The sequence below is a fragment of the Lacerta agilis genome, chromosome 10 (assembly GCF_009819535.1).
Source record: "Lacerta agilis isolate rLacAgi1 chromosome 10, rLacAgi1.pri, whole genome shotgun sequence".
Classification (NCBI taxonomy): domain Eukaryota; kingdom Metazoa; phylum Chordata; class Lepidosauria; order Squamata; family Lacertidae; genus Lacerta; species Lacerta agilis.
This window is the reverse complement of record NC_046321.1, coordinates 54867191-55011369: the sequence shown is the minus strand read 5'-3', so window position 1 is coordinate 55011369 and position 144179 is coordinate 54867191. Positions and strand designations below refer to the sequence as shown.

Genomic DNA, 144179 nt, shown 5'->3' with positions numbered 1-144179 from the left:
CCATCATTCAGCCCGGACACTGAGATCCAGCGCCGAGGGCCTTCTGCCGGTTCCCTCACTGCGAGAAGCAAAGCTACAGGGAACCAGGCAGAGGGCCTTTTCGGTAGTGGCGCCCGCCCTGTGGAACGCCCTCCCATCACAGGTCAAGGAGATAAACACTACCTGATATTCAGAAAATACCTGAAGGCAGCCCTTTTTAGGGAAGTTTTTAATGTGTGATATTTTTGTATCTGATTTTTGTTGGAAGCTGCCCAGAGTGGCTGGGGAAATCCAGCCAGATGGGCGGGGTACAAATAATAAATATTATTATTATTATTATTATTATATTATTATTATTATTCCTCGAGGGCTCTCACTGCAAGTGGCAGAGCCATAGTTACAGCACAACTGGGATGATGGTTGGATCACATTCTCTGTAAGTCAAACGGCAAATCCTAGGAAACTATTTTCCCTGTCCTCATGATGACTCAAGGGAATAGAATAGAACATGAAGCCAAGCTGGCATGCAGGCCCCAGGGAAAGTTTGCGCAGCTCAGATTCTCAGTTTCCTGTGCAGTTCCGAGAGAGATCTTGTTGACACAGCCCTCACCCTTTCTCTCCTCTTGACACAGCTTCTCCCCCTTTTGGAAAGTATCGTAGTGACTGCTGGGAAACGATCCCTATCCATGCTTTTCCTGACAGAAAATGAAGTGTTTTCCCTTCCCCACCTCATGCAATTCCGTTGGCAGAGAAAAAATGGAAGGATAACGGTTTCTGGGTCGCACTCTTGTGTTTTACTTCTCAGAGTTGTGTGTGGTGTAGTGTCGGATGCTGTTTGGTTGCCACTTTGAAGTGAGATTCAACCGCCTGCCTGGTCATCTTAGCCTTTGCCTCAGGTAGCAAAATGTTTTGGGAGCCCTCCAACAGCGTACGTGTTTTTCAGTCAGAACTTGGTGAAACTCAGTTCCGGCACCTCTCAGATGGTCGCCATTGCTATTTTAAGAGAAGGAGGTAGATGTTCATGGTGAGTTCCAACACCCCTTTTTTCTAGAAAAAGAGCATAGAGTATATTGAACCCTGAGCTTTGTGTTTTTTACTGGAATGACGACAGCATTCTAGGTTGTAGGGGTGACCACCCACTTCCCACAGCTTTGTTCACCTGCGTAACCAGTTTGAAATGTCCCTTATTGCTTCTGTGAGCTCAATCTGTTTTCTCTGGGGTGGTTTTTTTTTTTTTAAATCAGGTACAGAATGAATATTACGGTGTGATGTTTGTCATTGGCACGGCATGTGCTGTAGCAGCTTTGATTAGCCTGAATGGGCAGGATCTGATTCTTTTTCCTTCGGAATCTGGATCAACCCAAGCAGCACAGAATGTCTCAACGTCAAAACTGATTAACCTGTTGCCCTCCGCCTGGACTCCAGTTCCCACCAGCAGCTCCCCAGCCAGTGGCCAATGATAAGCAAAGTTAAGCACTGTTTTGGGGGGATGGGGTGGATGGATGTGGGGTACTCCCTGGTCCTGAATGGGGTAAGTGTGCCCCTGAAGGACCAAGTGCGCAGCCTGGGAGTCATTTTGGACTCATAGCTGTCCATGGAGTCACAGGTCAATTCTGTGTCCAGGGCAGCTGTCTACCATTATTTTATTTACCAATTAATATTAATTTTTTTAATTAATTATAATTATATTATATATAATTAAGATTAATATGAGAAATGCAAGCCCAGGTAAGTCTCCTTCAGATTTAGCTACTTGAAGTTCCATTAGTAAATCGCTCAATTCTCTGAGTTTCTGGTAAGCTTTAGCAGGTATCTTAGGAAAGCTATCAAGTCTTTTAAATAATGTGCTCTCTATAGCTTCTGTTGAACCGTAACAATCTTCAAGTCATTCCAGATCATTTTAAGGACCGATGTCCGGATAATTAATATTTATTCTAATTTGTTTGGCGTGTTCGGCAGACTCATTGCCAAGCCACTTGACTAAGAGATTCATCTCTTCACTGTATAATAAATTTAAATTTTAATATAAATTAAATAATAATATGACATTATTTACCACCTGCCCGCGGACTGTTTCGCCAGAGTGGTGCATGCTCTGGTTATCTCCTGCTGGACTACTGCAATGCGGTTCTACGTGGGGCTACCTTTGAAGGTGACTCAGAAACTACAACTAATCCAGAATGAGGCAGCTAGACTGGTGACTAGGAGTGGCCACTGGGTCCATATAACACCAGTCCTAAGAATCTTCACTGGCTCCCAGTATGTTTCTGAGCACAATTCAAAGTGCTGGTGCTGTCCTTTAAAGCCCCAAATGGCCTCAGCCCGGTATACCTAAAGGAGCGTCTACTCTCCACCCCTATCTTTCAGCCCGGACACTGAGATCTAGCTCCATGGGGTAGGCAGCTCTCTTCAGTTGTATACCTTCTGCATATATCTGCCACAACAAGAAGAGAATTTCTAGCTTTTTTTCACAGGGTGATCGTATCAAATGAGTCCATCCAAAATCTCAGGTATATCAAGAATCATCTCCTGCTATTCCCAGATGCTCCATATCCCAACATAACTTAGTTAACAAACTCATGGCACTCTGGGACAAAGACTGTTTTTGTCACTTGAAAACCCAAACCACCTTTATTGTAAATTCACGAGGCAGACATCAAAAATAAAATGCACAGGTCACTGAACAATTCCTTCTCTGCATAAGGAACATGTTCTGGGAAGTGGTACTTGGTATCAACAGGAACATCTAAATAAACTATTTCTTCTTATAAATCTCATCAGATAAAAAAAAATGTACGTTCCATATTTACAAAGGAAAATGCTGATGCATCCTTAGAAGCGTTGCTTGATGGTTTAATCGGTCTCTGTTCATATTCAATATAAGAGTGCACTCTTGAAGCCATTTACATTAGTCTATAGAACCGCTGCAGAACAACTTGGTACCTTTCTCTTAACCATCATTAAACTCTCATCTCGGTCGTTTCCATTCCTGTTTCTTTGTTTTTCATCGCAGTGCTTCTGGGATTTCCACCTAAGAAAAAATAGGAGGAAAGTTTTGTTTTATTGATTTAGAAATATTAACTGGAAGGAACTAGGTCTAACTAGGATGGTCTAACTAGGAAAGAGTGAATATCTAATATATTGAATGGTTATGGGGTAGTAAAAATATTATCCATGACATTAATCAATTAAACAATAATCCATGGTTATTGTTTTTAATGTTTGACATTTTATTATGTCTTTATGTGTGTTGGAAGCCACTCAGAGTGGCTGGGGCAATCCAGCCAGATGGGTGGGGTATAAATAAAAAGTATTATTATTATTAGTAGTAGTAGTAGTAGTAGTAGTAGTATTACTGGAACACATAAGGAGAAAATGGTAGCCTACAAAGCTACTTTATCTGGTACCTACTAGACCTACCAGATATTAACCACGATTGGGTTTTGAAAAATCATTCCAGACAGATGTGTAAGGAATTCTCAAAATATTTTGTAAATTTCATATGCATGTTGGATTTCTTTGCCACATGCATTCTTATGAGGCAAAAGCCTACTGCATATCTTTCTACTGAAGGCAACTTTCCAGGAGCACATTCATTATTTCAGCTAGGCTGTCAATGGCCTACCTGAGTGCATGTACGCTATGCTCTGAAGCTTAGGGCATGGGTGGGGACTGGGGAGCCTGCGACCTTCCAGATGTTCTTGGACTCCAACCCCCATCAACCTAGACCAGTGTTTCCCAAACATGGGTCTCCAGGTGCTTTGGACTACAACTCCCATAACCCCTAGCCAGAAAGAGCAGTGGTCAGGGATGATGGGAAGTGTAGTCCAAAATATCTGGAGATCGAAGTTTGTTCTAGATCATTTGCCACGCTGGCTGGAGCTGATGGGAGTTGGAGTCCAACGACTATGGTTCTATGATTCTGACACCTGGAGGACAATAGTTTCCCCATCCTTGCCCTACCAATAAGTGATGACCAACTTTATGGAACCTGAGCATCTATGGGAAGGGTTTGCTCTTGGTCCCAGGCCAGTGGGTGGAGCCTCTGGGTGCCACTTATACAGCAGGTGGCAATTGATGACGTAACAGGCATATTCCCATGTCCACTTACAGGATTCTCCCACAAACTCACTAGTTAGTCTAAAAGCCTATTGTGGAAACAAAAGCACAAGAGAGGCGTGAGCTGAGTAAACTCTTCCTACCATACAGCTTGAGATATTACGCAAACATCTGGGACTGAGGGCCACTAGCATTTTTGAAACTGCAACAGCAGCTCAAGCTACCAATGCACAGCTCTCAGGCTCTGAGTTGGGTGGCCTTGTTCCCTATTTTACAAGAAGTGCTTCTCTATTTGAAGCGCTGCCCAGTTCAAAGATTTTTCTTTTTTAAAAAACCTAAGAAGGGAAGAACGGGCATTGAAATTGCCCACAAACAGCTTGTGGGAAGCAGAAGCAGATTGGGTGGGCACGCAGATCAGCTGGTCACAGTCTTATAGAAACTATTTCTAAATTTACCTCTCTGTGTTAAATGGAATGTAAGTCGAGTCACTGTTAGCTCATAATTCCCCTTTGGGGGATTACACATAATGACTGGAGAATGTACAAAATTCAGCAGAGATATGTAGATTCACCAAAGCATGTTAGGGATTATGTCTCTTGACCCGGAACGGTGCACAATTCCCTCTTCGTGGAAGGATTCTGAACACATTCTGCACAATTGGCCGGCTGTTATGCACATTAGCTGCTCAAGTTATATTCCTCTTAATATATACAAATAATGTGTGTGTGTGTGTAGATACAGTGCTACCCAGGGTTACATACTTAATCCGTTCCAGGTTACAGTATGTAACCGACAAAAGGACGTAACCTGAACACTTCGTTCTGCGCATTGCGCAGACCAAAAAAACCGGAAATGTGAAAAACGCTCTGCGCATGCGCAAATCGTGCACGTGTCATTGATGCTCTTCTGGGTTAGCGGAGTTCGTAACCCGAAAAGTACGCAACCCGAAGCGTACGTAACCCGAGGTACGACTGTAACTAGATAGAGTAGATAGATAGATGAGGATAGATGATAGATAACAGATCGATATAGATGATAGCAGCACATGATTTTTACAAAAAGCCCTATCTTCTCCTCATTCTCCCCTTTTGTAATGCATAAGTGGCCACCCTGTCAAGAAGACCCCCACCCCAAACCCAACTATAATATTTCATCTTCTCTCTACTGGTCAGAAAACAGCCTGCTTTCTTTTCTTCAATGCTGAGCCTAGACACCTGGATTCGCTTCCACTCTGTTTTGTATTTCCCTGGCATCTCCAGATAGTAGGTAGGTAGAGAACCTTGTCTGAAATGCTGGAGTAGCCACTGTCAGTCAAAGTCGATAATACAGATTTCGCGTGCATGCACACGAAAGCTCATACCAAGAACAAACTCAGTTGGTCTCTAAGGTTGCTACTGGAAAGAATTTTCTATTTTGTTTCGACTATGGCAGACCCACACGGCTACCCACCTGTAACTGAATCAGATTTAGATGGCCTGACTTGCAACTTCCTGTGTTGTTCTTATGAGAAAGACTGGTCTCTGCATGAATGTTTGCCATGTCTGCTTTTCAGGGGTCTGTTTATACAGCTACCACTATACTATACTACACGTTTTCAACCAGATTAACTGTCGTGAAGTTCCTTCTACCCCTCAGACTCACTTAGGAATTGAAACTGGTTAAAACAATGAAGCAGGGCTCCCCCCCCCCCCCGCCGGCACCTCTTTTTCTTTTCTTTTTCTAGAAAAATAGCCCTGCAAAGAAACAAACTTTAAAAGTGCTGGAGAATTGTTATTTATTTGCAGCAGCACTGTAGTTACTTGTGATGACCAACAGGCCAGTTCCAAGTTTCCAGGGACCCTTAGGCAAAAGGATATTACTGAAAGGGGTGTTTTTTCAGAGCTTGGTCAGGCAATACTTTAAAAAAAAAAAAAAAAAAAACATCCATGGCTCACATCTTGATTTTCATGTGCATGTTGTTTGAATAGATAATTGGGAATGGTTTTAAACTGAGACCTAAAAGAAAAAAGATACAAATTGAGACAATTAATGTGTTGTATTTCTTTTAATGCTGTTAGAAATTTTTCTTGAATATTATGCAGTGATCATCTTACTTTGTAGTTTAACTTAAGGTGTGGGGGAATAAAGAAAACCTCATGCTACTTTCTAAACAAAATATATGGCTGGATCTACACTAATCTGAAAAAACCGCTATTAAACCGCTATAAAATAGAGCTCTCAAACGCAATTTCTCATTGGTGAAGATTGTTGCTCTACAGCTCCCTCTAAACCGGTCACATTTTTATAATGCATTTTTAACATTATAACTCACCAGCGTAGATTAGTCCTATCTTGTACCTGTGAGATGTGTTCCTAAATCTGCATCAGCTTTGGAATGAAGACACTTACCCCGCCTCAGCTGTTCATGCTACTTGCACGAATTGCATCCATTAGGTCACTATGAACGGATCTCACTGGAGTAGAAGGTCGGGTGGAGGGACGGAGCCTTCCTCTGACTTCTTGTCTGGGACTGATTTTAATGAATTTTTTATTTCTTTCAAGATCTCATTCTCATTTTTTTTTGCTCTCTTGCCTTTCTTCTTTTTCTGCTTATTTTTGCGGGGCCTTCTTGGCCTTTCCTGTTGTTTGATAACCTCTGCAATATTTCTGGTTGGTGCCTTCTTTTCGGGAGCTATTTGAGGTGGGGGGGGTGGGGGGAGGGGGTGGTGGGGGAGGAGGAGGAGATGGAGGCTGGTTTTTAACAGAAGGAACCTTCTTAGGACCCTTGGAGAGGAACAGGGCGAATTTCTTGGAGAAGAGGGTGGATTTGAATAGATGAGACTTTCCTAGCAACCTTCGGAGAGGACCAAGGTGAACTTCGAGGAGATGAATAGGCGAAGAACCAGGAGTTACTTTTTTGCAAGCTTTGGTCTTTGGATTGATGGCTCCATCCCCGCTGGCCTCTAGCTGTCTTTGCTCCTGCATCCGTTTCTGCCTTTGCTTATCCATGTTTCTTGTCAGGATGCTCGTCATGCTTATCCTTGGTCCTGCAAGCTCAAAGTGATACCCCAGTTTCACAATAGTAGTATTGTCCTTCAGGAGTTTGACAATGTCCATTTCAACCTGGCTGCCCATGATATGCCTTTGGTTGTGGAACCGCATTCCGTCAAAACCTTGTTGTTCTGCAAAGCCCTCATGATAGCAAGTATTCCTTTGCCCGTGATGAAATTGGAATCCAGATTCAGATTTGAGATGTGCTGGTTCACTTTTAACAATGCCGGCAATAGCCATTGCGGCATTGTCGTCCGCATGGGTGTTGGCCAAGCTAAAGGTCTTGACCACAGTGTTGTTCTTGAGGGCCTGCGCAAAATGTGTCAGCATCTGTGGTGTGATGTTTCAATGTTGTTTAGGTTGACTTCCGTGGTGTCGGGATCATTGTTCCTGACTTTTTCCAGGGCATCTTCAATCACCGTTGGATTTCCACATGGGTGCATGGCACCCACCCTGCAGCCCAGATCTTCAGTATTCTTTTCACTATGGCCATTTGTAACCATTTCATTTGCATTCTTGCCACTTTTTTTAGTTTAATGCTGAGCGAACTTCTTCTTTTTTCGGTGTCTGCAACATTTTTACATGCTTCAGCAGGTTTCTTTTCCTCACCGTCGTCTGCACCACTTTCGTCTCCAGCGTCGTCATTGTCTTCTTCTTCCTCCTCTTCCTCCTTGTCCTCCTCTTCTTCATCTTCTTCAGTGAATGCCTCTTCAGAAACTTCGCTGTTACTTTCCGTGAAATATTCTTCATTGATTTCTTCTGATCCATCTTCATCATCTTCTTGTTTAGATTCCTAAAAAGGAACAGAGGTTCAGTGACTGTCAAAATAAAAACATACTTTATATCCTAAGGGTTCTCAGTGTTTTTTAGGGAGACACCCTGGGCTTTTCCAGATGCTCAGTTTGTCAAGTAACATAATGCGCCATTATTTTCATTCATTTCATGAGGCCCAGGCATCATTCCTCAAAAGAGCGTGTTTTTTTCCATCAAAAAACATCTCATGTAAAATATCTCACTACTTTGTGGACTGTCTCAATTTGTAAAGTTATGGTTATAGACACCCATTTGAGAATGTCCACAGCATCACAGTGGGCAAGAAATGCATGATCTGATATTATTGTCCCCCTGTGATCAAGGAGGGGAACAGTAATGTTGGGGAAAGGGGCATACATGAAAAACTGGCATACACCAGGAAGGCCAAACTTGTTTTGCTGGTCAAAAGAAAACCCAGGGCACTTTCCTGAGTAGAAATAACATACAAGTTCTCGTCTTGGGATGGAGGGACAGATACACAGACAACACCGGCCTAATGTGGATAAAGACTCTTCACCAAAAGACAACTATTGGCTTGCGGGGGTTTGTTTAAATTCTGGTCACCCTACAGTATGACGGACCACAAACTAAGAACAAATATTCACCCCACCCTGCAAAAAAAAAAAAAAAAATGACAGCATGACCATCTCAGGGTCACACTGGCTAAGCAAACATTTGTTGAAGAGTGCTTAAACTGGGCAGCTACATGGGTCTGCAATCTTTGTTGATACCATAGCATGCAAGTAGAGGTTTTTAACCTCTTCAGCATCACACTATTTGCCCCACAAAGCTGCTATTTGCAGTAAACAGCACCGCTGGGGAAAACAGTAGCGCAGGGGATGATTGTTTGGTTAGGAAACATCACAAGGAGGAAAAATGACAAACACACCCATTTTATTTTGTTTTTGCTGTTCTGAATCACCACAAAGAAGTGGCCAGTGCTATGCTACTTAGCCTCATTTCTTATTTTCTAAACTCTGTGGCCCATACTACAGTTGCCAGCAATAGCTGCGTTGCAGTCAGTGACTGGGACTGAATAACAAGTAAAAGTCCTAGCAACGCTAGAAAGAATTGTGGGACTCTTGATCCATTTGGACTGCAAAGAGAGGACTCCATTGCTGCTTTTTGACCTGTCAGTGGTGCATTTTGGAGGAAGAGGTGTCCTAAGTCACCCTTCTCTCTTGATGCTGGTTATGCCTGTCGGAAACATGACAACAGGAAGAAACAGAGAGAGGAAGGACTGGATGGGATATGGCAGTTTCAAACAGACCCGCTTCATTCCCCCTAGTATCCATTCCACTACTTCTTTTGGTGCATGGCTGAGTGGGGGAGAAACCAGAGCTCTGCTCAGCCCTTCTGGAATCTTCCGCACGTGGGGCCACTGCCTATTGTGCAAGTGGATTGTGCAGTAAATGTTTGCAGCTAAAATTACAATAATATAATTGTGCTTGAAACAGAGGGCGGTTTCAGAGAGAAGTGCCAATCAGCCTCAAGTGTAGGCTGAAATTAAGCATAGCATTAACTGTGCTTGTACCTTCCCAGATAAAAACTTAAATGATCGTTGCTATTTGGGTACAATATATTGCGCTACAGAGCTCTGAATCCTTGTTGCATCCCCATCTTTACTTTAGGTTACAGTGTTATTCATCGCTATTTGTTACCTTGGAGAAGCTGCATGGCAAAACTATAGTAACCCCTTGACTGCATACCAGCACCCTGGTCTGCAGAGCTTGGATACATTCCTCTAGCTGGGTTCCGATAAGCGCCAATCAAGGAGTGAGATAATTCCATGGCAGCCAACGGAATGATGCTGCTTTGCCCTGGTAGAGAATGTGGCTGTATCAGTTCAGTGGTAAATATAGCCCTATAATCTGTATACTGCTAGGAATTTTATTCCCCTCCTTGGTTTGTTTTTCACCGCGCTGCTCTACAAAAACAAGGGATTATGTTTCAAAAGAAGCAGAGGCACGTCTGAGAAAAATGACTACCTCAAAGGAACTGCGTGGCTCAGCAGTTGCCAAAACACTCTCGTATATAATTTTGTGAAATACCTTTCATTTAGTCCGGTCTTCACTTCTTTGTAAGTTACTTTGCCTGCCAGGAAGGAAAGAACTCCCAGGCGGGTTGCTGAGAGAAGAAACGGAAGTTCCCAGCTGAGAGGTGGGAAGGTCCACTCCTTTTTGTGTGAAATAAGGGACGCGGCGCTGTGGTCTAAACCACAGAGCCTAGGGCTTGCTGATCGGAAGGTCGGCAGTTCGAATCCCCACGATGGGGTGAGCGCCCGTTGATCGGTCCCAGCTCCTGCCCACCTAGCAGTTCAAAAGCACGTCAAAGTGCAAGTAGATAAATAGGTACCACTCCGGCGGGGAAGGTAAACGGTGTTTCCATGCGCTGCTCTAGTTCACCAGAAGCAGCTTAGTCATGCTGGCCACATGACCCGGAAGCTGTCTGCGGACAAACGCCGGCTCCCTCGGCCTATAGAGCGAGATGAGCACTACAACCCCAGAGTCATCCGCGACTGGACTTAACGGTCAGGGGTACCTTTACCTTTTAAGGGTTAAGATATATCCTTCATAGAGGGCTCTGTATTTTATTTCTCCCTCCCTCCCTCCTATTTTCTTTCCTTCCTTCCTTCCTTCCTTCTTTTCTTTTCTTCTCTATTTTTATTTAGATTACTTTGAAGAAGAGTTTGGATTTGATATCCCGCTTTATCACTACTCGAAGGAGTTTCAAAGCGGCAAACATTCTCCTTTCCCTTCCTCCCCCACAACAAACACTCTGTGAAGTGAGTGGGGCTGAGAGACTTCAAAGAAGTGTGACTGGCCCAAGGTCACCCAGCAGCTGCATGTGGAGGAGCGGAGACACAAATCCGGTTCCCCAGATTACGAGTCTACCGCTCTTAACCACTACACCACACTGGCTCTCTCTTTGGTTTTTATTGTATTCTATGTTGAAAACTTTCAACAGAAACTCAGATAAAGAAATAATAAGTTTACTTTGCCTACCCAGGTAAGACTTTCCCCCTTGTGACTATTCATAACAGCCAGAATGATTTGGTAGATGGAATATGGGCCCAATACACATCCTTTTCAATAAATTAAAAGCAAATATAGATCAAACTGTTACTTTTTGTTTGCTCTGTGATGTTTTGATTGTGATGCATTTATGTGTGTTTCATGAATTCTTTGTAAATGTTGTGACAATGATTTGTTCTTTTATAAATAAGCCTTCACTATATGAGGAGAGTGGATTTAAAAATCTCCTCAGCCCTGAACAGACTGGCAATTAAACTAATTCTTAGCTTTAATTGTGTAAAATTAGACTGATAGCTCAAACTTGAATATTTTTTTCAACCAATGCAGGATATTGTTAATTTGGAAAATATATTTTCATTTTGTGCCTAAGATAATTCTTTAAAGACCATTATTGCCTGCTAATGTATGGGGACTGGGATCCAGCAAATACATAATGCATCGAATCATAAACTACAGTTAAAGGATTAAGGCTGTGATTCTACATTTATTTTCTAGGAGCAAGCACCACTGAACTCAGTAGGGCTTAGATTTTAGTATACATGTATAGGATTGCCTTGCAAAAATGAACCATTGGATTAAGTAGTCCTTTTCCCAATGCTGAGCCTAGGGCTTGCCGATCAGAAGGTTGGCAGTTCAAATCCCCGTGATGGGGGGAGCTCCCATTGTTCGCTCCCTGCTCCTGCCCACTTAGCAGTTCGAAAGCATGTCAAAAGTGCAAGTAGATAAATAGGTACCGCTCTGGCGGGAAGGTAAACAGCGTTTCCTTGCACTGCTCTGGTTCGCCAGAAGCAGCTTAGTCATGCTGGCCACATGACCTGGAAGCTTTCTGCGGACAAACGCCGGCTCCCTCGGCCTATAGAGCGAGATGAGCGCCACAACCGCAGAGTCGTCGGCTACTGGACCTAACGGTCAGGGGTACCTTTACCTTTAACTTATACAACAAAGGCTGCTGCGCATCCTTCAGAAATCTCTATGGGCACAATCCTGTCAACGTTAGGCACTTTCAAGTTTTTCATGTCTCAGTGGAAGTGTTTTGCATTTGCTTATTTCCTCCCCGCCCCTACTGCAATCAAAGGGACATAAAAGTTACTCAAGCCTGTCTCAATCATTCCCATTAGTTTCCGCCCAGCCACAGGCTCCACCCTTCGCTCTCCACAGCAAAATGCCCTTGAAAGCCCCTTGAGATTTTGAAGCTGTTTGTGATGGGCTTTCTATTGAACAGAACAAAGGGAAGAGGCCCAAAGTAGGAATGGAACTAGTTGCGGAATTCAAGACCATGGCCAATGACTATAAAGAATTTTGTACTGTACATGAAATATGCTATTGAAACCTGCAGTTTGAGCTATACCAGGGGTTGGCAAACTTACCAGGCCTCGGGCCGGTTCCTCCAGCGCCGATCGTGTGGCAGGCTGGAGGGCGGGGGAGCGCATGCCCATACGAGTGCGCACACGCTATTTCTGGCACACTTCCGGGTCAGTGGAGCACCGGAAATAGCTTGTGCACATGCGTAGGGGCCTCCTCAGACTCGGAAGTGCATCAGAAATGATGCTTGCACATGCGCACCAGAAGTGGGCAGCCGCACCGGTAAGAGCAGGTGGTGGCAGTGGTCGCCGCGGGCCGGATAACTGAGTCCCTCAGGCCTTATCCGGCCCACGGACCTTTGTTTGGGGACCCCTGAGCTATACATTTAAGCCCAATCAAATAGTCAAATCCTCCTGGGATTCTGCCATCCCTTCCTCATAGATAGACTGGTCACATTTTAAAATGATCGCTCATTGTAAGTTAGGTCCTGTTGAATGCAAATACTTAAAAAAAAATATGTTACTGGTTTTAACAGGCTTCCTCAACCTTGGCCCTCCAGATGCTTTGAGACTACAATTCCCAATATCCCTGACCACTGGTCCTGCTAGCTAGGGATCATGGGAGTTGTAGGCCAAAAACATCTGGGGGCCGAGTTTGAGAAAGCCAGGGTTATAGCATAATGTTTTCGGATTGACTGAATTTTTTTAAAAAAATTATCTTTCCTCCAACTGAAGGAAATGCAGCTGAGAACAATGATGTACAAAAAAACACACACCTTGCAAACAACAAAGTAGCATATCAGGGAGGTTGTTTCTAGTTTAGCCCTCACTTGGTTCTGCTGGTTTTCTACAAGTATGTATTTTGAAAAGCTGGAAACCATTTTAAAAATGTGTTTATGGTATCAAGATACCATCTCAGAAGCCCGCTGCCATTGTTAATATGTACGTCAATCAACTCTCCTTCAACAAAAGTGAATTTTCACTGACACTCTACAGAGATGAGGAACCGCCGACCTTCCATGTGTTGTTGGAACACAACTCCCATCATCCTTGACTATGCTGGCCAGACTTCAGGAGGCCCTCAGCACAGTTCGGCCACTATCAATGCCTTCACCACCACCACCCCTCATGTTGCCACTGGACATCCCAATTCCTTTTGCGGTGGCAGTTTCACCCTCCTCCTCTGCTCTATCCTGTCACCTTCCCTTCTTGTTGTTCACTTGTGACAGTGGTGGTGGCACTGGCAGATTTTCTGCCACCTCCTCAGCACCTGGGTTGTTATTATAATTATTTAATAAATTTGTATACCACCCTATATGCCAAAAAAGGCCCTTCTCAGGGCCTGCAATTCAGGCTAGAAGAATGCCTACCCTGCTGCTTTTAAAAATACAGGTGATATTCAAAAAATTAGAATATCGTGGGAAAATTCATTTATGTCAGGAATTCAACTTAAAAGGTGAAACTAACATGAGATAGACATATAAAGCAAGAGATGTCAAGCCTTTATTTGTCATAATTGTGATGATTGTGGCGTACAGCTGATGAAAACCCCCAATTCACAATCTCAGAAAATCAGAATTTCCACGATATTCTAATTTTTTTGAGTATCACCTGTAAATAAAATGCTAAGTTATAAAGTTCTTCTAACCACTGCGGCAAACTGGTAGTGGTGCATTCACACCCAGAATGTCTGGTTCTGAGAAGAAGGGAACTCTTATCCCTTGCTCTGGCACACCATGGAGGTGGGGAGTTATGGTAGATGGCTTTCCAGCCACTCATATTGGTTCCCAAGTGTTGCCCGCAGCACCACCACCTGGGCCTAGCAGTGAGGCAGGTTGGATCATTGAGGGGCTCTTGGCCAGTGCCCAACCTGGCCAACTCCTGCTACCTGCGCTGATGCTGGCTGGAGAAGATAGGAGTTCTGCATTTCTCTAATAAATACTTCCCCCATTCATCAATTAGTTAAGCAAGCATTGTGGGAGAAATACAGTTTGAGCAAGAACAGAAAATGAGAAGAAGTATTTCTGGGACACAGTTCAAAGCATTTTTGAGCCTACCTGTTCACACGCCCCCATCCTCTCTTTTTCCAGTAGTTTCCTGGTCTCCCTTTCCCAATAGGCCATTAGTGCCTCCCGGCTGAAAGTCCCCGTTGGAGTTTTCTCCGTGAGACTTTTTTGCCTGTGTCCCACCGGAAGGTTTCGGTCAGGCTCAATGTCCTCGAGCTCTCTCTCCAACTCCTTCAGCTCCTCATCGGTCAGAGAAGCCAGGAGCTCATCTTCATCTAGCTCCTCGTATTTACTAAGCTCTCGCCTGTAGCCGAAGGTAGACATGGTCCCTTCTGTCGTTAGGCTGGTGCAAATCTGAAACGGCAATGCAGCATTCACGGAAAGCTTGAATCGAGGCGTCTGTATCTGATTTGGCCAGCAACTGTTTCCCCCGAGTGGCTGCGGCACCCTTTAAAAAGTGTTCCTAGGGGATTGCGACAATGTGCGGAAGGATGAAAGCATGCTCTGTTTTAAGCATCAGACGTCAGAGAGAGCAAGAGAGTCGAACAGAAGGAATGTCCCAACACCAGTGTCTGGTCGTCTCTTAAACACAGGGATTATTGACATACTGACCATGACCATATTTAGCGTAGCATGATACAAGGAAAATGTATATTCATCGGCATACTTTGTGGCCAGGAGGATGGTAAGAAAGAAAACAGGCACGCTTACAAAGACCTCGTGTTGACTCCACAACAGAGAGTGGATGAATAAAGAAGATTTAACTTCTGTAGGCTTAGTGTCTTTCCAAAGGGGGACAAAATATTTTCGCAGCTGTTCAGAAATGCCCCCCCTTATTTTCATGGTTTTCAGGAGGGAGGTTGGCAGGAGAAGGAGCTGTAACTTTGTCGGGATTTGTTATCTCCAGGAATGTAACAAAGCCAGGAGGATACACATTCCCAAGATTGTGGACTGTGCCGCTCAGCTTATGTCCTTCATGTTTTAAATAATTAGATAAGGAGGACAATAATGAAACCCTTTCAATTAAAACAAAACAAAACCTTGAACCTAGCTATAATATTAGCTTTATTATCCCAAAGATTTTTCAAGGTATGAGGGCAAAACCAAAAACCTCTTACTCTCAGATTTTGATATTGCCCCCCTAATATCCAAGAGAGCAAAAAGTGCCATAATTACATAGGCCATTTTGTGGGGATGTTTGAGGATCTCAGTCTTTGCGAATTCCTATTCAAAATAATCCGATCCATTCCTCTTGAACTAATATCTACCTTTCCAGTAGCACCTTAGAGACCAACTAAGTTTGTTCTTGGTATGAGCTTTCGTGTGCATGCACACTTCTTCAGATACACTGAGACGGAAGTCACCAAACCCTTAAATACAGTGAGGGAGTGGGGAGGGGTATTACTCAGAAGGGTGGTGGGAATGGGTGATCAGCTGATAGGTGTGGAAAACCTGTTGACGACTCTTAACGGCTGCAATTAGTCCTGCAGGGAAGGCAAGGGGTGAGATGGCTAAAGATAGCTTTGTCATGTATAATGAGATAAGAATCCAATGTCTTTGTTCAGACCAGGTTTCTCCATGGTTTTAAGTTTGGTGATTAGCTACCCACCTGTAATATCTACCTGTCCACATTGTCTTGATGTTCTGAGGCAGTCCTTGGCCATTTACGCATGCCAAAGCATCATTAAATACATATTTTGAGAGGAATCACACATTTAAATGAGTATTTAAATAGGTGTTTTGAGAGGACCAACAAATAAATCACAGGTTGGCAGAGGTAGGTGTGTGTGTGTGTTGGGTGAATGTGTCTCCACCAGCTAAGCCATTCTCCTGCAGGCCCCCATTAATGAATTGGGGCTTCACTCTGCAGCTGCAGAACTTCCTGTTCCACCTATTAAATATGTGGTCAGGTGGAAGTGCTGCCAGAACAGAAGACCATGTTTCATGGTGGGCATGGGCCAAGTCAACCCGGGATCCATTTGATCCATAACCAGCCCTACCGCAGCATCAAGGCCAATCCAGACCAAATTGCTGTGTCATCTCCATGCATAGCAAAGATTAGCAGTAGCACCACTGCTTTGTAAAGCCCTGCCGATTGGAAGCTGGGGTTTGGTTGCTCCCTAATGCAGAAATGGAACTGGATTGTGAATTGATGCATGTGAAAGTAAATAGATTTGTCATGTCTACCGTTTTGCAAATTTCAGCTACTTTTGTGTTAGCAACTGTTAAGTATTGACACCATGTTCTATTATCAAAATAATTCACCGTGTGTTTGTGTGTGTGTGTGTGTGTGTGTGAGAGAGAGAGAGAGAGAGAGAGAGAGAGAGAGAGAGAGAGCAACCAGAAGTTGCTGGACTACAGTTCCTATCAGTCCTGCCAGCAGGGGCTGCTGGGTGTTGAGATCCAACATCTGAAGACAACTACAAAGGTTTAGGAAATGACACTCATTGACACTATGCCTTTCATAGATGGTGTTTTTGAAATGGCAGGTTTTAGGCTGGAAAAGCTAGTTAGTATGAATGCTCAATACAGTTCCTCAAGTAAAAACATTTCTCTTTGGTATGTTACCTGAGAAAAACTATGCACTAGAAATGAAGAAAATTATTTTGTACACAGTATCTTTTCAAATGAATTCTGTTGAGCATCTCGAGAGGTACTACAATCCTACAGGTGAGCTGCCAGGGTAGCACACATATATTCTTAACATATTAAAATATATTGCATTCTGCCTTGAAGCTTCTGGATTGGGCAGACCTAATATAAACATAAGGAGTCACGGTCTGCCTCTGGGTGTTGAAAGGAGCAGGACATTGTGCATTTCCTTACACCGGGAACTCTGTATAAGTCCCAGAACACAGCCCTAGCTTCGCACAAACACAAAATACCACTCTTGTAGGTGATATCACACTTGCCATTTAATTTCAACTGATTATATCAATGCAGCAGGAAAGATTTCTGGAGCAGCTGCTCGTGTTTTCCACCTTCAGAATGCCTGGATTTAGTTGTCCAGAGCGCTACTGTCAGGGATTGGACTCAAGAGCGTGAGAAAGAGGAGGAGGAATGGTGGAGATCACACACACCCCCGACGCTCCAGGAGAAGAGGAACACAGTGTTGATTTACAGCAGGGGTTTGAGGAGTTTGAGGGAAGTCAAAGCTCAGAGATAGGCGAACAGAAGAGTTGGGAAGTGTTAGAAGAAAGGGGGGGGGAACTGTGGCAGAGCAGCCAGCTGACACGTTGTCACTGGAGAGTATTTCTGATCTCCTTTTGCCCAGAACTTGGCGTTCGTTAAGAGTGCAGAAACAACGGAATCAGACATTTGACCACGAGTAGCCACCGTAGGACACGGGTGGCGCTGTGGTCTAAACCACAGAGCCTAGGACTTGCCGATCAGAAGGTCGGCGGTTCGAATCCCCACAACGGGGTGAGCTCCTGTTGCTCGGTCCCTGCTCCTGCCTACCTAGCAGTTCGAAAGCATGTCAAAGTGCAAGTAGATAAAAAGGGACCGCTCCAGCGGGAAGGTAAACAGCGTTTTCGTGCGCTGCTCTGGTTCGCCAGAAGCGGCTTTGTTGTGCTGGCCACACGACCCGGAAGCTGTAGCCCGGCTCCCTCGGCCAATAAAGCGAGATGAGCGCCGCAACCCCAGAGTCGTCCGCGACTGGACCTAACTGTCAGGGGTCCCTTTACCTTTAGCCACCGTAAGGGCAGATGCTGCTGCTAGGAAGGAAAGAGGGGGAGCCCAGTTTGGAGCAACGCCATGATTAGGTTAGACAGTGATCTTTTCTCTATGTTATGAATGAATAAACTCTTTAAAAAGGACTTATCTTGTTTCTCGGCTTCTTACTGCCAACGGGAAGGTATAGAACTCCTGAAGCCCTGACAGCTACGCACACTTGTCTACGTTGTTTTCTTTTACCATTGAACTCAGACCCCGGACCCTAAGGAGTAAATAGGCTGTTTCTTATTCTCTGCAACACCGTGGTCAGGGAACTGCAGATAAATTCAACTCAGCCAGAAGCTGCCTTTGCAGCTGCTAACAAGGGATGCCAAGCGATGAGTATGTTTCAAAAACTCTGCTCTCCTAGCTTTCCAGTCTGAGGTGCAAAGACATACCCTCCAAGTGTCCCGATTTTCCAAGGACGGTCCCAGAATTAAAAAGCCACCCCAGTATCTGATTTGATCTCGGAATGTCCCTATTTTCCACGCTTGTGCCGCTAATGCTGAGCTTGGGGTGGAGGATGAGTCGGCGCTCATCCTGAGCAGCGGAAGCAGCAGTGAAGGGTACGAGGGGGCACCCTGTTGCCTCTCCATGGCAGCTGCTGCTGGCCTCTTCCCTTGGGCATCTCATAGCAGCTGCTGGAGAGCAGGCAAGGAGGAAGAGAGGCTGCTGCCACCAAGGCCCAGCCCAGTGTGAATCGCTGGGTCTGAGGGACAGGCAGAGGGCAGGGCTACCCTTAGAGGGAAGGAAGGGGGAGCAGAGTGGAGCGCAAGGAGTCTTGATTTTTTTAAAATTAAAAATAACATGATTTGTGCGTCTGTGTCTAATTTTGCTCCTTTCTAAAATCCATTGTATGTTCTTTTTTGTAAATCTACCAATGAATAAAATTAATTGGGATTAAAGGGTTTCTCTCAGGACGGTGGAGGGTGTGTGTGCGCTGTGTTTCATTGGTAGGGACACGTGTGGCGCTGTGGTCTAAACCACTGAGCCTCTTGGGCTTGCCAATCGGAAGGTCGGCGGTTCGAATCCCTGCAACGGGGTGAGCTCCCGTTGTTCTGTCCCAGCTCCTGCCAACCTAGCGGTTCGAAAGCACGCCAGCGCAAGTAGACAAATATGGCGGGAAGGCAAACGGCGTTTCCGTGCGCTCTGGTTTCCGTCACGGTGTCCTGTTGCTCCAGAAGCGGTTTAGTCATGCTGGTCACGTGACACGGAAAGCTGTCTGTGGACAAACGCCGGCTCCCTCGGCCTGAAAGCGAGATGAGTGCTGCAACCCCATAGTTGCCTTTGACTGGACTTAACTGTCCTGTCTCATCATTGGTGAAGGGTAGTTGCACTTGGGCTTCTTCTGATAGGAAATGCTCTGTGGAGGAGAGGGGCAAAAACCGGGAGGGTCAAGGAAGTTCAGTTGCAGGATGGCAATTTTAAATATAGTTGAAAAGGTATTGTTATAATAATATTAATTAAAAAAATTATAGGGAAGTAAAACACTAGGTTCTTGGTGTGAAAGTAGAACTTAGGTTTTAAATTTGTTAAGATGTTTTAAGATTAAATTTGATTAGTTAAAGTTTGTGGGAGTATTGTATTAATGTAGATCAGAAATGTGGATTTAGATATAATTTTTAGGAATAATTATTTTTTATTTGGTAAGTTTGAAAACTGCTAAGATTGATTAGAAATGAAATCCAGATGGGGGGGGGGTTGGGGGAAGTCACCCAAAGATGTTATGGAAAGTTATGATTTATAAGAATTATGTGTGTTTGTTTAGTGTTTTGTACTTGTGTGTGTTTATTTTTTTGTAGAAAATTGAATAAATATTATTATTATTATTATTATTATTATTATTATTATTATTAAGGAAGTTCTGTTGCGGGGGACTGAGGAATGTCCCTATTTTCATCTGAGGAATGTTGGAAAGTATTGAAAGGGACACAGCTTTCTGCCTCTCCCAGCACACCCTTCATTTTTTCCTGCAACTCCCAAAAACCGTATCTCTACACCCCACAATCCCTGAAGCCTAACAGTTGTGTGCTGCCACCTGAGCCCCCAGACAAGCCCTGCACTGACAAATAGTGCCACAAGGGAAGGTGTGAAAGGTTCCTCCTGCCTCTCACATTCAACTTGTGTCAGCTTGATTTGTGCAGCTATGTAAACACCTTGTGTGTTATCACGCAGGTACTACGGAGATCCTTTTTGGGGGAAACTAAGCCTCCCAAATGCCGCTGCATGTAAATCTGTGTTACAAAGCTGTTTCTTTAATGGGGGGTCAGGGAGGCTGAAAAGGGTGAGAGAGGTCAAGCCTTTCAGACATCTAAGCGTGGCTGACGGACAGACAGATGAGACCACTTGAAAACTGGGCATACTGTATTGTCCTTGAGAACGATGAGTCATCCCCTACATTTAACAGTGTTATCAGTGCCCCAAGGCCAGGCAAAACATATCACTGAAGGCATGTGAAGGAATAACTTTTCAGCTGAGTGTTTTTGCCAAACGGTTCTGTTGTTCAGGTTATATGCCCTGATGGTATTGTAAACATGAAGTCAAGGTGGAATGAGCATTCCCCACATCAAATGGGGTGCGCATGTTGCGAGGTCGCAGGGAGACCCATTGGATCACGGTGGCAGCTCCTGGTAGTTGGTCTGGCTTGCCTTCCCCAGGTTGGGATACCTGTGGACTCCACCTACTCTAGCAGCCTGGGGAGGTGTTGCCAGGGGGATTGGCCAGGTAGAAGGAGGGATTATGCAGTACACACAATAGAGATTGAGTCATACCTGGGAAGCTTGGATTCAGAGCTTCCCCACCCTCTACTCCCTCAATTGACGCTTACTTTGCAGGTTTAACCACCTTTTTCCACAGCCACACAGGGACGTTGGTGCTGCTATGACAAGGTCGCTAAAGGGCCGGAAAGGAATTTCCCTGCATTGGCAGGTTTCGCATTTCCCGTAGCAATTCGTCACAACTTTGGCAGTTGCAGGCCTTGGGCGGAATCCTTTAGTCATTTACAGGATTGGGGGGGGGGGGCGTGGGATGGTGACCCCCGCCCCCATTGTGGTGGCAATAACAGGGTTCCCGTTAAAGGGGTCTCAGGGGGAGGCATTGACCAAACGCCCAGGGTTGTCACTGCCCTCCCCTCCAGCGGCAGTGAACATAGGGGGGCAGGCTATCTGCTTGAACATATGTTCTCCAGACTAGCCCACTCCCCACTCATGCTGGATAACCCTGAAGTTACCCAGAACCCCAGCTGGGGGGCTGGAAAGGATAAACGCCCAATGCCTGAGCCAAGGTCTTCCTACATCTGAAATATTAATAAAGTTGTGGCCAATTTAATCCCATACAACGTTGTCATGAGTCGTTATTTCCCTCAGGGGCTGCCCCGGGGTTCAGGTGGACTTCGCCTGGCCGCGCAAATCATGTTCTTTTTCATTCTATCAGTGACTGATAGAGCAAGACAGAAACAGTTTGGCAGTGGAACGGTCTCCCTCGGTAGGTTTTAGGCTTTCCTTCCTTGGAGGCTTTTAGGCAGAGACTGGGTGGCCATATGTCATGGATGCTATAGTTGAGATTCCTGCATTGCGTGGGGTTGGACTAGATGACCCTCCAAACTCTACAATTCTGTGATTCTACAGTAAGACATGAGCGAAATATTTCATGTGCACACTTTGCCTCTTCAAAGTCTCCAGCACCGGTTGCAAAGTTCAAGCTAGGGCAAGCCCACCATTTGACATGGGCTAACTCAAGCAGGGACCCAGGTGGCGCTGTGGGTTAAACCACAGAGCCTAGGGCTTGCTGATCAGAAGGTCGGCGGTTCGAATCCCTGCCACGGGGTGAGCTCCTGTTGCTTGGTCCCAGCTCCTGCCCACCTAGCAGTTCGAAAGCACGTCAAAGTGCAAGTAGATAAATAGGTACCGCTCCGGCGGGAAGGTAAACGGCGTATCCGTGCGCTGCTCTGGTTCGCCAGAAGCGGCTTTGTCATGCTGGCCACATGACCCGGAAGCTGTCTGCGGACAAACGCTGGCTCCCTCGGCCTATAGAGCGAGATGGGCGCCGCAACCCCAGAGTCGGACACGACTGGACCTGATGGTCAGGGGTCCCTTTACCTTTACCTTTAACTCAAGCAGCAGATGACAGAATACCACAATAAGGCAGCAAATTAGTTTATTCAATGTTATGTATATTTTCATGTACAGTGGTACCTTGGTACTCAAACGGCTCGGCTCCCGAACAAATCGGTTCCCGGACGCCGCAAACCCGGAAGCTAGTGTTGCAGGTTTGCGAATGTTTTTCAGAAGCCGAACGTGCAACGCAACTTCCGCGGCTTCCGATTGAGTGCAGGAAGCTCCTGCAGCGAATCGGAGGCCGTGCCTTGGTTTCTGAACGGTTTCGGGAGTCGAACGGACTCTCGGAGCAGATTAAGTTTGAGAAGCAAGGTACCGCTGTATATATTTACCCTCGCTGAAGAGGGTCACAATTTGGATTTTTCTGCCTCAGGTATCAAAATGCCTTAATCAAACACTCTTGCTATATTGTCTTTCTCCCTAAACACAGTTCGCTTTGCTCACTCACTTTTTATAGGGCATCTACATGATGTCGTTTTGAAATTATTGCCCTCCTTTATTTTTTGTTCCTTTCAACTTACCTCAGATTGCATAAAATCCAACGTTTTGAAAATAAAAGAACAATAACAATTATCTCTACATACAGCTGTAGATCACCTTAAAATACACTTTACTGTATTCTTTTTTTTTAAAAAAAGGTGTGGCTTTGTTGAGTGCATATCTTTACCAGCATAACTTTTTATTACTGCTTTTTTGGCCAGGCACTATTTTGTCACCAGGCTTAATTTTTAATCCACCTTGTAATTAGAACGAATTAAAATGTTAATTATTAAAAGACAGCATTTAAATAGGCACACAATATAAAAACTTTATGCAAGGAAGTGTATAGTACTATCTGCAGATTGATTTAACATTTTTAAACTATTGCCTTTCTGGCCACTGACATTTTATCCATCTACCGTATTTTCTGGCGTATAAGACGACTGGGCGTATAAGACTACCCCCAACTTTTCCAGTTAAATTATAGAGTTTGAGATATACTCGACCGCAGATTCTCCACCCGGTGTATAAGACGACCCCCAACTTTTGAGAAGATTTTCCTGGATTAAAAAGTAGTCTTATACGGCAGAATATACAGTATTTATTTTTGCCCCCCCCCCAATCTGCAGATTTCCCCTAGAACACTTTCTGATATTTTACAGGGTTTTACGTATAATGCTCTAAAATGCACATAATGGGAGCAATCTATTAAAGCAGAGATGGGTCTTGTGTTGTTGAATTCCCATACCCATCAGCCCCAACTAGCGTGGCCAATGGACAGCAGTGATGGGGGCAGGAGTCCCAACAATATCTGATGGGCTACATCCTCCATCTCTGTATCATGACTGTGAAATCACAGTTCATTTTAAAGGCTCTTGCCTGATAATGCACAGCAGAAGAAACCTAGCCGGATGGTACCCTGTATTTCTGCTGAATACTTCTGCATGCTACCAAAATTCCCACTCTAAGAACATGCTAGGGTGTCATTTAAAGAAGAAATACCCAAATAATTCTCACTTGAGTTGAATGTGTATTGTTCACATTCACACAGCCCCCTCCTCATAGCTGTCAATTTTTCCCTTTTCTTGCGAGGAATCCTATTTGGAATAAGGGAATTTCCCTTAAAAAAGGGGAAAAGTTGACAGCTGTGCCCCTCCTACTGACCTATTTTCTTGGCAAACACTAATTACTCGTTTCTATAATGGAACTTTTGGGTGTGGAAGTAGGATGCTGTAATTATATGACTTTTCATGCCAAGGCACTAAGAGTCCGCGGGGAGTCCCTTCCTTTGCAATTTTGGCAACTGAAGGAGATGGCTAAAAACAGCATGGCAGATCCTTAGTTTGAAAGGAGGCTTTGCGTAAAATAAAAACAATCAGACCTTTTAAGTGTCCCTACTTTCCAGGGACAGTTCCGGATTTACAGAAGTTGCCCCGGTTTCTGATTTGATCCTGGAATGTCTCTGTTTTCTTTAGGACGTCCGTATTTTCATCGGAGAAATGTCGGGAGGGTATGGAGTTATGCGACACCCTGAGCCAAGGATACAAGTAACTATACAACCTTTAGAAAACATCTGAAGGCAGCCCTATATAACTTTATTATGTTTTTATGTATGTTGAAACCCGTCCAGAGTGGCTAGGACAATCCAGTCAGATGGGCAGTGTAGAAATAAATAAAATAATAATAATAATAATAATAATAATAATAATAATAATAATAATAAATAGAATAGGATGTCCCTATTTTCATTTGAGAAATGTTGGAGGGTATGCTTTCACTTATTCCAGCCAGGGATTTTGTGGTATTGTATGCCTATCCTTTATCTCTTCTAACTTCTCGTTTGACACTCTCAATTTCCCTTAAGTTCACCCCCACCCCGCAACACACAAATAATTCAATGTTTGCCTCCAACAACCTTGGGGCCTAGTACCATAGCCATACCATGTCTCTCTTCCTCCAAAATAGGCACAAGTCAGCAAGAGATTATGACCACATGCCTCATATGCGTATCATTCAGCTAGGTTACTACTGGCGCTGTCAACAAGGATAATTTAAGCACATACAAATTGGAGGGGACTAAAATAAAACACATCAGGCATGCTTTGTATGCCCCAACACGGATACTCCAGATATATCCAACATCTAGATTGAAATGGGCTGTTTTATTAATTCCCAGTTGTTGGTTTTTGTACCAGGGCCAGTTCTGTTAATTTTTATGGGGTGATCAGCTTTCATATTATAATGGATAACTTGCTGTTTTTCTTGCATTGTATCTTGCATTTTGTATATCCTTTTTTCTTATATGCTGCCTTGGATCTTTTTTTTTTTGATAAAGGACTCAAATGACATTTAACAGCAAATTATTTGCTTCTCGCCCGTCAATAGCGAACCATTGTGCATTCGCATAAAAATAGTGAACTGTTATTAGTCAAATAGCTTGATCGCTATTTAGTTTTCTACCTTAAATGCCGTGCTGCTCCCTTTTTCCTTTGGATGCTATAATTGCCTTGTTTAAGAACTGTACGTTTTATAGTGAGGTGTTCACAGGCGGTTAAGAAGTGGCAAAGCTAGGTCCAAAGGGATTCTATGTGAAGATCATAAGAAGGGAGATTTCCAGTATCCTGCTAGACCCAAGAATCATGGGTACAGATCATGTCTTAATGCTGGTGTTTTCTTTTGTGTTTTATTTCTGGTTTGGGTACCAAGTGTTAGATGTATTAGATGCTTAGAGCTAGAGTGGAGTCCGAAGATCAGGTTCAATTTTTATTTTTATAAAAAGAAAGAAAATATAACAGCATTGTAGGATGTATATGTGAAAATATATAGAATTCAATTGCAATATGTATTGAGAGAGGCAATTATTTGCATCACGGGAAGAGCACAAATTTATATGGCGTCGTAGATATACTGGGGGGGGGGGGATGTTGGTGCCAAGGAACCACGAGTGAAACTAAGTTTGTGGAGTTTGTGCAAGAGTTCACACAGTGCTATAAGGGATTAACACATGACAGCAGCTCTCATGTTTATGAAGAACATATTTGAATTTAGTTTCACTTGCCTCACACAACATGCAAGAAAGCAGAAGGTCACTCCTGGATCCAAAGCCATAGTTCACTGTTCTGGCACCATTATGGTTACTCCAAATTTAACTTCCAAGTAAATGTGTTGATGTCTGGATTCTGCAAATCACGGCAAATGTAGGTCCCTTCCATAAAGATCATACTCTTTGTAGAGGATATAGGCTTTAAGAACTGGCGGGACAGGAAGCCCGTTCATGGACCGCGGCTTCTGTGTCCCCTCCAATCCCATACATTTACGTATCTTCAGGCGGCACAAATGCTTTAGCGGGCGAGGATTCTCTGGAAGACAAAAATGAAACAAAAGAGGGAAATGCAATGGAAAATATGTCCCATTAACTTAGTGACTATCTATGTCTATTTAACAATATGTACAGCATATTTTTCCTCTGCCCTCCCTGTCCCTTTCCCCTTGTGTGTTGTTTTTCTTTAAGACGATGAGCAACGCAGGCAGGGACTGTCTTGTTTTAACTGATTGTAATGTAAGCCACTCTGGGAGCCTTTTTTTTTGCTGAAGAGTGGGGTACAAATTCTCTAAATAAATAAAATCATTAAATACTGCTGTTTTGCCACTAATGCCCATTTCATAGAATACATTATGTGCTGCTGTGACATAATGGCTTGCGGCATATGGCTTAGCGACTCTGTTTAATACCTGGCCCATTCATGCATGATGCTATAAAAACTAATGATTATGCAGGTCAGGTGAAGCACAGAGCTGGAAAGGGGGGGTGGGTCACCTAGTTCAACCCTCTGCAATGCAGGTATATATCAACACGCAGTCTCCCATCCGATCTGAAACCATACCAGACCCTGCTTAGCTTTGCAAACATGCCAGCAGTTTTATTGATGCACCACTAGGAAGAAAGAAGGCTTTTCTCTGGCTCACTGCCTTTACCAATAGAGTTTCTAAAGGGCAATATTCAAATTAAACCACATTCACATATGGATTAGCACTAGTGCACTGGGATTCCCACCCCACTCATCCCCCTCATGTGCCCTGCATTGTCCCAAATCTGCTCAAGGTTTTCGGGAAATCGCAGGTGGCGATCATTCTGTTGTGCAAGGAGAAATCCCTGCACTGATGGAATGCATACCTTAGCACTATGCTGAATGCAACCCATAATATTCTTTTCTTTTCCACATCAGGGGTTACAAACCAAGCTCTCTCCCTTGCTACATCAACTCTGACAATCCCACACATCCCAAGACTCATCCCTACATCTGGGTTCTTATCTTTTTTCTTTTGCTGGGCAGAGTATTACTAGATTTCCCTCTGCCATTCTCCTGATTCTTAACACATTTATATGGAAGTAAATCCTCTTTATTCTAAGTGAAAATGCTTAAAATCAGGGGTTATACAACCCCTCGGAAATTAATGGGGCTACCGGCAGAACGTATTCAAGTGCACACTTTTGGATCTACGAAAAATGTGGTCCAGCTATTATTTACAGAATTCAACAACGTGCATATTTCCAAGCCAGGACTGCACATTTACCTAATATCTGCTGGATCTCTGCCCATTCTTTCTGGGTCTCCAGGACAAACTTAAGTTTTGTGCAAAGGGGAACATAATCCATGTAATCTATCAAAATACGAACGATGGGTCCTACTAAATGTTTCATCCAAGGAACCGTGATAAAGTCACAGAACTGAAACGAAATATATCCAGTGTTATTTTTTTAAATCTCCCAAGGTATATGTCCTTGCAATAAAACTGTGCAGAATTCACAAATATATCATGATAAAATACAATGCAATAATCCAAGAACTACAGCACTTTGCTTTAAGAGACTGAAGAGAATTCTAGATTCAGGTAGGTAGCCGTGTTGGTCTGAAGCAGTCGAAATAAATTAAAAAATTAAAAAATTATCCAGTAGCACCTTAGAAACCAACTAAGTTTGTTCTGGGTGTGAGCTTCCGTGTGCATGCACACTTCTTCAGATACACAGAGAATTCTTAAAAGATAAAAATTTTATCTTTAACTTCTACTATTCTGCATGTCTTTGAGAGATATTGGGATGCTACATTCTGAAATGAAAACAGATGATGCATTATTTGACATCTGTTTGTGTTTGCCCTGTGAGCAACCCAATCCACAAAGCTGTTAAACTAATATTGCATTTCATACTGATTAACAAGATTAACAAGATTTTCTTTAGCTGCACGGCACTGTTGTAGTAATGCTGATTTCTTATGACCAGAAAATATGGCAGAGGTAAACAGATCTATCGCTTGTTCATATATCTTTCCCTTAATCTAGGAACTAATATAAGGTCAGCCAAACACAGGACAGACCTCTTTGCTCCTAGCACCCAAGAGGCAACTAGGATACCAAGTACTGGAACTACCAGTGGTCTCTTCCGGCTTCCACTGGTACCACCTTAATATTATTTTTCATTTCAGCTATTTTGTGTCTGGGATGGCTTTGTTGCCCACATGGCATTGCACATAATATTGGTGATGTTCCAGCAAAAGTTCTTCCTAGCACCATGCACCAACTGAATGTATATCATTTGTTCATGGAGTATTCCTTTTACCAATGGGTGATAAGATCAGGTTCCTATGAAGTCAGTGGCACTAAATCAGCTGGCTTGAATCTATGTACTCTGGCCTAAGTGATTTTAGAAAGCTAGACCAACGGGCCAGTGTTATGTATGCATCCCTAAGCATCCTTATCAGCTGAGGAAAGAACACAAAACACGTGCCAACATTTTCTTCTTACAACAGCCCTTAGCTAGCAGCATCAGCCTCACTCTATATTTGGACTTTGTTATCATGGCTAAAAATAGAGGAAGGGGTGACTATTCATAAAAATCTATCCCCTTTGCTCCATTTTCCGTTGGAAGCAGGCACTCTATTAATAGTGAAATGCTTACAATCTTAATTGTAACAGTAGCCAATATAAAATCCTATCCTTAAAATGTTGATTGAGAGTAGTACAGAGCAGAATGGAAAATCCTGGAATGTGCTTACTGGATTATCTTTAATGACACAAGATGTCCATCCTGGTAACACCTCTTCCTCCGGAGTTGACCATACGAAAGAATTTCCAAAGATGTCCCCATGCATGCAGTCAAAGCACAGATCCACAAGGTATCCATGATTCAGCAGCAGCCTTAGCATGACCTCGTCATTCAAGGCGTACTGAATAGCGCTGGGGAAATGGGTGTCATTCACAAGGTTAAAGTAGCAGTTGACGTTTGCTCCGTAAGAAAGAAGCAACCTGACGATTTCATGGTTGCCAGCTCTCACGGCCACGAGGAGGCAGTTGAGAGGGTCTTTATTTGGGTCTGCGCCAGATTGCAATAATACTTCGGTGGACAGAATGTCATTGTTGGAAACGGCAAAGTAAAGCCCCGTTTTCCTTTCGTCGTCGTAACTTTTAGAAATGTGTTCTGCCAGGGTGGCATTGACATCAAAACCACTTTCGATGAGGAGTTCCAGGCACTGTGGATTTTGGCCATCTGCTGCCGAGTGGATGGGACTCTGCCCGCTTTTCTGGATTGCAGTTTGGGATGTCACGGGAATTAGGAATTTCAGGGCCCTAAGGGGAGAAAATGAATTTAAAGGGGAATCTGAAAAACCCAACAGGCTGCCACGCTTTTTCTGTCATCAGGAAAGCAACCCTTGTTTCAGTGCTGGAACGAGGTGTTGTGTACACTATTATTTTGCTACTTTTTCAGTTGTGGGCTTTATAATTTGTTCTAAGAACTAAAGTCCACTATCTGCGTTAATCACACATACATCTTAACACTTGATTCTTTATGGAAGGACCTGTAGCTCACTGAGGTCGTAAAGTTCAGTTCTAGCATTTCCACTTGAAAAGGTCTCAAGGTAGGAAAATGCAATTTACCTGAGGTTTGGACTTCTGCTGCTACCAGGAGCAAACAGAACAAGACCGGACAGACCCAATGGTCTACCACACACACAAAAATTGTTGGTTTTCACTTAATCTATGAAATGGGCGTCTAGCCTACATAATCTTCACTGTGGCAGAGGTTCACTGTTGTCGTGCTGAAAAAAAATGCTCTGGTCTGAAAAGGGAACTTCACTGCATTTGGAAACTCTGTGTAGATAGCAATACCAATGCATGACTGATGTGGTAGTGCTAGTCATCTGTGACCGGAGATAGTTGTGCCCACACCTTTCCAAGAGCACTGTGAATTTCTACATGCGTTACTGGTACAAGGTCAGACCCTCCATGTGTCCCTATTTTCCAGGGACAGTCCTGGCCTGGATTTACAAAAGCCGTCCCGGTTTCTGATTTGATCCCAGAATGCCCAGCTTTTCCTTAGGATGTCCCTGTTTTCATTGGAGAAATGTTGGAGGGTATGCAAGGTTGGGCAGTTTGTGACCAAGGCTCCTCTAGCAAATTTGGGTTTTTAAGTGTGTGTGGGGGGGGGTGGGGGTGGAAGGTAAATTTGTAAGGAGAGCACAATAATTCTCAAAAGCGTTGAGGCACACCGAGTTCACGTCTTGTTATGTACCGTATCTACTTGTAACTGGTGGCCTTGAGAAAGTTAGCACGGCGTCTCTCAGTCTAAGACTATTTTGCAAAGCGGTGGGAATAAAGTACAATTGGAGTGCAGTGTAACGAACCTGAGATTGGCCGGTAAATACATCTTATTAAAGAAAAGCAAGTGATTTTCAGTGAGTTCTATGCAGAGCTATTTTTTCTTCTTCTTTTTATAAAAGATGTGCTGGAACCCACCATGACTGTCTCCCTTGTTCTCTTAGAATGGCAATGGAATTTAATATACTGTATGAAGAACTTAAGAAAATTTTAGGAGTATCTTTCCTTAAAAGCCAGAGGCCTTCCTTTTAAGTATTATCGAGAATGACATTCCAGAGAGTTCAAAAGATATTTTTCTATATGGAATGGCAGCTGCGCGAATGATGATAGCATCAAATTGGAAAGGGGAGAGCGCTCCAAAAGTAAAAGACTGGCAATATAAATTTCAAGAGTATGTTGAGATGGCCCAGCTAACTAGCAGTTTGAGAGGAAACAATAGACAGGTATTTGTGAAAAAATGGGAGAGATACAGAAAGTACCTGCAAGGCATCAAAAACGGTATAAAGTCTGTGGTGGCTTTTGAATGATCCTGGAGGAAAATATTGTCTGTCAGAAAATGAAGCTGTGTTTGGGTTTGTAGAAGGTTTTGGAATTAAATAAAGGACAAATGAAAATGTTAAGTACTTTCACAAGTAGAAAATGAACGCTTATCAGGAAAGACAGGAAGTCTACATGTTGTGTGTTTATTTAAGTATTAAACTAAGGTTTAGTTTATGTTTATAATTTAGGTTTAAGTTAAGAAGTAAAGATGAATTGAAATGTTTGTATGTGTGGGTGTGGGTGTGTATAAAATAATTGATCAGTTGTCTTATATAAGTTCTCATACGTTGTTATGTACTACTGGTATTATTGGCGTTATTTTCAGTTTGTGTTTTGTGGTATATTGTTGTTTATCTTCTGATTTTGTATTATTATTTCTATGTTTAGCTTGACGAGTGTATGTTTATGTGTTGTAAATAAATTCAATAATAATAATAATAAAATAGAATGGCAATGGTGCCCACCTGACAGATGGCAGAACTGAGCTCCGCTGAGCTCCAGCTGAAGAAAGTCTTGTTTCTATGCATGCTGACTTACAATAGTTTTCTTAAAATAGAAGCCCCGTGTTCACGTGGGCTTATTTCCCAGGTAAATGTGTATAGGGATGCAGCCTCAGACTTCATTTGGGCACCTTCTTCGGCTTATACTATATTGCTATGGTGCTATGGTGTCATGTACATTGCTAGTGGCGCCTATGTAGGCCTACCGGAGTACAACTAAAATCCAAAACTAAAACATTTCTATTCTTTTTCACACAAATATATGTGAGCCAGGAGACCTAAAGGAAGAATACTCACAAATAATGCCCCTCGTACGCTGCTCTGTGTATAGGGAGCTGCCCTGCCTTATTAGGCAAATTACCGTCTCCCCCATATTCCAGCAGCAAAGTTATGCAGTCTGGATTTCCACCTCCAGCTGCTTCAAACAATATTGATGAGCCATCATCAGCCGTAGAATAAACATCGCCACCTAGCGGAGGAAGACAAACCAACCATTTAATTCAAAACAATATTAAGTAAATACTCGCATTAAAAAGGGCAGCAATCTCTTCTCCTGTTTATTATTTTCTGAATTCCAAAACGGCCTAAGAGTAGAACGGAAAATTTGAAGAGCTTAAAGAGATATGTTCCAATTTAAGTGACAATCACTTGCATTTTAAGGGTGAGCACATTTATTTTTTTTTGGCAGGATTTGACCACCACCTCTATGCTGACCCATACATCTCGGAGACTGATTTATTTGTAACTGTTACCGGTATACTTGGAAGGGAATGACTGCAACTTTTTATATAAGCTAAAAAACTTAAATGCCTTTGCGGTGTGCCAGGGAAATAAAAATGTTGTTGTGATTCTCTGTTGCAGGGCACAAAAACAAGTAATTGAAACAAAAATAAATGTCCATTATCAAGGTGCTCTGTGATAGAATTGTCACATCATACTTGGCCAATTGCTCGTTTGTGTCTTCTAGTTTACTTCTAGTTTACTATTTCACTACATGTGTCTAGATGATTTACAATCGCAGCAATTATTAGGACTGAAATTGAATTTAAAGTCAACAGCACCGGGAGTCGAAAAGGAAAACATGCAAGACAGATCAGGTTAAAACCAGACAGTTGCAAAAAGAATAGTACCGGTATGTAATATCTGTCATGCTACTAGGTTTCGGAGAATATTAAATGGTTCATCAACGATGTTTGGGTTATATTTTCATTTTGGCCTAAGAGCTGCATTTAAATTACATTTTTAAATTACATTTTTATTTATATACCACCTTTCCTACAGAGAGTTCATGGTGGCATGCAAGGTTCTCTCCCTCCCCCTTTTATCCTCACAACAATGCTGAGAAGGAAGTAAGCTGAGACAGTCATATGGTCAAGGTCACCCAGTGAGCTTCACGGTTCAGAGAAGATTTGAATCCTGGTCTCCCAGGTCCTAGTCCATCATTCTAACCACTACAGCATACTGGTTCATTATAGGCATGATGAGCTTTTTATAGGCTTGAGGGTTGGCGGGACCAGTCCTAAAACTTTACCAGAAGCAATGTAATCAGCTTTAATTTGAGGTGTAATTTAGGGTGCTGAGCTAAAGGTTGAGAGCAGAGGACGACATATATTTTATAACTTGCTTGCTATTAAAATACCCCAAGGACTCTTTTCCGATGAGAAAAGCTACAAATTGAAATTAATCGAGGAACAGTTGGTTGGGGACAGTTCTTCAATACAAAATACTTGAGAGTCCACTGCCCCTGAGTATAATGAGGATTCGGGTATAGAGAGCAAGACCAAAGAAATGAGGTTGTGTGCATATATGACCTTGTACTTACTTATCTAGCGCAATATTTAAATACCTGTGCAATGCCACATCTTAATCTCAATGTCACAAATTGTCAAAGCACTGTTACTTTTCTCTCTCCACCACCTTGACATTTTAGGAACAGTTAACATGGTACAAAGAGGAGATATCTACGGTTGGGTTTCCCCCCAATTCTTTTTGTACACTGCTCTTACTTGAAGAAAGTCAAAGCATTATAGACAGATAGATTATACCATTATAAACTCAGACACAACCCTGTGAGGGAAATTCAGTGACATGCCCAAAGACAATGATGTTCAAGGCTGAGCCAATAACTGAACCCAGGTCTTCCCAGTCTGTCCTGGAACGGCAGTTTGATTCATCTAAGACCTACCAGTATGTTCCTAAATGAAGTTTAGGTTGGGTAAGCACAGAAGTGGACTTGAATAGATCCGGGCTATGCACTCAAGAGATCCTGGCTAGGTTCTGCTTGTGGACTTTCCATGGGCATCTAGTTGGCCACTGTGAGAACAAGATGCTGAACTAGATGGGCTGCTGGCCTGATCCAGCAGGAATCTTCTTATATTAGGGTTCATTTGAGGTATAGTGATACTAGGGGCAGCCCAAGTGAGACCCATTGAAATCAATGAACGCAAGTTAATCATGACATAGATACCATCCTAGGTTTCTGTTTCCTGGACAGATGTGGCCTGAAAGGAGCCCCTAAAGGCCTTGAAGGAGATGATGATGATAACAATCTAACTCTGTTGCCCCAGCCATTCTCAGTAGTTTCCAACATATATAAACATAATATATAAACATAAAAAACATAAAACATTACACATTAAAAGGCTTCCCCATAAAGAGCTGCCTTCAGATGTCTCCTAAAGGTTATAAAGTTACTAATCTCCTTGACATCTGATGGGAGGGTGTTCCACAGGGCAGGTGCCACTGCCAAGAAGGGCCTCTGCCTGGTTCCTTGTAGCTTCACTTCTTGCAGTGAGGGAACTGCCAGAAGGCCCTTGGAGCTGGATCTCAGTGTCTGGACTGAACGATGGGGGTGGAGACGCTCCTTCAGGTATATGGGGCCAAGGCGGTTTAGGGCTTTGAGTTGTGCTCAGAAACGGAGAGCCATAAACTGCTACCTGTTGAAGTACAAACACACCTTTATGAATGAGATGCTCCAGCACATCACAGTGGCCGTATTCAGCAGCTACACCTAAAGGAGTTACTCCAAATCCATCTCTTAGGTGCACGTTGCCACCATTCTTCAGCAGCAGAGCAATGATGTCATTGCGACCCTGTTTCGCCGCTTCGTGCATTGCTGACCAACGTTTTACGCATGGCTGATTGATGGTACAATTGAACTCAATCAGAATGGAAGCCATTTCATACGAGACCTGTTTTATTGCTTACAAATTGAAACAGACAAAAAGAAGAGATGGAACATTTTAGATATTGCGCTTACTCTGCACTCCTTGCAACCCCACTAAGTTCAATGAGACTTATTCTAATGTAGTTGAGTATAGCAGAGGCAGGAAATCACTTTTGGTCAGAGGGCAAAATGTGATCCCTGTTGGGAGCAGTATTCCAATGGTGGCTGCAGCAGAGCAACAACAACAACAAAAAACTTTCTGATCAACGATACATATGCACATGCAATAGTTGCAAAAAGCATGCACACCATTCATCCATATTTGCAAAAGTTCCCCCATGATCCTCTAACCCTTCATCCAGCCCCTTCGTAAAATATATTCAAAATTGATATTGGCAGAGTAGAGCTTCCTCTTTCTTTCTGTACCACTTCTGAGACAAGGATATGGGATACGGGGCAGTAATGCACATCCTTAGAACCAGCAGCTTTCTGCTGCTTCTTACCTGGGCCTTTTGATGTTAATTTGAAGGGTTTAAAGAAGTTGTGGCCTCTTTCAGAGGGGCAGGATCTGCAAGACTTGTCTTTTTTCTGTATAGATTTTTTTTTTTAAAGGTAGTGTTTATTGTAACTGGTTTTAGTGTTCATATTGTGCGGCAGAAAATGTGTTCATTAAGCTGGGAAGGAGCAGGGGGCGGGGCGATTCTCCAGCTGCTTGTCCGGTTTCCAGGGTGATCAGCCTTTGATTCTACATGAACTAGTAGCAAGCCCAAACACTGCAAGCCATTAATAAAGCAATTACCAATCAGAAGAGGAGTCTCTCCTTTCCGGTTAGTGGTATTGGGCCAGACCCCCTTTTCCAACAGTGTTCTGACATTTCCTGCATGGCGAGATTTGGCTGCCAACGTCAATGGTGTCTCTCCGTCGCATGTTTTATATTCCCACATTGCTTTATACGATGCTAGATTTAATTTTTTTTAAAAACTGTCAGTGTATCAATGCCACATTTGTAAAAATGCACGTATATTTTAAAAATTAAACAATAGCTTGCTTATTAATTTGTGTCTCATGAGAACATGCATGTATTTAATACATGCTTTCATCTTAATCCAAGCAAGCTCCTCTGTACAACTTCTGGATGGGATCTTGCCTGAGTAGCAGAATGCTGCACGAAGGGAAGGGAGCTAGAGAGTATAAATCCAGAACTGTGAATGAGTACGCATTGGCTATCAATGGCTGCTAATCATTATGACTATATATGCTAACTCTAGAATTAAAGGCCACATTCTTCCAAATGCCAGTTCCTGGGGAACAACACGGAGAGACAGTTTTGCTCTCACATCCTGCTTGTGAGCTTCCAACAGGCAACTCTGCGAAATAGAAAATTTGATCGGACTTATTTCTATGCCACTTTTCATTCAAATGAATCCCAAAGTGGCTTACAAGCAACAACAACAACAACAACAACAACAACATGATAGAACATAATAGAACATCATAAATACAGCATCTACCTGTGTTCTCCCTGCTGCAGCATGCAATAATGCATGAACCAGACCTTTAAATTTAGTACCGTAAGTAAAGCATCTTAAACTTATTTAAAAGTATGTGGTGTGTTCACTGCTAGAGGCATAGAAAGAGGAGGCAAACATTTTAAGGCAGACAAAATGGGATATGCAAAAGGGTTTAACAACTTATATTCCACACTATGTTGCTGGGTAAATCTCAGAGTGTTTTAAACCCTGCTGGGAGCTCTCTCCCGCTGGAGAGTGTGCAAAACCCCATGTTTTGAATCTAGGCACACAGTCAATTCCTTTTGTTAATTACACACACACCTATTTCACCTCCACAACAATATTTTCCATCTCTGCTAACCTGTGCCAACTTACCATCCAAGATTACTTCAAGTATCTGCTGAACTGGCTGAGCAGCAGCTTCATGTAAAGGAAACCAACCTCTCTCATCAGCCTCATCCAAAGCATATTTGCATTTCACATAGTCTTGAAGCTCAAATACTCGACCTCAAAAGAAAAATAATAATCCAGTGTGAAATAAACCCAAAAGCTAACTCCACGAAGAGCAACGGTCATCTTTCAAAACCAGAACATCTTTCAGCTAAGTAATTTGGTCAGGGTTAATTGGCAAAAAAAAATTGGACGCAGGTGGCGCTGTGGGTTAAGCCACAGAGCCTAGGGCTTGCCCATCAGAAGGTTGGTGATTCGAATCCCCGCGACGAGGTGAGCTCCTGTTGCTTGCTCCCAGCTCCTGCCCACCTAGCAGTTCGAAAGCATGTCAAAGTGCAAGTAGATAAATAGGTACCGCTCTGGCGGGAAGGTAAACGGCGTTTCCGTGAGCTGCTCTGGTTCGCCAGAAGTGGCTTAGTCATGCTGGCCCCATGACCTGGAAGCTGTACGCCAGCTCCCTCAGCCAGTAACGCGAGATGAGCGCTGCAACCCCAGAGTCGGACACAACTGGACCTAATGGTTAGGGATCCCTTACAGTGATGCTGTTTTGGGGGTAGACGTCTACAGCCCCACTCAGTAGAGTAGGAGGGTGCCCAGATGGCCTTACCACATTTTGAAGTAATACATATAACCATTGAAGGAGCTCCCTCCCATTAGACTATTAAGTTCAGAGTCTACAATTACCCAACTGCACCACTGTTCACAACAGTAACTGATGGTAATACAACCATCTTAAAAGTGATGTTGTTTACCTTCTCTTATAGCAGCTACAAGCTTCCTGTTTTGATCACTGACTGGTAGAAACCTAGTGGAAAAAATGATACAAGAGAAAAGGTATAAATAGTATCTCAAGCTCTGGAAGTCTTTGCTGCTATCTCATTGCATATATCTGCTACTTCCCCAGCCTAAATCATTGTACCAGTGGTTCTGGTTAGAGGTCTATGTTGAGCAACACAAAAGGACAGAAGCATACAAAGGAGTTGCTAATTTCTCAGCACTTGGGCTCAGCATGTTTCCTATTCATCCCATATGTCCCACTGCAATCCCAAAGACTAACCAAATGCAATCTACTGGCAATGGATTTCAAAGGCATTCTCAGTGCCTATTTCAAAAGTGTTGTAAGACCTACGAGATGCAGTTGGTTTTGGAAAGGGTTGGACCAAATAAGGATTGCCTTTGTAAGAACTGACTGAATGCTATCACTCTTCAATAGATTGCATATTCTTTTAGGTTTATTAGTATCCATATCAAACCATTGAAAACAGGACATAAGTTTAAATTATAAACTACGATCCTACAGCTTACTCTTCCAGAATAACTAGAGATTGTACCCAACAGTCAGAGGTTCAAGCCAATTAGGAGAGATATGGGTGTGAAATATTGACATTCAGGCGTCAGACATTCAGACCTGGGCTGCAAGATTGCTGACATACCTTGCTTCATGATCAGGGGAAGAGGTTTGCTGGCTACTTGCACTTTCAAGGGACTCCTGGATGCTAAACTGAACAGCATAACCAGTGAGATGATCTTCATCAGTGCCCTCATTTCCTTCCATCTTCTTGGCATGGGTTTATGAGCTGTTCTCAAGCCACAAAAATAAACGAGAGGTCGTATCTTGCATGACTTGTGCTGAAAAGCACTCTAATTGTTTAAACACTGGCCACCCAAATGAATGATTTTATGCAACCAAACTGATCAACTGTGGCTCTCTAGTAAGACACAAAGCTTCCCTGTTCAGCATTCATGTTTATGATTTGCACAAAATTATCCAACAAGTCCAAAATATGAATTGATAATTTTCTCGGTTCTTTATTCTAGTGATTATGTATGATTCTAAGCTAGCTCTTCTAACTCTATACAGTATGTGGGAAAACATCACAATTTATTGTAAAAGGACTTGATGGCTTTCTTATTGGTATGGCTGTTCGCTAGGTGGTGGCCCCAAACTGGAAAACTGCTAATAACTTGACACTACACTTTTGGCTACAAAAGGCTAGCAAGACAGATGTAAGCACAGAACAGACACACAGACTGATGATTTTGCTGAAATCTGGTATTGCTTTATTCAATATATAAGAGAGACAGAAAACAATTGAGAAATCCTCCCTCCACACACAGGCAATTGTAGAATGACCTGTTAAGATTAGCAATGAGAAAAGAGATCACATTCAAAAATCCCATGAATTAGACACATTAGGTTAAGCTTACCTACGACCAAGTGCTAGACATTCAAGGAAACACAGCAGGGTGGAAGACAGTGTTATGTTAACGTTTTATTCAATTTTATACTTTTGGTGACATACTGGTAAAATGATCTGAATTGGTTTCATAATGGATTGTGTTAACAATTCATAAATAAAAGCATATTTTTAAAGTTCTGCATTCTAAGAAATTAATAAAGTTTCAGTGGCATAGAACTGGCAGTTTCCTTTGGAAGGAAATCAATGGAAGCTTTATGATGCTTTGTAATATTTGCATTTATTTACAAATATACAGGTTGAAAGCACAGCTGAAACATTCCAACAGACAGACAAAGCTCACTGCTTACACACCAGATCTTCAGGGAGACAGCCAGCAACCTAAGATGCTTGCAAAGCCCAGACTCTGCTTTGTGTCTCCTTCTCTGTCACACTCAAACTGTGTTTTTTTCATACACAGATATGAATTTTCATACAGAGAATGGGGGAAGGAGAATATTCAGATGCATCATCTCTTCTGACCACCCCCTAGCTTTTTTGGCTCCCATTGAATCACGTCACCAGAATATAATTGGCTATCAACACTATGCCATGTCCATATTTTTATTTATTTGAAGTATTTATATATTGCTTTTCATCAGAAAGTTTGCAAAGCAGTTTACAAAGTGGTACAAAGTACCTTAGGGCAACCCACACTGATAGCCCTACTCACAGAAAGCTGATAGACAACCTGCTGTTTCGTTTCAAGCTTTTTAAATAAAGAAATAAGCAGCGTAATTCCCTTGTGCATTCTCAAATTATGATTCAGCTAAAAGCTAAGCACTTCAGAGTCAGTAGTTTCTATGATATTTAAATACTTTTGTTCTCCAAGAGTAGTGTTTTTCCATAAAGATGCTCACACACATCCTAGCAACCATAGTTTTAATAATATTATGCACACTGTGAAGAAGAAGCCAATAAGCATGCAGGCTCGGATTATTCAAAGCAAGATAATTAATCGCAATCTACATTTGGATTTATTCCTAGTTTTAAGATACCACTATAACATCAATTGACAATCTATAGACAAAGGGAGCTTCTCACCTTTTCAAAATCTTGCCATTGTTTCATTGGGCCCTGAATTTCAAACATGCAAGCATAGGCCTTGCAAATGGCTAGGTCATGTGGCATTTCTAAAATTAAGTACACAGTTGGTAGTTAAATTAAGATCTGACCTTATCCAGCTGAAATACAAGCGGCCTCCAGCCTGCAGGAAAGTATGACACATGATAGCTCCAAAAGCTCATCAAAAGTAATCTGAGGGCTGACTGGTATAATAAGATTATCTGCAACCTGATTGGCTCAGCCAGACCACTTTAAGAAAACAAATGAGCTGTCATCTTACATTAGCATTGTAATCCCAATGAAACTGATCATTAACATTCCCATTAAGTGTAGCCAAGGATCGCACCTAGGTATCAGATTCTAAAAGCACTGCTATGGACAGGGCTCCCGTGAATTTGAGAGAACTGAACTATGATAGCCTCAACCATGAGCTGGTATACTTGGATTTGAAAGCATCTTAACATATGCCTAGGAGGCATACAGAAAATGCATCAATTCTATTGGCAGCACTGCTTGGCAAGATGCCCAAACGAAGCTCACCAGTTCAAAATGGTGACAGCTACTGTTATCTGTTTATTTCATTTCCCCTCTCAGCATCTGTTCATTACTAGAAGTACTGCTTCCATTCTGAACGGGAAGGCACTGTTTCTAGCTATCTTGACTTTCTGCCAAAAACATGGGTCAAGGTGATGTTGATTCCGGAAAGTTAGGGAGTGACATTTAATAGAACGTGATGCATCATGCTTCAAAATTAAAGGCCAATGAAGTTTAAATGATAGCTCAGTGCTTCTTTACAGTCGTTGACAGATATTTTCTGTGTACCTGAATCTAAATTTCCTTTAGCCTCTATGTCTGTTCTTCCTGTGATATTATAGCTATTCATATTGTTTCCTCCCCTTCTAATTAGTGGGATTTTCAAAATGCAGGAGAGCTATATTATTTTCAGTAATGCCAAACATGCTGGCAAGCACATTGTGCAGCAATGCAAATACAATCCACTAACTGCTACGCTAATTTTGTACAACAGAGTGGAAAGCACCTAGGAAAATACTTCTATCGTTGGTGGCTACGAAATAGTTGGGAAGATGTCCTTTAGTTCAGTACAGGATGGTAATTATTCATTCATTTGGTAGGCAGGTCTCTACAAACAGATAGTTCTCCTCTTACACAGGGGTTATGCTCCTGGCTATCACATGTAAGCAAAATCCTGCAAAGCCTGAAGAACCCCTGCAACAGCTCTACCTGCCTGAAGCCGGTGCCCAACAGTCCTTGTCATGCAATGTGGAAAGCTATTTAATCCCCTGCCTTGCTTACAAGGCTCTGAGAAGGCTGCAAGGAGGCTCCCACAAGATCTCAGCCAGCCAGTGTTAGAAACTGAGATATGAAAGCTAGGAGCTAAATGGCACTTTAAACCTAGGTTATGGGTGCAACAATGGAATGTCTAGGTGCACTTGTTTTTATAACAAGAATACCAAGCTGAAAATGAATGAACTGCAGCTAAAATATTGTGTTCATTTTTAACATGGTCTAGTCCTTCCCCTGCCTACCCCCTTAATATTCTTAAGGTCTCTTCTCTAGTCCTCAAAGAATACCGGTAGCTCGAAGTGGGGAGGCCGAAAAGGGTCCTCCTTTCCTTCCATTTTGCAGTTTTAATCTGAAATCTCAGGTGCAGTACTACACCCAGAGTTCAGAAACTGGTCGCGCTAATGAAATTCCCTGTTGCAATATGTGCCTAGAACAATGGGAGTTTCGAACACTTCAGACAGCCCTAGGAGGGCAGAATTTCTCCCTCTCCTACTTATGTATGCATGTTATCCATGTAAAGCTGGGATCACAGGTTAGCTGGGATAGCTCTGTTGGTAGAGCATGAGACACTTAATCTCAGGGCTGCGGGTTTGAGCCCCATGTTGCAGGAGTTTGGTCTAGATGACTCTCGTGGTCCCTTCCAACTCTACAATTCTATTATCCTAAGTAAATAAGTGTAAGATGTGAGTTACCTGTACATGTGTGCACATAGAACATAGATTAAACGCAATCACCTGAAGTTTTAATTGGAAGCATCTTACTGAGTCCAGTGGGACTTATTCACAAATAACTGTACTTTTGATTGCAATCTTAGGCTACATTCCTGTAAAAGCACTTGATTATTGAGCTGGCGACAACATGAATGGGGTGGGGTGGAAACGCTAATCATGAAATTAAATTTAGTGTGAGCTCCTTATACTAAACTTGGATTTTAACAGGTATAGATCTCATAATTTCAACCCTGTTCTTTAGCCACTTTATTATGTTAGATCAATATTCAGCAGGCCAACTGGCTATCAGGTGACCATAAACTGTGTTCACTTTATTGCCAACCCACGCAGCACCTTCACATGCAGAAAATTAAGTATATTGCAAGCCATGAGGTACAACAGGTGCAGTATGCTTTAAACCGGGGCAGTGATGGTAGTTTGTATACGGAGGGGTCAGTCTTCTTTCTGTCAAGGGCAACATTTCCTTAGCAGCCATCGAACCCTGTGGGAAGGAAGAAGAGAGTGGAGTTGGCAGGAAAAGCAACCTCTAGGCTTGCTCCAGCTGGACCTCTTGCACAATCAACTTTTATTTCATTTTACTCGATTACTTCAGTATTTTACAATCGCAAACCGCCTTGGCAGAAAGGCAGCCTATAAAAGCAACAAGTTAAGTAATGCAATGGTCCTTCAAGGGGACCATGCTGGAGGCAAAAAAGAGAGAGCGAAGAACCCAGTATGTGTGAACAACCTGAGGGAGAGCAACAGAAATGAGGAATTTGTGCAGCGCTTCAACATATTCAAAGGCAATTCTCAAAACTACCTCAGCAGTCTACCACTGCTATGAAAAGGTAGGGCGGCAGCACCACCTCCGTATTTTAGGTGGGAATTTTTGTTTTAAACCTACCTAGAATTTACCCTAGAAATCCCAACGAAATATAAAATATTTATAAACACAGTGGACCCTCGGGTTACATTACCTTTGGGTAACGTAACTTTCGGGTTGCGAATGTGGTAAACCCGGAAGTGTATACTTCCGGGTTTCGCCGCACGCGCATGCACAGAAACGCTCTACTGCGCCACCTGCATACGCAGAAGTGGCGCCTCATGTTGCGGACTTTATGGGGTACGTAAGGACCCCCAGAACAAATTAAGTTCATATCCAGAGGGTCCACTGTATATATATGCATATACGTATATGTATAAAAGGGATGCGGGTGGCACTGTGGGTTAAACCACAGAGCCTAGGGCTTGTCGATCAGAAGATCGGTGGTTCGAGTCCCTGTGACGGGGTGAGCTCCCGTTGTTCGGTCCCTGCTCCTGCCCACCTAGCAGTTCGAAAGCATGTCAAAGTGCAAGTAGATAAATAGGTACCACTCCGGCGGGAAGGTAAATGGCGTTTCCGTGAGCTGCTCTGGTTCGCCAGAAGCGGCTTAGTCATACTGGCCACTCGGCCAGTAACGCAAGATGAGTGCCGCAACCCTAGAGTCGGACACGACTGGACCTAATGGTCAGGGGTCCCTTTACCTTTTTATATGTATAAATATAAAATATGTATAAATATATACAGTGCTATTTTCCTAGAAAAAGAGGTGCCAGAACTCACCATGTACCTCGTTCTTTTATAACGGCAATGGCGCCCACCTGAGAGGAACAGGAACTGAGTTCCATCGAGTTCCACCTGAAAAAAATATACCCTTAATATATCGTTTAAACTGCGCGCGCGCGACAGTTGAGCCTCCTTCCTAGCACGTGCCACTCGGGTGCAAAACAACCTCTCCCGCAACACGCCCCGCCCTCTTGGAGAAATATGGAGATCAGCGGGAGGAAACCAACCAATAGCCGCTCGGAGCGACTAAGGCCAAGCGCCTCCCATTCGAAATCCTCGCTCCGCGCATGCGTTTCCTTGGCGGGTTTTACGGGCATAAAGACATGTACATCTTAAGTCTCTGTCTGACACGGAAGCGACCTTGCGCGACGCCCCCGACGCAGAGCCCCTTTGCGCATGCTCAAGCGGAGGTTGCCTGTACGCTCCGCCCGCCCTGTCCTGTGATCAAAGCGCCGGGCGTGCGCTCCGCCGTCCTTAGCCTTGCCCCTCAGAGGCAAACAATTCCGTACAGCCTGGGGCTTTGCGCACGCGCGTCGCCTTCGCTGGCTCACCGGCTTCCGTAGGTTCTCAGGATTGGTCTGTTCTTTGTTGTTGCCCCCAGAATCCCTTGCGCGCGGCAGCTGACATAGAGTAAGCTATGGCCGGAGTCCTGAAGAAGGTGAGAGGGTTGAGGTCGGTCGCGGGGTTGGGCGTCGTGTGGCAGCTGGCGGGGCCCCTCGTATGGGTTGGTTAACCAAGGGTGGGAGTGGGGGGAAGGCGAGAGCTCGCTTCATAGGTCGAGGGGAGGCTGGTTGTGGCTCTCTCAGTGGGGACGCAGCCTGACCCCTTGGCTGCGAAGTTACCAAGGATGAGGCAAACCATATGTGTGCTGCCTTGAGCGCGTTAATAATAATAATAATAATTATTATTATTATTATTATTATTTGAACCCCGCCTATCTGGCTGGGTTTCCCAATTACAGGTGGGTAGCCGTGTTGGTCTGCCATAGTCGAAACAAAATAGAAAATTCTTTCCAGTAGCACCTTAGAGACCAACTGAGTTTGTTCTTGGTATGAGCTTTCGTGTGCATGCGCACTTTATCTGAAGAAGTGTGCATGCGTGTATCTGAAGAAGTGTGCATGCGTGTATCTGAAGAAGTGTGCATGCACACGAAAGCTCATACCAAGAACAAACTCAGTTGGTCTCTAAGGTGCTACTGGAAAGAATTTTCTATTGGGTTTCCCAATGTGAGGGACATAAATGTCACTAGAGACCCATCACTTGGTGTCCTGTGGCAGCTGCCCTGGCAAAAAGGGCTGGATTGTTGTTGTAGTTACCCAGTGCTATTTTTCTAAAAGTTTTTTTAGGGGTACTCTCATTTTGACTCAAGAAAATCACCATTTTATAGTTCAAATTGGGAAAAATAAATAAAAATAAATGGACAAAAGGCTGCCATCGGGGGTAGCACCGGGACTGACGATTCATTGCAACAGAACTGATGATTCACCATGCTAGAGAAGAAACTATTTTTTTAAAATTAGTTTCTTCTCCCGTTAGTTTCAGAAAATGTTTAGGGGTACCGGTATGTGTACCCCTGCATCCCCCCAGAAAAAAGCACTGTAGTTATCCTTTTTTAAACTCTGGTCCATGCAAATGAAGCTGCTCGCCTCAAGTTTCCAGTAGGTTTGGGGTAGTGTCCTGGGTGTAGAGGATCAAGATGATCAAGGGTCTGGAAACCCATGCATTGCAAGGGGCTTTGGACTAGATGACCCTCATGGTCCCTTCCAGCTCTACAATTCTGTGATCTTCCAGCTTGGGACCCCATCCTCATGAGGAATGGTTGAAGGTGGTGGGTGTGTTTAGCGTGGGAAAGAGGAGACACAGGAGATATGAAAGCCACCTTCAAATATCTAAAGGGATGCCACATGGAAGATGGAGCAAGTTTTTTTTCTCCTGTCCTGGAGGGTAGGACACAAACCAATGGTTTTAAGTTGCAAGAGAGGAGATTGAGACTAAAGATCAGGAATAGCTTTCTGACAGTAAGAGCTTCTTTGACTCTGGGAGGTGTGGACTTTTCTTCGTTAGAGATTTTTAAGCAGGTGTCCTGCATTGTAGTGGGTTAGACTAGATGACCCTTGGGGTCCTTTCCAACTATACAGTTCTGAGATTCAATGATGTGGTAGATGTGTTGTTTGGTGCAACATCCAAACAACAAAAGCATCTTTTAAGCTTCAGAAACAATATTTTTATACACACGCAAATGTAAAACTCATATTTTAAAACGATCCTTCATTAAGGATACTTACTAAACATATCTATTTTTAAATCTCTGCAGACCACTGGACTAGTTGGGCTAGCTGTATGTGAGGCACCACATGAGGTAAGTATAAAGCATTTGTTTATTTGTAATTGTAATCAAAAACATGAGGAAAGTATTGCTTACCAGGAGCATATTTCATCTTAATAAGTTGAGATATGAAGAACTGTTTTGATTGTGCACACAGCACCTTTTGTGTGAGCCAAGAAGTAAATCAGCAGTCTTCCAGTAACTAGAGTTTTCCATTTTATAGGCTCATTTTATATGTTGCATTAGATTTATTAAAGTAATTAATATTAATGTTCTAACTACCTTAACACGCAATTTCTCCAGTATCTTGAATTTGAATTGGTTAAGATTCTAATAGAATTTTGCAGAATTGTTCCCTTTGCTACTGAAGAAAGCTGTGAACTTCATAGTCATTTTTATTACAGTTCATAGTTCACTGTATAGGCTTTTATGGTTCACCTTAAATTACTGTTTGCTATGTGATCTTTTCAGCGCCTCCGGATACTCTACTCAAAAATCCTTGCTACTTTGGATAATATGCCCAGAGATGCATCATATAGGAAGTATACGGAGAACATTGTAAATGAGCGGTTTGATATAGTAAAAACAGTAAGTATGTCATACATTTTAAGCATCTCAAAGTACATTGTTCAAGTGGCCTATCGTCCCTTGCTTCACTTTCCAGATTTGCTTTTTGAATGCTGTCAAATAGAGGTGCATCATAAACTGGCACCAGTTGCCATGGGACTGGAGAGCTGAACAGAAAGGCCACTCTGGCTTCTCCTATCAGCTGTGAAATCTAGTGCTGCTGGGAGGCTGCACACATACACACACCCTTCCAAGTAGGGTATTAAGGCAAGGTGATCATCTATTGACTTGAGAAGGAGCAGTAGCAAGTTTGCTTCTCTCAAGACTGCAGAGCTGAAGGAAAACACACTTTGGCATCATCACCATCATCATTAATGGATTTGTATACCACCCTTCATCAAAAGATCTCAGGGTGATTCACAAAATAAAAATGCAAGAGAAAAGCACAAATAAATAGTTATAACAGAAGCAACAAAACAATAACCCCTTCCTGCTCCCACAAACACTGGTCCAGGAACTAAGGGCTGCTGGATGTGTTGGTTTAGTGTATACTGTATGATTTTACAATCTGTTGTAAGATGCCTTGAGGATAATTCATTCAAATGTTTCCACTGAATTCAAGGACTTACAGGATTGCAGCCTTTGTTTTAGTTTCATCTTGCACCCATCTTAGAAGAACTATTGCAGGTTATACAGTGCACCTGTTTTGTATTGTATGGGTTTGTATTGTCTGTGTGTTCTCTGGAGGCCAGAATAGGAATGGTCTACTTACCTAATGTCTTTTAATAAGTTTGTCAATATCAGATCAAGATAGATATTTTAGTCCTCCATGATAACTTTAATTTCTGCCCCCTCTTGAATGGTTAAAATACCAACAACAATATTTTAATATCTGATGTTTCAAAAGCCTTAACGTTTCCACAAGGGTAATCTGAACTACTAATTGCTTGTTGAATTGAAAGGTTGTGGACATATACAGCTGCAAACCTATGGCTTCATATTCCTTTTGACATTCTGAGAAAGAACTACTATTCTAGACTATATGCCACTTTTTGGAAAAGACTCATTGGGTTATTCTTTACTCTGAGTGAGATATAGAAAGATACTGTTTGAACGTACATCAGAGCACATCTGAGCCTTTCACTTGTTCTTGTACTTGCAGGAACCTGATGTGCAAAAACTGGAAAGTAAAATCAATGGTGGACAGATAGAAGAAGTAATTTTGCAGGTAATATCTTAGCAAATATCTAATTATTTAGCAAATATAGTACTTGCCAAATATGCAACTGTTTCTTATAGGCTCTACTGAAAAAATGAGAGGAATCCAATTATCTGTTTAAAATGCTGAATTCTGAAAGTGAGACATTTTTTTGGGGGGGGGGGGAGTTCTCTGTAGAGAAAATTTTGTCAGTTTGTTGTCAATATGGAGACCAGCCTTTACTACAGCAAAATATGAAATGTTAACTGTCACTATAAAAAAAAATCACAATGCAATCCTATGTTTACTTAGAAGTAAGTCTCACCGAATCTCACCAAATATGGTGTTATTATACATGGCAAACTAAATTTTGCTTCTGAATAGAAAAAAGAATTTCCTAGCAATTTAGCCAGTCGCTTAACCTCTTATGTCCTAATAAGGCAGACATAAAGACAAGCGTTACAGCATTTTGCTACACTGATGGAACCTTTTCTAACATAACCTTGTCTATACTGCCCCTCAAAACTATGGTACTCTTTGAAATATTGGTAGCAAAAACCCTTATTGCAAAAATGTTGAGGGCTGCATACAACTAACCAGGCATGCAATCAGGAGTCAGTGCAAGGACTAGCACAACTGGGAATGATCTCCCCACCCTGCATACCCCCCCAAATGGGCTTGGGGAGGGGGTGCCTGGAGAACCCTCAGAACATCATGTGGGGGGAGGAGAGATCATTCCATTGGGCAAATTGAAATATTTGGGAGGATGGAACTATTAAAAGAGCACAATGTTGACTCCCCCGCTTTGTTTTCTGTTACCCCATTATGGAGCTCTAAGCAGGCTTTACCAGACTATCTACTGCAGGCATCCCCAAACTGCGCCCCTCCAGATGTTTTGGCCTACAACTCCCATGATCCCTAGCTAACAGAACCAGTGGTCAGGGATTATGGGAATTGTAGTCCAAAACATCTGGAGGGCCGAAGTTTGGGGATGCCTGATCTACTGGGTGCAGTGCTCTCTGATGCATTGACAGTCTTCAGGATTGGGACCACTGACTTGGTCAAAAGATATACAGTGCTTATGTATTCCAGTGCTGTACCAATTAAGTTGTTTAATAAAAATCAGTATTTTAGTATGTAGTTAGTGGATCTAATGGATGTTCATTGTCTAGCTTAGATGCAGCAACTTTGGGAAGGATTTTTTTTTTAACCAACTTTTTTTTTTTAACAGGCTGAAAGTGAGCTCAACCTAGCCAGGAAAATGGTGCAGTGGCGACCATGGGAGCCTTTGGTTGAAGAACCTCCATCTGATCAGTGGAAATGGCCAATATAGTTAATGTTATTTGTAGCTTTTGGAAGTGAAAAATATGTAATCAAATGTATGCTGGACATGAATGAAAAATACTTTAATTCTACTCATAAGATTTGTTTGCTATAATTATTGGTTATATAGCCAAGTAAGCTGTACTCAAAGCAGACCTGTTGAAATTAATGGCAGGTTAGTTCAGTGCATCTTCTCTGAATATGACTAACATTGATTACAACCCATTAATTGGAATATCACTGTGAACTTAGCACCAGGTGTGAATGGTTCTCAACAATTTAACTGTTATACTCTTAAATTCTATAGACACTTGCATGTATGGGAATCTGTGTAGGGCATATAAGAACCTTCTTCTCCCACTCTGCCACCAACAACCCAGTGCATGGCTTCCAGGCTTGCATTCCTGAACAAGCAGAGGGTGGGCTAGATGAACATTTGGAAGAAATGAGCAGGCTTCCTATTTCCTGGACTGCTTTGGTGTAGTACCTGTTTGAGTCTCCATGCTTGTGGAATGAGAGGGAGGGCAAAAAACACACACACAAAAACAGAACTCTGTTATTCCCTACTGGACTTCTTATGTGCACAGGAGAAAGGCTGAGTCTATAGGTTCTAGAACAAGCGGCTAGTAACATAGGCTGTATTGTAGGAGGAGATCATCCATGGATTACCTCCACTCTCAAAGGAAGAGGAGAAGGGCCTAGTGGTAAAGCATCTGCTGCCTGTTGGTGTAGACAACATTGAGCTAGATTACCAATGCCTTGACTCTCTATAAGGCAGCTTCCTATGCGCCAGAGCTATCCAAGTTTTGTATCCCTGTGGAGGAAGGAACAGTTCTCAGTTTCCATGTTGTTTCGATTGACAGAGCAGGGCTGCCTGCTTTCTCTGGTTAGTTAGCCTCCCCACCCCCCAAGTAATAGTTGACCTTGTTCTCCTCTTTTCTAGCTTGGGTAGAATGAGAAAGGGAAGCTTTCAGAAGTGACTTGGTGAGGTCATTTGGTGGCATGGGAACTGGCAGCTTCCCAAACAGCAAAGATTTCCTCCTTCCTATCTGAGTAGCCAAAGTGATGCCACCAGGGCAAGAGGCTGCAAAAACCTGTGCATGCAACAACAAAACTTTTACTCTGTTTGACACGGGTAGGGAGCCTGTGTCCTTTAAATGTTCTTCAAGTCCCATCAGTTCTGACCATTGGTCGTGCTGTCTGAGATTGAAAGAAACTGGAGTCCCAACAACATATGGAGGAGCCACCCCTGGCTTTATACTGACATTTAAAGCTGATTGCTGCTAGCTTGAAAATATATTGTAAAGTATTGTAATTCTTCAAATCACTATGACTGAAGAATGCTTTGGTGTTAGATGGGACCTGTAAACACAACTATTTACTATCTTGTAAAAAATGCTGTGTTTTAGAAGAAAAGCCACTAGAGGGCATGAAGTGTAACAAGTGTGGTAAACGTTAAAGCAGAAGGAAGGGTCCCTGCTGGATGAAGATTACTATCTATGTTAAAAAGAAACATAAAACCAGTGTAACACAAATGCTCTTACAAGTTTCACCAAGATGAAAAAGCCTTTTATCCTTGTGACTAAAACTGAATTTTCTTATTGGCTTCAAGCTGCTTTCCTCACTTTTGTGAAGGTGGCTAACTTCGTGTCTTAATTTCTGGTATGTTTGAACATTGTTTCACTTATCAAATATTATAGTTACCATGTTCTGCATAGTAATTAAACTGAATTCCATAGAATTCCAACAAATAAAAGAAATGAAATGCAATGCAATATAAGAAAGAAGCAATTAAAATACAGTTAAATCTGGATCATTAATGTTCCGTCACATGTCAATCACAAATTCACAGGCTCACCATGGCATGGGACCACCTGAGTGATGCTACTGGACGGCTGGTGGTCTGCGGACCACAGTTTGGGAAGCCCTGACATAGAGGGAATAAATGTGGTGTAGCTTTCCCGGAAGTTGTATTGTGGTGAACTCTTGCTCTGCCATTGTGTGACACTGCACTTGTATGCCCCTTTTAAAACAAAGTGAGCATTTATAAAGGCAGCCAATCATTCAAACCTGTAAAGCTTTTACTTCCAATTTAGTGTGCTTAAAAGTTTAGAATGCAGCTTTATGCACCTAGTCCAAGATACAAAATGCACAGGTGTCAAAGAGGACAGTGATGCCTTTAGTGCAGAGAGGGATTTTCAAGAGGTGCAGCTGCGAAAACAACTCTCTTATAGAGCTAGTGCTATCATTAGACCAGCTAGGCAGCTGTCTGTGATGCAGATCTCAGAGGGGCAGCTTTATACCAATTAGTTTTTGTTATATCTTAAAAAATTCTGATATTTTACTTTTATATGTTGAAGCATTTTATCATTTTTAAAGCAATTCATGCATTAGAATTGGTTTTTCACAGAATTGTAGATTGGGAAGGGTCCTGAGGGTCATCTAGTCCAACCCCCTGAAAGGCAGGGAAAGCTCAGCAGCAAGCAAAGCAAGATTTTGGTGCGCCTGAAACTGAAGAGACTTAAATTTTTACATCACAATTCTGAATATGTTTTTGTGCTTAAACATTTTTGTATTTGAGGAAGATAATCAAAGGTTGTGGTATAACTTATTCCCCCCCCCCCCCGCCCCCGGACATCTTTGTTGAACTTTAAAAAGTACATAATTATATGTGCACTATTAAACATGAGAGTATAAATTAAAGAGAAACAGCACCTGTAGAAGGGAAAGTAAAGGGGGGAGGGGGAAAACACCCCAAACTATATTTTACTAAGTTTTTAACCTATTAACAGTATTTGTAAGAATGGATTCCAAAAATCATTGAATTTTTTCCATGACAAGTCTGTGTTTATATCCAACTTGTTCATATGTTGCGAGTTTGTATAAGTCTTCAATTCATTCGTAGAAGGGAGCTGCATTTTATTTTTTCCCAACTAGTATTATTCTTGCAAGTTAGTTTTTAACCTATTAGCAGTATTTGTAAGAATGGATTCCAAAAACCATTGAATTTTTCCATGACAAGTCTGTGTTTATATCCAACTTGTTCATATGTTGCGAGTTCGTATAAGTCTTCAATTCATTCGTAGAAGGGAGCTGCATTTTAATTTTTTTTCCCAATTAAGCAGTATTATTCTTGCAAGCTAAAATAAATGGAACAGCTTCAGGTTTTGTGCTTCTTTCTGCAATACATCTGTTTTTGAAGATCAAAGTTAGCGACTCTGTGTGTGTGTGTGTGTGTGCGCAAGTCCTGAGCCTTGCCTAGCGCGCAAAACAAGTCCCGCTTGCACAGCAGTCAAGCGCCTGCGCATGCAGAGTGTGTCGCGCATGCCGATTGGCACGCTTTCTCCTTCCTCTCGCGAGAGTTGGCGGTTGCTATGGTTACAGCGACTCTCCGTTCCCGCTTGGAGGCGGAGGGGATCGGGTTGATCCAGCGGCCGCTTCGGGGAACGTACGCGAGGACCTAGCGCTACGGTAAACTCCTCCGCCTTTATTAATGCCGTCATTAATATTATTATTATTATTATCAGTATTAACCAGTCGGCGTGAGAATAACGCAGAGAAGCTGGAAAGGAGCGGGAGCTGAGGCGGAGCCGCCATGACGTGAACGGCTAACTAAGCCCTTTACTACAGTTCCCGGCATGCTGTGCGCTAGGGCTACGTTGAATTCCGGCATGGCGGCAGCGCAAAGCACGTCGGGACAAGTAGTCGGTTGGTTTTTGAGCGGGTTAATTGAGCAGCGGTTTTTCCCTGTCCCTCCCTCGCCGCACATAAATAATGATGGATAGCTCGTGTTGCATCCTGGGAGCTGTAGTCCCTGTGCGCATCGGGCACTACAGATACTGTGGTACATGTGATGCCACTTAATTTAGTTGATGATGATGATGAAATTAAAAAAATAATAATTAAAAAAAATTAAAAAATAAAGGTGCTGCTTGCTGGTTTCCTGCTTGCTGCTGCTCCTTAAACAACATTTTCCTCCCTTATTCAGGCCTAACTTTCCAAATGCAATCATTTCTGTGTAGTCCAAATAATTTGCATGTGCCCCCTTAAAATGTACCGATGTTGATAGATGGGAGATTAATTTTAATGAATAGATTCACTAGTTAAGAAACCTAATTTCAATGACAAGTTTAAAAATGTAGATTTCTTACTTTTAAGTCCTTCAGGATAGAAAAGTAGGAATTGAAACTAGACAAGGAAGAAAAGCATGCTGTTGATTTAGTGTCCATGGAATATGCTCTTAACTAGTCTCTAAAGTTGCATTCTGGAATGTAAATGTAGTTGGCCCCACAGCACAGCGAAATTTTAAAGTTTGTGTATGCTTAGTAGGATGAGTCCCCCCCCCCCCCAAGCAATTGTTGTGCAAACGATAGCCAGTTATTTGAGACATAGGAGTAAATGTACTTTTTAGTTCACATTTCCCTGTAAATTATGCTTTCAGATCATGTGAAGGTTAAAAAGGTGTACTTCTCCTTTCAGGAAAATGGCTGATCCAGAAGAAAAGGCAGGTGGCCTGGCTGAAGCAGAGGCTGAAATGCAAGTTTTAGAGGACACTTCTGAAACAAACCAAGCAGAAGAAAGTGCCGGGACTGTAGGAGCTATGCAAGAGCAGACAGGTGCAACACAGCAGAATGAAACAAACCTGTCTACGGAGCAGGAACAAGGCCCAGAATTAGCAACACACGAATTGGGTGATGCTGAGGAACCACTACAGGAGCTGACAGCTACTGAGGAACCAGCCACTGCAGAGGAACCGGCTGCCATAGCGGAAGTAGCCACTGCTGAGGAACCGGCTGCCACTGAGGAACTAGCTACTGCAGAGGAATTAGTGGAGGGGCCAAGTGTTTCTGAGGAACAGCATCCTGCTGCGGAAGGAGTTCAGGAGCCAGCTACTGCAGACGGACTGACACAGGGTTTGGACTTGATAGAAAAATCCCAGGATGAGGTCCCAGTGTTTCAGGAATCTATTTTAGAGGTCCATCATCTTGGTGCCGAAATCGAGCTACCTATAGTTGACACAGATGCGTCTGATATTACAGTTGGTGCTGCTGCTCCTGTTTCTGCTGCTGAAAGTTTTTCTGAAAAGGCATCTGACTTTGCAGCACATATGCATGCTGCAAGTGCTTTGTTAACAGAAGCGTTAGCATCTGAAAGAGAAGAGTCTGAAAGAAGTACCCAAGAGGCTACTGTAACAGGTGGGCAGTTGTCAGATACCATATATTGCTGCTGCCCTTATGACTAAGAACTGTTACTGATTAAATGATGTTAATAATGTTGATAACTGAAATGCGTCAGTTGCTTAGGTCTACTGAAATCACTTTCAGCTAGTGGCTCCTTAGTTGTAATAATAATAATAATAACAATAATTAATAATAATAAAATATTACTTATACCTCGCCCATCTGGCTGGGCCTCCCCAGCCACTCTGGGCGGCTTCCAACAGGATATTAAAAACACTGTAAAACATCAAACATTAAAAACGTACCTAAACAGGGATGCCTTCAGATGTCATCTGAAAGTCAGATAGTTGTTTATTTCCTTGACATCTGGTGGGAGAGCATTCCACAGGGCAGGCGCCACTGCCTGGTTCCCTGTAACCTCACTTCTCACAGTGAGGGAACCGCCAGAAGGCCCTTGGCACTGGACCTCAGTTTATATGCTTCTTTCCCACAAATTGAGCCCAATGCAGTGTACAAGGAGGACAGTAAAACAAATCAGCAAATAAATCTGAAAACAAAAACTAAACATTGTATAGCAACCACCAATTTACAGAAAAGTGACAAGAAAAAGAAATCAAATACCAAAAGCCGCATGAAACAGTCGTGTCTTGCAAAATCACTGCGATGCAACTTGCTGAAGCTATAGAGTAGGAGAATGAATGCTACCATTTGGGTCCCTCAACTGAAAAGCTTCAGTTTCAGGAGCTTGCCAAGCCTCCATGGGTTTGGCAACAAATACTTACATGCTTAGGCTCATTCCTAAATGTGGCTTTTGATATTCAATAAGCATGCTTAGGATTGCACTGTCAGATTTGTAGGTGGGAGAAATAATTATTTTTTGTATACATGTACTCCAGCGTTTGTACAAAAGCTGTCTATATGAGCAAAAGCTTCCCAATTGATTTCAGTGGGCTGGGTCCCCCCCCACCCCATGCAAGTGGAATTAAGTTTTGTTCCTTTCTAGAGACAGCACTCTGGGTACAAGGTATATATTGTTGGTGTGTGCATAGAGTAAATTGCTGCTGCTTCTGATCATTATAACAGCTAAAGGATTATACATCATTGTCTCTTTTCTGTATGTTTTTATTTTAAATGGTGTCATAGTTATTATTCTATAATAGCAGATCTTGAAATAATTACATTTAAAAGAAGTAGATTATAACATGTCACATAATCTGTTGCATTGAAAAAAAAAATCTAGCAAGACCAGAAGAGAAGGAAAGGTAAATTCAGCAGTAACTTGACTTAATTCATCTAACTAAACAGTACAGTTTTTAGAATCTGCTGTTGATGAAATACGATAACAGATGTTTTCTTTTTCTTTTTTCAGTTCGATTCATGCTACATCCTGCTATCCAGGTTTTCACTAAGTCTTTTAACATTAACCAAACTGTGGAGCAAATGAAGAAGTACTTCGTAGGACGCTTAAAAATACCACTGGATATTTTACAAATTATGTTGCTAGGTATGTATAAACCACTAATGAGAATTAGAGTCAGTATTGATCAAGGTTTGCTAGAGAGATTCAGTATTTTGCTGTTGTCTTATTTAGTTTTCAATTTTTGTTTGGTCTGTGTCAATTTGTATTGATGTTAATTTGAGTCATTGTCATAATGATAAGTAGTTCCTTTGTTAAACTCTTGCTTTATAATAGACGAACTAGATAGAAGATGGATGTGGAGAAAAAAGCTTTGATTGGGATATCAGTTGGGACGGCATTGCTACAGGCTTTCTCTGAGTTTGGTTGCATTTCCAAAACCATCCTTAATTTTATTTTCTTAAAAAAAATGTTGATCTTTTTATTTGATGTGAAATATTAATAATCAATATTTACTTTTAGGGCGAATAACTGACAATAGTGAAACACTATGGAATCTTGATGCTAAACCTTATGGGACCATACAAGTTGATATGTTCTCCCTTGATGAAGAAAACTTTCCCCTTAAAGCATCTAAACTCCTAGAGGAATACTACATGCCTGATGTTATAACTTTTAAAGTGCAAACAGGTAGACAGCAATGTTGAAACATGCACTCTAGCTCATTCTGGTCAGGTACTATTCTGTAACATCCTCTCTATAATTTAATAATACTGTTTAATCTGAACAGATGCAGACACATTTAAGGAAGTAAACGTGTCAATTAAAAGGCCAAATTTTCAGAAACCGTTTTTGGGTGGATATAGACATAAAGAAACAGGCACAGAATATCATAATGCTGGATCACAGACAGACCCCAAAAAACGTCCAGACAAAGGCTATGAAGAGTTCTGTAGGTCAACACAGGTATGTTTGCCAGAGTATGAAATAAAGCACTAATATGAAAACAATCGTATAAAGTAATTGGAAAACTAAGTAGCTTCTAACAAATTAGAATCCTATAATTATATGAGTTATTTCTTCATCCATTTGTAAATGTGCTTTGGAGTCATTTTAATTAGTCCAGTGTTTCTAGCACAGTCTCTCTTTAAAATGTGATCATTAAAATGAAATTTTTTATTTCTAGACAGTTGTTGAGAGGAAAAAGGTGCAAAGTACGAGAAATACAACTTCCACTCAGATGACCAAAATTGGTGTCTATATGTCAAATGTCACTGACAGATTGATAGAACCAAAAGGTTATGTGACTGCTGATGAATACCATGCACGAAGACTTCAGGCAGTAAGTACTCAGTCTATTGAATCCAGCAGATTAAAATACCCTGCAATCCTATACCCACTTACCTGGAGAGAAGTCCTATTGATTAGACACCTATAACATTAAACTACAAATGACAAATGTGATAAGTGAAATTTACATGTAAAGGGGACTCACTTTCATCTTAATACATTACGAGTTGCACACAGTGCTTCAAGTGGAGTTCCACTCACACAACAGGACTTTCTCTTCATCTCCTTCCTTGCACAAATCTTCTCTGGAGGGTCCCCCCGACCTGTGGAGCAGATTTTCAGGGTGCATAAGGAGCTTGCACCAGTCATATAAAGGCTTGTTTAAGGCAAGTGTTAATTCTGTAAATTGTCAAATGTTTAAAATAGAAATACTTTATTGTCACTGTACCACATGTTTACAGTGAGATTAAACGAGCCCCCCTCCCCCCCAATCTCTCAAAAAACAAAGAAAGCTTGCTCATTTCTTCCCACTTCAGTGATTCTTAAATTGTGGTCTGTAAACCACCAGTAGACCTTCAGGAAGACCACAAAAATCAGAATAAAACAATCTATGACTTTTTCTGGGCAAATAATGATGCATATGAAATGAAAACCTATCTTTTTCTTTTCATATTTATCATTTTTTGCGCTTTGATATACCGTATATCGCGGCGTACAAGGCGACTCGGCGTATAAGACGGCCCCCCAACTTTTCAAGGTGAAAAACAGAGTTTGGGGTATACTCACCCAGCCCGGGCTCCATGGTGGCTGAGGTAGCGGCGGCGGCTGGAGCGGCGGGGAGAGCGTCCCCTCTAGCCGCAGAGGAGTGCTCCATGCTTGCCGCCCATGCCCAGCGCGGGCTCCATGGCGGCGGAGGGGAGAGCTTCCCCTCTAGAGGCACGGAGCGCTCCGTGCTTGCTGCCGACGCCCAGCGCGGGCTCCATGGCGGCGGAGGGGAGAGCTTCCCCTCTAGAGGCACGGAGCGCTCCGTGCTTGCTGCCGACGCCCAGCGCGGGCTCCATGGCGGCGGAGGGGAGAGCTTCCCCTCTAGAGGCACGGAGCGCTCCGTGCTTGCTGCCGACGCCCAGCGCGGGCTCCATGGCGGCGGAGGGGAGAGCTTCCCCTCTAGAGGCACGGAGCGCTCCGTGCTTGCTGCCGACGCCCAGCGCGGGCTCCATGGCGGCGGAGGGGAGAGCTTCCCCTCTAGAGGCACGGAGCGCTCCGTGCTTGCTGCCGACGCCCAGCGCGGGCTCCATGGCGGCGGAGGGGAGAGCTTCCCCTCTAGAGGCACGGAGCGCTCCGTGCTTGCTGCCGGCGCCCAGCGCGGGCTCCATGGCGGCGGAGGGGAGAGCTTCCCCTCTAGCAGCACGGAGCGCTCCGTGCTTGCTGCCGACGCCCAGCGCGGGCTCCATGGCGGCGGCTGAAGCGGAGGGGAGAGCTTCCCCTTTAGCTGAACGGAGCGCTCCGCGCTTGGCGTCAGCCCGGGCTCCATGGCGGCGGCTGAAGCAGTGGGGAGAGTTTCCCCTCTAGCCGCACGGAGCGCTCCGCGCTTGCCGCCCACGCCCAGCCCGGGCTCCATGGCGGCTGAGGCAGCGGCGGCGGCTGGAGCAGCGGGAAGAGGCTCCATGGCGGCCGAGACTGCGCACGCAGCCAGCGGCGGGACGGAACTCCGCGTAGCGTCCCATGATGTTGCCGGCGTACAAGACGACCCCCGACTTCAGACAAGATTTTTTGGGGTTAAAAAGTCGTCTTATACGCCGCGATATACGGTAGTTGTGTTGGATATGTGGGATTTGTCCGTGATCTGTGTTGCTGATATATTTCTGCCCATAGTCACAATTTAAACAACCATGTATGCATTACACATTTTAAAGATCTCTTTATAATAAGGTTCAGTTCATCTATTGCTTCATTTAAAGATGTGACATTCTGATTTGTAAATTACTTACTAAGAAAGCTAGCGAATTTGAAATGTATTATTCCCGTAATTGCCAAAACATATAACGGATGCAGCAGAATATTGCTATTTTCATTTCTGCTATCTCCTGCTCCCATCAATAGGTAATTGTTCTACAAACTTATGTCCGACGATGGCTAGCTATGACTTTAGTAAATAAACTAAAAGAAGAATTGCGATTGAGACTGGAATGGGAAGAACAAGAAGAACTAAGGAGACAGAGAGAGAGGGAAGAAAAACTGCTAAAGGAGTATAATCGAAGGCTGAATCCTAGAACAAAGGATGATTTTGAATTACTCTATCATGCTTTAGAATGTAAGAGATGTTGTTTTTTGTTTTAAGAGATGCATATTTTTGGAAATTTTGAAATTTGCTTGGTCAAAAACAAGGATATAACCCTTAGATTTTTTTTTCTAAGAGGTTTTACACCAAACCACACTGGCTGTCAGGAAATCATTGTTGAAATGTGATATCTCATATAGTTCAATAAAACCTGTGAGCTGCCATGGTATTTCAGCACTGAGGTTATGTCCAAGTCTAGCATGGACCCAACCTCTGTTCCTGCCACTTTCTCTTTTAACAGACATAATGGCTGGATCTAGACACATCAAAGAAGTGTTTCAGTTACACACTTTGTAAAAACAAAATAAAATAAAAAATTCCTTCCAGTAGCACCTTAGAGACCAACTAAGTTTGTTCTTGGTATGAGCTTTCGTGTGCATGCACACTTCTTCAGATACTTCTTCAGATCGTGCACGCACACGAAAGCTCATACTAAGAACAAACTTAGTTGGTCTCTAAGGTGCTACTGGAAGGAATTTTTTTACTTTATTTTGTTTTGACTATGGCAGACCAACACGGCTACCTACCTGTAACTGACACTTTGTAAACTTTGTATGAGAAATCAGGGAGGCAAAAACGGAACTCCACAGCGCCATCTGGTGTCACAGTGTTAGAATGCATAAACAACGCATATACAGTCGTACCTTAGAAGTCCAATGGAATCCATTTCGTAAGCCTGTTCAACTTCCAAAATGTTCGGAAACCAAAGCGTGGCTTCTGATTGACTGCAGGAAGTTCCTGCAGCCGATCGGAAGCAGTGGAAGCCCTGTCGGATGTTCAGCTTCCAAAAGAATGTTCGAAAACCAGAACACTCATTTCTGGGTTTCAATTGTTTGGGAGCCAAGGCATTTGGGATCCAAGGTACGACTGTACAGTCAAACTTCAGCTCCCAAATGCTTCTGTTTTGGAATGTTTCGGCTCCCGAATGCCAAAAACCCAGAAAGAAATGCTCCAGTTTTCAAACATTTCAGAAGCCGAATGGGCTTCTGGAACAGATTACGTTTGACAACCGAGGTTTGACTATAAAGCATTTTTTCTTTGTAGCGAAGTCCAATGTTAACTAATGAAATGAACTCAAGACACTCATTGGCTGCATAGACATCAGGTTTCATGTAAATTGTGGGCTGGTTTCCAGGAGTCAGAGTTTGTTTGCTGCTGAAGATGGGGTGTGTGTTTAACTTCCATGTGAACAGAGAGCACCTTGTAACCTAGGCTGTCATGTTGCAGAAGCTCTTGGAATGCAGGCTCACTTTGTGCTAGGAGAACACCTTGCCTGAAGATGTTGAGCATAAGCCTTGATTGGTTCACATGCTGCTTCTGGCTTGAGATGCAACAGCTTCAGATTGTGTTGCCTCATATCGCTGCCTTGTCTGCCAATAGTGTAGTCCTGCCCTGTTGTTTGCTTCTATTTCTGTTTGTTGTTGACTGGTTGCTTCCCTGCAGTGGCTGCTTTTCATCTTCGTATGGGAGCTTAGTGGTTCTAGGAAGCGTTGCTTAACCTGCTAGTAGAACTGCTTTCACATTCTTCCACTGTTACACTGAATTGCTAAGACAGCGATCCATTGAGTTTACTGTCCTTCAGAGGTTTGCGAAGGGCATGCCTATTGATTACAGTGGTGGGAGCTTTTTACTTAGGTGACACGGTGCAGCTTGCAAAATTTACGGTTTGATTTCATACCGGAAATAAGTTGTTCTATTAAAAACAAGAAAGGCATTAAATAATACTAAATGGTTAACAAGGGGTTGTCCTACTCAGAGTAGACCCGTTAAAGTTAATACACTGAAGAAGTGTGTGCATGCACACGAAAGCTCATACCAAGAACAAACTTAGTTGGTCTCTAAGGTGCTACTGGAAGGAATATTTTTTGTTTGTTTGTTTTGCACCTAAGTTAGTAATATTCATTAATTTGAATAGGTCTTCTCTTGAGTAGGACTAGCGTTGGATACAACCCAAGATGTTCTGCGGCTTCCTCATCCTTTCTGAAGCTGGTGCTGTGTTTGAAAGATTTCCTTCCCATCTCTATGCTTGAGAGAAGGTTGGGGAAAATCTTACTCATCTCACACTTTTAACCTTTCCAAGCTAAGAGCTAGAGCACAGGGAGAGATGAAGTCCTGTAGCCATACTGGACCAATGCTGAGGCAGTGGTGGACACAAATGTTGAGTAGCTACCAGATCTACCTAGAATGTGTGTCGCTCTGATTATTATTCCCGTGTTGCGGACCAGAGGTTGAGGACAGAAAGTTGCGGAAGGGCTTTAGCTCAGTAGAAGACCGCATTTGTATACAGGACGTCACAGGTTCCATCCCCAACATTTCAAGGACTAGGAAACTCACCAAATCCTGGAGAGCTGCTACTACTAAGCATGAATAATACTGAGCTGAATGGGCCAATTGCTTGACTCTGAAAAAGACAGCTTCCTATGTTGGTTTAAAAGTACGGTGCCTAATTTCATGGCAGAGGTAAAATTCAGACAAATGATTTATGGCTTACTCAGCCACTATGCTGCGCCAGTTCTCAAACAAGTGAATACTGGTTTGCATATAGAGCTGCAAATTAAACCAGCTCCAAGAAATCTGTTTTGAAAAAAATCATTTTCTGGAAGCAGGGAACAGTTTCTTTTCTTTGCATTGGCTGCCCCCTCGTGGGTCCTCGAAAGCTGTGGACTTTGCTGCATTGATTTGAACAGCGGTGGCAGCTAATCAAATAAAAAAGAATAAAGCTGAAATATTCAGTGATAAAAACATGATCTTGATAGTCCTCTCCTCTGTGCTGCATTTTTTTAAAAAAAATATCCTGGATGTTTTCTTCCTCTCATTCGATTGAGATACACTAATGGTTGTTACTCATTAGAATGAAAACGTTTGAGAGAATATTCTATAACAGTTTTTGAATTACGGTAGTATTTTCCCCGAGCTTTTCAGAAATATGCAGAGAGCACGATCTTGATGATCTGGTGCTGTGATCCAGAGGATGTTGTGTTCAACTGGTACATTTGTTCACATTTTGGCTTTGTCATAGATTCACTTGGGCGGTCTTGGAGAAATTGCTTATTCCTCTTGGTCCCTCATCTGTTAAATGGGAGTAATAACCCACTTCATAGGGCTCGGTAAAGACAAATAAGAAAAGGATTTATCGGGAACTTTGTACAGTACTTTGTAAAGCAATATCTAAAGAAAAAAATTGCCTAATTAAAGGCTTCTTTATAGGTCTTCTCGTAATAGGGCTTTGCCACCACACACTGAATTCTGCCTTTGTGTATCCCTCAACCACCTTGCAGTGTGTCAAAAGCTGGATTCAGTGCATTGAAGCAGAAGCACATGGCATGTCTGCTGCCCACTGGGAGCAAGTGGCCATTAAAACAGAGCCACTATACACTATATAACAGTGAGAATCTACCTATATCAGGGATCAGCAAACTTTTTCAGCAGGGGGCCGGTCCACTGTCCCTCAGACCTTGTGGGGGCCTGGACTATATTTTGAAAAAACCCCAAAACAAATACGAATACCTATGCCCCACAAATAACCCAGAGATGCATTTTAAATAAAAGCACACATTCTACTTATGTAAAAACACGCTGATTCCCAGACCGTCCATGGGCCGGATTTAGAAGGTGATTGGGCCAGATCCGGCCCCCAGGCCTTAGGTAGCCTACCCATGACCTATCTATATCGTTAGACAGATAACTAATGGTGATAGCAGTGACTTAAGGTCAAAGTAGACCTTGCGTGGGAGTTCCATAATTGGAGCTCTTCAAATCTTTTTCAAAAAGCAAGCGCTGGTGGGATGTGTAATTTGTGTCTAGACAATGAAGAAGGGGGAAGGGAATGATCCCCCAATCCAAATCACCCCCCCCCCTGAAGCAGTTACTATCCCCTAAGGGGAAAACACTTGTAGATGCCTGTTTGATTTCCCCCCCTCCATGCTAATAGCAGCTTCATCTGGGCAGGGGATTTGCCTGGGAGAGTAAGTGCTCCATGACCCCATCTAAATCACTTCCATTCCTGCCAGTGAATAAGGCATCAGTCATTCTAATTGCGGCAATGGACGTGAATAACTGGGCAGATGTAGTAGCCCACATAGGTAAGCTGTGAAGATCCCTAGATAAAACTATAAATGACTTGATGGAGATGTTTATCTAATTTGCAGATGACTTTGTCTGCAAATTGACAGCAGTAGGCAATAGCTGGCAAAATAAATTCCAACAGAGATAAGTATAAAGTTCTGCATTTAGGTGGGAAGGATCAGAAGTACCTGGCTTGGCATCAATTTGTACATGTGAAAAGGACCTTAGGGCCTTAGCAGATCACAAGCTTAACAAGAGTCAGTAGTTCAGTGCAGCAGCTAAAGAGGCCATTGGATTTCTAGGCTGCATGAACAGAAGTATAATGCTCAGATTGAGAAAAATAATGGTACCACTCCATTCTGCTTTGGTCAGATATCACACAAAGTACTGTGTGCAGTTCTGGGAACAAGAGTTTGCAGAGGATACCAACAAACTAGAAATGTCCAGAGATGGGCAACAGAAAAACAGAAATGGTGATAGGCCTGAAGACTCAAGTCCTATGATGAAAGATTAAATGTGTTGGGCATGTCTAGCCTGGAGAAGAGACAGCTATTAGGTAATCTAACCAGCTTCAAATATGAAAAGGGCTGTTATACAGAAAATGGAGCAGATTTGTTTTCTGTAGGGTAATTTGAATCCTGTTGTTTCAAATTACAAGAAAAAGCACAGGGGCTTAATGTAAGGAAGAGGTTACTGACAATATGAGTGGAACAGACGGATGACCTTAGAAGGTGGTGGACTCTCCTTCATTTGGGTCTTTTATGCAGAGCGTCGTACATTTCCTGAATCTGCAGGAAGTTGGATTACATGACCTTTGAGATCCCTTCAAATTCTGTGATGCTGTGATATAAATAAGTCACTGGACTAGATCCATAAGGCTTCTCAAGCATTTACAGAGCAAAGTAAAAGATCCTGTAATTCAAAAAAGAAAGGCTTGTGAGTTTTATACACCAATAACCACATTATATGGGTTATGTGTCTTGTAACGTAATTAGCATCAAGGCTACTTGCTTGTAAATGATTCTGAAATAGGTCCATGGTAAATCAGGAGCCTTCTGCTCGAAGTGGAAATCAGAGGAACACTGTAAACCCAGTTACAGGTAGGTAGCCGTGTTGGTCTGCCATAGTCAAAACAAAATAAAAAATACCTTCCAGTAGCACCTTAGAGACCAACTAAGTTTGTTCTTGGTATGAGCTTTCGTGTGCATGCACACTTCTTCAGATACACTGAAATAGAAGTAAGCCCAGTACAGTAAACTGTAGACCCAGTACACTTCAGCACCCCATTTAAAGACATTTCCCCAAAGCGACAGCAATTAAAGATGCATGCTTAGTATTCCTCCCGGATGGCAGTAGCTTTACATTTCTGGTCACATCCTGAAAGAGTAAGTTGAGGGTAATGAATACTGAACTTTTGGATAACCCACATGCTTATAAGGCTGATGGAAAGCCTTCTTCATTGCTTCAATCTGGAAGAAATATGATCTTCCCACTTGCCCTGCCTTATTGTTAGAATGCCTTCTTGAGGGATCAACTATAACTATTATCCTGTGAAAATACAAAATGAAGGGAGAGAGGAAAGTTCATCTCCTTCATTTTGTATTTTAATAAAATAGCTATAGCTGATCTGCTGAAGAAGAGCGATAGTCAAGACACATTGGGATTATCATACTTTATTCCATATTCTTTTAGGTATTCTTGCATGCATATGCAATTCACCTGTGTGAATTTCCATATTTTCTTTTTTTTTATCTTGTTATGCTGATTGTGGAGAAAAAAAGGGCTCCAGTAAATCTCTCAAGCACTTGAAGCACCAGGGGGCTCACTGATTTCAATTTGGATATCTATGCATATAGCTGTCTATATAGGTACCAAAATTAGTTCCTCTTGCTAGAGCAGAACTGTACTGCCAGGAGTAAAAGACAATCCAGTCTTCTGATCCAAGAATTTTTCTGTTTCACCCGAGTAGCTTGAATTTAGCTTGAGTTTTATCATACAGATCACAGCATTGCAGAACTGAGACTATTACATTCTTGTTCCTACTTTAGGAGCTATTAAAAATATGCACATCCCGTGTTTCTGTCTCCCACTGCTGCAGTTTCTTATGTAGAATAATAACATCTTCGGTTCCTAAGGAGATTATTAACCTTGGCACAGAAGCCTAATTGGATAATTTATGGTTTTGCTTATAGTATTTATCTCCTTTGCTAATGCTCCCGTAATAGAATGCTGTGTTCTCATTTTAATGCACATTGAAAACACTATTATATAGTAATAGCAGGCAATGGAGTGCTGTATAGGATGGCGTTCAACAGATGCAGGTTTTTAGTTACAACATTCTGACTGAATGCCCGTATTATTTTAACAATACAGTATTTATAAATTTCAACTTACTCACTTGATGTATTTTAAATAGCTGTTTGTGTAATATATTCAGTGAATGGCAGTCAATATGCCAATACAGTATGCAAGAATGCAAGATGTAATCTGCTTAATTCTAATGCTGAGTAGGAACCTTGAGACCTTAAAAACTTTACAGGGTTTTGTCTGTTTTTGTTGAATAAATGTGCGTACGTACATGAGACCTTCTCTTCTTGCATTTCAGTGCTAAAGTGACATTTGGGGAACTCTCTCCCAAAAGAAATTCTGAAATGGCAAAGGACAACTTCTCATTAGATCTTAGGATGGGTATATCACACAACTTGTACTGGCAGTAACTAATACATTAGACTTCACTTGTGGTGTATTTCCACTGCCATATCATATATGGGGGTATGAGACCCACAAGTGAAAGAAGTGCAGGAATTAGTGTGCACACACAAACCCTCATAAGCACACACAAACCCTGTAGCAAGCTTTGTGAAGATGCCCCTTTCACATAGTTCCTCCGTCCTTGCTGATCTCTAGTACTGTATGTTAAAGACAGAAGCAAAGTGGGCACGAATGCATAAGTACAAAACACCAGTTGGTATTGGAGAGTTGCAGGAAAACAGCACACAGTAGCATGCTACCTATGCTCCTGAAAACATAGTACAGTACCAGAATAACAAAGCACAATCCCCTTTCACCGCTGATTTAAGCACCTGGCTAACCTAAAGGATACATTTCATATTCATAGCATGTGAAGGCTAAATCAAGAAAACAAGAGATGGGGGAAAAAATCAATAATATTGTCTTTTTGTTTGTGTAGTATGGAGGCAAGAGGAGCTTGAGAATATCAACAGCACTCTCACTGGAGCCGAACGGAAGGCAGCTCTCTGTGGACTGTTAGAAAAAGAGGCCCAGCTGATTGCTACCATCGGGAGACACAAAATAAACGCATATGAAGAGAGCTCGCACCAAGCAATCCTGTCCTTCTTGGAAAAGGTCAGTGAGATAATTTCTGTCTGAACACTGAGTTCAAAAACCCGAATTAACATTTGCAAAGTAGCAGCAGACTGAAGAAAAGCACAGTAATTAACTTGACCAGTTGAAGATATGATTTGTGGGCTTCATGCATGTCTGGCAGTGAAATTGGCTCATTAGGTACAGTTATTAAAAGCCTTTTTATATATGCCTGTAAAACTTGATGAGTGCTTCTTTTCACCTAAGCACAGAAAAACCACCACTTACCTCTTAATTGACTTAATTGTGCCGTCTCGTTGGAGATGATGAGTACCGTGCCCTGTGTAACCCTCAATTAATGCTACATTAGAGGCACAAGGAACTCAGTGTATGATGGTAGTCTCATTCATACTTCCCTGAATGTACATTCTAGGAAGATTTGCATGGATGGGCCATTCTTAGAATCTTGGAGGATCTGGCAGTTCGATGCCATCACAGGGAGATATGTGGTATTCCAGATTTTGTGAAGAGTACCTATTAAGAGTGGTTGTTTTGGGGTTTTTGAAAGACTTGAAATCTGTTGAGTGATGCCAGGTCCTCCCTCATTAACTATGGTCACAATCCTGCTCTCTCCTCATATGGACAGAAGAGTAGAGTGGCACCTCGTGGCAAGTCCCTCTTCCTTCTGATGATGCTCCTGTGCAGGGTGTATGGCTGTGCTGGGCACAGCAACATGCCAAGCAATTGATGGCATGCCCTCCTAGGCCTCGCCTTTTAAGCATCCCGTAGTCCACTCTTTTCTCTGTGCTTGCATGCCTTGGTGTGGAGAGAAGCCTGCATGCCTGAGTCTCAGGGAGAAGAGTCCTTTGGATACTCCAGGGTGAGGCATTGGAAGGTTTTAGCTTGCCACGAACATCTTGGCAGTGGTAATGGCATGCCCAGAGTGGTATTAGCAGCGTGTGGAATAGAAAAGCTATGCCGCAGTTCCTTGAGTGGATCTTGCTATCCGCACACTGAGAGAGAAGAATAGTGACCCGTCCTCCGCCTTGATCTGTTCTGCTGTATTCGGTATGCAAAAGCTTTTACCAGAATCCATCTGGATGTGCGTCCAAGATGTGTGTTTGGATGTGCATCCAAGATCGCCACATGATTGCAGACTGTCTAAAGTGGCTTGAGCAGTGATATGATAAGTTGTGATATAAGTGCTTGGAAAAGCAGTTGGAGGACCGCTTTGCTGATCATCAGAAGCTAACAACCCCCGTCCTGTCCCTTTCAAGGTGTTGTGCAAGTGTTCCTTGTAGTGGCTTAACCTTAGAGCAGTGGCTTAATAGACTGGTCATTTTCTGTAAAAATTAGATGGCCATAAACCTCTTTAAATCAAACTACTGACTTCATAGCTGAATTTCAAGTTTTAAGTTGTTATCCTCCATAGTGCTCTACTGATGCAAGCCTCATCCAACAGTTGTATCCTTCAAAGAACAGCTGCGTCACTCAAAATATGGCCTGAAAACAGGAGGGTTTAATTTCTACTCTGTTCTTATAATTCTGGTTTTGCAAACCAGAAGGGTGAATCCTTCTTCACCATACGTTTTAGACATAAGAATAGGACTTCAAAGGTAGGCAATATCTAATTCATCTCTCCTTTTGAATAAAATAAGATAACCCTGAGAATAGTGTAGTGGATAAGCAAAGTTGGCCAATTTACCGTATGGCAGAATGGTCCCGTCCCCCCCGAATAAATATGTTAAGTTTACTTACCCGCCACCAGATGTCACTAGTGGCTACGACAGTAGAAATAAACGTGGAGGTTTTGAAATTTCAGTATGTACAGCAATACTTCATTGCTCGCCTTTAATGTCAGGTGTAGGTGAAGGTATGATGGCTCAGGAAATGCCTTTTGAAGGAAAATGGATATTGAAGAGCAATGTGAAGGAGTGGAGCACTAGATTAATGAATAGTAACAATTCAGCCACCATTCAGCTGCTGCTGCTGTTGTTGTTCCAAACTCCACTGGAAGTGCATATGGTGAAAAGCAGACTTTCAATCTGGACGGATTATCATGGAGGTTCTGAACGAACTAGTGCCTCCATGTACTGAAATTTGTAGTTTCTGCTGCTCAAAAAAGGGCTGCGTGTACTTTCACACAAATCATGGTGGGCATATATACAGTCCCTACGCTTTAGCGGTGATTCATGATTCTGGCATTTCCACATGTTCCTAGCTGATGGCCCAGCCTGCTTCTAGGAGATTAGGGACGAACCAACTACTTAACAAGGCTTCAAGTCTGGCAACTATACCTTGGTACACATTTAATATAGAAGTGAATTCAGTGAGATATTTCATAGTTATATAACTGGGCATAGGACTGCATCCTAAAATGGAGATAAGAGAAGCAGACAGAGGAAGTAGCTTTTGGAAATGAAGACTAGTAAGAAGGGGGAGGGATTGACAGCTACTTGGTTTGGAGGAAAGAGCAAAAGGACCCTAATTGTGCAAGCCCAAGAGAAATAAGAGGTAAGTGGCTGTACTCTTTCTGCTTGGTACTATAGTATTCTTGGCTTAAGCACGGGAATTACTTCCCTGATACTGGTTTTGAATTTTTGTGCATCTTTTCCATCTTGAAAAAAGCCACTTGATTTGGAATGATGATTTTAGATACCCATTTTCAGTTTCAATGTAGAAATAAAATTTGCTGAAAAGAATCCTGACCTCCCCACCTCCTTGAATCAAATGTCCCCTCTGACCATGACTTGGGCTTTAGGCACCAAAGAGACTTCGTTGACAGATTGTTCTATTGTGGTCTTTAAGACTGACTGAAGTCACCAATTTGGATCAAATGTGTATGTGTCGAATAGATACGGTGCATGCATGATGTAGACATTAACGCCAGCATCATAATTTACAATTTTATTTATTTATTTTATATCCACCCTACCTCCAAATCGGAATGTAGCTACATGTGAAGGGATTTAAAATGAGCTCTTGGCTGTCATTGGATAGAGGAAAAAAGGGGGTTGCAGGTTATCCACTTTCTGCCAATTTAATATACAGAAATCCCCTACCTCCACAAGCTATTCAATCTCCATGACAGTTGAGAGAATCCTGACAGCTGCTCTAGTAAATGTATGTACTCTGGAAACGAAATGCTTTGGGGCAGTAGTAGGAGAACTGATTTTCCTTCTTACACTAGCTATTCAATTCAGATCCTGCCCTAAATAGTATCCTCACTTGCCTGAACAAATGGTCAACTTTGCTAATAGGACCAGATATTTACTCAAAATATTGGTTCATAGGTGTTTTGCTGTTTCCTTCCTTGTTTGTCTTTATTCTCTGCAATTCTTCATTGCATCTCCTCCTGTCTCTCCCAGCGCAGGTTGTATTCCCCACCCCACCCCTCTCCCAACACTCTGTGCAGCTTTCATGCGCTGGCAACTGGAATGCAGTTTACAATAGACCTGCTCTCTGAAGCAATTTAGATAACAGGATTATTGTAATTTCCATGTTGCAGCCAGCCAGCCAACTAAAAAGGCAGAAGAGAGCTGGCAAGAGAAAACTGGAGATTCAGAATTTCTTGCACCAGTTTTGAGCATATATCTAAAAAAGCCCAAAAGCAGAATTTGGGTATGGAAAAAAAAGGCATTGAGGGGACATCGAGTTCTTTGGCAAAGAATGAACGCATTTTATTTATATGCTCTTATCGTAACTTATGAAAATGTGGTGTGAGACCCTTCGTTATACATTATACATTTAGTTTACTATATAAATTAAAATGGATGCAACTCAAGGTTTTTATCTAAATTTAACAGAAGCTAAAACGAATACTTGTAGTAGCTTGTCTCCAAAGAACTCTGGGCAGAGTTCAACTGCATATTGGGGTTTTCCATCCTCTTCTGTTGAAAAGCTGTCTCTGAAGGTCAAGGAAACCTTTTCAAACACTGCTGTTCAGTACATATGGCTCCTCACCTCAGAGGAGCTGGTAGAAATTGGAGGTCTCTACTTAGCTGAGGAAGGGACGCGGGTGGCGCTGTGGTCTAAACCAGCGTTCCCCAACCTTGGGGCTCCAGCTGTTTTTTGGCCTACAACTCCCATCATCCCTGACCACTGGCCTTGCTAGCTAGGTTATGATGGGAGCTGTAGTCCAAAAACAGCTGGAGGCCCAAGGTTGGGGAACACTGGTCTAAACCACAGAGCCTAGAGCTTGCCGATCAGAAGGTCGGCGGTTCAAATCCCCGTGACGGGGTGAGCTCCTGTTGCTCGGTCTCTGCTCCTGCCAACTCGGAGTTTGAAAGCACGTCAAAGTGCAAGTACGGTAGATAAATAGGTATCGCTCTGGTGGGAAGGTAAAAGGCATTTCTGTCCACTGCTCCGGTTCGCTAGAAGCGGTTTAGTCATGCTGGCCACTTGACCCGGAAGCTGTCTGCGGACAAACGCCGGCTCCCTCGGCCAGTAAAGCGAGATGAGCGCCGCAACCCCAGAGTTGTCCACAACTGGACCTAATGGTCAGGGGTGCCTTTACCTTTACTTAGCTGAGGAGAAGTACCTACTGCTTATCCTAGGATCTCTTTGGAGCAAAACCATTATGTTTTATTTGTGGGTTGTATCCAATGCTTGAATTACTGACAGTAGACACATTGAGGTTAGTAGCCATAACTAACTTAAGTCCATTATTTTAAGTGGGTCTGCTCTGATGCAGGTGGTACTGTGGTCTAAACCACCAAGCCTCTTGGGCTTGCCGATCGGAAGGTTGGTGGTTTGAATCCCTGAAATGGGGTGAGCTCCCATTGCTCTGTTCCAGCTTCTGCCAACCTAGCAGTTCGAAAGCATGCTGGTGCAATTTATCTAAATAGGTACCGCTCTGGCAGGAATGCAAATGGCGTTTCCTTGTGCTCTAGCTTCCATCACAGTGTTCTGTTGCACCAGGAGCAGTTTAGTCATGCTGGCCACATGACCTGGAAAGCTGTCTGTGGACAAATGCCGGCTCCCTTGGCCTGAAGCGAGATGAGCTCCACAACCCCATAGTCGCCTTTGACTGGACTTAACTGTCCAGATGTCCTTTACCTTTTTACCTTTTACTCTGAGTAGAACATAGTTGGATACAAGCCTATAGTTTGTTTAAAAATAAATAAATCTTAAGCTAGGAAAGCAAAAGGACACTTGCTTAGCTGGGTAAGTTAAAACTAGTTGTGTATTCACACAAAAAACTCATCTGTTAGCATTGGCTTTTTTTAAAAAAACAAAAAACAAACCCGACTTACTAAAATACAGGCTTAGAACCTAAGCTTTATGGTCCTATATGAAGGATTTGTTTTATCATGCATGCATGGGGAAACAAATTAATAAACCTTTAGTTATGCTAGAGCAAGAACCCTCTGTTTCCGATTTTGCTGGAGTTTGCTAGCTCTAATTGAAAGATTTAGAACTTCATAATTTAGACAAGCCTGTTTCCTGTTGGATTTTTTAATCAGTTTTGGCTGCAACCCGTCAGTTCCAATTATCAGCCCCTCATTTAATTATAGAACTAAGCCTGCTAAGAATCTGTCAAATTCTCATTTATGAACTCTTATTTTCTTTTATTTCTCTCTTTTTGTGCTTACATAACTTGAAAAAATGGATGAATGCTAACACTACAGATTTGTGCTTCCAAGAGGAAACTGGCTGCGCATTTGAGTTTTGTGCAGAGAAGAGCTTAACTGAGAATATTACTTCTTGGGTTCGGAATAGCACATAGCATAATCAGCTTTGGAGGTATTTTTTTAAAGGTCCTTTTTAAAGGACCTGAATGGTCAGGGAAGAAGGGGTGGACTGCTGAAGGCAGGTGAGAGATTTATTGGGAGTACATGTAGTTCTGTGCTAGAGCACCTGATTTTCATGCAGAAAGTCTTTGGTCCAGTCCCTGGCATGTACAGGTAGAGCCAGGTAAGACCCTTGCCCCAAACCCTGAAGAGCCACAGAAAGTGTGGATAATGCTAAGCTAGATTGTTCCAACCATCTGATAGCTCTTTGTGTTGCTATGAGTGTGAGAACAAGGAGCAAGCTCTTGAGCTAATCTAGATCAGTTGAAGCTTTTTGAGTGGGCAGGGGAAAGAGAGAGAATATTGCCACAAGCTAGGATTGGAAACTTTCCCCTACCCACCCATCCTTGCTCAGTTATTCATGCCAGCCTTGGTCTTTGCTGGGAGGTAAAGACTAGCCCTAGGCTGAGGATATAGTCACACAGACAAGGGGCAAATTTCTAGGCATAGATCCATGCTTTAAATCTCTTTTATTGAAGAAGAACAGGATATTGCAATGCCATCATCATCACAGAGGCTTCTGTGGAGAGGATATATTGATTGAAAATGTCTAGCCAACCAGATCAGTAGTTGGGTTCCTATTGAGGATATTTGGCGAGCCAACATGACAGTGATGTGGGATTGAGGATTGGAGTGATCATTCTGTGATATCATGGCAATGGACAAAGCTGTATTGTGACTTGTGAATATATGTTTTAATATATCTATTTTTAAGCTCTGTGTCCAAGCACTTCTTTTTCTTTTGCCGCAGTGCTTTCCTCACGAAAACCTGCTCTTTGCCGCTGATTCAGAGCAAATGGCAATCCACAGAATTGCTGTTTGTTCCGATTCAGTGTCAAAGAGCGGGTTTTTTGGGGGGAAAGCGATGGGGGCGGGGAAGCACTCCGGCGTAGAGCTTGAAAGCATGGACCTGTAGCTAAAAAGCTCAGGGCAAGAGGTAAGTGTGGATGAGCTCCTATGCATCTCATTGACTGAAAAAGGAGCATGAAAATTGAGCCATAGGTTTGAGGCTAATATTTGTGGCATTTTTGTTAAACTCTAGAAAGCCAGATTCTGAAATCTGGAAGGAGCTGACTATCACTCCAAGGGGCCAGAAAGGGGCTTTTCATCCAAAACCAGCGGGGCTCAAGAACCCATATTTCCCGTGCATGACATCATCAAGCTTGCACAGCGACAGAAAAAGGACCCAACTTCTGGCTGAAAAGGAATCTATACTCAAAAAGGATATTGTAAAGCTGGGAAAGGTTTAGAAAGGTTTAGAAAAATGGCAGTATATTCAGGGGGATGGAACACTTGGGGACATCCAATAAACTTGGGGGCATCCAATGATGCTGTATATTCGGGACAGATAGAAAATTCTTTCTTCACACAGCACATGGCTAAACTGTGGTGTTGGCTCCCACAAGAGGTGGTGATGGCCACCAACTTGAATGGCTTTAAAAGGGAATTGTGGACAATAAGGCTATTAGTTGAAGGCAGCATCCCTCTGTATACCAGTCTCTGGGAATCACACTCAGGAGCATTATTGCCCTCAGGTTCTGCTTTCAGGCACCTGGTTGGTCACTGTGAGAACAGGATGCTGGACTTAGATGTGCCTTTGACCTGAACCTGCAGGGATGCTCTGGTGTTCTTATGGTTATTTGCTCCCCATTGGCTTCCGTTATCTTATGAAGGAACTTTCATCTAGGATCACAACCCTTTCTGCTGACAGAAGGGCTGTGGCTTCAATAGCAGTAAGACAGGCAGAAATTCAGCAGGTACTGTATAAAGTTATTGTCACACTCATAGAATTCCCAAACTCCCAGTGTGGCTGGAGAAACCCAGATGGGTGGGGTATAAATAATAAAGTTGTTGTTGTTGTTATAAGTAATAAACTTGTTGTAATAAATAATAAAATTGCTGTTGTTATTGTTGTTACATTGTTCAAAGATGAACAAATTGTTTCCATATTTTGAGAATATCGGTGGCAGTCCTGATGTTCGATCATCTCCATGCATTAGCAGAGTTTATTATGGCATAATACTGGTTTTTAGTTGTACTCTGACAGCAACCAGTAAATTAGTATATGGAATGAACAGTCTCTCTCTCCCCCCCCCTTCTAATTACCGTATTTTCCGGCATATAAGACGACTGGGCGTATAAGACGACCCCCAACTTTTCCAGTTAAAATATAGAGTTTGAGATATACTCGACCACAGATTCTCCACCCGGCGTATAAGACGACCCCTGACTTTTGAGAAGATTTTCCTGGAATAAAAAGTAGTCTTCTATGCCAGAATATACAGTATTGTTTATCTGGTTTTGTGTTTGTTAGGAAACCTCAATTTGGCAACAAATCTACTAAAATGTCTCGTTTCAGATAGTTGCACATTTATTGGGGCAGCAGCAGTTCTCATTAGCAGGGCGTCATATTTGTAGACTCTATAAGCTTCCTTTGGTCACATTGCAAAGCATTGTCCTCGATTCCTTTCTTCATTCTAACTCGGCGATTCAAAATGTTTCTCAAGTGTGCAGCCCCCAAAAAGTGGAAAGCATTTGATGGCAAAGTTACAGAGATGGATACGCAGTTCACGCTGCGGGCCAGGGAGCTGCTCGAAATCTACCGCAGCATTAGTATGAAAGACCTTCCGCAGGATGAACGGCTGGATGTGCTGCTAACGCTGAAGCACACGGTGAAGGTATCTCTCTCTCTCAAGCTTTTAAAGAAGCCCTACTGAGATCACACACAGTACACTGTCAATTACGGACGGTGTGCAAGGGCTTAAGGGGCCCCTGCATTCATCTTTTGCCACCAGGGTGCCCGCTATATACCGATACTTTTACATTAGCTAAGAAGTGTAAAACCAAAGTCCTAAGCACACTTAAACCTAGCGGGACTTCTCAATAAACCTGCATAGGAGGATTTATTTGCCGCATTAATATATCCCCTTTTTGCCAAGGCACCCAAGGCAGTTTACAGTTGAAAATATGCCTGACCTCAGTCCCCAACAGCCAGGAAGGAAAATCCCTTTGATTTCAGGAAGCATCGTAGCCAAACTGTACCACACACTGTTCAGCTACTTACGAGTAAATAGCACATGTCTGTCCAATTTACATTAAGAGCCTGGTGTGGTGTAAGGACCATTAACTCTCTTATTCATGCACGCTCTCATCATAGAATACAGGTGTGTTAAATAAGTCACAGAATTGTAGAGTTGGCAGGGACCACAAGCATCATCTAGTCCAACCCTCTGCAATGCAGGAATCTTTTGCCCAATTGTGGGGCTCGAACCCACAACCCTGAAATTAAGAGTCTCATGCTCTACCAACTGAGCCAGCAAGCACACACATGCACTCTCACAAACAAACACACACATACACTGTAGTACCAGTCTGGTCTGGGCAGGACTGTGCTTGATACTGCATTGGGGGAAAGAGCTCTTATTCACTCCTGTCAGTGAACACTTTCTGTATATAAACATAGCATAAAATTGATCTGGACAGACAGTTATTTAAAGACAGTGAGATAGGTGTGTGGATAAACGATTCCCATTTCTGAGAGCCAATGGTTTTTGATACTCCGACTGAGAAGCAACTACAACTGCTCCACTGAGCAGGAGGTGCACGACTGTGTGCCTTTTATGATGACACACCCATCATTTCCCCAAAAGCTAAGCTTTAAGATGCCTTGGAGCATTTACTCTTTCATAATTGACAGGCAATCGGTGTGAGGAATTAAGAAATGATGTGCATGTGATTTGCTAAACATCTTGCTTTGCCTTTGCAGGAACATGACTCTAAACTCACACATGATATCGTGGAATTGATTGACAGAGAAGCAGACCTCATGATGAGGGGAGTGAAGGAATGTAACTTAGACGGGCTCAGACAAAGAATATGTACATTATTTCTTCAGTATATCAAAACACCACTTTTTAATCCAGAGGTTGCTAGATATCTCAAGGTATTTTCCCCCACTTTTCTTCTCTGTTACAATTGTTCCTTGGCGTGCAGCTAAGTAAAACTACTCGCTGAAGAGTCCATAGTCTACCCAGAGGCAGTTGAATTTCTGGATAATGGAGAAAAGAATGATTTCTTTTTCCTTATTCAGTTATTCAACAGAAGACATTTTGAGAAGGCTGTGCTATGTATATGAACGAAACTCCTGTATCGCTTCTTAACAGCAGAACAAAGGATGTTAACTTGCCCCTAGTAAATAGGAAGAGATCAACATGGGAAGCGGTAAAACAAACTGATAACAGTGTCTAAGAGCATGAGCTGGGAAGTCAAGCTCAAGTTGCACTTTAGACACATCGTCATTAAATTGCCTTAGTCAAGACATTATTTTCGCAGTCTCTGTCTTCCTTTTATCATATGAGGATAATACTGCCAAGGTTGTATGGCTCAAGCATGTTGAGCTATAAATGTTAGTGTTGCCATTGTTACTGAGCTTGAACTTAATTCGCTTGAGATCTCAGGTTCCATAAAAAGGTAAGATGAACATGATTACAAAATTTAAGGTGCCTTGCTGAAATCATTCAGATGGCACTCATTTTGATGGAGATGTCACCATTCTCTGGTGATTATGACATCTGTCAGAAGAACAAATAACTTTTCTGCTTATACAAGCAGATTGGATTTAGGCCAGAGGCAATTTTTTTCCCCAGCCAGCACCATGAAACTAGAATGGAGAAATGTTGAACAGGGTTATTGGCTACAGCTTTATTTCTCCCCCCCAAAATTGGGCTTCTGAGTCATTGCATCTGGAGACCAAGGCTATAGGATAGCTGTGTTTGGATTTAATACACCTTGGCAGGAATGCCAGTCTCAGAAATAACATTTAAAGCGGTTTTAAGAACATTAGTGGCAACTGGACAAACCAAACTAATTACTTACTTAGCATGCTGGAAGAGCTGCTCATTTGGCACTGAAAATGCCAGACAAGTTTGAGTGCATGAAACCACATTGAAAAGAAATGGGTGCTTCTCTTTCTTATTTAACTTTATTGCACAAAACACACATGAGAACAGTGTTCTAACCATCTGATAATTTGTGTGTGTGTTTAAAACTGTTTTAAATAAAGTATTTTCAAGTGTTTCTGACAAAGCAACTGAATGCTAGCTGGAGGATGGGGGAAATAAAGGTTTTATCAGCTTTGCAGCTGATATTCTCTGTTTTGTAAAAGGTTGAAGGCACTGAAAGTGAAAGGGCACACATATAAAACTGAAAAAAGAAAAAAAAAATCCTCAAAACAAATGCTTGTTGTTATTGGCAAATACAGAGAAGGACCATAACTAAAATGTGCACTTACTGCTTCTTCAAAATCATTGTGGCAATTAAAAGGAGATCATTCTATATAGTTTTTGTAGTAGGTTGCATTGACAATAAAGGAATAAAGAGAAAAATAAAATAAATGGCTAAACAATGGTTTCTGAAGACCTTAGTGTTTCCGCCTTCACCTCTTGCTCTGCATCATCTCAAAAACACAACCATAGTAGTCCATATGGACAATTTCATTCTCCTCAAAGTGTTTTTATATAATTTAGCAGAATATTTAGCCCTTTAAACCCATCCTCACATATCAAACTTCAAAAATATGTTCATAATCACTCGGTTTACTGTATATAATGGGGAAACAGATTGCATTTGACAGGCCACATGCTGTGCTGCAGCAGAATTGTTTTGTAGATATATATTTCTTCAATTTCAAAGATTTCTATGCATACAGTTGTCAGCGACTGCTTTGGGACAAGATCTGTGGACCAGGCTAATGACTTAATGTGAAAATACTGCTATCGTTCATTAGCTGATCTGTTTTCATTTCAGGTTCCACCTGATCCAATGAGGCTTTACCACAACATCCACTTTTGCCTTGGTTGCAAAAGGTACCTGCCCTCTACGGATTTTGCCATATCTGTTAGTTCACACACTGTTGGCCGTTGCCGTCTGTGCTGCAAGCTGGATAATGAGGCTCGTCAGAGGGAAGCCTTCTTGAAATACAAACGTATGCTCCGGAATCTCCGAGAATCAGAATTGAATTACAAGGACGGTGCTAAGATTGCCTTCATAATACAGGTATGCAGAGGACAGAGAATAGTGATGTTAAAGATAATATTTTCGGACAGCTCAAAATGGAACGGAGTTTTATATTGTGCCGGCTGTAAATAGAAGCAGAGCACAGAGGCTTTTACATTACACAGAACGTTCCTTTTTGTTTTGTTTCTTGCCTTGATAATAAGTCATTTCCTGCCAGTGGGTCGTTTGCAGTTTCCAACCCTATTCTGACACCAGTCGTGCTTTTTCTCCTTCACATATAGGCTTGCCTTTGCTTCCACACATGGATGTGCTATCAAATCCAAGTCTAAACCCAATCAAAGTAGACAGAGGTGAACATTTGTGGAAATCTTGAGTCATGGAGATTTTGTATGGTGTGTGTGTGTTTCCAGAGGCATTTTGGAGAAAAATACTCGTGAAATATGATCTTACTTTGCTACTTTAAGAACGTGAAATACAACTTAGCAGCACATAAAATTGTATTGTTCAATGTAGTCCTAGAACAGGGATTTTTTTGGGTGGGGACATGTCATTCTCCTTCTGGGGCAGTTTGTCCACCTTTGGTCCCCACCCTGCACTCAGCAGCCGCACCCCAGGAAACAGCTTTGACTGGACAGCTAAACCAGGTGAGGGTAGCCAATGGGTCTCAAACTCTCCATGAGTTAGGGACTCTGCATGCAAAGACAGATTCTGGTGGATTGAGTAGACAGGACCAAGAGTGTGTCCAACGGTCAAGAAGGCAGTTTCTGCACATGCTTTAGAGGGAAGTGGGGGGCAGATGGGGGTTGTCAACTTGGGAAGGTAGCCCGTCTAGGAGAAGGAAAATGCTGACCCTAAACCTCCACTGCCTTGTGGAATATCTTCGGGGGAAATCTGGAGAAGAGTCCCCTAAATGATTGGATGGCACCTTGTACGCTTCCTTCCAGCAACTCCTGCAGCCAAGGTTGTGTGAAGCGTATTGCTCTGCTTTCCTTTGGCTGGGGGGTGGGTCTTGTTGCCTGGGCAGCCCAGAACCTCCATATATGCTGCCAATGCTTGTGTCCCTGGGAGGTCACTTTGGTGGTGCCGACACAGCAGTTTGACTTCACCCTGGAGTCGCACTCGTCTTTTGAGACAGACGGATGCTAGCAACAACAGTTCTGAAATAAAACTGCTGTTGTTTTACTAAAACAGAGCCAGTGTGGTGTAGTGGTTAAGAGCGGTAGACTCATAATCTGGGGAACCGGGTTCGCGTCTCTGCTCCTCCACATGCAGCTGCTGGGTGACCTTGGGCTAGTCACACTTCTCTGAAGTCTCTCAGCTCCACTCACCTCACAGAGTGTTTGTTGTGGGGGAGGAAGGGAAAGGAGAATGTTAGCCACTTTGAGACTCCTTTGGGTAGTGATAAAGTGGAATATCAAATCCAAACTCCTCCTCCTCCTCCTCCTCCTCCTCCTCCTCCTCCTCCTCCTCCTCTTCTTCTTCTTCTTCTTCTTCTTCTTCTTCTTCTTCTTACAATAGCTACAAATATAGGGTTGTGTTCAGTTGTATCCCTTACCTTACAGAATGTTCTTTTTTTCCAGTAGAGGCTTCCATGCATGGAAGGGAGAGGTCATTAAAAAACAAAAAAACAAATTCCTCCTTTCTCTTGCAGCTCCCCATGCCATGTCCCATTCTGATCCAAAGGATCCCTTGACCCCCTGGAGCAGATTTTGGATGGGTGCGGGCAGTCAGTGGCGGAGGAACCCTCTCCGGCACCCGGGGCAGGCAGCCCGTATGGACTGCGCATGTGTGGCATCCAGCAGATGCGCACTCCGTACGGATTGCCGCACATGCACACTCTATACGGGCTGCCACTTGCACAGCGTCTGTATGGACGGCGCACACCCTCGGCCGCTCTACAGCTGGGGGGAGGCAGGGGCCATCTTGTCACACACACACCCAGAGTGGCACCCAGGCCGGCCCGCCCCCTCTGCCCCCCACTTCGTACACCCCTGGGGGAAGCAGGGGGATGGATAACTCCTCCCCCATTTCACAGAAGCACCAGCTGGACCAAAGAGCCTTCCATGAGCAGAGGGACACAATCGGATGCAATCTAGTGCCACTGTTGGAATTGGAGCTGCATCCTACCTTACCTAAGTATGGTGTTCTACCTAATCCAACATGATACAGCCATACCTTGCATCCTGAACACCTTGCGAGTCAAACGTTTTGGCTCCCGAATGCTGCAAACCCGGAAGTTCTTTGGAACCTGAACGTCTCATGCGGTTTCTGCATCTTCCAATTGGCTGCAGGAGCTTCCTGCAGCCAATCGGAAGCTGCGCCTTGTGTTTTGGAAGTCGAATGGACTTACAGAACAGATTCCACTCGACTTCCAAGGTACCACTGTATTCTGTCTGCATCACCCACTCAGAAGAACAGTGTGAACAGTAAGCAAGGGAAGAGGGTTTATAGAAGTGGATGAGACATGCTTAACTTTGCCTATGCTACTTTTTACTCTGCCGCTGCCAAAACCTGCCTCTCATCTCTGACAGACTGCTCAGTTGCTGTCTAAGAGTGAAACTTGTTTGCACAGGCACTGACAGAACTAGTTAAGTTTCCTATCACCCCAAACCTTTATTGTGGTGGCACCTACATTTTGGAGCAGCCTCCCAGTACATATCAGGCTGCTCTTTTACGTTTCCTTTTACAACAAGCCTTTTCAGTGAAGATTTTTATCCCAGTCCTCATCTGTATTGGACTTTTGATGCATGTTTTTATGGTTAAATTGCTTGGGGACGTTTTACAGGAAGCAGATTCATAAATGAAATAAAGAATTAAAAAGCATTTCAGCATAATCTGCAAGAGAGCATGTTTCTTAAGATGAATTTTTAATTTACTCCCAAGTTTTCAGTTTCTCCACTTCAGGCCTCAGGAGAAAAATGAGGGGAAAGGAAGGTATTCTGATATCCCCCCCCCCTTTGCCTTCACATCTCTAGGCTCTCTTTGCATTAGTACCATATTACCAGGCCAATACGAAGTTTCCCCTTTCTTTCTGCAGCCCCCTTTCTTTTTCTCCTGTTATCTCAGTTTTACTTGGTGATTCTGGATCCCCAAACCACTGAGGCCTGCTTTACACAATGCAGCAGAATCTACTGAACATTATAAGACTGAGTGTCAATGGCACATTTTTTTTAATGCTTCTACTGTATTTGGGGGTGGGGGACACACCTTCCAGTAAGAAATCTGGCATGTCAGAGAGTTACATTGCAGCCTAGGTTGCTCTCTTTGTGCTAGTTTTCTCCTTGCAGGAAATTTCACATAGGGAAACATTCAAAAATATGATCTCCTACCTGGAGCGTTGAATTGGTTCACTATGTGGAACAAGAAGCTACAGTTAGAACTGGATATGGAACAACTGATTGGTTCAAAATTGGGAAAGGAGTACGACAAGGCTGTATATTGTCTCCCTGCTTATTTAACTTATATGCAGAATTCATCATGCGAAAGGCTGGACTGGATGAATCCCAAACCGGAATTAAGATTGCCGGAAAAAATATCAACAACCTCAGATATGCTGATGATACTACCTTGATGGCAGAAAGTGAGGAGGAATTAAAGAACCTTTTAATGAAGGTGAAAGAGGAGAGCGCAAAATATGGTCTGAAGCTCAACATAAAAAAAAACTAAGATCATGGCCACTGGTCCCATCACCTCCTGGCAAATAGAAGGGGAAGAAATGGAGGCAGTGAGAGATTTCACTTTCTTGAGTTCCATGGTCAGTGCAGATGGTGACAGCAGTCACGAAATTAGAAGACGCCTGCTTCTTGGGAGAAAAGCAATGACAAACCTAGACAGCATCTTAAAAAGCAAAGACATCACCTTGCCGACAAAGGTCCGTATAGTTAAAGCTATGGTTTTCCCAGTAGTAATGTACGGAAGTGAGAGCTGGACCATAAAGAAGGCTGATCGCCGAAGAATTGATGCTTTTGAATTATGGTGCAGGAGGAGACTCTTGAGAGTCCCATGGACTGCAAGAAGATCAAACCTATCTATTCTCAAAGAAATCAGCCCTGGGTGCTCACTAGAAGGACAGATCCTGAAGTTGAGGCTCCAGTACTTTGGCCACCTCATGAGAAGAGAAGACTCTCTAGAAAAGACCCTGATGTTGGGAAAGATGGAGGGCACAAGGAGAAGGGGATGACAGAGGATGAGATGGTTGGACAGTGTTCTCGAAGCTACTAACATGAGTTTGGCCAAACTGCGAGAGGCAGTGAAGGATAGGCGTGCCTGGCGTGCTCTGGTCCATGGGGTCACGAAGAGTCGGACATGACTGAACGACTGAACAACAACAACTCTACTAGCCCAGGCTTCCGCCACCTTTTTCTGTCACATGGGTACACTGGGCTTCATTCATTGGCTCTTCCCCACTACTCCGACCACCCCACTTGTTGCTGACAGCCAATAAACAGGCTTATCATTTTCGTTCGGCAAAGTTGCAATGAGGATATTCTTAAGCCATGGTGCACAGAGGTCAGGCAACTCGAGAAGAATGTTATAGCGATGAAAATATTAGCAACAGCCCACATTCTAGATTTTGTTTCAGTGAGAAGGATATGTCCCTTGATTTGCTTGGATTAGATTTCATCTTGCTCAGAACTCGGGAACTCTTGTTCAGAACTCGGGAGTGATTTGTTTTAATTGGCACTGATTTAAAAATAGGCTGCTATCCTAAGTTTATAAAGAATTCTTCAGTCTCTGAACTGTGCTGTGTGTATAACAGATGAAATTTTATTCTATGGACTGTTATTTAATTGCCTTACAATGCTGGTGGCAAAAATATTTATTATGATGATTATTAGATGTTCTAGCGATATTCTTTTATTTAGTCATGGATGTTTCCTCCCATCTTCCACGACAGTTATTAAATCCACTGCTAGAACTGCTATGATGCTTGTCATACAGATGCATTGTTGCATGACTATTTATGCTCATATTTAGGTTCTCATGGGAAAAATACCCTTCCACCCCCCAAAAAACCAGATTGCCCCGTGAACCTGGAGGTTTTTGTCCTCTGCCTAGCCCACTTTCTTGAGTCATTTGGATGCATTTATTCTATAAGTGCCTTACTGTAGAGGACTTTTTGCTATCTTTCTGACATCATTCTCTAACCATTTACATCAGGTTTTTGCTCTCATCGTTTTAGTTTATGCTATAAGTAATTCAGTGTCACACTAACCGTGATCGTTCCATCTGGGCAAGCGTTTTGATCGCCCCTCCTCGCCCTGTGTTGGTGTTTGCAGGGTTTCTCCTGACCCCATTCCCTGAGCCCATTTCCGAAGGGCATGGGCTGAGTAGATGGGGGAAACGCCATTACCCAAGCCGCAGAACTTATTACATAATAGAATCATAGATTCACAGAACTGTAGAGTTGGAAGGGACCCTCAGGGTCATCTGTTCCAACCCCCTGCAATGCAGGAATCTCAGCTAAAGCATCCATGACAGATGGCCATCGAACCTCTGCTTAAAAACCTCCAAGGAAGGAGAGTCCACAACGTCACGAGGGAGACCATTCCACTGTTGAACACCTCTTACTGTCAGAAAGTTTTTCCTGATGTTTAGATTAATTGCCCTCTGTAATTTTAAACAAGTGCAAATGATTTTGGCAGACATTTCCTGATTTATCTTCGTGGATTTCCAAACATTTATGGCATAACGTCTGCCTTTCCAGAATAACAATTTCTTTCCAGTAGCACCTTAGAGACCAACTGAGTTTGTTCTTGGTATGAGCTTTTGTGTGCATGCACACTTCTTCAGATACACTGAAACAGAAGTCACCAGATCCTTAAATGCAGTGAGGGAGTGGGGAGGGGTATTACTCAGAAGGGTGGTGGGAATGGGTGATCAGCTGATAGGTGTGGAAAACCTGTTGACGACTCTTAACGGCTGCAATTAGTCTTGCAGGGAAAGGCAAGGGGTGAGATGGCTAAAGATAGCTTTGTCATGTATAATGAGATAAGAATCCAATGTCTTTGTTCAGACCAGGTTTCTCCATGGTTTTAAGTTTGGTGATTAGTTGCAATTCAGCCACTTCTCTTTCCAGTCTATTTCTGAAATTTCTTTGTATTAAGACAGCTACTTTGAGATCTTTTATAGAATGTCCTGGGAGATTGAAGTGTTCTCCTACTGGTTTCTCTGTCTTGTGATTCCTGATACAGTGGTGCCTCGCAAGACGAAATTAATTCGTTCCGCAAGACTCTTCGTCTTGCGGAAATTTCGTCTTGCGAGGCACCTTTTCCCATAGGAACGCATAAAAATTTAATTAATGCGTTCCTATGGGAAAAAAAGTCCGGGGGCCCCTCCCGACCGGCACCGGAGCCAAGCCAAGCCGCGTTTTAAGACTGCAGTGAGCGAACAGCAGCGCTGCTGTTCTCTCGCTTCAGTCTTAAAACACGGCGCCGCGGCTCCGGGAGGGAGGGAGGGGGCCGTGGGATGATGCCCGACATCGGGCATGATCCCACGGCCCCCTCCCGACCGGCACCGGAGCTCCGCGGTGCTGTGTTTTAAGACTGCAGCGATCGCTGCAGTCTTAAAACGCAGCTCCGCGACTCCGGGAGGGAGGGAGGGGGCCGTGGGATGATGCCCGACATCGGGCATGATCCCACGGCCCCCTCCCGACCGGCACCGGAGCTCCGCGGTGCTGTGTTTTAAGACTGCAGCAATCGCTGCAGTCTTAAAACGCAGCTCCGCGGCTCCGGGAGGGAGGGAGGGGGCCGTGGGATGATGCCCGACATCGGGCATGATCCCACGGCTCCCTCCCGACCGGCACCGGAGCTCCGCGGTGCTGTGTTTTAAGACTGCAGCGATCGCTGCAGTCTTAAAACGCAGCTCCGCGGCTCCGGGAGGGAGGGAGGGGGCCGTGGGATGATGCCCGACATTGGGCACGATCCCACGGCCCCCTCCCGACCGGCAGCGGAGCTTACCTTTTCGCTGCGGTCGGGAGGGATGTTGTCCGCGTCTGCCATTTTGGATCGACTGCGCATGCACAGTCGATCCAAAATGGCGGACGTGGACATCACCCCTCCCGACCAGAGCGAAAAGGTAAGCCAGCTTACAGTGGTACCTCGCCAGACGAATTCGTCTTGCGAAAAACAGGCATAGACGAATTCGTCTTGCGAGTCAACTAAAAACTCGCAAAACCCTTTCGTTTTGTGAGTTTTTCGTCTAGCGAGGCATTCGTCTTGCGGGGTACCACTGTATCAGATTTATGTCCATTTATCCTTTGGCGTAGGGTTTGGCCTGTTTGTACAATATAGAGAGCTGAAGGGCACTGTTGGCATTTGATTGCATACACAATGTTGGAAGATGAGCAACAATGTTGGAAGATGATTCTGCCTTTCCAGAATCATCCAGTATGTGAACGACCTTTATTATTTTGTTGCACAAATATACAATTTTCAGTTACTAAGTCAGCAGCCTTTGGCAAATCCAACTTGAACATCTAGGCTTTCACATGTTTGAAGCACAGAGTAGCTTGATTTCATTCATTCACCAACATATTGCTATAGCTTTGAATTTAATTCTGTGCATATAGTTGTAGGCTTGGCAATGTGGATTGTTTATTCTTTTTAAACAAGTATGGACTTGGTGTGGGGCAAGCCGTAAGAAAAAGTTCTAACAGCAAGTTAATAGTTAAGCAAGCTGTCAAGAGAGGATGCAGAATTTCCATCTGCAGAGGGATCCAAAAATAAGCTTTTAGAAACTTGCATTTTAGGCATGCATGTCTTAGAATAACAGAAACTGTGCCTTATTAATTCAAAATAGAGTCTAAACACTATTTGAATGTGGCAGTTTTGTACTGAGCTTTATTTCTTCTTTCCCCCCCTCCTTACTTGCTTTTCCATTGCAGCTGCAAGACCTGCGCTATATGGTTGAAAATTTCTGGGGTTCTCAGTCAGCTATCAGTGCCTGGGGAGATCTGCATGATCTTGTCATGGTCAGGTGGAATAAATACCAAGAATGGTCTCCCTGGAACACTCTCCTTGTCAAAAAGAGCGAGGCAGAGCCTCACCTCAGACTGAAGGATCTCGAAAAGGTATAGATATGATTAAATTGTTAATGTTAAAATTCAAAATATGCTGTGTTTTATAGTGACTAAATTCTGTACGCGTTGCACCTCTGCAGACCAGTGAAATGGAAAGCTCTCTTTCATATACTTCATGAGGGTTCGGTATTCCTTAGTTTTTGGCTGGCTTTCCCATTCTTCTGATGTAGAGATGGAGAACCTCAGGCCTGGGAGCCAAATCTAGGCCTCACTGTCTGGCTCTTGAGATTCCCCAAACCTCACACCCTGTGGCAAAATTTGTATTCATTGCTTTCACCCAAGCTGAAAAAGGTCCCCTCAGTTCTAAAGTCTTTGGGGCTGCTTTTAATTGCAAACACCGAGTCATTTCACGTCGCATTAGGGAGTTTTAAAAGTTCACCTCTAAATCTAATTTGTAAGATTTTCACATCTGCCGTATGCCTTACTCATCTCTGTTTAATCCTGCCACTTCTTGCCCTAGTCATTTATGATAGATTCTTCACCAGGTGTTCTTGACTATATTCTTGTTCTGGGAAGTTGGCTTTTGAAAGGCTTTGTGGTTTTTACTTTATTTACAGTGGAACCTTGGTTCCTGAACTTAATCCGTTTCAGGAGTCCATTCGACTCCCGAAACCGTTCGAAAACCAAGGCGCGGCTTCCGATTGGCTGCAGGAGCTTCCTGCACTCAAGTGGAAGCCTCGTTGGATGTTCAGCTTCCAAAAAGTGTTCAAAAACCGGAACACTTACTTCCGGGTTTTCGGTGTTCAGGAGCCGATTTGTTCATCAACTAAGCTGTTCAAGAACCAAGGTTCCACTGTACTTAAAAGCTGGTTCCCCTAATTGAGAGTCCCACAGCAATGTCCAGCACTCACATGCAGCCCTCAATAAGCATGGGCTTCCCATGTTGCTGCAGGAAATTTTATTTTTTTAACAAGTATTCACTGAAAGATCAATCCTTTGTATGCTTACTCAAAAACAAGTTCCGTTGCGTCAGGTCGGATGTACTTTTTCATGTGGTGTTTTGAAATTGCAGCTTAAATTAACCATTTCTCAGTATTTTGTAAACGCTCTGCACAAGTTGATTTGCAGTCATTGTGCACTTCCATTGTAGGGCTATCTTGTTCAGAAACAAACAAAACGAGATTATTATTGTGCTTTGTATTTTTTAAAAAAGTTTATGACTTATTAAATTCTGGGCTCGTGGGCCTGCAATACAGACATGTGATCAAAGTAATAAGGTTAATTAAAAATAGATTTAATTAGCCTTCTTATTTTATTTTAGCTCATTTAATAACCTTGGATATTTTTCTTCCTTTCAGGCTTATGAGATGATGTTTATCCATAAGATAAGGCACAAGCACATCCTTGCAAGAAACTATTTCTCCCAGTTCCCAGAGCTGGCAGCAGCTTTACATAGGGATGACAAGCAGACTAACACTGATGATCTTTTAGTAACAAGGTCTTTAACGGCTGGCCCATCCAAGTAACACACCAAGGATCTACAAGCTTGCTTCTGCTTGAAGGATATACATACAAGTATTCACAGCACTGATTCGTTGTTTGAAGAACCAGTGCAATCTCAAGAGGCGGAAACACTTTTTCTGTCTCCTTCTTAATTGTGCCTTGGCAAGAATGCAACTGTGTTAACAAATGGATTCCAAATAATTATTGTTGTGCTGCGTTTATCTCTTTGAAATTTAACTCTGCTTCATATGTAGCCCCATTTGTCTTTACAAAAACCAAGCAAACCCTTTTGTTAAACATTCTTGTTATTCAACAGAAAAGGGCTGCATTATCCCACTTATGCAACCCCTAGGTGTAGGGAAATAATACCAGTGGGTTCCTTGATCAGCTTTTGCTTTACAACCAGTCTTACAACCAGTTGAAGGAAGCATCACTTTAAAACTCAAAACAGAATTGAGATAGCCACAGTCGATGTTAAATCTGCAGTGATCAATATTAGCAAGTGCGCAAATTCTGTCCAAACCACCTCCCCACCATTAAATACTGATACGAAACAGGTTAGTTTGGAGGAAAATACTTTTCAAAAACCTCCCCAGAAAAAACAATTGCTTCACATTTGGTTAGAGTGAAAGAACTGCTTTAATTGCACACATAGGCCTCCTTGCACCTACCAGGTTTCTCCTAAAATAAGACATAGCCATAAAATAAGCCATAGCAGGATTTCTATGCATTTGCGAAGTATAAGCCGTTCCCCAAAAATAAGCCATACCCTGAAAATAAGCCATAGTGACACGGCACCTCCCATTAAAACAGCCTGGAGAGGCGTGGCTATGCAGCGTGCTGATGTGACGCGGTTAAAATAAGACACCCCTTGAAAATAAGCCATACTGTGTTTTGTTGGGGGGGGGGGAATTAGGAGAAACACGGTAGTGGAATTTTGATTGGCTTTCAATGGCTTCATACTACAACTGTCTTTGAAACTCCACATTTTCAGAAGGCAACATGGAACTGCTGTTCAGGAAACACCAAGCCCAAAGGTACCCCCAGAACTGGCTAAAGAGTTTATTATTTTTATTGTTGTTGTTGTTGTTATTTGGAGTTAGGAAGAGAGCCCTTTGCGGTTTGTGGCCTGTTTGGTAGGTAACTATTGCTACATCACTCTTTAGACGTAACCAAGTAAAAGTAGTTAGTTACCAGGGTCAGCAAACTTTTTCAGCAGGGGGCCAGTCCACTGTCCCTCAGATCTTGTGAGGGGGCCAGACTATATTTTGAAGAAAAAAAGGAACTAATTCCTATGCCCCACAAATAACCCAGAAATGCATTTTAAATAAAAGCACACATTCTAGTGATGTAAAAACACCAGGCAGGCCCCACAAATAACCCAGAGATGCATTTTAAATAAAAGGACACATTCTACTCATGTAAAAACATGCTGATTCCCGGACCGTCCGCATGCCGGATTTAGAAGGCGATTGGGCTGGATCTGGCCCCCGGGCCTTAGTTTGCCTACCCATCTGCTAGTTATTTGGCATACTTTGAGCAGTCGAATCAAAGTGCAGGTACTAACAGGGTATTAAAGAGAAAACCACAGCTAACTGAACTAAGCCAATTGTAAAGAGGAAACCTGATCACTAATATTTGCTGCCTGTTATAGAGCTGTCAAGCAGCACTTTGTGATCTCATAAAACCTCAGAATCACATGAGCTGTGTTTGGGGGCAACTCAAGAGCAACGCCCTTTTCAAGTCTGCCCCCAACACTAAGGAAGTCAACAGCATCATCTTCAATTCTATTCCTACAGTTGGCATCAGCTCCTTAGTAGCACCCAACACTTGTGGTTTATTCTGGGAGTATTATTATTATTTACTAAGTTTATATACCGCCCTATACCCGGAGGTCTCAGGGCAGTTCACAGAAAATATCACAATATATATAATCCGAATAAAAACAACAACCCAATAACACCCCCCCCATGAGTGCATGAATTCTTCTGAACATCAGAGGCATTCCATTGTGCTTAGAAGTTTTTTGACATCTACTTGGGAGTCATCGTGAACCTTTCGGTCAGTCACAGAACAAGGACTTCAAAAATTCTGGCTGTCAGCCTTTGTATACTATTTATACTGAACTGCTAATTGGGGTGATTCCTGCCTGATGTATTCAGAGAAACATCTGGCTTTGCAATGCACAAGTGGAAAGCTGTGTTTGTGTATGCAAAATCAAACCAAAGTCAGTCTTCCGTTGGCGTTCAGACCCAATGAAGGCACAGGAGAATTCAAAGAACCCAAGTTTCAATGTGTCTTGTATATTGCTTTTAAAAATTTGGCTCACTGAAATGAAATAATCTCTGAAAAGAGTGAAGTAAGCACCAGTTCAGCACATTTACTATAGCTCGGATGACCACCACCGCAAATACTAGATAACTGCCACAGAAAACAATCAAGTTATATACATAGTCTCTTTTCCTATCTCATTGATTGGACAAAATTTATTCACGCTATTCATTCATGTTGCATAAGAAAGTGCAGTTGAACCTATCCTCTCCCCTGAAAGATCTTGAGTTAGAAATTTATGCAAAATAGTACTTAACATTAGTTAAATTTGGCTAAATTAAATATTTATTTAAAAAAGCAAGGCCATGCCTATTGCAAGATTCTGCAGTGGGCCATGGTGCGTTGCCATGGAAGTATCTATGTTGACTGTCATCAAGTTACGGTTTTGAGGCACAACACATGCACATAACATAAACACGAATGTTGTCATCAAAACACACTTCACAAGAGTTGCTGGTTTCTGCTTGATATTCTTCCATTTCCCCCCCCAGACCAGTTCCTCTGCCTTGGTGTACGGCAATGTAACCCATTTCCAGTCAAATCATTTGTCACAATCAAATCTTAAGTCTTGTTCAGAGAGGAAAAGGGGTAATACTCAGTTATTGTGGAAGGAAGCTCTGCATATTTGCAATGTCGAAAGAGTTGTTTTCGACAGCAAAGTGGACAAGGACAGGATTTCACACTTTCATCAATTTTCCGCAAGCAAGATTTGTGTACGCATCGTCAGTGTGGATTTTGTGTGAATGTTTGAGCCCTTTTGAAATGACTGTGTCTTTTGATGTAAATGGGGATGTACAATTTCTAGGAGCACCCTGCTAAGTTGTTCACAGCAAAGGTCTATGGAGGTGCTTCACTTTACTGAAAGAGTTGGAGTCAGACTGAAACACTCCCAGCTTGCAGTCTCATCAAATCTTAGGCTGAGTAAGGAAATAAAACCAGCTGTGAAGTAAATATATAGGACAATACGTGGCTGTACTTTGATTATCAAATGTTCAACATAGAACTGAGCATCTAGGCCCTATAAGAGGAGCACCGAATGGGCCTCCATTCTAGCTACATGGTTTTTACAATCGCCTTTTAGCATAAAAGACAGTTTAGGATATATCGTAGCCAGTGAGATTAATCTGAGGCATGCATGATCATTGCTAATTGAAAACTTGGAAGACTTTTAACTGAAGATTTATAATTGAAGACTTACAATTAATGAACTTATCCCGACGAGTAAGAAGGAAGATACCTTTTTAAGTACAGGATTCCTAAAGTGTTAATATTGTGCTAATTGGGTCACACTGCAATCCTATTTAAATTAGCTAGACAGGTCAGGCATGTCAAATTTAAATGATCTCAGTGGGACTAAAACATAGTTAAGTTATTATGGATCCATTTCACCATTTAAAAAATTATATATTAAAAAAACGCCTTAAAATTTATCTAAAGTGACTCTAAATCAAATACGCACTTATTTTCATTTTGCCATAAAAACTGATTTCTTCATCAGAGAGCCCAGCATCTCAAAAATGCCTCTTCAGAAATGCAGTTAGCAAATACCCATAAATTGTCTCTTACAGCAGTACCACTCTCTACCCAAATTTAGATCTCTAAATTTATCATTGTACCACACGAATATGGTGTTGACATGTGTTCACAGTCAAAATAATTTACATCAGGAAGTAAACACTTATACAGCTGGAGAACATATTTCAATATGCAGTAAGGTTATCTGTAAAAGAACTGAAGACCAAATAATTCTGAACATCCTCCCCTATTACCTGCCTTGTGCACCACACAGAAAGGTTGTGATTAACACTGTCAACTACTGGAAGACAAAAATCTGGTACCTGGGCAGGGCTCTTAAGGTCAAAGCTAGAGGTCAAGGAGCACATAAAATCATCTAGCAAAAGATTCCTATGGAATCACTCTCCACTTTTAGCCCTCCTGTTTAGGCAGAATCCCTGAAGAGGGCCAGAGCTGTCTAGGGATCTAGTCAAGCAATGGACTCTTAGGGGACGGTTTTTAGTCACCACTGCACCAATGAGTGGTTTTGCGCTACAAATTCAAAGAGAAAAAACAGGATTTAGGAGAGGAAATAAAAGGCACTTGGGCAAGAATTACAAATATATGAAATGAATTTGGTATAATTTTTTTCCCTTCCAGTAGCACCTTAGAGACCAACTAAGTTTGTTCTTGGTATGAGCTTCCGTGTGCATGCACACTTCTTCAGATACACGAAAGCTCATACCAAGAAGAAAATTGGTCTCTAAGGTGCTACTGGAAGGATTTTTTTTTTTAATTGTTTCGACTACGGCAGACCAACATGGCTACCCACCTATAACTGAATTTGGTATGTTGTCTTTGTCCTGTAATTACAAACTACAAGGGAAAGGGGGGGGGGGGTTATCCTGAGGCACAGAATTTTGAAAAATTGTGCTGCTGTACATAGGCTATTGTGGAACAAAGGAAGAGCTTTATTAGATTGGACTCTCGGATGGTGACCCAAACAGTAGCAGACAAAATTAAGGTTACCATTAAGGTTATGGATAATTAAAGCTATCCATAAAGGTTCTGATACCCATACAGACATGAGATAAGAAATGGCTTCTCCACCCTCCTTCACAAACAATAGGTTACTTAAATCCGTATAGTTAAAGCTATGGTTTTCCCAGTAGTGGTGTATGGAAGTGAGAGCTGGACCATAAAGAAGGCTCATCGCCGAAGAATTGATGCTTTTGAATTTTGGTGCTGGAGGAGACTCTTGAGAGTCCCATGGACTACAAGAAGATCAAACCTATCCATTCTTAAGGAAATCCGCCCTGAGTGCTCACTGTAAGGACAGATCCTGAAGCTGAGGCTCCAATACTTTGGCCACCTCATGCAAAGAGAAGACTCCCTGGAAAAGACCCTGATGTTGGGAAAGATGGAGGGCACAAGGAGAAGGGGATGACAGAGGGCGAGACGGGTGGATAGTGTTCTCGAAGCGACTAACATGAGTTTGGCCAAACTGCGAGAGGCAGCGGAAGACAGGAGTGCTTGGCGTGCTCTGGTCCATGGGGTCACGAAGAGTTGGACACGACTAAATGACTTAACAACAACAACGTATTCAACTGATAAGAGCTTGCATTATTATCTTCTCATCGTCGCCCACAAGGAGGGGTGGTGGTGTACAAATTGCCAACTTGCCAACATCCAAAATGTGTGACATGAGCTTTTGGAGGATGTGTGAAGGAGAACAAAAGTGATAGATACAAGAATAAACTAGAAATGAGGCGAGTTTAATTTCTGGAACCAAAAAGGACATCCCTATTTTCTTCGGAGAAATGTTGGGGAGTATGTACTTCAACTATGAAAATGATTGCTCAGCTGTGCGATTTGTGACTGTGAATGTTAAAAATCTAGCAATGGAGAATTTCTGTGGTGTCCCCCTTTCCCTTGATGGCCCTAAGCACGTGCTTATTTTGCTCATTTAGTTAATCCAGCCTCGCCAATGGCTCCCAGCAAACTGTGCTTAAGTTATAGCTGTGGGAAATTCAGATGAGGTAAGCATGAGCCTAGTACCTCAAAGCAAACTGCTAACTGCTGCCTCAAAAAATTGTATGTGAAGCTGGATAGAATAACACTTTCCCTTGACGTCAAAGTGACCTGAAAGTTCACACCCACATTAGCTCTGGTTTGCTTTCTCTTGTTATCATAAAACAATTCCAACTCTGTTGACTCAAAACAGTCCTGCTGGAAGCCAGAAATTTCAGTACCCAGCCGTGTCAAAATCTCTCTTACTTCCTCCCCCCACCCCCCCAACTGGCTATAGTTTCCTGTTCAAGGAACAAGCCACACACAAACCCTGCCGGCATCATGGCAAGATGCAGCGCTGTTTCATGGATACAACTCATCTGCTTTTCCAGCGTGCTATGCAAAGGAGTTTTGTCCTTGGATCATGTGCCAATGCTGCTCTGGTCGACACACAGGTGAGTCTTTCTGATATGCCTCAGCACAAAATTGGTCCTTACCTTTTAAAAAGGCCTAAATCCAAGGGGTGGGAAATTGTGGCCCTCCAGATGTTGCTGGATTACAACCCCCCAGCAGCCTCAGCTGGCATGCCCAATGGTCGTAGGAGTTGGGGACTAGCATCATGTAGAGGACCATAAGTTCCCTACCTAAATATTACCTAAATTAATTTTGTTCCAAATGCTACCAATAATAAGTTCCTTACCCCTAGCCTAAACTGTTTTAAGGCCAGGATATTTGAAGGTCTTAAATCTCTTCCTCTGTGACACTACCTGCCTTGCCCATTCAGATCCTTGGCACTGTTTCATGTCAAAGGTTTGGTTGGTAGGTATGCAGGAGAGGGGCTCTGCAATGGCATGCACTCTCTAAAGCTATGCTGTGGGGGATCTGTTTGTCCCCCCACCTTGTGCTGGTGGCCTTGTTCTAAGACATTTTTTATTCTGTAGGTTACGGCATGTTTGATTCTTGAGCCCTGATAATTTAGTATCTGTTTTGGCCAGATGGCTGTCGCCACCTCCACCCCCCATTGTGTGTGTGTGTGTGTGTGTGTGTGTGTGTGTGTTGATTTTAATCTGGCACTACTATTCAGTCACTATATGCACTGGTAAGGCATAAGGTTGGGTAGATAAATATTTTTTGCTTTGGGCCCCATTTGTGAGCCCAGTCCAGGAAATGGTCTGAGCTATAGGACGTCCATATTTTCATCGGAGAAATGCAATGGAACTGGAGGAACTGAACATGTGATTCTCAGGAGGTTCTCCATTCTTGCAGTTCTTTCAATGTGGGCAAGAGGGGTTCTGGATGCCTGCCAGAGCTCTGAGGCAATAAGAAATAACTAGATGGGGATAAAATGCCATGAGGAAAGGGGTGCATCGCTTCTTTTTTCTGCCTCTGAAGAAGGATGCTTCTCCTCTGTGGAGAGCTCGAGCACAGTGTGTGCTTGCAGGAGGATATGTTTTCTGGAAGAAAGCTAATCAATGCTTCTTCAAGATTTGTGGGGTGAGGGGCTTGGGTCTGGCACCTTCCATGGGACCCCCTAATACTGGAACACAGAGGGCATGGCAACATATTTTTTTTAAGCTGCATTGACTTGCCCTTCTGTGGCACATTTGGCTGTTAACCAGAATCACATCTTCTTAGATAATTTTCTGCAAAATGGAAATATTAACAACTGTTTTGGGCAATGTGCTCAAACAACTGGTTGGGGGCTCTGGAAAATGGCCTACTTTGCTACCTGACTGAGCCAGCCCAGAGCTTGTGAGTGTGTGTGTGTGAGAGGGGGTGTGTGGCTAAACTAAGTTCTGTAATTTTGAAAGAAAATAGCCAGTTGGGAAAAACAACAAGGTATTCTGAAATAACACTGGTTATTAAAAATGAAAATGCTTTCAAGTCTCCTTCGCCCTTTATCCTTATCTGATAATGGCTGCACCTGTTGTCACCACAAACAGGTGAAACAGGAGCTCTTCTCGGTAGAAATAAGATGACCTAGAATTAGAAAACTTCAGTTCATGCAGGTAATGAAGCCAGGCTTCTCTCTGAAGAACAGCCAGAAACTTGCTCCATGCAGTTTCTTTCTCCCCAATTCCATAATAAAGCCAGTTTATGTTTGTAGTGTGGTGCAGCCAGGAAGCCGTGAACGTTGAATTTCAAGAATCCAACAGCCTGACCTAGGAGACGTTTGACAACAGGGAGGGCGAGGGGGAAGAAGGGTGTGGTTGTCCTTGAAACATCTCCTCTATTATGGTGTCAGGAAGCTCTGCTGAGAAAGGAAATGACTGCTGTGGTTTGAACTGTGATTGTGGGTTGCACAATCATTTCATGCATAGTTTCTGTGCGCCCATAAGGCAGGTCTGTATATAGGATGGCCAAATGTCCTATTTCTTTTTGAAGACATTATTCAGAAGTGGCCTGTGGTCCTCCAGATGCTTTCTTACTCCAGCTCTCATTATCCCTGGCCAGCACGAAACATCTGGAGAGCCACATGTTCCTCGTCCCTACTCTGTTCGAAAGGCCGTTTGGTCCTAAATCTGGTTCCCTAGTTGGTCAGGGAGCAGCTTGGGGCAGAGAAATCTTGTTGGGTCAAGCAAGGGGAAATCAAAGGTTGAAGACCTGCCAGATTCATGTATCTTTCTTCTCCTTCCATCACAGTTTTTTTTTTTTAAATAATCCCTTCCAACGCTTCCAATGGAAGGGGAAATAATTATGCCAGCTCCCCAGCTATTTGGAATAAGCCACACCAACCCCTCTGCCAGAGCACCCCCCCCCTTTGCTGTTGGTGTACTAGCAGCAAAGTGGCAAAAGCTGCAGGCATTTTCATGCCACCTGGGCAGAGGGATTCTCCCTCTACTGCCATGGCCACAGAGATCCACAACATGTCATGGCCCCTGAGGGACCACAGAGTTGCACCCTTAATTACTTTTTTGCAAGTACCTTACAAAACCAGCAAAGAGCATGCACCACCTGAAAAGAGAGGGAAGAGGGAATGTTTTTTTTAAAAAATAGAGCTTGCATGGTGAAACAAACCTGGTCTGCCATCTAAAACAACAAAACACGCATCTCCAGAGGCAAATGTGTGCAAATTCAATCAAATAATCAAGCAGCTAAAACTCATACAGTTCATTGACTAAGTTTCCTCCCCCCCCCCCAGTTAGATAGCAGCTCTAAGAAATGATCACTACCACCTCTTGCTCAACCTAGGAAAGGTCAGTTTATTTATTTTTTAAAATGCTAGTTTGCTAGCAGGGGCGGAAGAAGGGGAGGTGAGGTGGGTGCGGACCACCCCGGGTGTCACCACTGAGGGGTGTGTGTGCCAAAATGCCGGGCGGCACTCACCGTGTACCTGAGCCACACATCTCTCCCCCGGCGTGGGGGTTTGAACTGCCGACCTTCCGATCGGCAAGCCCTAGGCTCAGTGGTTTAACCCACAGTGCCACCCACGTCCTATGGAGTAGGTAGGAGCAATTGTAAGGAAGGCCACATGCCTGTTCTTTTGAAATATCCGTAGCGTTCCATCAGGGGAAACCTTTGACAGTTTGTATAGTGATGGCCTACTTTTGTGCCAAGATTGGGAGTGAAAGAAGTTCATAAATGATTTCCCCCTGATTTGACAGTGCCACTCTGACCAATATTTTCCCCTTCCTGCTTAAAAGAGAGGTGCGGGCCGTTTTATTTGGCATGTGGAATGATCCGGTGAATACAAACGAGGTTAGCTATCTGACTGCATGTGCAAGAGATTTTTTTCTTTGAGGAATCAGACGTGCTAAATTTGAAGATGACATTTCATATCAGACCATTGTTGGGTTGCCACTCCAAATAAAATTCCCTCGGCTAGAAGTGAATTGGGCTGTCACAGTCATATCACTCAGCGAGATGCTTCAGTACCTGTTTGAAATTCCACTAAAGCAGCCGCTGGTTTTAATTATGTAGCTCCAACTGCTGCCGTCGGCAACAGGAGCATCTTCCGTCGGTTTCTAGCAGCTGAATGCAGATCCTGAAATTGTTTTAATTGGGTCGTCTGTTTACATGAGACCGAGCAGGAGAGGAGTCTTCTTGTTTGTTGGCCTCCTCCTGGTTGAAAACCATACCAAAAATGACCAAAAACTCAACAAATCTGCCACCATTTCGGCTGATAGATAACTTGTGGACTTGCAAGCTCTAAAAGTTTGCTTGGCAAATTGTTTGGCCGGAAGTGACTATGGACAGTTGCAGAGTGATGCTCCTTACCTTTCAGCAGTTTTCTAGATGCCAAGAATATTATTCCTTCTCCTTTTCTCTCAACTAAAGCAAGTCTGCAACCACATAGATCAGCTCTCCTCATCCTGGTGCTCTCCACATGTCTCTGCCTACAACTCCCATCAACCCCAGCCGGTGAAGCTATGCTCTTAATAGCCTCACCATCGTATGCCCATGCTGGCAGTGGCTCATGGGAGTTGTAGTCCACAGCATCTGTCAGAGGTGGTGTCAGGAAACCCCCCTCCCCACGGCTGGTAGCACCCCAGGATTGTTTGCAGTACAGGGAACCACCCCCTTTGTTCAGTAGTTCGTCGTCCCCCTCCTCAGGAGGAAGCGACCATTCCTCCAGTGGGGAGGGGGAGTTGGAGGCAGGAAGTCAGCGCAGGGGCTGTGAAGGGATCGCAGAGCCTGAGCACCAAGGGGGAAGCGGGGAACAGGGACAGTTTCCCGCGCCCCGAGTTCGCAGACAGGAAAGACGTGGAAGGGGGAGGCGGGGGTTTAGAATCCCGCGCCTCTTTTGCTGGACCAAGAACCAGAAGGGTTCATTCCTGGACTCTGCGGAGGGATGAGATGGACGTTTGAACTTTTGCTCCACTGTAAATATCTGCACAATAAAGAACTTAGTTTTTAGAAGTTCTGCATTCGGCTGATTTCTCATGAGCAACCACTGAACGTCCTTGCAGGTGGACTTTAGTAATCTTTCATAATATGGAGCCATGTACAAGACAAAAACTTGGCGCCCGCAAATGGATCTTCTCAATTATGGATCTTCTCAATTTTGAATCTTCTCGGCTCGGCACCCTGTTGGGGGGTGGGGAGATCACCTGCACCGCCCAAAATCTAGAGGGCACCAAGTTGAGAAAGGCTGACTTGGAAATAGCAACATGGGGGGGGGGAGGTAGGTTGGTAGAAGATTGGCTTCCACCATTCGTCTCGAAAAGGCAAAACAGTTTTGAAAGAAAACCAGTTGTTCTAAGAGAAGGTTTCTAAATAGGCCATGAACCCGTGAGAAGTAAAATGAGCTGCATTTTAACAATGAATACTAGCTTTCCAAAAGTTTTCTGTGCTCATCTCCCTTCGAATGTAATGTCATTTATTATTTTTGTTACATCTAATTAATTCTGATTCATGTTTCACATATTATTTTTAAATTAATAGCAGATCTTTTTAATTAAAAAAAAAACCCTTGGAAAAATCCATCTGTGAGTATTTATTTCACACAAACTTTGTGCTATTTTCACACATTATTTAAAACAAAATAGATGGGTGTTTGTTTTGCTATAGAATCATTTTAGACGGTGTTTATTTATTTCTCTGTTCTCATGTGAACCACGTAGATAATTTAACAAAGCCAAAAATGCTACTGTGGACCCAAAACACCAATGAGCCCTCAGAGGTTCTACTAACTAAATCAAAAGAAGAACTTACATTGATTTAGAGAGCTTCTCAGATTTATAAAGCCACTTACAGAACCTGTAAAATATAATTATGTTAGTCTGAATTATATATTTGTAAAACATGCAAATAAACATAATCCCATGTAGCCACATATAATTAGCTCCTTCAACCTGAAATCTTATACACATTTAGGAGTAGGGATGGCTGAACTAATTTCAGTTTGCCTCAGTTTCTTCCGTTAAGAACAGAGAGCAAACAATTCAGAACTTTGATGGCTTTCGCTGGTGAGATTTTACAGGTTTATTTATATCTTCTGCTCTGAACGCTGTGATAGTAGATGTTTCTTTTTCTGCAAGTTCCAGACATATCTCTGAAGTAATTTCTAATCTCATGGGCTATGTATGTGCCTATTTAATGTCACCTTCAAAACACAAATGGATTTGCAAATGGTAAATGGAACATGTTTTAAAATGCTTATAGAAGCAGCTCGTGAGAAAAGAGCTTCACATTGTGTTACGTAACTCCCCTTGCACCCTCACATGAAATGGCTGGAAATCATTTCACCAACAAAATCAAAAGAATATTTACAACATCACCTTTATATGCATTCATGTTTTTTTTAAAATATTAGTTTATCAAATATATAAAGAGTTCTCAGCTTATGTGTTTGTTTTCATGGATCCTGCCACAAAACTAGCCTACTTTGAAGTTGCACACGCTGTGTGTGAGAGAGAGGGAGAGACATACCGGAGCAGAGATGGAGACATGGATTGTGTGGTTGTGCACAAGTGATGGGAAATAGGGAAATGTATGTGTGTCTGCAGCCTCTGTGTGTATGGTGAGTGCATGTGTGTGCACTCTGTGTGTGCAGGAAAGAGTGTGGTAATAATAATAATAATAATAATAATAATAATAATAATAATAATAATAATAATTTATATCCCGCCCATCTGGCTGGGTTTCCCCAGCCACTCTGGGCGGCTCCCAACAGAATATTAAAAACACGATAAAACATCAAACTTTAAAACTTCCCAAAATAGGGTTGCCTTCAGATGTCTTCTAAAAGTCAGATAGTTTATTTCATTGACATCTGATGGGAGGGTGTTCCACAGGGCGGGCGCCACTACTCTCTGCCTGGTTCCCTGTAACTTCACTTCTCGCAGTGAGGCAACCGCCAGGAGGCCCTCGGAGCTGGACCTCAGTGTCCGGGCTGAACGATGGGGGTGGAGACGCTCCTTCAGGTATACTGGGCCAAAGCCATTTAGGGCTTTAAAGGTCAGCACTGACACTTTGAATTGTGCTCGGAAACGTACTGGGAGCCAATGTAGGTCTTTCAGGACTGGTGTTATATGGTCTCGGTGGCCACTCCCAGTCACCAATCTAGCCGCTGCATTCTGGATTAATTGTAGTTTCCGGCTCACCTTCAAAGGTAGCCCCACATAGAGCGCATTGCAGTAGTCCAAGATGGTTGGCCATCTTGTATTTTTTTCTTTGGTACAAGGAAATGCTCCCTGTTGTAAATAGGTGACAACAGCATCAGTATTTTGGTGACTGCCACATAGCACTGACTTCCCATGGTAGTGGAGCTGCAGCAATGACTCTACTCTCTCTCATTTTGTGCGATGCTCTGCCCCCGTGACAGACATTTTGTGCTAGGCCACACACCTCACGGTGGCCATTTTGTGACTGGGACCCTTGGCACTGGTCTCAATTTTTAAGCCTTTATAGCTCAAAGTGATAAATATCATCTCTAAAAATGTTTTAAATAATATTTTTATTGTGTGTAATTCAGTAGGGAAGCGGAAGGGGCAGGGGTAAGGAAGCCATTTTCTAATTTATCAATGTGCCAGCATCTGCACCTCTCTCTCCCCCCTTTTACGAAAAGGAATACATACACACACACTTCACAAACATCACACACACATACAGACTGCTGTGCGAAATTTTCGATTCCGTTAAAAGAAAAGTAAACAGCCCTTTGAAAAATTAATTTCTTTCAGATCCTTCCAAGGCTTGGCAACCACTTTACATGAAGGGCATGTTATCTCAAAGCATGAGCTGCATCCATTGCTGAAGCAAGCTCTGGCTTCTCCTGATCCCAGAAACGTCGCCTTGTTTCTTCAAGATGCGGTAGGTGTCGGCAATTTGTCTTGTCTCATAGCAGCGGAGTGCAGCTTGTGTCTAATGAGCCAAGGTGTTCCCCCCAGCGACCTATGCTATCTTTTTTTCTGTTTTGTTTTTCAGCTTAGTGTGGATGACTTCACACGTTACGCCGGCTCCTCTGGAAATGAGACACCGTTTCGCAATGTTCAGGCAAGCATAACTATCTCATATGGCGTCTCCCAGCAATTTTCAAAAGCAAAACAAAACGGCGCCTGAAAGGAATGACAGAGACATTGCAATTCTGGTAACAGGCTGAAGGCTCTTTCCAGCTCGAGAAAGCGATAGTCGTAAAATAAACCTAAGCACCTGCAATTTTCAGGAAAGTTTTTGAAGTTACCCAAGACTTGCTGTTTCTTATGTGCGTGGAGCTCTGGCAATGTGGGAGTTCCTACATGGTTTCTCAGCTTCTGAGGGGTGGTTCAGTTAAGGAGAAGATTCTGTCAGGTTCAGAGGAATCTTTTGTCAACTAAATTAGCCTACTTTGAAGTTGCACACGCTGTGTGTGTGAGAGAGGGAGAGACATACTGGAGCAGAGATGGAGACATGGTTTGTGTGGTTGTAAATTATAGGTGATAACTAAATTTTACTCATGCTTGACTCATTGAAATGAATGAATTTACTCTGAGTAAAGCTTAGTTGAATACCCACGTTTCAACTGGAGTTAAATGAATGATTGGTAGAAGAATTCTCATTCCAGCAACAGGGCATGTGTTTAAAATAAAAAAACACCCTAAATGATAAAAGCAATCTAAATGCTTCAAGGAATGTAGTGATGGTAATTATCCATTGATTTGATGATGTTCACATAGCCATTACCTGAGAGGAAACAGATGGCTCTTTGATCTCCTTTTAACAAAGAGTACTAATGAGTCTGTGTTTTGGAAAATGAGCGTGTACTGTAACTAAAATACTTCTAATCAGGAATTGGGAACCCCAAGTCATAGCCAGATTTCATACGGATGTATGGATCCCATCCTGGCCATCAGTTGTACAGTGGGGAGCAGATTAGAAAGGAAAGGACTTTGTTGTTGTAGAATCATAGGATTGTAGAGTTAGACGGGACCACAAGGGTCATCCAATCCAATGCCCTGCAACGCAAGAACCTTTCACCCAACATGGGGATTGAGCCCATGGCCCTGAGATTAAGAGTCTCATGCTCTACCAACTGAGCTATCCAGCAATTGTGGCTTCTTCCTCTGTAAGAAGATCAGCTGCGATAAATGTCTCAGAGGTCTTGTGTTCCTTGAAAATATGCAAAAAGGAGTCCGTGCATTTTGCAAGTGCTTGCAATTTTAGGGATGCAATTTCTTCTTGAAGCATGAGGCTTTAAATACAGTAAAATAGGCCCATGATCTTACCCTTGTTGTCAATTACTTCTCTACTGGAAAAAGAGAGGCACCAGTGCAACTCTGGTTGTACTTGTTGTTTGTGACTAGAGGTCCTGTGTTGGAATGAAATTCTGATGGCCATCGGAAGATACATCTATCAGGTTCAATAGCACCTAGGTGATCACTGCGATGTAAATGCATGTTGAATGCATGCTCGTATTTTCCTTACTAGATCTGGTCAAAAGATACTGGATCCAATCCTGTTTTCCCCACATTCGGAGAGAAGATAATGAAGTAGCTTCTCAGTGGATGCAAACAGAATTGTACACTTCTGTCTGCCTCCAGGGTCTATGCCACGAAAGGGCGGCGCTGTGTTCTGAACCACTGAGCCTCTTGGGCTTGCCGATCGGAATGTCGGCGGTTCGAATCCCCGCGACGGGGTGAGCTCCTGTTGCTCTGTCCCAGCTCCTGCCAACCTAGCAGTTCAAAAGCACACCAGTGCAAGTAGATGAATAGGTACCGCAGTGGCGGGAAGGTAAACGGCGTTTCCGTGCGCTCTGGTTTCTGTCACGGTGCTCCGTTGCGCCAGAAGCAGTTTAGTCATGCTGGCCACATCACCCGGAAAGCTGTCTGTGGACAAACGCCGGCTCCCTCGGCCTGAAAGCGAGATGAGCGCCACAACCCCATGGTTGCCTTTGCCTGGACTTAACCACCCAGGGACCCTTTACATTTACCTTTTACCTATGCCACTACCATGTCGAGATGTGCTCTGATATGGCAGAGCAATTTGTTTAAAGCAGAAACAACAACCCCCCCCCCCAATTCACATATGGTGACACTTGTACCTCCCTACCCCTGTTTCTACTAAAATTATCTTGTGTGCCAGAGACCCCAGTTGGATGACAGCCTAGAAATCAAGTGCCTGGTAGGGTCGACAGTTAATTTTGGGATTTGTTTTCCAGCAACTGAGTCATTCCGTTTTCAACCTTGTGGACCACATGAGCAAGCTGTAAAAGTGGTTTGCACTTGCTTCCTAGAGGAACACAGAAAAATACCCAAGCAATTTAAAAAGGACACAGAAAGGTCAGGGAAGTGTAAGCAGGTGGAGAAGAGGCAACGTGGAACATAACAGTTTTAGAAAGCTGGTAGCATTAGAAAACTATATAGAACCAAACTTATTTGTTTATTCCTTTACACCTTACTTTTTCTCCTCCCCCTACACAATTAATCCTCATAGTTCTCCGTTAATCCTCACAACAGCCCTGTGGGCTGAGAGGCAATGACTGGCCCAAGGTCACCCAGTGAGCTTCATGTCTGAGTGAGGATCTGAGCACAGGTCTTCCAGATCCTAGTTCAACACTAAACACTACACCACGGATTTGGAGGAAGGTAAAGATATGACTCGCTGGGCTAAGGGGTTTCCCCAACCCTGTCCTAAACATTTCCAAGCCCTTTTTCTTTCAACGCAGATGTAATATGACTGTCATGAGTATTTCCTTATACAATGGTACCTCGGAAGTCAAATGGAATCCGTTCCGGGAGTCCGTTCGACTTCCAAAACGTTCAGAAACCAAGGCACGGCTTCCGATTGCCTTCAGGAAGCTCCTGCAGCCAATCGGAAGCCATGGAAGCTGCATCGGACGTTCGGGTTCCAAAGAACGTCCGCAAACTGGAACACTCACTTTGTGGCGTTCGGGAGCCAAAACGTTCAACTCGCAAGGCGTTCGGGATCCAAGGTACGACTGTATTTTACTCGTATGGAGTTGCCATGCCCAGTTTCAGCTTGTCAAGGTCTGAGCTCAGTGTGGCTGGAGGGAAAAGCTGCGGTTCAGACAAGCAGATAGTTGGACTTCAAAGCAGGCAGACCAGGGGCGAATGGGCCAGAGAGATGTGGAGATCTGTGTTATCACCTGAACTACAGGTCACTTCACTGTAATAATCATCGCGAGAGAATTGTGAGGCTTCCTTAAAACTGCTAGTATGCCACATCATAGGACAGGACCATTAATAGTTCTCATACGCGCGCGCGCACACACACACAATATTTTAAACACAAGGTTGACTTTTTCATCAACCTATAAACTGCTTGCAAAACAGCCAATTTTCACATGTACACACAGAGATTAATTAACCTCCCCAAAAAAAACATTCAGAAAATTATGAACACTTGAACATTTTTTTTGTTTTTGTTCAGCTTGATGATGATGATTATCGGGTTGTTTATATAATGAAATTGCATGTCAAATTCTTGTTGAGGATAACAGAGTTTATTTTGCATAATGGAGGCTATGAAAGACTGTAATCAAGCCTATCAGAGTAAAAAAAGAAAAGAAAAAGAAAGCAATCATTCCTGCCTTAATCATCCAATTCATAATTAACTGTTTTTTGTGCTTACTACAGGAACTTATGAAGACTTCATCATCTTCCTTAGTCTTGCCTGCTGTGGACTGCCATGCCGTGAATCACCTTTCAGGGTACCTCCAAGAAACGCTGAACTGGGCCTTGGTAAACGTAGACGGCAAAGATACATCACAGCTGATGGCGAATGGATCCAAACCCAATGTGTTTGTGATAAAGCTACCACTGACCAGCAGGTATGAGGTGCCAAAAAGGTTATTATTATTATTATTTATTAAATTTGTATGCCACCCTTCATCCGGAAATCTCAGGGAGTTCACAGCACTCTTGCATGCATGTACAAAACTCTTGTGGCTTTTTACGCAGGCCTTATGTAAGAATCATACATGTAGCAGACTCACTGAAATGAATGAAACTAAGTCACATCTATAGGGGTTTTCTGTGTAGGACTAGCATTGGATATATAGCTCATAGATACAGCATCTCCACCCCCTATTGTTCAGCCCGGCTGCTGAGATCCAGCTCCGAGGGCCTTCTGGTGGTTTCCTCACGGAGAGAAGAGAAGCTACAGGGAACCAGAAGTGAGCACTCCAATTGGAGGACAGCCTTTACCAAAGGTGTAACGGACTTCGAAGACACTCAAACTCGGGATGAAAGGGAGAAACGAGCTAAGAGGGAAAGGCACATTTGGCAAACCCTCACCATGATCAACTCCCACCCAGAAACCTATGCTCCCACAGTGGAAGGATGTGTGGATCTAGAATTGGCCTCCACAGTCACTTATGGAATCACTGTTAAGATCGTGTTCATGGAAGACAATCTTACTCGGTGACGAGTGATTGCCAAAGAAAAAGAAGAAAGACAGTGAACATGGCAGATAGTCTTCTCGGTAGTGGCGCCCGCCCTGTGGAACACCCTCCCATCAGATGTCAAGGAGATGAGCAACTATACAACCTTTAGAAGACATCTAAAGGCCCAGTATACCTGAAGGAGCGTCTCCACCCCCATCGTTCAACCCAGACGCTGAGGTCCAGCTCCGAGGGCCTTCTGGTGGTTCCCTCACTGCAAAAAGTGAGGTTACAGGGAACAAGGCAGAGGGCCTTCTCGGTAGTGGCACCTGCCCTGTGGATTCCCTCCCATCAGATGTCAAGGAAATAAACAACTATCTGACTTTTAGAAGACATCTGAAGGCAACCCTGTTTTGGGAAGTTTTAAAGTTTGATGAATTATTGTATTTTAACATTTTGCTGGAAGCCGCCCAGAGTGGATGGGGAAACCCAGCCGGATGGGTGGGGAATGAATGAATGAATTAATGAATAAATTATTATTATTATTATTATTATTATTATTATTATTATTATTATTATCTGTATAGGGAAACTTTTTAATATGTAATGTTTTATTATGTTTTTATATTTGTTGGAAGCCACCCAGAGCATCTGTGGCAACCCAGCCAGATGGGCAGGGTACTACTACTACTACTTCTACTACTAGTTGTTATGATGATTAAAGCCGAAATGAAATAAATTGTAAACTGATTAAAGGTTTTGACCACCAGATACTGCCTCCTATGATGTTCCAAAAGTCAAAGACTGCTACATGTTATGTTATCACTTCTTTAATTAATGTCGAGGCACTTTGGTTTCTATAGCCTGGGGTGGTGAACCTGTAGCCCTTCAGGTTAGGTTTGATTCCAACTTCCAACTCCCAGCATGACCTCTGAGCTAGACAACTCCCATCGTTCTTGACCATTGGCCATGCTGCCAGGGGCTTTTTAGAGGTATAGTCCAAAACATCTGGACAACAAGTTGAAGAAAGCTCATCAAGGATTTTGTGAACCATAGTCCAACAATATCCAGAGAGTCACAGGCTCCTCCAGTCTGTGTTATAAATTTATGGTGTGGACATGACCTTTGAGAATCATCTTTCCAAGCTTCCTGGAGATGATGGGTATTGAACCTGAGTCCTTCCACATGCAAAATTTATGTGCTATGATTGATCTATGGGCCTTTCCCTAAGGGGAAGAACCCATAACTCTGAGGAACAACTTTAGGAAAAACAACATGCCGAACACATTCCATATTATTACATTTTCCAAGTGCATCATTTCAATAAAGCTGGGAGGCGAGTCATTCATCTTGACTCCTAATGCCTGACACCAAGAAACAGGCAAAAATAAAATAGGTGACTCATTTGTAAATGATAAATGGATTATTATTATTTTAAAAAAGGAACCCTGAACAATTCTGCGAAATCCAGTATCGTCTGAGTAAACAGAACCTCCTAAGGTTCTGTTTACCTGACTTACGCCATCATTTGTTGTATGTTAAAAGTCAGCACAGAGCGATTTTTCACCTTCATGGTAATGTGGTGAAGCTGCAGTGGGCGGACAGCATAAAGCCTGTGGGCACTAGAGATGCATGGCTTGAGCACGCTGCAGGCCCCACAGTGAATGCTGCCCGCCATTTTGTCACCCCTATCAGTAATGACACCCGGGGAGGGGCACACCCACAGCACCCCCTTGCTACGCCGCTGCACCTATCTGTTCAAGGGCAACATCATGCCCCCTACTTTTCTTGGACTAGATAGCCCTTCAAATAGAGAGCTGGCAGCTTTCTCTGCTATGGTGAGATGCCCTGTAGTTCTCTTTTAATTAAAGCAATTATTTATTTGTGTGTGCGTGTGTTGCTCTATGTAGCGGCATATGCAAATTTTATGCAATTCTGTATCCTCTTATCCTGCTTTTTGACAAGGGTTCACCTATCCCTGCCCCCTTTCTCATCGTTTGCCCGTAAAACTTTCGTTGACCCTCGTACCGATTTGCACTAGACCTTATACTGACATCACACATTCTGAGAAATCCTGAGAGAATAGAACTTTGTGGTTTGGTCATTATTTATTATGTTTGGTAGCCACTTTGGACCCAAAAGGGTCTCAAAACGATTAACAAGATAAAAGAAAACCAAATGAAAAACAACCAAAAGCAGAAAAGGTAAAATCACGTATAATGCAAGATACCTAGATTGCATCGAATGGCTCTGTTGGACTACCCTGAATGGACTTGTTGATCTAATACAGTGGTACCTTGGTTTAAGAACAGCTTAGTTTATGAACAACTTGGATTAAGAACGCTGCAAACCCAGAAGTAGGTGTTTCGGTTTGTGAACTTTGCCTTGGAATAAGAACATGTTCCGCTTCCTGTTGAGTGTGTTCCATTTGTAAATTGAGTCCCCTGCTGCTATGGGAAAACACGCCTTGTTTTAAGAACGCTTTGGGTTAAGAACGGACTTCCGGAACGGATTAAGTTCGTAAACCAAGGTACCTCTGTACAGACATTTCTGCATCCCTTTTCTTGCTCTTCAAACATGATCTCTCATTATAGGTTGTCCTACAGGTGTTGCCAATAGTCACATTACGTAAAGTCATTCAATGGAGGAATAAATTATTGAGTCTGACAAGGATCTGATTATCTGTCTTATCCAATGCCAGCTTGTTCCTCTGTCAGTTTACCCATCGTTGGATTTGTTTTTTTTAATCAGCTTTTCCTTACTCAACAGCAAATTACCCTGAAAACATTAGATCTCTTAGGAAGGCAATCATTGTTAATAACAAATCTAAGTCTTAAGGGGCCAGCCTAAACACAACGCATTAATTGTTTTCCCCGTGGAAAGTTTTATTAAAATTTTAAGCAATAAAACAACGATTGCAAGGCAACGGTTTCATCGAAAACAAGGAATCTGGTATAAACATTTACATCCAGTTTATATCATTTATGGGGTGTACAACTGTTTCCACAATAAGTTATCCGTAAGAGTTATCAATGTACATATTCTCTCCATAGGCTTTATTAAGATAAGGAGGGAGAAAAATATTCCCCCCCCCTAATTAACATATGCAAAAAAGGGAAGCCATATGTTGCCAAAATTGCAATTTTTGGTTATCCCTTTCCATACCCTCCAACATGAAACAAAGGAAAATCAGGATGCGCCTTTTGGGGGGGCCATGCTCCCATGTAAGTTGTGATTTTTTGTGAGATTTAAATATAGCTCATATTTCGGGGCCAAGTTCTCACAGGAGCCAGGTAACTTGTGAGAGCACCCCCCCATAGGCATCTTGGAGAGCTGTGCTTTAACAGGAGCCAAAACAAGACATCCCAGGATCCAATCAGAAGTCAGGATGACTTCTGTAATCCCAGGATGTCAAAGTTCGACAGTTGAGGGGCATGTCTTTCATAGCTCCTCTGTGTCACAGTGCATTCATGTGGCATGAGGGAAAAGGTTAGCCACTCTTCCCAACGCCATGGTCCCAATCTGGATAATCCCCTCCCCCCACTAAATAGCCTTGGGACTGTGATGCTGGGTGTGTGTGTCATTAACCCTTTATCTCATGCCACTGTCCAATTCCCATTTTGTATTCTTCATTTTGCAATCTCTACCCAAGACAACTGGCATCTTCCAGAATTAAATTAAACCGCTGATTGAAGATTAGATTTCCAGCTCCTGAGTTATACGGGAAGTTATCCTTGCATTCTATATGTGATCTGATTTTGCAGTTTCTCTCCCTCTGGAATACTGTTCCCTGGATGCTTCAGTTTGGAACATGTCCTGTCTACCAAAGCTAAAATCCTTAAAAAAAAACAAAAAAACCCAGAGCTAAGTTGTTCGGTTGTTATATTTCTGTGCTCTTCTTTTTTCTTTCCCGTGTTTTCATTTTCAATAAAATCATAGTAGTCTTGTTGTTTCAACTGCAAGTGGTAGGCCATGACAGTGTTCTTCCCCTTCCAACATTTTCATTTTCTTTCTTTCTATGTTTCCCATGTAGGACGAATGACCTATCCACTCGAAAGGAGCTCCTGGAAAATGGTAAGTGAAACAATCCACAAGTGAGCCAGGTTTTTGTTAACAACAATTAAGTAAGAAAGATCAGCATTCAGGGGGGAAAGAGGCGTTCATGCATATTCCCTTGCTAGAAATGGAATAACCTGTACAAAGTGAACAGAGATCTAGTTGCAGTGGATCCACTGCGATCTGCACCTACTCTGTGGATATGTGTCCTCAGGTACCATGGTTCTTATAAAAATCCACCAAGTTCTTCTTGGGGTCATATGCCAGTTGAGCCCAAATAATAAGCATTTGTGCTTTTATTTAATTAATTAGTAGATTAATATCTCCATCATAGAACTCAAGGCATGAAACATCACAGTTTCCCCAAATTCATGGTCAATGGTCAGAAGTTGTAGACCAACAACATATGGAGGACAACATATGGAGGAATACAGATCTCCTCTTGTTGTAAAGGAATTTTTTAATCACTTCATGTGTTATCACCCCAGTTCACGTGTCAACCAAATTCATATCTTAGGAAGAAATTGAGCTGCCTGAATAGTATTTAGGCAGTGCTGGTGGTCTGCCTACATCATCTAATCTTTCCCTCACTTCAACTTACTTTTTAATCACTTTCAATAGTCACTAAACCTCTGGACCTTTTCTGAAACATCGATCAGGGAAACTCAGATGTCTTACTTTGCTTTTGTAATTTGTCAAGTACATTGCGTAACAGTTAATATTTCAGTATAAATGAGCACGGACACTTCTTTACTGCCTGAGCATTGTTGCCTTCCAAGATATCATAGCAATTTTGGGTGAACTTAATGACATTGTTAAGCAGTTATAATGAATTTTATGTCTACAGACAAAATAATTGGAGAGTTTACTAAGTCTTTGCAGCAACAAGGAATTGAGTTTGTGGCCATTTATACAGCAAGGCGACCTTCAAAGGTGAGTATTTTCCAGAGCCTAGAGTCCTCAAATGTTTGGCATGTGGCAAATCAGCAGATATAGTGTTTGATTTTCCCTATTTCACAAGAGTGTTGTGTTCACTGTATATTATTTTGCTCAGCAAATGGTGTGAGACTTCGTGCTTAAAGTCAAAGCAACCAAGGCTTCTAGCAAGAAACTTAGAATATGAATGTTACTAACAACGATGAACACTTCAAATATAGCACTAATGTTCTGCCATAAGGATTAGGGAACTGTTATGTTTTGGGTGGAGGGACAGTCCCCACGCCATAACTTCAAGCAAGACACAAGATTTGGTAAGAAAAATGAAATAAGATGGGTTATGTTTTTACACTGGTAGGGTTATTGGCCCCTGGAGTGCTCCCAGACAGAAAAACAGATGGCTTCTAATGTGCACACACAGCTGTGTGGAAACAGGAGCTGCTCATTCATTTAAATATTGTGGAGACAACCATTCACTCATCGCCGTATTGTAATGTGATATTTTATGAAGTTAATTGGTTAGGCCAGGGATGGGCTCCCTGATGGATATCCTCCAAATATTGTTGGATCACAACTCCCACCCTCCTTTGCCATTGGTGATGATGAGAGGTGAAGTTCAACAACACCTGGAGGACCAAAGATCCCTCAGCCTTGGGCTGGGCCGTGATCCTACAGAGCTTCCTGTGCTCATGAATCTGCAGAATTCATGGATTTAGCAACTTTCTCTCACCCCCTGTTTTTCACTTGTCCTTCTGCAAACCTGTAGGTTCTCCAAAGCCTGCTGATACCTCCATTTTGTACATGGATGGTGCTGTTTTGTTTTTCTACATAAGGATACACACTCAGAGTGAATTAACAATTTGTATACAGCAGTATTCTCCAACCCAGTGCCCTTCAAATGTTGGATTACAACTCCTATCAGCCCTAGCCAACATGACCAGTGGTCAAGGATGATGGGATTTGGAGTCCCAACAAAACTTTGGAGGCCATCAGGTTGGTGAACTTCAAAACCTGCAATGGATGCTCCAAAGTAACACACAGTATCTGGTTCCAGAGGCCTAGCAGTCTCTTAGCAGAACTCTCTCAAAAAAAGGTTGGTAGTCCTTAATTTAAGTGATACTGTAATGGACGGAAACCAGAACTTTCATTCATAATCCATCATTGATGTACATATTTTATTTCCCCTTCCGATGAAGGCACTGTTTAATGCCTGAACAATTGGAAACGCAAACTTAAACTTCGAGTCTTTGGTTAAGTGATCTTTACTGAGCATCACAGAAGCTGACCTCACAAATTTTACGTGCAGCTGAGGTCAAGATGGGCATGAATCGACTGATTCACGGGTCAAAGATAATGGATTAATTCCAGAGTAACAGAGCCATCATGGAGAGCTGGTGATAAGACAGAGGTGACTCTCTATAGGCACTTTGCATATACTGCAAAGAGTTCTGCAGGCATATATCTGCTGCTGGTGATATTTCCCCCAGTGGTGTGATATGAGACATCCAAACAGAGCATTCTGAGGGAGGGCAGAAGCAGTCTTGGATCCATGGGGTTTAAAGCTTCTTCATCCCTCCAACAGGCCCCAAGATTGGGCTCATCGCCTACATCAGCTTGTAGCTGTCATAGCTAATTTATTGGCTTCAGTGGGTGTGAAATTTTAAAAATGAGATCTGCAGGGGCAAATAAGAAAAATCTCATCCCCATCTCCCATCCTGGTTAGCATGACAGACAATCTGCCACTTCCCTTCCCCCATGTACCCCTTTGGTTTTCTCTGCTGATCAGAATAATTTAGTTCCCATTCAAAGGAGGGTGGGGAATCCTGACTTCAGACCCATTGATTTCAGTGGAACTATGTGCTTACAATCCTAACCATGTCCGCTAAAAAAATAAGTCTTATTTAATTCAGTGGGTCTCATGCCCAAACAGGTGGGGTTAGCATTTCAGCCTTAGTTTGACTCCAACAGATGCAAGGGTAATTCATTTACTGTCATTTTCAATGCATTACTAGTGCTGGAGGGGGAAAATGAACGCACAGGAGACAGACGAAAGTGAACAAGGCGTCCCATCCATCCCCCAGCTTTTTTCTGTTTTCCTTTCCATTTGAGCACTGCTTTACATTAAGAAACTAAATTTTAACTTGTAGCTGTAGACAGTATACTTAATTATTTCCCAGCTGGGTCAGCCAGAATCCTACATGCAAAACAAAGCAGAGTTTAAAATAATTACAGTACAGCAGAACTGCTTCAAGCTGGCTGAAGCTAGCTGTGCGTTACTCTGGGGAAAGCAAACATCAGTTTGACTAGATAGTAGACGGAACGGCGCAGAGACTGTGAAATATGCTTGTTAGTAGTGTCTTGTTATTCATTCTGTGCGGTGGTCCTATATTTGGTAAAGGAAGAGCACTAGTTTCTGCACTGGAATTTTGTTGTTTGTTTTCCTGCCGGAACTGAAATAGCATCTCTTTTGCTTTTGATAGTACCTTGGTTTTCTTACAGTGAGAAAGGGGGATTTTATACCCATTATGCCACCGTACTCTGATGAAGGTTAGAGACAAAGTGTACACAAATGGATAGGCCAGCAATGACATTTGTTCTCATTTCCTAGCATGACACCTGAAAGAAATCCAGAGCGGATACTAAATTGGGGGATTTGTCACTATAGCAAGGTGAAGGTTAGAGACAAGGTCTGCTTCCATATGAGGGGCTCTTAGTTGTAAGCTACACACAGGATTGCAATTGACTTTCAACACTTCCTTCAAGAGTGGGGAATCTTTTTTTTCAGCTCGAGGTCCACATTCTCTTCCGGGACAGGAAAAGTGGACAGGAAATTGAATGTAAATTGGAGCAGTAGGTTAGTTTTACACACACTCAAACAGCCTCTCTGTCCAGGGCCGCCTTCGGATGTCTTCTGAAGGTTGAATAATTATCTCATCTCCTTGGCTCGGGGGTCGCATTACTCCATACGCTCCAACATTTCTCCCATGATAATAGGGACACCCTAGCAAAATCAGAACATTCAGGGATCAAATCAGAAACCGGAACGGCTTCTGTAAATCCTGGAAAATAGGGACACTTGGAGGGTCTGCAAGAAGCTTTGTCAGAGTTCAAGGATATATTCAAACCAGGTAAAGCAAAACAGGGCTTGTGAGTAGTGTAGCAGAGACAGGAGTATGGCCTGGGGACCAGAGTCCAGAAGTCCAGACACAGAGGACCACATTTGGCCCCTGGATCTGAGGTTCCCAATCCCTGATGTACTTCCTGCTATGCTCCGTCCACACCAATGGGTGTGATTTAGGCTGTATTCACATCATTCTTTGAAAGCACAATGACGCCACTTCAATCAGCCATGGCTTTGCCCAAAGAATCATGAGAGCTGTAGCTTGTTAAGGGTTCTGAGGGTTGTTAGGAGACCCCTATTCTCCTCATGGAGCCGCATTTCCCAGAGTTCCCTGGGAACAGGGATTGGTTGCTGAGCCACTCTAGGAATTGTAGCTTGGCGGGTGGGGGGAGAAGGGTGTCGCAACAACTCTCAGCACCCTTAACAGACTACAGACCCAGGGTTCTTTGTGGGACTGATTAAAGACTGATTATAGTGCTATCATAGTACTTTCAATGAATGATGTGACTGTGGCCTTAGCTGCTTTGGATGGGTATGTTTGAAACTCAGCACACTATAGTCCTTGTTGTGAGTGCTATTTTATGACACCCTGTCACAGATGGGAGTTGTAATTCAGCAGCATCTTGATGGTCTAAGGTTCCCCACACCTGATCTATACCTGACACACATACAGGTGAAACTCAAAAAATTAGAATATCGTGGAAAAGTCCATTTATGTAAGCAATTGTTTTCATTAGCTACTGGATAAACTCATATGATAAACTCATGACACGCAAAGCGAGATATGTCAAGCCTTTATTAGTTATAATTGTGATGATTTTGGGTACAGCTAATGAAAACCCCAAAGTTGAAATTGTTAATTTGGGGTTCTCATCAGCTGTACGCCATAATCATCACAATTATAGCAAATAAAGGCTTGACATATCTCGCTTTGCATGTCATGAGCCTACCTCATATATTTGTTTCACCTTTTATGTTGAATTACTGAAAGAAACGAAGCTTTCCACGATATTCTAATTTTTCAAGTTTCACCTGTACAGGTGTAGAGTTTGATCACAGAATCTGCTGAACTTAATACTAATTTTATTATTTATACCCCGCCCATCTGCCTGGGTTTCTTTAGCCACTGTGGACGGCTTCTAGCACATATAAAAACATAATAAAACGGCCAACATTAAAAACTTCCCGATACAGGGCTGCCTTCTGATGTCTTCTAAAAGTAGTGTAGTTCTTTATCTCCTTGACATCTGATGGGAGGGCGTTCCACATGGCTGGTGCCACTACCGAGAAGGCCCTCTGCCTGGTTCCCTGTAACTTCACTTCTCACAGTGAGGGAACTGCCAGAATACCCTTGGAGTTGGACCTCAGTGTGTAGGCTGAACGATGGGGGTGGAGACGCTCCTTCAGGTATACTAGGCTGAGGGCTTAAAAGGTCAGCAGCAACTATTTGAATTGTGCTCGGAAATGTCCTAGGAGCCAGTGAAGATCCTTTAGGACCAGTGCTATATGGTCCTGGCAGCCACTCCTAGTTACCAGTCTAGCTACCATATTCTGGATTAGTTGTTGTTTCCGGGCCACCTTCAAAGGTAGCCCCACACAGAGCACATTGCAGCAGTGCAAGTGGGAGATAACCAGAGCATGCACCACTCTGACGAAACAGTCTGCGGGCAAGCTGGTAGACAGCTTCCGTGGAACTGCTAGGCAGCTTCTGTGGACACAGAATTGACCTGTGCCTCCATGGACAGCTCTGGGTGTAAAATGACTCCCAGGTTGCGCACCTGTTCCTTCAGGGGCACAGTTACCCCATAAGGACCAAGGAGTCTCCCATACCTGCCCCCCCAAACAGTATTTCTGTCTTGTCAAATTCAACCTCAATCCATTGGGGGCTTGGGCTGCCACTGTGATTCCACTCCATCTGAATGTACATGGTTGTCTGAACCAGGTTGCAAGGTATTCCTGAAAGAATAGTATGTGGTTGTTTGGCCAGGTTCAGCTGATAGTAAGCATGCAGAACAAGAAAAACCCAGACTGGAATGTCTCCAGGTTCCAGTATTGGAAAGAAAATGATGGCATTGCCTCACGACGCATGGTGGAACAAAACTTTAAGCACTGCAGCCAGGCGCTGAAAGGGCATCAGTATTGTGAGGTTTTCACATATTAAATAACGATTCGATCACCTGTAGACAAAGATGACATTCTCACAATGCAAAATTGCTTGGAAAAGTCATCATGCTTTCTGCACTCCAAGATTAAGATCTTGAGCACACTGGCTCATGAATAGGCCCCGTTGGAGGCAGCAGAACTTTCTTCTGCGTAAACAAGCTTAGACTCAGGTCACCAAAGTTGTTAACACAAACCATACTCCCCCCCTAAAAAAAACCCCAGGGAATAAAGCACGAACTTTCCCTCAATACCACACAAAATTCTGTTTTCAAGGAAGTGATGAGAGGCGCTGTGCGTAGGCATGGCGAAAGGATGTACTTCCCAGATCCCCCCCCCCCGAGAAAAGTCGCACTCATTTATTACTGCAGCAGTTATTTTTTGCAGATCTACACACTTGCGAAATAAAGCATTTACAAGCCATGGCGTTAACCGGAGAGGCCGCTAATGATTTGTTGCCGGCTGTGCTCAAAGTCACCCATGAATGTGAAAGAGTGCATTTTTCAGAAGGAGCACATTTCCTGAAAGTTTCATTTCATCTTTGCGGAAAGTCAAAGAGCCCATTCCAGTTTCAACAAGTTAAGCTGAATCCTGTTTTGAAAATACAGTGCCTGCTGTGCACTTGTAAATGCGACCACTGCCTCAATTTTCTCTACTTTCTTCTTGTGAATAGGCTCTAATCTAATGCTCGCCAGCATCCATCTGGCTCGTTGATCCATACAGACTGCTGCGATTTCATTTCCTTGTGGCTCAAGTTCTCTGCTTTTATGGATGTGCACTCTTGCCTAAATGCTGATTCTTACACATTGCCACACCAATCATGTCCTTCCTTGCAACAATCTTTTTCTAAAATGATATCTTCCGCAGAATCTGGAGTTTTTAAGGCTGCTTATTGTTAGCTTTAAGACCATACATGCATATATATATTTTGAAGGGAGATATCGATCTTTAATTATTATTTTCTTTCATATTTCGGATGCTGTTCAGGTTCGGCGTGTTGATTTTAATGGTACAAAAAGGTAGCTTGTAGGACTAAGAAGACAAACTTTGCGTTCTGTTTGGCTAAGCAAAAGGAAATTGCAAATAACTACCTGGAAGACATAGCTCTCTCTGTGTTTTAGCTGTTCAGTCCCCAGTTCCCCCACCAGTAAGCCACAGTTAACTTATCTGGGATATTTTACTTCTTTCCACTGGTGCAAGGAGGAAACAAACCTGATCCTTGGATTAGTCTTATATCCAAAACCAAGGTTGTGATTTGTTTCACTTTAACCAACAACAGTTACAAGCCCAAAACAAGTCTTGGCTCCAGATCATGGTTTGTTGGGAGAATAGCAAACTAAGATTCCTGAGACACAATGCTAAGCCACTTTGTTTCTTCCTGTCCCTAATGGGAAGGAGCCAGTTGCACACGACTGGCTTATGCAATAAAAGCAGGGATTGGTGAATAGGTTAATATCTCCCAGTTTCTCCTTTTTTCTAACCTTCAGTTCTCCACGTTTCTATATCAGCTTGCGATTTTTGTTTTGGAAGAAAGAAAGATCTCATGAGCATTCACCAGCATTTTCGTGTGAATTTCTCCTACCGTACAAGTTTTTGCATGCAATTTTCCAGAATATGCACATTTTTGCAAAGCAATTTCCTCTAAGTACACATTGCCTTTTTGTATGCTATTTTTAACTAATACATGCATTTATGCACACACTTTACTTTAGTATACGTGTTTTCCCACATATTAATTGGCTGGAGAACAGCATTGCAAAATTCAGATAAGTGTTTCGCATTCGGATACATATAATTTTGAAGGCTATATGTGTGTTTCGAATTGCAAATTGTTTCAGAAAATGCAGACTTGGTAAGTTTACCTTTAAATTCGAACAGAATCAAATTTCTTCCCCAACTCTAATGTGTTGACATGTCCTTGTGTTCAAAAATCACAGATATAAAAATTCTCAACCGATATCCCTCCTCATTTCCACTTCCAGCCTTTCTCATTTCCCAAGCTGTTCTTGTATTGGCAATGTTTATTTTTTTTACAGAGATTTTTTTTAAAAGCCCTTTCAAATACAATGCTTTGCAGAGGCATTATTTTAGCAGAATTTAGCGCTATATTTCATTTTTCTGGTTACCTATTAATTCACCTATCCACCTATAACCCCCAGACAATGTCATGGGGGCACATGTCTAGTAGTGCATGCCAGTTCTCGATTTTCTGCATATATTTCAAAGACATTAACTGCCATCCCCTAGTTTTTGCTTTCAGCTAGCTCCAAGTAACATCCAATAATTATATGCGGAGAGATGAGTAGGTATTAACATCAGTTTCCATGGAACTAAGTCAGAGACTCCCCCCCCATGCTTTTGTTGCCCATATTTTTCCCTCTTGTGCAGAGCTGCCAATAGGCCTGAAAAGATATGTCCTTTTGTGAACTGTTTTGAAAGGTTTTGTAACGTATAAATCCCCAGTTGTCATTCCATTTATTCTGACAATCTCCAGTGCTTTGAAAGATAGGCTACATATAATTTGGCCATCCTTAACTATTCCCTCTCTCAATTTTAATATCCCACTTAAGGTGTTATAACTGTTGCCCCCTTTATAAAAACTTAAGGAACCATTAAAAAGAAAGAAATATATACGGTAAACTACGCCATAAAATGGTCTCTCTTGTTCATTTTGCATTTATTGCCCACTCTGTGAATACTGTGTCTTCATTAACCCTCAGAATAGAAAACAGAAATTAGTATATCATCAGTTCCTGTATCATCACGATTTCATCTGATCTCAACAGCAAAGAAAAAGATGGCAGCAAGAATGCATAGCCATTGATTTAACATGTGATGAAATAAAAGAATCTTCCTCCACATGTCTTAAAGGACAAAATTATCTAAAGGGATGTAGCATTTAAAATGAAGGCTTCATAGTACGGGTAGAAGACAAATCCAATTCAGTTTGCATTTAAAGGTGAGCCTACAAAATCCACACTTTCTGAGATGATACACAAAGCAAAATCCTTCAAAATTCTCACTTCCATGAACTTTGCAGTTCCTTTTTCCAGCCTAGTAATGTGTACAAAATCCCACTAGGGTAAACATGTATATATTAATGAAAAGGGCATATAATTAGGGAAATTGTTTTGTAAAAATGTGTATATGGGGGGGGGAGAATGCACTATAATGCTGGTGATTTTTCCTGAGGAATAATAATAATTTAAAAATTGCAAACAGATATGGAAGTGAATTTAGGATTGGAAAAAAGAAGCCGAGAGAAACTTAAGTCGACAAATTAACCCATGCCTACTTCATAGCATTTCAGAGTGTTGCATGAAATAAAATTCTTTTTCTTTTGCAAAATAATGCTAATCATTCTCACTAGTCGTCAAATGGAGCTTCAGTACAGTGGTACCTCGGGTTACAGACGCTTCAGGTTACAGACTCCGCTAACCCAGAAATAGTACCTCGGGTTAAGAACTTTACTTCAGGATGAGAACAGAAATCGCGCGTGGCGGTGTGGCAGCAGCGGAAGGCCCCATTAGCTAAAGTGGTACCTCAGGGTAATAACAGTTTCGGGTTAAGAACGGACCTCCAGAACGAATTAAGTTCTTAACCCGAGGTTCCACTGTATTGAGATGCATTGGGTTCACATGCCTATGAAGAAAGCAGGGGTGGGTTTATAGACAGAGAGAGCACCCCTCCCAGATCTGCAGGTAAATCCTAGCTTTTCTTTTCTTTTCTTCCTTCCTTCCTTCCTTCCTTCCTTCCTTCCTTCCTTCCTTCCTTTCTTTCTTTCTTTCTTTCTACCTGCTCCCAAAACTCTTTGAGGACAAGTGGTGCATATGGAGCTCAGGCAGCAGTGGGGGAAAAACAAACCTGCCCAAAATGACTGCATTTCATTTCTGTATTTTGCAGCCACAGGAAGGCCCCATCAGGACCATGGTGTATGGGTTAAGCCTTTCCCTCCCTGTGACCATCATGACTAAAATGCCTCTCAAAGTTTTTATTCCCTTCCCCCAGAAATGTTTGCTCCTAAATTTGCTCACAATAACTTATGTTTGAGCAGCAGCAACATCTTTATTGTGGCTTTCAAATGGTGGTAGTAGTTTTGTGCAACAACCGGGTCGTTCTAGAACCGAATCTGACTAGAGCCTTAGCTCCTCCACTCCCTTGAGACGTGTTTGACCTACCCACCTGTCTATCACCTGAGGTCACCATGACACCTGATTATTTGTTTTTGCATAGCACTGTGCGCAGAAGTCCTGATGGTCGGCTGATAGTTGATCATATATGAACATATACATGTACAACTACCAGACTTTTAGAAGATGTCTGAAAGCAGCCCTGTTTAGGGAAGCTTTTAATATTTGACGGACTATTGTATTTTAATATTTTGTTGAAAGCCACCCAAGGTGGCTGGGGGAACCCAGCCAGATGAGCGGGGTATAAATAATAAACCATTATTATTATTATTATTATTATTATTATTATTATTATTATTATTATGTTAGGTGTAGGGCAGGTGTTTGTGGCATGGCCACAATGGCCTCTCGGGAGTAATCATTAAGTCTGACAGGGCTAATTAGGCTTGCAGGGTGGACATTCCCCACAGCTGGTATAAAGATTATACCAGCCTTGGTGTTCTCCTCTTCCGAAGAGGAAAACTGCAGGCATGAGATGTTGTGCGGCTTAAATTCTGCTAACTTCAGTGAGCAGCTTGTGTGTGGGATTCCAGCCAGCACCGCTAGTTAATCAAAAGTTTGCCCAAGAGGCTGCATTTATCCCTTCGTAATCAAATAGCACAAATCAAAAAGAAGATTAAGCCCTGATTGTTGTCATACTGTGCTTTGAAAATAAGTCTCAGTCTTCCATTGTCTGTCTTGTTTTTGTGAAATCTAAATTACTGATTGCCAGCACAGCAGTAATGAAGATGGCAAAGAAGTACCGCTTATGTGTTACCTTGCGAAACAATGATTTTCCTAGTTTGACATAGTGAAGAACATGCAGAACTGCGCCTGGAACCTCTCGTTTGGGTACCTAATCATCACATGCACTAGCAGCGATTCGGCAATGGCCTGTGCAGAGCTGCCATCTTCTCCAGCTGCTTGAGGGGGCCCGACACGACGTCCTGACATCATGCTCGTGATGTCATGTGATGTCACAAGGAGCCAAGGAGTGGAGCTGAATGCCCACGGAATGTGGAGGGGGGCCGGCCCTCTCAAAAAACATGGGGGGAGGGTGTGAGAGAAAGATTCACAGAGCAATCCTATATAGATTTAGTCAGGAGTCAATGTCACCAAGTTCAAAGGATCTTATTCCGTGGGAAATGTGCCTTAGAAAGGAAGGGCATAAATAAAGACAAGACTTGGAGTCTGAATGGTGCAGCAAGACTTTTCCCATAGAAAGGTGCCAGGTGCAAAATTCCTTGAGCCTTCTCGGGAGCCAGCATGATGTAGTGGTTAAGAGCAACGGACTCGTAATCTGGTGAACCAGATTCGCTTCCCCGCTCCTCCACATCCAGCTGCTGGGTGACATTGGGCTAGTCCAGGCTTCCTCAACCTCGGCCCTCCAGATGTTTTGAGACTACAATTCCCATCATCCCTGACCAGTGCTCCTGCTAGCTAGGGATCATGGGAGTTGTAGGCCAAAAACATCTGGAGGGCCAAGGTTGAGGAAGACTGGGCTAGTCACACTTCTCTGAAGTGTCTCAGCCTCACTCACCTCACAGTGTGTTTGTTGTGGGGGAGGAAGGGAAAGGAGATTGTTAGCCGCTTTGAGACTCCTTAAGGGGAATGAAAGGTGGGATATCAAGTCCAAACTCCTCCTCCTCTTCTCCTCGGTATTGCATATCCAGTTGGAGTGTCCACATAACCACCAAACTCTCTCCTTGACTTCCAATCAACCACTCTCACACACATACTATAGGACGTTGTGCTAAGTATTGCGAACATCACTCCTAAGGATGTGAGTAGCTTTCATAAGACAAATTCCTCTATCCTCCTCTCTGCTGCAGCCAATGAGAAAATCTAAGGTGGAAAAGTTTGTGGAGGGATGCAAAACAGTTGGATTTGGCAGGAAAGTGCCCTTAGCAGAAATGGCTTATTGATATTTCCTGCATAATCCACACAGCTTTTGCTTTTCCGAACGACGTGTTCCCTTAGGTTATACCCGTGTTCAAGGAAAAGTTGTGTTGAAACTTGCTCTCATTCTCTTATCTGGGTACCTATTTAACCAGACTCGTCCCGCTCAGCCAGGATTACTAACTGCTAGCTATTGCAGCAATTTAAATATATTATCATATGCATTCCCATATTTGCCAGGGATCTTATTTTAATCTGGTTAGGTGGCTACTCACTTCACTTTTCCATACAGTATAGTTCAATAAGAAGACGTTTCATGTAATTGTATGCTTAATTGTTTTATTGAAGGGTGGGATGCTTCTGGCTAAACTTCGCTAGAGGAGTTGCGGCACAGCAGTGAAAGCAAAGCTTTTGGATTCCTGAAAAATCTGTTCTTTACTTCATTCTTTCTCCAGAATCAAAGTATTCCCCATAGCTCAGTCATCAGTTCCTCCTACAAAATCTTATTTCTGTTATTAGCATTACAGTTCTCCCCAGACAACATTGCTAGCCCCAGTGTCCCTTAACATACAGACAATTGATTAAACACAGTATAATTTAATCTTCATAACCTTTTCCCTGTGTGAAATAAAATGGCTACACTTTGGGAGGAAGAAGAGAGATTAATTTTTTTTAATTAAAAAGTAAAACACTTAATGCCTTTCTTTGCGATAGATTGCTTTCTAAAAGGGAACGTTGTCTTCCTTTAAATGCCACATTCTGGCAATAATAGTTGCAACTGTTGTTGATGGCATCCGTGTGTCTCGAGAGACAATGGAGTGCTCCTCCGGGGTGAAGTCAAACGGCACCAAAGTGACCTCCCCGGGGCACAAGCCTGGGCAGGGTGTATGGAGGTTCTGGGCTGCCCAGATGACAAGACCCCCCTCTCAACCTCGCTGCTAATAATAATAATAATAATAATAATAATAATAATAATAATAATAATTTATTTGTACCCTGCCCATCTGGCTGGGTCTCCCCAGCCACTCTGGGCGGCTTCCATCAAATATTAAAATACATTTAAAATACCACAGTTTAAAAACTTCCCTAAACAGGGCTGCCTTCAGGTATTTTCTGAATGTCAGGTAGTTGTTTATCTCTCTGACCCCTGATGGGAGGGCGTTCCACAGGGTGGGCACCACTACCGAGAAGGCCCTCTGCCTGGTTCCCTGTAGCTTTGCCTCTCGCAGTGAGGGAACCGCCAGAAGGCCCTCGGCGCTGGATCTCAGTGTCCAGGCTGAATGACGTGGTCCAAAGGAAAGCAGAGCAATACGTTCAGCATGTGAACAGCCAGCTTTGACTCAGTATCTGTGTTTCACCTCAAGGTTTTGTTTTCTGTTCAAATAATCGGCAGAATTCTCTTTTAGGTACCAGTGGGACCTGATGTCGCATGGAAGAGCAGAAGGCACCTAATGTCTGTCGAAAGCCAAGAAGCTAATCTGTATGCCCCAATAAATGTAACCAATGGAACAGGCCCCAATGCCACGTGCATCCTTTTTTACGCCACAGATTTAAACGTTACAGTCGATGGCACTGTCATGAATCTAACACATCGCACATTTGAATCTCACGAAGTGGATACCAGCAATTCCAGTTGTTCGGGGACGAATACCACGTGAGTAGCCTGACTTTCACCACTAATTGTCTTTCATGGTACATTGACTGAGGAAGCTGATTTTTTTTTTTTTGTCGTTGTCCCAGATAGCATTACCATTTAGCTTAGCCAAGACTTGAAATCAAAGTCCTAGAAAGATCAGATTAAGGTACAATCATGAAATTGCATAGCTCGCATAGCTTTGGTTATCTCTAGTCTTATGCATTTTAAGTGTCCAAAATGCTTTACAAGCCTTCTTATTAATTTACTCTACGAAGTAGGCTATTAACTACTTTGCAGCCGGAGAACTGAGGCTGTCAACTTGCTAAAAAAATAGAGATGGACAAGCTTTCCCTAGCAAATACCTTTTTCAACCCACTGACAGCCAGCCTTTGATTTCAAGTCTTGGCTAAGACGTTTTTGGTACAGCCTAGAGACTAGGGCTTGCTGATCAGAAGGTCGGTGGTTTGAATCCCTGCCACAGGGTGAGCTCCCTCCTGTTGCTTGGTCCTTGCTCCTGCCAACCTAGCAGTTCGAAAGCACAAAGTGCAAGTAGATAAATAGGTACCGCTCCGGCGGGAAGGTAAACGGCGTTTCCGTGCGCTGCTGTGGTTCGCCAGAAGCAGCTTTGTCATGCTGGCCACATGACCCGGAAGCTGTCTGCGGACAAACGCCGGCTCCCTCGGCCTATAGAGCGAGATGAGCGCCGCAACCCCAGAGTCGGACACAACTGTACCTGATGGTCATGGGTCCCTTTACCTTTACCTAGAGTCTAGGGCTTGCTGATCAGAAGGTTGGCGGTTTGAATCCCTGCCATGGGGTGAGCTCCCATTGCTCGGTCCCAGCTCCTGCCCACCTAGCAGCTCGAAAGCATGTCAAAACTGCAAGTAGATAAATAGGGACCGCTCCAGCGGGAAGGTAAATGGCATTTCCGTGTGCTGCTCTGGTTCACCAGAAGCGGCTTTGACATGCTGGCCACATGACCCGGAAGCTGTCTGCAGACAAACGCCGGCTCCCTCAGCCTATAGAGCGAGATGAGCGCTGCAACCCCAGAGTCGGACACGACTGGACCTGATGGTCAGGGGACCCTTTACCTTTACCTTTAAAGATGTAAAGGGATGCGGGTGGCGTTGTGGGTTAAACCGCAGAGCCTAGGGCTTGCTGATCAGAAGGTTGGCGGTTTGAATCCCCGGGATAGGGTGAGCTCCCGTTGCTCGGTCCCAGCTCCTGCCCACCTAGCAGTTTGAAAGCACATCGAAGTGCAAGTAGATAAATAGGTACTGCTCCAGCGGGAAGGTAAACGGCATTTCCGTGCGCTGCTCTGGTTCACCAGAAGCGACTTTGTCATGCTGGCCACATGACCTGGAAGCTGTACGCCGGCTCCCTCGGCCAGTAACACGAGATGAGTGCCGCAACCCCAGAGTTGGATACGACTGGATCTAATGGTCAGGGGTCCCTTTACCTTTAAAGATGTAAAATTTGCAGTTAACGGATTTCCCCCATGTTCTCTTTTCAAGAGAAACAGAATTTTGGGAGGAAATGATAGTTTTTCAACATTTTACAGATCAAAAGTCACTTTCCTACGTTAGAAACATAGTATATATTATGTATAACTTGATTTGCCATTAAATGACCATCTTTGTTACATTTAAAGCACGGTTTATTCGGACAATATTTACAAGTTGAATTAATTCTTTTCCATTTTGGTTACAAACGGAACTACCAGCTGTAGGACTGGAAAGAACCTAGTCTCTCATTGGTTTTACCAATTCATGAGGAATACGCAAAGCACAATAGAAGCAGGAGAAACCATCATAGTAAAAGGAAAAGGAAACAATGTATTCGGGGGGGGGAGGGGAAAATAATAATTCTGAAATATTCAGAAAATTATTATGTCTCCTCCAGTGTTCCACAGTGTAAACCAGGCATAAAGCATTCATTTCCATAGAAAGGGTCTGGACAAAAGAAGGGAGGAGCACCTGGTTTGTGTGCAGAAAGTCCCAGGTTCGGCCTCCAAGTAGGGCTGGGAATAACTTCTGCCTGAAATCCTGGAGAGCAGCTCCCAGTTAGTGAAGACAATACTGAACTCAATGGACCGGCTTACGATATTTCTATGTAGTAAACAGCTGTTGTTCACCTCTATGGGAACAAATAAATAGGGCACAGTTTTGATGGGGACAGGATCTGTCCAACTCCCCTGACCACAGGTGGTCTGACCTAATGGGATGCTGCAATAGGGACGCTCAGGCCATTGTCTATACCTCTCCCATCATTCTCACACTTGGCATACTTGTGGAAAGGCTGTATGCAGACACTCACCTATGTCAGTATCCTATGTTTTCCTATGCCATTCCTATGTATCATTATTATTTATTAAATTTCTATACCACCCTTCACCCAAAGATCACAGGGCACTTTACAATATAAAAACCACAAAAAATGCATACCACAATAACAAACAGACACAATAACTCCCATCCATATATATCATAACACTGTAGGAATGACACCTGTGTCAATGTTGGCTTCATTTTGTTGTTCTGGATTTGATACCCCAAATGTCGCCATCCTCTAAAATGTGGCACCTCATATTCTGAGCTTTTCGAAACTGGAACCAGAATTCCATATGCATTCTGAAATGCATCTAAACTTTTGTTTGAATTGTGATCCTTATTCAGTGGCGTTGCGTCCTTTATTGGCGCCCGGGGCATGTGAGTGCACCAGGTGGGTCCAGGGGCTGGGCATGGAGGGTGAACAAAACCCGCTGAACCATCCGAACCCTAGCCGCTGCCAGGCGGGCGTGGGGCACGGAGGGTTCATGGGGCCACGCTGCGCTGCCGCCCGCCCACCAGCACAGAGGGAACCCGATTGACCGATGTGACCCTTGGTGAGAGGGCCAGGGGTGCAGCAACAAGGCCCAGAGACCCTCCCCCCCGGTAGCAGGCAGAGCAGGGATCCCTGCGTGGGGGTGCCATGCGCCAGGGACTACAGCTCTCTGGCCCTCCCCATTCTATGCCCCTGTCTTTATTCATATCACTGCAAGAGCCAACTGTGCAAAGAAATCTGTACATGGACTGTCCATTCCTCTTGGTTCAGCCAAGAAATACCATGCCACCACAGCTTGTCACTCCTCAAACCAAACACAGCCAGCAAGCCATACCTTGCGTTCCATGTGCAGATAGGGGAGGGTGTGGCCACCAGGCATGTCAGTGGTAGCGTGTGCAGCTAGATCACAGGTCCCTGTGAACCCCTGTGTGTGTGTGTGTGTGTGTGTGTGTGTGTGTGTGTGTTCATCTGAATTCTTCTCTTACATCAGGAAGCCTCTGCGTTACAATGGCCCAGGCCCGACATTTCCCATTGAAACAAGGAACATTTCCCTAGCGAATAAAGTGGAGTGTGAACTTCAGAACACACAGGGTACTTTCCCCTCGCAGCACGTCTCCTCCCACAGAGTTGCTATTTCAGAGCGAAAAACACTGTAGGAGCTTCTCGTGCCCCATTTCCAAACACTTTCTCATCAAGCCAGAATTGTGTCCAGAGCCATTATATTCATGGAAAAGAAGAAGAAAGCTAATAAGCAGTTCAGTTTATATGTATATATGAGGTGCAAAACAAAAAAAGGAGAGAGTTGTGCCAGCGTAGCTGCTTCTTTTGTCTTCCTTTCACTGTTCGCTTCCAAGAGAATAATTATGCATGTCTTCTATTCATCCACATGTCTTCTCTTACTGCTGTGTGCTCTCCTTGCCTGTGCCCTCATTTTATTCAAATGTCTTGGTCCCCACAACCACCACCATGATCAAAACTCCCATTAACATTATGTGAGGCAATAATTTCATTGTAAGGTCTCGTTACAGGGAATCCTTGCCACCACTTAAATTTAAGTGAGCTGTAAATAACTCCATAGATCAAGGTCTTCAATATATTCCCCCTTTTGTTTGAAAGGGAGATAAGGAAACAGCTGTCTTCTTTGCAATATTTTCTGCTCCGCCATCTCTTTGTCTTTACCTACCAATTTAGACGTGTTCCTATTTTTTTTAAAAAATGAAAAAGGTTCATATGAAAATTATATGATGTAACATTATCTTGCATCTCTCCCCTCCTCCCCGACCCCCTTGTCAGGTTGTCGTTAAAATACACCAACCCAGCGAAGGGCATTGAGAGTCTGGAAATCAGGTATGTTTATGAATTAATTTACTTATACGATTTTTTTTTAATGAATGTCGAGGTGCTTCCCACTTACAGAATGGGACTTCCTCTTATCTCCCCACAAGTCTACAAAATCCAAGGCAAACAGAAACTAATGGCAATAGTCTACCCACTATTGCTTGTATTCAAGTTTTATTCATGATTAAAACTTGTGATGATTAGTCCAAATATCGTTGTATCAGTTGTAGAAACATAGAAACAGGGCTGTGAGGAGGTCCTGCTGGGTGATTATATCTGCAACGGAGCCAGGTGATGTAGTGTACAAACAAATGCCCTGTACCTCGGGTTACAGACGCTTCAGGTTACAGATGCTTCAGGTTACAGACTCCGCTAACCCAGAAATAATACCTCGGGTTAAGAACTTTACCTCAGGATGAGAACAGAAATTGTGTAGCGGCAGCAGGAGGCCCCATTAGCTAAAGTGGTACCTCAGGTTAAGAACAGTTTCAGGTTAAGAACAGACCTCCAGAACGAATTAAGTTCTTAACTCGAGGTACCACTGTATACCTGAAGGAGCATCTCCACCCCCATCATTCAGCCTGGACACTGAGGTCCAGCACTGAGGACCTTCTGGCAGTTCACTCACTGTGAGAAGTGAAGTTACAGGGAGCCTTCTTGTCAGTGGCGCCCTCCCATCAGATGTCAAGGAGATAAATAACTGTATACAACTTTTAGAAGACATCTGGAGGCAGCCCCATACTGGAATTTTTTAAAAAATGTTTGATGTTTTCTTATGTTTCTATATGTGCTAGAAGCTGCCCAGAGTGGCTGGAGCAACCTAGCCAGATGGGCGGGATATAAATAATAAAAATATTATTATTATTATTAGTAGTAGTAGTACTACTACTACTACTACCCAAAGCCAGCATTTCTCCTTAAATCACTCTGAATAAGGATGTAGTTCACTTGACGTTAGTGCCACTACATGTCCTGGGTCTTCAACCCTGCCTCAGAAGGTGCCTTAGCAAATGGATTATACGGTACTTCAGGGAAAAGACAGTTTGGGATTGAGGTCAAGCTAGAATGTCTGGCCAGAAATTTGTAACAAGTAATAAAGACCATTTTGATGGGTACGAGAAAATAGAATAAAACGGAGATGATTTCAAATTAAAAAGCTTAAATCTTTCCTCACTGCGGTTCAGAGTGCTATTAACCGGGCAGCGAATGGTTCACCAAAGCAAGCTTCTTCCCACTACAATAGCCTCAGGCACCGGGCCTGTAATCAACACAGAACCATCCTGGGTGTGTGTGTGTGTGTGTGGAAATAAGTAAAAAAATAACCCTCTGCTGACAGACAGGAGAGCTTGTCCATTGCAGAACTCACATTGCAAAAAGTATCATGAGCTGTAAACAGGCCCCTCTAAGCTGGAAAACATGATTATTGTGTTGTTTATTACAAATCCGCTCTAGCTACCTAGGCTTCCAGTCTGCTGGCGGGGGGGGGGGAAGCAATACCTGCCCTTAGGTGTTCAATCAAGTTATTCCCTTCACATTTAACATACAGTATATGCTCCTCCTGTTTTCTGTTAAGATAAACCTACCATCCCATGTCTTGATTTGGTATAGACCCTGATAATTTCAAAACAGTTGGTGGATTGTGCTTTATTGCATACAATCACATCAAGCCAGTTGAAACAAACAAACAAACAAACAAACAAACAAACAAACAAACAAAACAGAGAGGGGGAGAAATGCAATGCCAGCTGAATCCTGCAACCAGTGTTGCATGTCTTAGGAACAAAGGAAGTTGCCTTATAGTAAATCAGACTATTTGTTCATTTATCCTACTATTGCCTGCTCTGACTGGCAGTGCCTATCCAGGATCTGAAGGCAGAGGGCTCTCCCAGCATCTCTTACCTGAACCTTTTACTAGAGGTGCCTGGAATTGAACCTGAGGCCTTTGCACAATCTATTATCATTATCATCATCATCATCACCACCACCACCACCACCACCACCACCACCACCCAACCTGATGGGCAGGATACAAATAATAAAGTTGTTGTTGTTGTTGTTGTTGTTGTTGTTGTTGTTGTTGTTGTTGGGAAGCTGCAGGACAGGAGACAGGAAACGGGAATCACATGGCAAGGCCCAAATTGTGCTGCATTTCTTGCAGGTTTATAAAGGGAGTGCATAAGTATTTCCCTCTCATGTTTGGTTCAGTGTTTAGAGGCACACCCCTGCCTCATGCACATGCTTTCTTGTGCTCCCCTCAATGGCTTTTCAGTGAATTTATCCGTATTCACACATGGCTCCTTTCCATAAGAAGCAGAAGCCTCTTTTCTTTTCCCCAAGGAGAATCAGCTTGTTCCCTTCTCTCCATTGCCCTTACCCGTCAGCAGAAGGCTCAAACCCAGAAATTCTGTAGCCTCTCTGCGAGTAAATCTGGGGGAAAGTATGAACCGCTGAACTCCACCCTTGTATCCTTCATTTGCTGCAGCACGCGAGACAACCTTGGGGGTCTCATTGTCGCTGCTAACCGAATGGCACATCTGAAGAGACATCTCTTAAACCCAAACGTGCCTGCTTAATCCTATCTCACGGCCACCGGGTAATTCCCAAAGGAAAAGATTCCGTGGCAGAATGAATCGATGTGTTCTATGTTTCTCCTTTCTCTAGTTTTTTGATGAGCAACAAGTACTACGTAGGCTCTGCTCGAGAGTGGTTCACTTTAGATTTTGTTCACATTAAACAAGACAACAAGGAAACGGCTATATTTACTGCCCCCTCCATCTCTGGCCCTGCGGAGTATTCATTCCATTGCCAGCTGGTGGGAACAAGCAACCATTATGGGGCAACGTTGACTCCCTACAATAGTGCAGCGAAAGTGTGGCAGGTTGTCATCTCTGAGTTCCAGGTGAGTACACAGTGCAGTTTGAGAGGCAATTCTAACAGCTATTAGTTTGCTGTCGGAGTTTCTGAAAGGTCTGCCCAACCACTTACTTTCCCCTTCAACCCTAAGAGAAAGTTTTAACCAACACTCTTTTCTGGGTCCCCAGTGAGCTCTTCAGTAACATGAAGAGGAAGGATTGACAGGGTTGGGGCAGCCTATAAATGGGGAGAACAAGGAAAAAAGAAGATTCCCCAGAAAAACATCCATAGAAATCATCAGACTCACACCAATCATTATCCATTTTTTATCCAGTCAAACAATTAAACAAATTATACTGTATTTTTCCGTGTATAAGACGTCCCCATGTATAAGACAACCCTAAATTAAGAAATCAATATTTTAAACACCCAATATCACCCAAACTTGATGAGTTCTCCCCCCCCCCAAATTTACAGAACGAGCAGCTGAAACTCTGGACTGTATTTTTCCGTGCATAGGATGCCCCCCTGGGTATTAGATGACCCCCTATTTTGGACTAAAAAAAAGAGCAAAAAATATTGTCTTATACATGGAAAAATATGGTATTTTGCCACTTCAGTGAATGGGGTCGTTTTTAAAGGAATGGTGTGTGAATCATGGCTTAGTAATAGAGTATATCCAATATACATGAAAACCCACGATCTTAGTCAACTTAAAAGTTCTTGGGGTGAGCTCCCCGCTCAAGATTCTGGAAGGGTGATGGCACAAACCGGAATTCTTTTATAAAGACCTTGAAAAATCTTCAGTGAGTAACAGACAAAAAGAGAATATTGTTTTATAGGCTTTTCTTGCTTGTCAACAACAGGATGCGAGGTGGCACATCTTTATTTTGTGGGTGGAAGACCACTGCCCCCTACCACTGCTATGGCAAAATATAAGCAAGGATTTTGCCAAGTGCAGAAATTACAATAGGTATTTTCAAAAACTAGAAAGGCACATTGAGACAGTCAAGCGTCCAGACTGAAACTTTAGAAGAGACATCTCAGACTGGCATGTTGTGGCTTTATTTTACTCTTTAAAAAAGATCAATATGGCTGTACTCTGCAAACATTGTCTTCCCGCCTTTAGCCCCCTCAGTCCTGTTTCAGATAAAGTGCTTTAGCAACATCAAAGCCTTGTTACATGCTTCAAGCACTTTGGCACCGAGAACGGTATCGAGTCTGTATTATTTCATAGCCACTCAATGCTCTGTGGGAGCCATAACAACATTATGCAACCTCACCGTTTTGTCAGCCAGCCAGCCAGATAATAGTATGTGTGTGTTTTCCCTTTGCAACTTTTGCCCAAAGCCTGAAGAGAACAGACCCTCCATTATCCATGGACAGTCCCGGATTTACAGAAGCTGTCCCAGTTTTTTATTAGATCCCAAAATGTCCCGCTTTTCTTAGGACGACCCTATTTTCATCTGAGAAATGTTGGAGGGTATGGAGTTATGCGACTCCGAAACCAAGGAGATAAACAAATACACAATCTTTAGAAGACATCTGAAGGCAGCTCTATATAAGGAAGGTTTTTTTTTATTTAATGCTTTGTTATGTTTTTATAATAAAGGGAGCAGGTGGCGCTGTGGTCTAAACCACTGAGCCTCTTGAGCTTGCCGATTGGAAGGTTGGCGGTTCAAATCCATGCAATAGGGTGAGCTCCTGTTGCTCTGTCTCAGCTTTTTGCCAACCTAGCAGTTCAAAAGCATGGCAGTGCAAGTAGATAAATAGGTACCACTGCGGTGGGAAGGCAAATGGCGTTTCCGTGCGCTCTGGCTTCCAGCATGGTGTCCTGTTGCACCAGAAGCGGTTTAGTCATGCTGGCCACATGACCTGGAAAAGCTGTCTGTGGACAAACACTAGCTCCCTTGGCCTGAAGCGAGATGCGTGCGACACCCCATAGTCACCTTTGACTGGACATAACTGTCCAGGGGTCCTTAACCTTTTACCATAAAAAACTTTTTTTAATATATAATTTTTATTAGATTTTTACATATATTTTTCAAACATCATTTAACATTGCTTCACATCTTATACAATATTTTTGGACTTCCATCAACCACGTCTAAAGATTTCCAATCTTCATAACTTAATCTTGTAATTTCATAATTTTTTTTTACTATTACTATTGAGTAGGACACCCCTATTTTCCCTGGAGAAATGTGGAGGGCATGAGAGAAATTAGGCAACGAAATGAAATGATGGTGCAAATGTAACCACAGCCGAAATTTCCCGGCTTTTGTTTTCCAACACACAAAATGGAAATAGAGTTGCCAAGCTGTGAGTAAACACTCAACATCCTTATTTCCTACCCCTGTTTGAGAGGTGCCTTAGCTCAGTGGGAGACCACCAACTTTGTGTCAGATTCCAAGTTAGCCGCAGGCATTGTCCTAAGGAGTCTTCCTCAGATAGACGAGACCTTTAGGAAATCGACGGAGCTGGGTTCAAAGGGCAACCTGAACTATCGCTCTGTGGGGCTTTTTGTTTTGTTTTGGTTTTGGTGGAAGGAAAGCTTTTTAGCTACGTGAAGGTGGCCTAGCAATGTCGATGTGCAGAAGTTAATGGTTGTTGCCCAGGGCTGTATCCTTAGAATACCCCTCGATTTTCCATAGTTTTAACTTACAGCTTTCCTATGGTTAAACAAACAAGATGGGACTGTGGTTAATGAACACATTGCGAGTAGACATGGGACATAAAGTACAGATTCCTGGTGGCTCAACCCTCCTTCCCCCTTTCTCTTTTGCAGATCCAAGCGTTTAACGTTGAAGGCCGCAAATTTTCCTACGCCAGTGACTGCACAACTTTCTTCACCCCTGGAATTTGGATGGCTTTGGTGACCTCGCTAGTCTTATTACTGATCCTGACCTTTGGGATCCACATGATTGTGAACCTCACAACCAACAATAGGTTTGATGACCCCAAAGATCAACCTCTGACAGTCCCACAAGGAGAATAGCAGCCGAGAAAGATGTGACATTTGTCACATGGTTGGGCCCTGCTACGCAAGATACCACCACACCATCATAGCCAGCTGCAGGGCATCCAAACTGGATCAGGTCCATGGCACAATCAGGGTGCCACTCTAATCCTTTTCTCCACTCCATTGTATTGATGGAAATCCTTTCCGTCTCCTTCCCATGGGAGAAAAGTTCCAGTAGCATCAAACTGGAGATTTTCTCCCATTGTGAATAGCAGGTGGTAAAGGAAAAGGTAAAGGTAAAGGGACCCCTGACCATTAGGTCCAGTCGTGTCTGACTCTGGGGTTGTGGCACTCATCTCACTCTATAGGCCGAGGGAGCCAGCGTTTGTCCGCAGACAGCTTCCGAGTCATGTGGCCAGCATGACAAAGCCGCTTCTGGCGAACCAGAGCAGCGCACGGAAACGCCGTTTACCTTCCCGCCACAGCGGTCCCTATTTATCTACTTGCACTTTGATGTGCTTTCGAACTGCTAGGTGGGCAGGAGCTGGGACTGAGCAACGAGAGCTTACCCCGTCGCAGGGATTTGAACTGCCGACCTTCTGATCAGCAAGCCCTAGGCTCTGTGGTTTAACCCACAGCGCCACCTGGGTCCCTTGAATAGCAGGTGAGAGCCCCCAAATCTGATCAGGCCACAGCATGGGGCAAGGGGAAAGGATTAAAGGCCCACCCTTCTTCGAATCATAGAACTGTAGAGTTGCAAGGGACCCACAGGGTCATCTAGTCCAACCCCCCTGCGATGCAGGAATCCTACACACACCCGTTCCTGGGTGGGCTCAAACCACCAAACTTCTTGTTAACAGTTGCACTGGCCCTTTTCGCCGCAGGAGAGCTCTGTCACGGCTGCAACCCAGCTAAGCCCTCCCTCATCAGCTAATTGCACACTGGGGCTAACCCTGTGGCACATCTCAGTATCATGCCACGTTAAACAGTCATGGCTTCCGCTAAAGAATACTGAGAGCTGTACAGTCATACCTTGGTTCTCGAACAGAATCCGTTTCGGAGGTCCGTTCAAAAACCAAGGCACGGCTTCCAATTTGCTGCAGGAGCTTCCTGCACTCAATCAGAAGGCATGTCGGACGTTCGGCTTCCGAAAAACATTACAAACCGGAACACTTCCAGGTTTTCGCCATTCAGGGTCCAAAAGTATTGAGTATCAAGGCATTCGAGAACCAAGGTACGACTGTAGTTTGTAAAGGGTGCTGAGAGTTGTTAGGAAACCCCTATTTGCCTCAGAGAGCTACAATTCTCAGAGAGGTTTAACGGTCAATCCCTCTTTCCAGGGCATTCTGGGAATTGTATCCCTGGGAAGGGAATAGGGGGGTCTCCTATCAATTCTCATCACCCATAACAGTTCCTAGGACTCTCTGGGGGAAGCCATGGCTGTTTAATGTGGTCTAATCTGTTTAATAGAGACACAGGTGGCACTGTGGTCTAAACCACCGAGCTTCTTGGGTTTGCCAGTCAGAAGGTGGGCAGTTCAAATCTGCGCGACGGGGTGAGCTCCCATTGCTCTGTCCCAGCTTCTGCTAACCTAGCAGTTTGAAGGCACACCGGTGCAAGTAGATAAATAGGTACTGCTGCAGCCGGAAGGTAAACAGCATTTCTGTGCGCTCTGGCTTCCCTCACGGTGTCTAGTTGCGCCAGAAGCGGTTTAGTCATGCTGGCCACATGACCCAGAAAAGCTGTTTGCAGACAAACGCTGGCTCCCTCGTCCTGAAAGCGAGATGAGCGCCACAACCCCATAGTTGCCTTTGACTGGACTTAACCGTCCAGGGGGCCTTTACCTTAATGTGATATGAGATTTGCTTTTAATGCATAGGAGAACTGTGAACTTCAACTGTATTAATGCAGCAGGAAGCATAGACAAAATCAATACAAGGTGTAAGCTTTTGTGGCAATGGAATCTTTTCCCGAAAACGGGAGGCTGTTGGCAGCAGTGTTTGTTCTGTCAGCTGTTCATTACTTCTTTTTTAATCACTTCCTAAATGAAAGCCCTCAGGTAAAGCAGAAACCAGTGGCAGATGTTGCCAGCCTTTAAGAAGACTGGTAGGTGGTGTCAGGAGCTTCACAAATGATTAAAAAAACAAAACACTATTTTGGATACAGTTTGCTAAATAAAGCTTCATTAAGAAATTCCATATCCTTGAGACATTTTTAAAGGTGGGATAAAAATGTTTAGATAAATAGGAAAGACTTTTTATATATATATATAAAAAATTAAGCATTTCCTCCATCAGATAAAGTACAGGGAAATGACCCTCCTCAGGTTAAACAAACAAAGGAACGGACAATAATGCCTAGTTTGGCTCTAAGAGAATATAATTAGTGCATGCTATGCATCTATGCATCTACTAAACGGCTTGTGCATGAGAAGGTTGGTCATACATTACACCCACACACTCAATTATTATAAAGAATAAACTGGACATTGCACTAAATACATCACATGTGACTGTGTTTTTAGTTTAATTTAATTTAACTTATTTAACTACAGGTGTGGTTTTCAGAGGGAGCAGCATGTGGGGAGTGGAGTTTAAAACCTTCCCTATCTAGTTGTGATCCTGTCAAAAATTGGCTCCCCTCTGTGACGAGGAGGCTTAGAAAAGAAGTTCCCGTTGGCCTGTAGGGGGAGGTTTTATTGCTGGGGAGGGAACAGCTGAAGCTGTATTTCTTGCATACTGTGGGTCTGAGGAAAGTCCCCCTGTGCCCGTAATTAAACAAAGCAAATCCTAGTTGCTCGCTGCATAATAAAAGTAACTTTTGGAGATTTCCACGACTGGCCTTTGTCCTTAACTATTTCCCTTAGCATATTTGGTCTATGCTGAACCGGTGTTTAACGTATATTGAAAATCCTGGTGTAAAAAAAATAAAATCATAAACATCATACTTGATTGTGCTTTCATTGCTTTACACACCTTATTGTGAGTTGCTGCGAACACTGTCGGCAGAAAGAGAGGGTAGAAGAAGCGTTTCAAATAAATGAATCATGCAGTTGGAAAAACCACATTTCACCAGTTACACAGAGAACCAGGGTTTCTTAAGTAAATGTAGAAACTGTTCGGTTGTTCAGATTTTTGTTAACTAAATGTGAATGGGGCTGAGGAGCATTGCAGTGCAAGATAATGTCCCAGCTATGCACAGCCATTCCATTCCCATGCATACATTTGGCTAAGCAAGACCTTGGCTACATGATCAGTATCATATCTATAGCATATGCTATATCTTTTATATATCTATATATAAGATATATATTTATAGATCATATCTATAGCACGCCACTCTCCTACGTGCATTCTCTCAATGTGTTTCTGAATAACTGAACAGAGATGATTATTTCTTTTTTTTAAAAATTTAATTTTTATTTATACTTTTCAGGTTTATACATTTCATTAATTTTACAATCATTTTAACATTTCAAAACTTGACTTCCTTCCCCTTCTTTCTGCGGTTCCTTAAAGTAATTCTTAAAATATCTTCTGCATATCCAAATTAATTTAATTTGCTCATTTATTTATTTACCCGGTACTTTAAATATATACTCTCATGAAACTGCAGGCTTTTACAATAATCCTGCCCATGTTTTTATCTGTTTGCAATTTATCTGTAAATATTCAATAAATCATTTCCATTCTTTTATATATAAAAACGTTTGTTATCTTGATTTCTTATTCTTCCGGAGAGTTTCACCATTTCTGCATATTCCGTAAGTTTTTGTATCCATTCTTCCTTTGCTGGGACTTCTGCTTCTTTCCATTTGATGATGATGAATTTCAGCAGCCCAAACAAGTTCTCTGACCAGTTTGCACCAATGATAGAAATATAAAGGGTTGGATCCAGTGAAATTGCCCAGTTTGCATAACATAACTTTCCCTCCCTCTCCTCCCTCTGTGCATTCCTCAGATCTTTTCTGAAGGTTTCCCCAAGCATCTGGAGTAGATGAAGGAGAGAAGAGGGAAAATATCTGCTGCAGATGTTCTTGTGCAGACTGATGACTACACAAACAGATGACTTTGTCGGGTACAACCCAAAGTACAATTCCCACTAAGAGTTAATCTATGTCACAGTTGTAAACCTCCTTAATGGTTGCTCCCTCTTCTCAGGTGATCGTGAGAATTGTAATTCTGAGAGAGGGGTGTGTGAAGGATCTGGAACAAGAGAAGCCCAACTGACTTACCAAAATACAACTGCCAGGATTATTTTGAGGGAAGCATTAATGGCAAGTTGAATGGAATTAAACCAATTTATGTTTCTAAGCTCCCCAGGCTAGGCAAAATCAGAGCGAGAAAAAACTACAACTAACATCAGCATAGAACAATTAAAGGTAGCATTTTAAAAAAGGTAGCGCAGGTGGCGCTGTGGTCTAAACCACAGAGCCTAGGGCTTGCCGATCAGAAGGTCGGCAGTTTGAATCCCCGCGACAGGGTGAGCTCCCGTTGCTTGGTCCCTGCTCCTGCCAACCTAGCAGTTCGAAAGCACGTCAATGTGCAAGTAGATAAATAGGTATCGCTTCGGCGGGAAGGTAAACGGCATTTCTGTGCACTGCTCTGGTTTGCCAGAAGCGGCTTAGTCATGCTGGCCACATGACCTGGAAGCTGTATGCTGGCTCTCGGCCAATAAAGTGAGATGAGCGCTCCAACTCCAGAGTCGTCCGTGACAGGACCTAACGGTCAGGGGTCCCTTTACCTTTTTAAAACCCAAAGGGAACTATACTATATATTCTCAAAACTATACTCCAATAAGCAAGGTCAGCTTAAAGGAAAGGAGTAGTGATTTCTGGCTGAAGTGCAAAGTATTTGTAATAATAAACAAACAAACAAACAAACAAACAAATAATAAATACAGTTGTACCTTGGAAGCTGAATGGAATACATTCCGGAAATCCATTCAACATCCGAAACATTTGGAAACCAAAGCGCAGCTTCTCATTGGCTGCAGGAAGCTCCTGCAGCCAATTGGAAGCCGCAGAAGCCACACTGGACATTGGGCTTCTGAAAATTGTTCAAGAACTGGAACACTCACTTCTGATTTATGATCATTTGGGAGCCGAAACGTATGAGTTCCAAGGCGTTTGGCAACCAAGGTATGACAACAACAACAACAACAACAACAACAACAACAACAACAACAACAACAACAACAACAACAACAACAATGGCATTTCTTATATCCCACCCATCTGACTGGGTTGCCCCAGCCATTCTGGGCAGCTTACCTCAAAAATATAGACAAGAAGAAGAAGAAGAAGAAGAAGAAGAAGAAGAAGAAGAAGAAGAAGAAGAAGAAGAAGAAAGAAGAAGAAGAAGAAGAAGAAGAAGAAGAAGAAGAAACATAGAGCATTAAATGCTGCCCAAATCGAGGCTGTCTACGAAAATGAAAGACAGCTCCCACCTTCAGGTTTCTCTTTCATCAGACCTGACAGGGAGAGAAAGAGGCAGGCGACATGTCTGAGTGGCTTGAGCAGGTTGTGTGCTCTTTAACCCGACCATTAAAATTCCACATCCCACATAACCTGTCATTAAAGCTTCAGTGGAAACTCGCCAGCCTATGCTTGTATTTATTATGCATCAGCAGACCTGTAAGCAGCTCTGCCCTCCCACAGAGTCCACTGTGTTTGTGAGAGGCCTGCAGAGTTTAGGCTCGGTGCAAGTGGGATCTCCTAAGAATGCGCCTTAACCACTGCAGATTAGGAAGAGCCTGGTTGGTCATTCCCATTTGTTCCGTGTCTAGAAAGTGTAGGTCCAAGCAATTTTCTGCTTGCCCTGCTCCTTTCCCAGGGAAAACCCACTCTTTGGTGCTAAATCGGGGCAAATGTCAATCTGGAGAAAACCCACGTTGCTGTTTGTTCCGACTGAATGCAAAAGAGCAGATTTCCCTGGGGGAAAGCAGTGGGAGAAGTAATAATAATAATAATAATAATAATAATAATAATAATAATAATAATAATAAATTTATACCCTGCCCATCTGGCTGGGTTTCCCCAGCCACTCTGGGCAACTCCCAACAGAATATTAAAATATGGTTATCAGATTTACCAATACCGCAAAGCATTGTGGGGGAACGCAAAATGCTCACTGTGACTTGAAGGGGTGTGGGCGGATGTGTGTAGGGGTGACAAAAAAAATCTGCATGGGGTACCACTTGGGCTTGCTATGCCTCTGGGTACCTCCATTGCAGGGGGGTTGTCCTAGATGCCCCTCAGAGGTCCTTTCCAAATCTGTGATTCTGTGATCATCCCATAATCGTATTTTCAAACTCCGCTGACGCCTGCGCAGGAGACGCCCACAGGCGGGCAGGGCAGCAGCAGGAAGAAGGGGTTTCTGCTAACACTTACTCCCGAGTAAGCCTGTAGGGGATCGCAGTGCAAGGAGGGGGAGGGAGAGGGAGGGAGTGGAAGCACGGCTAGCGCTCCAAGAAAGCAGGCCGGGACTCAAAGGAAGGCCGTGCAACAGAGGAGACCACAGAATAGAAGATATTACTTCTTATTTTTTAAAAAAATAACTACACACACACACACACACACACACACACACACACACACCTGTTTATTTATTTAAAGTGTCCCCGGATTCATTGAAAAAAAAATCTAGTAACCTTCTATTAAAAACACAATAAAACATCAAACATTAAAAACTTCCCTAAACAGGGCTGTAAACAAAAAAATGAACCCTAGGGTTCAAAGTATAGCGGCATCTCATTTAATGGTTCTGCCATGGAGGGTTGCAAGTCAGCTAAAAACTTGCAACCCTCAAGGGCCTTCAGATGTCTTCTAAAAGTCAGATAGTTGTTTATTTCCTTGACATCTGATGGGAGGGCATTCCATAGGGTGGGCGCCACTACCAAGAAGGCCCTCTGCCTGGTTCCCTGTAACCTCACTTCTCGCAGCGAGGGAACCGCCAGAAGGCCCTCAGTGTCCAGGCAGAACGATGAGGGTGGACATGCTCCTTCAGGCAACATCAAACCATCTAGACTTTTGGTTACCCGCCTCCCCACCAGTAGGTGGCACACAAATAACACCTGTTATCTGAACTGAACGGATACCTAGTTTATCATGCAAAGTCTTCTGCCAACTTTTGTCTCACGAGCTCAGGTTTGACAGGAGAAACCCTGCAGATAACCAGCTCGTTTCTGACATGGAAACCTCTGTTGCGGAAGATGAGGCAGATCTTGTGCGAAGCATTTCCTGAGATGTATCTCAAAATCAAAGATGGCAAGAAAATGGGGGGAAATGTAGCGGCTGCTACTCAGTGGTGGCTGGAGCCTGCTGGGACTCGGTAGGGTGAAAGGCATGGAACTCAACTGTAGGTGGTGCCAGAACCAATGACAGCAGGCACCAACAAATTCTCGTTTTGTCTCCTTCCTGCTGAGTTCTAGAAGGGCAACACTGAGACTGAGGAGAAGGAAGCTGGCAGGTGGTGCCACCTGCTTGTCTGTAAGTAAGGAGGGACGCAAGCTGACGCTGACTTAAAGCAGATTGTTCTTGGTGGGGCAGCCCCCCATTCATCCTGTTTGGCCAGCCTTCAGTGCTGGTATGGCGAATAATGATGCATTTTTTATCTTGTTTTTTTTTAAAATTATTTTTTAAATATCTGCTTCAGAAGATAGCCTATTCTCTCCAGCAATGTTGTCTGCCCTGCCCACCTAGCAGTTCGAAAGCATGTCAAAGTGCAAGCAGATAAATAGGTACCGCTCCGGCGGGAAGGTAAACGGCATTTCCATGCGCTGCTCTGGTTTGCCAGAAGCGGCTTAGTCATGCTGGCCACATGACCCGGAAGCTGGCTGCGGACAAACACCGGCTCCCTCGGCCAGTAATGCGAGATGAGCACCGCAACTCCAGAGTCGGACACAACTGGACCTAATAGTCAAGGGTACCTTTACCTTTAATGTTGTCTGCAGATATTGGAATGCTTGTAGAAGCTGAAGACCAAAACAACCAAGGAGTAACCACTCTCAAGCCCTTTGCATGATGTACAGTAGGAGGAGTCCACGCATCTATTTAGGTGGCCGAAATTAAGAGCCTTTCCCATCTCTAGTTGGCCCTAGGATGGGGGAGAGCAAAATGAGAAGCAAAACATATTGGACCCCATCCATTTACAGAAAACCACAAGCTCAGGGTAACATTTAAACCACATCCTCCAATGTTTCTCCAATGAAAATAGGGATGTCTTCTTCTTCTTCTTCTTCTTCTTCTTCTTCTTCTTCTTCTTCTTCTTCTTCTTCCTGTTGTTGTTGTTGTTGTTGTTGTTGTTGTTGTTGTATTTATACCCTGCCCATCTGACTGGGTTGCTCCAGCCACTCTGGGCTGCTTCCAGAACATATAAAAACATTGTTGTTGTTGTTGTTGTTGTTGTTGTTGTTGTTGTTGTTGTTCAGTCGTTCAGTCGTGTCCGACTCTTCGTGACCCCATGGACCAGAGCACGCCAGGCACCCCTATCCTCCACTGCCTCCCGCAGTTTGGCCAAACTCATGCCAGTCGCTTCGAGAACACTGTCCAACCATCTCATCCTCTGTCGTCCCCTTCTCCTTGTGCCCTCCATCTTTCCCAACATCAGGGTCTTTTCCAGGGAGTCTTCTCTTCTCATGAGGTGGCCAAAGTACTGGAGCCTCAACTTCAGGATCTGCCCTTCCAGTGAGCGCTCAGAGCTGATTTCTTTAAGGATGAGTTTGATCTTTTTGCAGTCAATGGGACTCTCAAGAGTCTCCTCCAGCACCATAAAAACATAATAAAACATTAAACATTAAAAAACCTTCCCTATACAGGGCTACCTTCATATGTCTTCTAAAGGTTGTATAGTTACTTATTTCCTTGGCTCAAGGGTCACATAACTCCATACCCAGTTACAGGTGGGTAGCCGTGTTGGTCTGCCATAGTCAAAACAAAATCGAAAATTCTTTCTAGTAGCACCTTAGAGACCAACTGAGTTTGTTCCTGGTATGAGCTTTCGTGTGCATGCACATACCAGGAACAAACTCAGTTGGTCTCTAAGGTGCTACTAGAAAGAATTTTCGATTTTGTTATAACTCCATACCCTCCAACATTTCTCCAATGGAACTAGGCATGTCCTAAGGAGAAGCAGAACATTCAAGAATCAAACCAGAAACCGGGACAGCTTCTGTAAATCAGGTACTGTCCCCGGAAAATAGGGTCACTTGGAAGGTTTGTTAAACCAAGGGCCCTTTAATTACAGTGGGTCTAAATAATCTTTAAAATCCAAGTAATCAACTTCAATTGCTATGTGGATCATGGCCAAGAAAAAGGAAAAGGAAAAAAACCACTCTTATCCCTTTTGCCTCATTGTCCAGAGCACTTGCATGATCAGAGTAAATTGGGCACAACAAGCCATTGCTTGTTATGAAGTCAGAAGCTGAAATAAAAGACGTGCTTGTTCAGAGAAGTTGACTTTTGGAGGAAGAGAAAGAAAATGGAGCAACAACTTACCAAGAGGTGGTTCCCTCTTGTCCTAGTTTGCCTCTACCACGCCTCTCCCTTGACACATAAGCCAATCTCCTATTTAATCTCTCTTCCTACATGGTGGAGACTTCCCTCAAAGACAGCCAAGGCAGAAGCACCTGCTCTTGGTTTACTATTCGTTGAAGCTCTTTTCATCACAGAACAAGCTTCCGTGGACATTTCATAAACCTTCCTCTTGGATCTAGCTCCAGATTGGGTCGACTCCTTTGCTGGTAAGTTTCTGAACTCTCTCCCCTGCCCTGCGTGGCTTCTATAATCTGAATTCCAATGGCTTTCCTATCTACGGTCTTTTATGAGCTACGAAAGGTAGTTTGTTTTGCGTTTTATAGTCTCTTTATCTAAAATATCGATTTTCTGCAAAATAGTTATGTGGCCGAGTAAGAGCCAAGAAAGTTGTGCCGACTTGCTTCAACTTCGAAGCGTTTCTGTTCAACAGTGCAATCTGAACCCTGCTTACACAGAAGTCACGGGGCTTACTCCCAGGTAAGGGGAATTAGGATTGCAACTAAAACTCAAGATCTCTAAGGGAAGCATCTTTTAAGATCAATGGTCATTCAGCTTGAGCATAAAGAGCATGCATGTGCTTAGAAAAGAACAAAATAACCCTGTTTTCCTTAATGAATGGTGCTTAACCCTGTACCGTTGCTTCTGAAGGATTCATAAAGATTTGTTGTGAGCAGGGTGAAGGCGAAACACCGCCACGTTTCTTAAAAGCTTCTCCAAACTGGAAATGGCTGCATTCCAGAATGCATACCCTGCAAGAGTCCCAGAAAAAGCGGGACATGCTGTTTCCCCCCTCCGAGAACATGGTGCCATTTTGAGAACTTGCCCCAGAAAAAAGCACTTTTGGGGGGGCCCACAAACCTGTGTGGCACCCCCAAACAGGCATTTCAGGGGCCCTGAAAAAAGCGCATCTTTGGGGCTCCATGATTTTGTGTGCGTGTGTCATGTGACTTGTGCAGACAGGAAGATGCATGTTCCAGTTTTGGAACCCAACATGCTGTAGGGCAGTGCTCCCCAACCTTTT

At 43.1% G+C, this 144179-nt stretch overlaps 5 protein-coding genes across 5 annotated transcripts; 3 read left to right on the top strand and 2 right to left on the bottom strand.

Moving 5' to 3' along the window:
* Positions 1 to 2582: 2582 nt before the first annotated feature.
* On the bottom strand, positions 2583 to 14900 carry LMOD2 (leiomodin 2). Its single transcript, XM_033162560.1, is given in 12 exon segments — positions 2583 to 3009; positions 6427 to 6521; positions 6524 to 6735; positions 6737 to 6797; positions 6800 to 6850; positions 6853 to 6912; positions 6915 to 7178; positions 7181 to 7289; positions 7291 to 7415; positions 7418 to 7592; positions 7595 to 7861; positions 14275 to 14900. Coding segments are annotated over 11 exon segments (1686 nt in total). The 5' UTR covers positions 14548 to 14900; the 3' UTR covers positions 2583 to 3009; positions 6427 to 6432.
* Positions 14901 to 25439: 10539 nt separating this feature from the next.
* Positions 25440 to 37934, bottom strand: ASB15 (ankyrin repeat and SOCS box containing 15). Its single transcript, XM_033163022.1, has 9 exons — positions 37786 to 37934; positions 37105 to 37157; positions 36278 to 36409; positions 35191 to 35349; positions 34182 to 34427; positions 31523 to 31694; positions 28586 to 29156; positions 27108 to 27261; positions 25440 to 25891 (listed from the first exon to the last, which is right to left on the bottom strand). Exons 1-9 carry the CDS (start codon positions 37905 to 37907, stop codon positions 25719 to 25721), a joined length of 1782 nt encoding a protein of 593 aa, XP_033018913.1. The 5' UTR covers positions 37908 to 37934; the 3' UTR covers positions 25440 to 25718.
* Positions 37935 to 43847: 5913 nt separating this feature from the next.
* On the top strand, positions 43848 to 48788 carry NDUFA5 (NADH:ubiquinone oxidoreductase subunit A5). Its single transcript, XM_033163029.1, has 5 exons — positions 43848 to 43933; positions 45590 to 45634; positions 46073 to 46189; positions 47331 to 47396; positions 48598 to 48788. Exons 1-5 carry the CDS (start codon positions 43913 to 43915, stop codon positions 48697 to 48699), a joined length of 351 nt encoding a protein of 116 aa, XP_033018920.1. The 5' UTR covers positions 43848 to 43912; the 3' UTR covers positions 48700 to 48788.
* Positions 48789 to 53624: 4836 nt separating this feature from the next.
* Positions 53625 to 87794, top strand: IQUB (IQ motif and ubiquitin domain containing). Its single transcript, XM_033162296.1, has 12 exons — positions 53625 to 53884; positions 55239 to 55373; positions 55749 to 55916; positions 56017 to 56192; positions 56413 to 56568; positions 58617 to 58827; positions 66110 to 66285; positions 74543 to 74713; positions 75802 to 75978; positions 77841 to 78089; positions 85936 to 86121; positions 87429 to 87794. Exons 1-12 carry the CDS (start codon positions 53797 to 53799, stop codon positions 87594 to 87596), a joined length of 2061 nt encoding a protein of 686 aa, XP_033018187.1. The 5' UTR covers positions 53625 to 53796; the 3' UTR covers positions 87597 to 87794.
* A 5907-nt stretch (positions 87795 to 93701) lies between these two features.
* Positions 93702 to 133712, top strand: LOC117054561 (V-type proton ATPase subunit S1-like). The gene is made up of 10 exons (XM_033163518.1): positions 93702 to 93863; positions 101034 to 101163; positions 101278 to 101346; positions 104925 to 105118; positions 109704 to 109744; positions 110574 to 110659; positions 123418 to 123665; positions 127764 to 127817; positions 130470 to 130707; positions 133450 to 133712. Exons 1-10 carry the CDS (start codon positions 93751 to 93753, stop codon positions 133657 to 133659), a joined length of 1383 nt encoding a protein of 460 aa, XP_033019409.1. The 5' UTR covers positions 93702 to 93750; the 3' UTR covers positions 133660 to 133712.
* The last annotated feature ends 10467 nt before the right edge of the window (positions 133713 to 144179 follow it).

Coding starts and splice junctions, on each gene's coding strand:
- ASB15 (XM_033163022.1), bottom strand. CDS start 37,907: ATGGAAGGAAATGAGGGCACTGATGAAGATCATCTCACTGGTTATGCT. Junction 35,350..36,277: donor ACTTGAAGTAATCTTGGATG/GTAAGTTGGCAC, acceptor AATTAAATCTAG/CATCGTATAAAGCAATGTGG. Junction 34,428..35,190: donor AGAGACTCCTCTTCTGATTG/GTAATTGCTTTA, acceptor TCAATTTGTAAG/CAATAAAACAGGTCTCGTAT.
- NDUFA5 (XM_033163029.1), top strand. CDS start 43,913: ATGGCCGGAGTCCTGAAGAAG. Junction 43,934..45,589: donor TGGCCGGAGTCCTGAAGAAG/GTGAGAGGGTTG, acceptor AAATCTCTGCAG/ACCACTGGACTAGTTGGGCT. Junction 46,190..47,330: donor GGTTTGATATAGTAAAAACA/GTAAGTATGTCA, acceptor TTGTACTTGCAG/GAACCTGATGTGCAAAAACT.
- IQUB (XM_033162296.1), top strand. CDS start 53,797: ATGCATGCTGCAAGTGCTTTGTTAACAGAAGCGTTAGCATCTGAAAGA. Junction 53,885..55,238: donor CCAAGAGGCTACTGTAACAG/GTGGGCAGTTGT, acceptor TTCTTTTTTCAG/TTCGATTCATGCTACATCCT. Junction 56,569..58,616: donor ATGCACGAAGACTTCAGGCA/GTAAGTACTCAG, acceptor TCCCATCAATAG/GTAATTGTTCTACAAACTTA.
- LOC117054561 (XM_033163518.1), top strand. CDS start 93,751: ATGGCAAGATGCAGCGCTGTTTCATGGATACAACTCATCTGCTTTTCC. Junction 110,660..123,417: donor CAGCAAGGCGACCTTCAAAG/GTGAGTATTTTC, acceptor ATTCTCTTTTAG/GTACCAGTGGGACCTGATGT. Junction 123,666..127,763: donor TGTTCGGGGACGAATACCAC/GTGAGTAGCCTG, acceptor CCCCCTTGTCAG/GTTGTCGTTAAAATACACCA.